This window comes from Onychostoma macrolepis, chromosome 21 (assembly GCF_012432095.1).
Source record: "Onychostoma macrolepis isolate SWU-2019 chromosome 21, ASM1243209v1, whole genome shotgun sequence".
In the NCBI taxonomy this organism is placed as follows: domain Eukaryota; kingdom Metazoa; phylum Chordata; class Actinopteri; order Cypriniformes; family Cyprinidae; genus Onychostoma; species Onychostoma macrolepis.
Genome location: NC_081175.1, coordinates 1,092,807 through 1,213,296, shown reverse-complemented (window position 1 = coordinate 1,213,296; position 120,490 = coordinate 1,092,807). Strand labels below are relative to the sequence as shown.

Below are 120,490 nucleotides of genomic sequence, written 5' to 3'. Positions count from 1 at the left end.
GATAGCATATCAATATTTTAACATGTGGAATTATGTACATTATTAAAGTAAAGCTCTCTTTCAGGTGATACTTGAAAGAGTTTGTTGACCTCACCTTAAGCTTTCTGAAATCCTGTCAGTCACACACTGCATTTACATCGTTAACTTCCAAATTCTGCCTGCTGGCCATGTGTTCTCCCTGTGCTTTGATGCTCTCTAATTCTGGATGAGAATTGCATGTGTCCATGCCAATACCATTGATGTCTTCAACCTTGACAATGCAGCTATAACTATCAACCAGCTTCAATGACATATTACCTGCCTCCCAGCCAGAAAAGAGGCCACCTGGTGCCTTTTTCAAGGCCATGTTGACTTTAGCCATGTTTGATCAAAATCAATACCCATCAAGTCAGTTATTACATGAATTTGACATACTGTAAGTAACTGTGTAATGGGGTGAAAACAACATGTGTCACAAACAGAGCCGAGAACCAAGAGTGAGAGGTGAATGTGACTTATTAAAAGACTTCAAACAGGATATACGTGAAAGTGGAGATTGGTCTTGAAATGGGGAATGATCTGAGTCCTTAGATGAGGGTGAATCTGGGGAGCAATGGAGGTAGTCGTAGGAGTTCGCTGGAGAAACGGTGGCACTTCGCTGGGGAGATCTGAGGAGCAATAAGCAGCGGCTTTAGAGAAGAGAGGAACCAAGTTACTGTTCAGTGTGTGAACCATAGACCGGGCAATGAATGCCAGAGAGCGTGGGTGCTTTATGGGAGTGCTGATGAGGGTGAGCAGGTGCATGTGATTAGAACTCAGGTGATTGCGATCTCGTGATTGCTGGTGACGACGGTGACAGTGACTCTCTGACAATATGTTTGTTTTTATTTGTTTTTTAATTCTATTTTATACATACAGTATACTAAGTCTAAATGTTCCCCACATGCACAATTGCACAAAAACATGGTTCTCCAAAAACTAAATAATTTTATTGTATGCACTTGTATGCACTTATCTTTCTAATATGATATCCAAGTACTAGGTCAAATTGAAGTTGTTGAATAAAAAGGAATATTTCCATCCTAGATCTGATTATTCATAAAATAACTGATTTAATCTTAAATCAGTCATGTCATCTGCGTGCAATGATCAAATAGCATTATATTGTGTACACAAATGGGAGATTAATAATAATAAACATGAAACAATAAAAACAATAACAGTCAAGATAAAATTAAAACTGTATTTCCAACCATTCCTGTGCAAGTAACTTAATTTAGCTGATAATTGTAGCAATACCAGCAGCGCTAACAATCACCTCGCTCAGATAATGTTGCACATTAAAATGAAAGGTGACACACATGGCAGGCTATCATGTAAGTGTAAATAAATTGTTTAAATTCTGAGAACACTTTGTCTCCAGTAAACTTTTTAATGCATGACTCCTGGTCTTTATTTTACATACTGCATACTCTTCAGGCCAGCTGTGACCCCAACAGTAGTTCTAGAAAAAAACATGTAATGCATAGTGCAGGATTCAAAGTCAAACATTTTAACATATATGATAAGCACAGAAAGCCATTATTCCACAATTCCAATATTCTAATCTCTTGCATCTCAGCTCACAACAGACTGACATGGAGAGGGGTGTGGTTAAGGTTGTCATTATAATGGAACTTCCCAACGAATGAATGACACAGCTTTGTAGTGGTTATAAAGGGAACGCTCTTTTGTGTGCTGTCTAGGCTATATAAAATAAATAATATAGCATATTGAGAATTTTAGTAAAAGTTTTGTTTTTCATGCAAGCAGCCTGTTGAGCAACTACATATGCTTCAAAGCGGGATTCACGCTTGAAACTGCGATTACTGACTAATATAGCAAAGGACGAGACAGAAATACCCTCACTAGTTTCACCTTTGCAGTTTGATTCTGGAACCGGCCCTGATCCAAATACAGCATTTTGTTACATTAGGTAAGGCGATTGTTATATATTATTTGTATTGGCAGCCATGCCAAATGATGCATAGTACATTCAAATTAACAGTGGTTTGTCACTGTAGCTGCTTTAATAACAAATAACAACTATTTAATGGAAATTCCATGTGGACTTTAAAGTGTCATCATCACTTTCCATGGAAATTAATGTCTCAAAGTAAGTAACACAGGCATGACTTGTGAGGCCCTACATGAAAACTTGTTAAAATCTTCATGTAGACTACCTGAAATATATGAGAACAAAGACAAAAAAACAACACAGTCCAATAATGACAATAACATTTACAAATAGTAAGGAAAAGCTTCTTTTTTTTTTTTCCTGCATCTGTTGGGAAAAAAATAAAAAATAGTTTGAGTGCACACGCATGTCCCCAGCTTATCCATAAGTACCAATGACTATAGCCGTCATGTTATCAGAGCAACCCATATCTTTTGAGCATGTAATTGACTTCCGTTGTTGTTACTCATTGAAAACAATTGTTTTAAACTTGAATAACAATACAAAAGTTAAGAAACATCAGGATGAGAAAAAGGCCTTCTCTGGGTCGGTTTCAAATTCTTTGCAGTCTCACAGTTGTATCCATCTCTGAAAAGTAATCCATTGCACAACCAAACTAATTATTATTATTATTATTAAAGTGTATTAATAATTATATGTCTAAAATAGTGTGTTTCTAGATTAGCTTTAGTTTAAATGATAAAGAGAGAAATTACTAAACTACAAAACTAATATTTTAATCTGTTAAAAATGGCTACAAAGCAGCACTTGTGTTATATCTTGGGTTGTAGAAAAATACAGTGTCTAGTATTGATAGCAATCAGCGTAAATATGCTTGTTTTAATATTCAAGATCATGTCTGATTTACAGGGTCAGAAATGACCTTTTCTATTAAGGAGCAATTTTTGCCCCCAGGAATTATTTTACCTTTGTAAGGGCAATTTGTATAGTTGCCTTGTTAAATGTATATGTGGATTTTTTATTTATTTATTTATTTTTTATGTTAAATACTATAGGTTATTACTAATCAATTTTCTCAACATCAACAAAAGCCATCTTTACACTGCAAAGGTGGCACAGAAGCTGCATCTGAAAAAAATAATAATTAAAAAACAGGAACTTTTTACAGGGCAGGGCAATATCATGAAATTAAGAAACTAATTAATTAAACTAAGTTGTTGATGCTTGATACTGTAATTATGATTACTGTTTTTGTGCTTGATGAAATGCCACCTCATGTTCTGGCAAAACAAAACTAAGAACTGTTTATTAATTTGTTAACAAAATGGTTATTTAAACAGAGAAAGAAATATTGGTATAAAAAGAAAGCGAGCAAGCAACACTGAAGCAGTCCATGACTTCAGACTAGTGTGTGTTATGCACTTTTGCAAAAACTCTTTACTGTGAAATTAATCTCTTACTTGCATCATATCTGTACTCTGCTGTTTATAAAGAAACAATTTGAGAGAACTCAGATTCAGAATTCAGTCAGTGACAGCACGCACACTAAACAACTGCGGCATTTTCCACATTGACGAAAAAGACACATCTGATTGGACATTGCATTCATAAGCTCAACAGAAACGCGCATGATTGATTATATTGCTCAAAGCTGCAAACTACGTGTAAAATTAAAAAAAAGAAATAAATAAAAAAAAATAAAACTGACGCAACATAAGCAAATCTAAATGCAATGCCAATCGACGTGTTTCATTTTCACATTTCACTTTAAGCCAGACATTTTAATGACATGGGACATGATATCAAACAATTGGAATGTATAGGTATAGAGGAAGTTATCGGATCACGCAGAGGAGGTAATATAAATAAAGAATTATTGAAACGAGAAGCATTTTATATAATATTACAATGTACAAAAATGAAGATTTCTGAAGATTTTTATTGTTTAATTTGTTTTCCCTATGCTTGACAAATCTTGCATGTATTTTGTTTGTGTGTGTAAGAATGTGGCACTGCCATCTATTCTTGGCAACAGCCCTACTTTTAAATTGACACCTGCCTTGTACATTTGTCACATTCCAGGGGCCTCATGTATAAACATTGTGTACGCACAAAATAGGCATAGAAATGTGCGTACGCTGTTTTCCACGCATGTATCTGGATTTATAAAAAATAAACTTGGTGTAAATATGTGCGCACCATATGGATGCTCTTGACTGTGCGTACAGACTCTTTTTCCTGTAGTGAGAAAAGCAATGAAGTAAACAAGGATTTTAAATTTCGATATACACATTTACATTAAATATTCCACTCTAATTAATGGAGATAAGCACTGAAATTAGCCTGCATAAAGTCATTTTGCAGGAGTTAAAACAAAATATGAATTTAGACATATTTGTAGTGGATGCGCTTGGTCACTTTTCTTGTGGCATGCTCACTGATAGCACACGTACATTTCGGAGACGTCTATTTGACGTCTGCATTTACATCTGCAAGACATATTTTTTAGGGTGTTTGCTCATCTGCAATATGTCTATAGGACGTCTCCTTTTAGATGTCAAATAGACGTCTATTAGATGTCTTTAAGATGTTTATGATTTAGAATGTATGTAAAACTGACATCTTACGGACATCTGTCAGACGTTTATAGACAGCAGATGCTTTCCAGATCAACAGATCTTTAACAGACATCTTGCAGACGTACGTGTGCTAATGACAGCGAGTGCTGTAATAATTCATATTTAACTGCAGATCTCACGTTTTTTTTTTTAGCAAGAACAATGATCAATGATACGCACTTACTTCGATATTATGGTGGACACTGCTGGATTCAGTGGTTGAACGGTCCATTGTCCGGTTTAAACAGGTCCAATGATGATAACTTACTGTACAACCGCAGCCACACGGAGGTGTTGATGGCGTGTCAATGAATATTCACATTATGAAATACTGGATGATTTTGGCAATAAAAATTAATGTGGCACAAATGGCATTTAGTCTGTATCTCATATTTCCTTAATGTCTTGTACCTTTGACGGTGTTAAATACGGTGTCACATGGACGAGAATATGCAAGGAAATGATATGCAGATGAGGTTTTGCATAGTAAAACTAGGTGTTGTAAGCTCCATATATGGTTATTTCGGGGAGGAGTCGGGGTGGAGATGCACGTATGCACAATCTTTCCCTGACTGGGACTTATAAAGGGATTTTTGCGCAGGTTCTGGCATACTTTTGTACATACGCAAAATCTAGCTTTTGTGCGTACGTACACTTTTAGGATGACATCTACAGAGAGTTTTATACATTAGGCCCCAGGACTGTTTGTTGTGTTTTCTCCCTCATGTGCCCATGACCTAGTTTTTCCTCGTGTCTGATTGTGTCATTCTGTTCACCTGAGTTCCATTAATTATCCTCATTTGCCTCCCTATTTTAGTTCTTCAGTTTTTCTTCGTCCGGTATTGAATGTGAACGTTGTGTTGTGCGTGTGTTACCTGCCTGCTTTGTGTGGATACCTTATATGTGGATTATTAAATACTATTTGACTTCATCTTCTTCTTTGTGTGCTTATTATACACCGCACCTGTGACAACTTTATATGTCTTATTATATTTAGTTATGCAGCATACTTGTAATGTAAGAAAGTCACAAATTGTCACTGCCTTTTATATATACTAATTTGTGTTCATGGAACCTTAATTAGCATGCACCTATTGTAATTTTAATAGTTTCAAGTGATAATATTTAAAGTTAAAGGTGCTGTATGTTTTTTATTCATACTTGTTTCTTCTGAAAAACACTGCTACAACCAGTTATTCCATTATATGATGTAAGTAATTTCAATGTAAGAGAAACAGAGATGATGATGTGTAGTAAAATCCACACACACACATTGGCTTCCATGTTTTATGGTGACATTCCATAGACATAATGTTTTTTTTTTATACTGTAAAAACTTTTTTTTTGTTTTGTTTGTTTGTTTGTTTCAACCCTACCCGTCACACAAAATTAAAAATAAATAAATAAATCATTCCGTATGATTTATAAGCTGTTTTCTTCATGGGGACTAAAAAATGTCCCCACAACTGTTTTGAAGGGGTTAATTGTGACCTGACATAATAGATCTAGCTTGCACAGGGGCCCTTTTTTGCCTCCTTATCTTGAATTTGGGGAGTTTGCCTCTGTGACCTGTCAAAAGAGAATTTACATAATTTGTTTAACTTAAAAAAAATGTTTTTGTTTTGTTTTATGTTGTGTTGAAATGTGATAAACATCCAGTTTAAAAACACTGTTTCTGCTTGGGCTTAATTTGATTTGGAAAGGATTTGTCAACCTGATACTTTAATGTTAAGCATGTAATGGAAGGCCAACAAGCTCTCCCAGACCCCTAAATGAAAATTCTGTATTCACAAATCTATGAACTCAAGTTTTCCATAGTTAAGTTGATTTTGTGGATTTCACATACAAGGTCAGTCTGCATAACATTTGAATTAATGTTTGGTGTGATGTTCGCACAACTGCCTGAGCACCGTGTTCATACTGTCCCCCTCTGTAAGGGCCAGCTGCTACACAGTTGTTTACAGAGTGCCATACTGACCAAACAGAGAACATTTGCTTGGGTGTAGTGTTATTGTGACCAGAAGCACAGTATCCATGTCTGTTGGCACACCTTTACCCCCGTTCATGCTCCAGTGACCCGCTCACTTGGTTTTTGCCTCCCAGTTCTCTGTATGCTTCAGTGCTCAGCAGGCCTGCCTCTGCTGGTATTTCACATCCCAGCAATCTCATTGTTCAGCGGTCATATCAGAAACCTCCTCTGCCATCATTATATTTTCTAAAAGCTCCACGATTATCATGTCTGGGTTTGGTATATACAGAACTGACCTTTTTTCATGGAGTGGACAACAAATGGAAGAAGTGACCCGGTGGCAACTTCTCTGAAACTGGCAGAATTTTAAATCCTGCTGATCCCACATCTGCATGTAATTGTCATTCCCTGACAATGCACACTGAAGGGCCCATCAAATTTGAGATGAATCAAATGATGTATGATGGCTTGATGCATTAAAACCTTATGACTGTGGATTAGGATAATGGCCCAGTGTTGTTCCAGTGAGAGTGGTACAGGCTATGCCAAGAAGATTCAAACGGCATCATTTGAATAAGCTCCTGTGGAAAGAGCCATCCTGGTGCAGATGTGATCCCATCAATTCTGAGTGAGTGAAAAAGGCTGTATCAGAATAGAGAGAGCCATTTTATCACCATTGCACGACATTACTATAAATACTGGCCATGAAATTTTATTGCATCAGTGATTTTGTATCAAATAATCATGGTTCATAAAAACACCCATATTTCATCCAAAACTATTGTGCATTGTTTGCCAGTGCATAAACTTTTATCTCAGCATACATAACATTTTGCCTCATACACAGTTCTTTATGAAAATCTTTTGACTGGTAAGTGACCCAAATGAATTCACTGTTTGAGAATGCAATATTGTCCTCTGTAACAATATGACAAAAGCAACAAAAACTAATAATGACAATATCTTAATATTATACACTCTCATTCTAACTGTAAACCAGACAGCCATGATATATAAACAAACACTGCTGGAATCTAACCTAGAAGCTGTTTATAATGTTTTGATAAGATAAAAACTCTAAAATGGTTTATTTTGTATTTAAATAGATGTTGGCTATATGCTTCAGTTAGCAAGCAGCATGCTTTAAAACAATGCTCAATAATTAATCGGCAAATATTATATAATGCCTAAAAATGGCATTGTCTTAATAGTATACACTCTAGTATGTAACTGTAAACAAGACAGCCATAAAATATAAACAAGTGAAAACTGTCACAAAAGCTGCTGAAATCTAACCTAGAAGCCATTTTAATGTTTTGACATTACATAAGATAAACTCTAAAATGGACTATTTTGTTTTTTAAACGTTGCCTATAAGTTTCACAACGCTCATTAATTGGGAAATATTATATAATGCCTAAAAAGATCAGTAGTTGCAAATTTAATTATGCATATAAAGATATATTGATTAAAGTTTCATGAAATTCTCCGTTTTTGAATGTAACATTAACTAATGATCAAAGTTTGAGAGTTTAAACGGGAAAATAGCACACCGACCATAACGCAAACTCAAACAACAGAACATTTGCGCTTTTTTTTTTTTTGTTCTCCAAATCTTTGGATAATTCCCTGACAACTCTATCGTTCTCCTCTAATCTCTCATAATGCTTTATTCGATCATTGTCAAAGTCCTTTGGTTCCATCTACTCCGCCTCTTTGAAAGCACTTTAGTTTCCCATCAGAGTGAGTCAGAAGAAGCGCAAACCCACTGAGGAACTCCAGCAAGACTTCACGCATAAAAGCTTCAGGATTTACGCACACGAGACTCACGACCGCACCAGCTCCTTTCTCACACATAAATTATGGGACGTGCAACTAACACTAGTTGACAAGGGGACACTTGGATAGAGAGCGCGCGCAAAGCATGGCTTGGATACGCACATGTTTTTTCCTGTCTTGGTAAGTAGCAAAGTGCTTTTATCGGACTTTGCATGCGTGTTTATTTTTCTGCTTTGCTTGTTCGTGTGTGAAAATGGAAATAAAGTTGTGAGTCTGTTTACAGTGTTGGACAGGTGTTTGCAAATCCGCCAACCGAGACGAGGATATATTTGGATAACATTACGCGCATTTTGGACAGATTATTGGATGGATATGACAACAGACTCCGACCTGGATTTGGAGGTAGGGCTGGAATCACTTTACATATTAAAGTCTTACTTTATGGAGTTGAATCCAATTTTCACATGAAATGAAATGGTATGGACTTTGCGTTTGAGACTTCATCAGAACCTGCCTTATTGCTTTGCAAGTTTATTTTGTTTAAAATATGTGTTATGACTAAATAGGATTTTTTTTTCTTTCTTTTGAACTAATTAAATTTTATTGATTTATTTAAAAAAATTAACTGTAGGTCCTGTCACAGAGGTTAAAACAGACATCTTTGTCACCAGCTTTGGTCCTGTTTCTGATGTGGAAATGGTACGTGAGTAAAGCAATTATATATATATATATATATATATATACATGCAAACATAAATCCACCATAATTGCATGTTTTCTATGCCCACTGCCTCTAGTCATGTCGGCCCTGGCTTCATTATTCTGACATTTGGGCAGGATGTCATTATAGCAGCTTAGGGATTTTAATCCGGTTGACAATCCCTGACAGTGAGGGTCCCGGCTCGGCTTTCTTTCCTCTGTTACACACTACACTATTTTTCTACAATGTCCAAAGCCACCTCGCTTGCCATGTGATCCACTGTGGCAATCCGAAAGACAGTATAGATAAGTCTCTGCCAAGATTAGTGGGGGGAAAAAATACCCTTCGTGAATGTATACCAGCCTGAATCAGATATATAACCGATGACACTTTGCTGATGTGTTCACTCGTAAAAAAGTATTGGGGGTTGCTGTTTATATATCTGTTTTTGCACATGCTCTGCGCATGAAAAATTGATTTGTGTTGATTTCAAACTGCAGTCACAGAAACTACATCTTATAAAACCCTTAAAACCATTTCTCAGGAATACACAATGGATGTGTTTTTTCGGCAAACGTGGATAGACGACCGGCTGAAATTTGAGGGCCCCATCGAGATCCTGCGTCTCAACAACCTAATGGTCAGCAAGATCTGGACACCGGACACTTTCTTCCGAAATGGCAAACGTTCTATTTCGCACAACATGACCACTCCCAACAAGCTGTTCCGCATCATGCAGAACGGAACTATTCTGTACACCATGAGGTAACCTGCGTGCCAAAACATTTGCTCTCCAAGTCAAAGATGCACTGCACACTTGCTCTCTAAAATGCCAGTAGAAAATAAACACTTAGTAACACACATTCTTTCTTAGCAGTCCACAAAAAATACAATGGATTATATTATATACCATGCACTGGTTAACTGTAAATATGCAATATATGCTTAACATTTTTAATGCTGATAATAAAAGTTGTAGAAGAAATTGTGTTAAAATCAGTGCAACGTTAAAGAGATAGTTCAGCCAAAAATAAAAATCCTGTCATCATTTATTCACTTTCATGTCGTTCCAAACATTATTATTATGTATTTTATTTTTTTCTCCTGTGGAACACAAGAGATAATATTTTGAAGGATGTTGCAGTTGCTGGTAGCCATTGACTTCCATAGTATTTTTATTCCATACTATGGAAGTTAACAGTAACTGTTTTGTTTCCAACATTCTTCATTTATCTTTATTTGTGTTCAACAGGAGAAATAACTCAGGTTTGGAATGACACAAGGGTGAGTAAATGATGACAGAATCCATGTATCTCTTTAATGCAAAAGCAAAATGAAGGATTTTTCCATTGATCCTCACTATAGAGAAAGGCATCTGTTATTTTACATATATTAAATGTGATGTTTTTATTGTTCTCAGGTTAACCATCAATGCTGAGTGTCCCATGCGGCTGATAAATTTTCCAATGGATGGACATTCATGTCCTTTGAAATTTGGCAGCTGTAAGTATGTTTGAAATGGCACATATTCCCATTGCATGGATTTACTGGTATGACTGACTTCCGTTTGGATTTGTGCCTAATTTAGATGCCTACCCAATGAGTGAGATTGTTTACACATGGAAGAAAGGGCCGTTATTTTCCGTAGAGGTTCCTCAGGAGAGTTCCAGCCTGCTACAGTATGATCTCATTGGACAGACAGTGTCTAGTGAGAGGCTGAAGTCAAACACAGGTATGAGCTTTGGGACGTATGATTCAGTAACAAATGTTTTCTGGTTTGCCGAGCACCAATTCTTAATGCAAACCTCTTAAAACAGTGCAATGATTTCAATACATTTTGAACATATGGGTTGAATATGTGTTGAAATGGATTTTTGTCAAGTCAAGTCAAGTCACCTTTATTTATATAGCGCTTTTAACAATACAGATTGTGTCAAAGCACTTAACAGTATCAAATTAGAGGATAGAGTGTCAGTAATGTATAATGATAAGATTAAACACTCAATTTTCAGTTAAAGGCATTTCATTATTTTTGTCTTGAATGTGTTTCTACAGAATCTATGGTTTGTAGTTTAGGATTGCCTATTCCACTAATGTCCCATATCCATCTCTCACAGGTGAATACATAGTCATGACGGTGTACTTCCACCTGCAGAGGAAAATGGGTTTCTTCTTGATCCAGACATACATCCCGTGCATTATGACAGTGATCCTAGCACAGGTCTCCTTCTGGATCGACAAGGAGTCAGTACCAGCCAGAACTGTGTTTGGTAAGCCACTGTATTTTATTTCCTATTTAATTGTTCATCTGTGGAGCTCGTTGCACTGGCACCAATATGCTAATACTAAAGTGCATGGCATTTTATGCATACAAAATCAGATTTGAAATGAGACCTTGTATTTTAGACCTAGTGAGCTGCGGCATTTTAAGGCACAATAGATCATAGTTTCTTGACGTTAAGGCTGTTCTAAAAGGTAGGCAGCAACAATATGTCTTCTAAGATCATTATGACCTTCTTTTGGCCAAGTTCCAATGTATTCCTCATGCAGAATGCAATCTTAGCATGCATAGCAACAAGCTAAGTGAAAACAGGTCAGGCAGTGAACAAAGTGATAGAAATCATTTATAAGTAATCAATATCATTAAACAGACTATTGGCACTACTGAATCATTTTACTAAGGCTATTTAGACTGTTCATAGTGAACACACTAATGCTGAACATTATAAGTTGCTGCTGATGTTGAATGTTCCAAATCACTCACTTATGAGGCTCCATTTGAGTAAGGATGCTGTCTATGTAGGCTGTAGAGTGCAAAGCAGTTCACTAAGTTTTGGAACTGAGCCACGGAAAGCAGAGGGTGTTTGTATTTTAAACACACCAGATTTAAAACAAATTAATCTATATTGGTACTGTACAATTTTAAGTGAAGAGTTGTGAATTGCGAGACTGATACTGAGAGTTCTCATAAAAATGGTGCCATCATAAATATACATCAAAGTCTTTCTTCAAAAACAGAATAGAAACCAGATGAATTTTCTAAGCAGCCTTTTATAACTTGATGAGATGATGCACATTTTCCGTTGCTTTTTTATGTAGATCTCCATTGCTTCATTATCTTAATGCACTCTTCTTGGCAGCTGTTGGCAATGGTCCTAAATCACTTAAAGTGCCTTGGCCCTTGTTCTTGTGGTGTAGGATAAAAGCAAACATACTGAGATCCTCTTCCTTGCCTTCCTCTGGTTGCCCTCATTTCCAAACAGAAACATGAGAAGAATAATACATTTTTCAGTGGATACAAATATATATGTTTTACTGTTATTTTAACTTTGAATGAACCAGACTGTTCAGGCTCTTTCACTTTGTCCTCATTGCTTTTTCAGCTGATTAATTTATATGCACGGATGAAGCATCTGTCTTTGTGGTCTCCCACTTGTGTTTGAATGGGACCATTAGAATGAGCTTATTGGGCAATTAGGAGTGTATCAGTCTATAACCTACAGCTAAAGTTTTTCTCTTTATGAAAAACACATCAGCATGAAGCAATTAAAGCTCTAGCAAGCTGTCATATTCCATTTATGTAAGATGGTAAAACGTTTTTGGAAACATATTTGAAATGTGTTTTGTTTGGAGCACTATATACTCTACCAGGAACCTATGCAAAGATTGAGATAATAAAGATGTTTTGAACTGCAGACTCCCAAATATGAACATTCTGTCATCATTTCCTCACCCTCAAGTCCTTTTTGAACACGAAAGAAGATATGTTGAAGATATGTTGAGTAAATGATGTCAGAATTTTCATTGTTGGGTGAACTATCTCTTTAAATGGGTTAATTGGGATACGTTCATGTTTTGCTGATAAAGTCACAACTTTAGCATAAAAATGGCTTCGCTCTAAGCGAGGTGTGAGATACACCATGTCAGAGGAGTTGTTTCTGCAAGAAAACACCGCTCATGTGGAGAGGTGAGCAACCTACAGCGTGTTTCTCAGTTCTGAGGTGAAAGTGTTATTCCTGTGAAAAGAGATGTGAAAGAAAACTTAATACAGTGTAAAAAAGAAACGGAGTGAGAGTTCTAACAAATGACTTGCTTTAGAGAGTAGAGATGAATAGGCAGAGGCACTCACTGTCCATATCCATTGTAGTTGCTCTACATCACAATCTTCTTCCACTAAAAGCTGAAATAACCCAGAGCATCGGGTTCAGAGATGTAATTGACTGAGGTTCATTTGGGCCAACTTTTTGCCCTTAAAAGCATGCTTTTACCCCTAGGAGTTGTGTTTGTGACTTTGCTTTATACATTCCCATTCATGCTCAGGATACATTAACCGTATTCTCTTGTAAATAGGATCTGTCTAGATATTATCCTTTGATTTGAAGCTGGAGTTTAATATTCAGTGAGTTTTTTTTTTTTTTATTAGATTGTGGAGATGAAAGCTCAAGTTATATGTATTTGTGAAAGACATCAGTTTGAGGTTGAAAAGAGTGAGTGAGCTATGTGGATATGAGTGTCAGTTATGAGATCAGAGTTAGTCCATTGACCTATTCAAGAGCATTGCTTTTAGACATAAAAATATTTACATGTCCCATCTGTAAGGAATTATACTTGCCTGCATTTCCCAAAAGCATTGCATGATTGTAGAGATCATTGGTGCATGTGGTTTCTGCAATCTGCTTAGGCTAATGATGCTTTTGGGAAACACAGCTCTGTGTATTGGACATCTATCAGATTCTATTGAACACCTGAGAAAAGAACTGTTCAAAAAAAGATAGTTAATATAATATAATATAACAGAATAATATAATAGGTCCCTTTAACTGTATGAAAACAGTAACAATGAGCTGGTTCAATTCATTTAACCAATGTAATTCCCAGTTTATTCCCAGTAAATAAATGAAAAAAAAAAAAAAACAGATCATGGCATTGTGGCTTTTAGATATGCATTAGGTGACGTTGCATAAAAGTACCTTTACTCAAGCCTTTATATTCCAAGTCTTCAGGACTCTTATGGTAGCTTTAAGGAAATAGCTATTCACTAATGTTGTTATTCACTGAAAATATTCCCCTCTGCTCTCAAATCTCATGTGCACTTCAGTTGTGACACATCAGTTTTGAGTCACACAAGAGCCAATGAAGTTTGGCATCATTACTGTTCAACCTGGCATCACATGCTTCCACCATATTTGAATGTACGCAAGTGTGAATGAGAAACGTGGAAGAGGAAATGACTATCAGTGATACTGTAACACATTATAGTCTTTTTTTTATTCCATGGCATCAAGAGACTTGGAATATAGAGCAGGTGCTGTATCAACTATTTTATTATTCTTGTATGGTTCCTTTTGTCATTTAGAGCTTGACAACCCTTGTTCACCCTTCAGACAATCCCACAGGTTTGGAGTTACATGAGAGGTAATAAATGATTACTCTGAAATAGTCCTTTAAGGCCTAGTGTTTATATGCGTTTATTCAGCTCTGTCTATAGTGAATTTTATTACTGGATGCTACATGCAAACCTGATCCCTGACAGCTCAGCTTCCCATAAGGTCCATTTATAATGGACTCCTGTTTTGTGTTTATAGGGTTCAGTCATCTAGAATCAAGCGTTGTACTTGCCATACAATTTCGATGTCTCTATTAAGGCCTGGGTATGTTTAATCGTTACTGTGCTCGTAGCAGGTACTCCCTCTCTTGAATGTAGTCTCTCCTTGGGTAAGAAAACGTATCTAATTTCTATCTGCTCAACCCATTGACCATGAGCTGCCCTATAGATCACCTACAGCAGGCCAACAAAAACACAGCAGGCCAGTCCTGATGTGGAGAGCTCGGCAGATTGGATCAGCAACACCTTTGCCCTTAAAGTAACAGGTTCTGAGAAGGTGAGGCATAGTGGGGTGAAAAACGTTGCTTGTACTCCTCTGAGTAAACAGCAGAAGTACGGTCATCTTGTACTTCAGTCTTCACATTTTGGACAATTTTATCTTGCCTATCTGATATTGAATTCCAGTTCACTTGAAATTGGATGGCTTTACCGGCAGCAATGATTTAAATTAATGAATTAATTAATTTATAAATGAATGAATGAATATTTTTGGGAATGTATGTTTTATCTCATGTATAATGATTATTTATTATTCAGAAGCCCTAGTGGTACTAAACAGGCTACATTCGCCAATTGTTATGCGCATGTTGTGATATCGCATAAAAATAATTAAAAAAAACACTGGATGGAAATGCCAAGATGCAGATAAATTCTAAAAATGTGCAAAAAGTAAAAACTTATACGCTCAACTAAGTTGGATGAATTTCTTATCTGGTAAGAAAACATGCGTATAAACTACGATGGAAACACTTTTACTGAATAAATTCCTTATTGTGCATGAAAAACTGGACCAACTAATGAACTGATCTCATTGCGCAGCATCTGAAATGCTAGTTTTGTCATTCTAAAATGCTTGAGCAAACTCTCGTCAAAGTGCTTCGTTATAATTAACTCTCAGAACTGCGTTCCCAAACAGCAGACTCCGAAAATAAGATAACATGACCGCGTTTCATCCCTGTGCTCTGAAGCTCGTAGTTTGTATACAACAAATATTATACTGTATACAGTGCCTTCTCCTACTGCAGCAAATTTCCTTTTTCTTCATGATATTTAGCACAAGTTAATCAGGTAGTGACTCACTTCAACTCACTGGATGGAAACGGTGCTTTGTGCGCAAATGTTTTATGCGATATTCCGATTTTGCGCATTCTGTAAGTTAAATTCATAACTTTGCTATTTTGAAGTAAGCAACTTATTCTTTATTAATTTATCTCTTATTCATGCAAATTATTGAAGAATTTTCAATGCCTTACTTATAGTTTGTACAATAGATAAATATCTTGAGCTTTGGTACAGCTACAACATTGTATTGAATAATTATGACAAATTTAATCTTAATAAAACAGTCCGTTTCCGTGAGTCAAGTTTACAAGGCACTATAAAACATATCTACAGGTAAATGCAGCATTTTTAAAGCAAATAAGTTTTTCACAACATTGTTTTACATTGTAATGAAATTAATGGCACTCTGAGCCATTTAAAGAAATCGGTAATCTAGAAATCTAGGAGGATGCTATGTGAAATCGCTTTACATTTCTCTATTGGTTTGTATGTATAATTTGTATACATACAAAAATAGTATGCAAACAAAATATTTACATGGGGGAGAAAAAAACCTGAAAATATTTGGGGAAAATATCTAACACAATATTATACATAAAGAAAATTAAATATCAAATAAAGAAAACATTAAGAAAAAATTAACTGGATGAAATATAAAAAGGACATTCTTGTCTCATAAAATAAAAACCCTTTGCCTTTGGGTTACTATTCTATAAATATGTTTAATTAAATGAAGCAACAGATGCGCTGCTTTAGATGTAAAATAAAATATTACAAAGCTTATTAAATAATGGTATCTGTTATCTTTTGTGCAAATCACTTTGAATCTCAAAGGCTTTTCAGCCCTTACTGAACTAATGCCTATTATTCCACGGTGTTCATGCAGAGCTTTGAGTAAATTACCTATTCAATAGAGCCAACACGCACCAGCGGCCCATTGGTCTCTATGATCCATTATAAAATAACTGTACTCTGCCCCCCACCCCGCATTTTCCCATCAGCCCCTTTATGTTGGTGCTCAGAAACATGGGAGAGAGGATCCAACTGCATAGTCTTTTAAAAATAACAACAACAGTACAGGAAAGATGTCTTTTATTTATATTCTATTAAAATATTGTATCTAGATTATGTTTATTTTTAATGATCTTGAAGTCTACTTGGGTGGGATGGGTTTGGGGAGTTTTCTAGGTTTGAATAGCTGCTTTGGGGAAAAGAAGAAGAAGAAGTAAGAAAAATCACTTTCATAATCACTGTCGGATGGTTGAAAACTATTTGACATTTTCCAGATATGAGTTTTTCATCATTCAAAAAGCTTTTAACCATTTTAGGTGTCAGTTGCAAAAATAATAATGACAGAATTTTCATTTTTGAATGAATTCATTTTCATTAATGTTTAGGATTGTGTTGAACTGAGGCAACGTTTAACCTAATCAACTGAGAACAGAACAGAAAACTTTACCAAGGCTTTCTAGGATCAGTCAAGCTAACTGGATTTTGTGTTCATGTGTTCCCGACAGGTATCACCACAGTACTAACCATGACCACGCTGAGCATTAGCGCTCGTCACTCGTTACCCAAGGTCTCTTATGCCACCGCCATGGACTGGTTCATCGCCGTCTGCTTCGCGTTCGTCTTCTCAGCCCTTATCGAGTTCGCTGCTGTCAACTATTTCTCCACCTTACAGGCCAATAAGGAACTTCGGCGGGCCAACATGGCCAGTGCTGCGGCCAGAAGTGATGGAGAAGTTGTTACGGTAATTATTTGTGTCTCCATTCACTCCAGCCTCTCTTCTCTCTCCCTTTCATGGCTCGCTCTCGTGATAACAGGCACATTAGACGAAAGGAGACAGCCAGTGGCCTCCCTAGCCATTTTACTGCTGCAGATTATGTAATCAGTTCAATGTAGCAAAACATCCAAGCGAAAGCATGCCAGGCTCAAAGCGAGGGGATCTATCCTCTGTCTCGCATGATTGCTGGAGGCGTTAGACGCAATGCCATCGTACTCTTGCCCGGAGTGAGTAAATTAATGTGTGAAGTCACAGTCTGAGTTCCATTGCATGTAAAGTCACAGGCGTAATGACAGAGACTGTGGCTCGGGTTTGTTCAGAATTGTTGGAGTTTGGAAATGCTTCTTCTTACTTAGGTTTGCTCAGCTCGACATCAACTTCATTAAGTCTTCTATTGGCTTCTAGGCAATGGTTGAGCCAATGTCGTCTATGTTGGCCTGGCTGGGATGCTTAAATGTTTTGAGTGGTAATCAACCTACAAATGCCATTTTGCATTCATTTGAGGTCAGCCTTTAGTTTGGGTATCAATTCTCACTATAAACCTCAATAAGCTCCTAATTTGTTGCTTATTAATAGTTAGTAAGGTGGTTGTTAAGTTTAGGTATGGGGTGGATTAAGGGATCTAAAATATGATCATGCAGAATAAGACATGAATATGTACTTTATAAGTACTAATAAACAGCCAATATACTAGTAATATGCACGCTAATAAACAACTAGTGAGAATTGGTCCCTAATCTGAAGTGTTACCTGATTTGGATATTTAAAAATCCAAGTTTCTCATTCTTGGACAAGGTTAGGGTAACTCATAGATATCACCATTTACCCAGCTGTACATTACTCACAGTACATTAATCACAGTACATTAAGATAGTTGCTTTGTAGTGGTTTTCTGAAATGGAATGTTTAAATATGGAAATACAGCTTTCCTGTAGATCAAATAGTAGAGCATGACGCTAGAAACGCCAAGATCATGGGTTCAATTCCCAAGGAAAGCAAGAGCTAATAGAAATGTATAAACTGTAAGTTGAATACAATGTAAGTCGCTTTGGATAAAAGTGTCTGCTAAATGCAGAAATGGAAATGAAGCATTATTTAATTAAATATGCACTAATTTGCACACATTTGCAGAGCAGCAATCTAGATATCGGATAAAGCCAAGAAAAAAAATCTTGTTTCATTTTGTTGACATATTGGAGTTAAAGGTTTTACAGAAAGGATTTTGGAATTATTTTTATTTTGTTTTGTTTTATTTATTTTTTATTTTATTTTTTGTCTCTACATTAATCTAAAATAATGTCTATAGCCAGGGGAAAAAAAAATAATAATTTGGTGTATAAAAATGGGTAAGCAGGGTATTAAAGTGGATATTTCTGGATTATTGGATCATTGAGAAAACTGCCTTTAAATGTATTTTATTGTATGTATTGTAATTGAAATATAGAGATACAGTATATAGAGATATAGAGAAATATAGAGATATTTCTGGATTATTGGATCATTGAGAAAACTGCCTTTAAATATATTTTATTTTATGTATTGTAATCTAAATATAGAGATATATAGAGACATAGAGAAATATAGAGATATTTCTGGATTATTGGATCACTGAGAATACTGTATATAAATATATTTTATTTTATGTATTGTAATCGAAATATAGAGATGTAAATAGATAAAGTGTAATAAAAGACGCATATATATATATATGTTCTTGCCACAAAAAAAAAAAATGTCTGTAGTTTGCAACCTGGTCTCATAAAAATACGTACCTCTGCGCACTTTTTGTGCGACACCGTTTTACGTACCTTGCTGCACGTTTCGCCGCAGTTTCAAATAGAAATGTCCACTGAGTGGTGCTAAAACACAGGTTCAATATGTGAACCCTGGCACGTTTTTATTACGTAGATATTGGTACGTATTGTTGTTTTTATTACGTTGCTTCAGATACGTATTGCGGTTCAGAATTCAAATATCCGGGACTGTCGCTAAAGGTTAATGCTCTATCGTGTTGGAAATATGCCCTACACCAAATCCAGCCCTAAACCTACCCGATAGTGTTAACAAATGCAAAACTGATATAAAAACGTATTAGCTGATGCAACTGTGCCATTTGAACTTCCTTTTATGCAGATTTTAACTGCTTTGTCGAACCGTAGTTACATGGGATTCGAACCGGTGCTTTTCATCTCCTAAGTCCGTCTCTGTACTCCGTGAGCTACCAAACAAACTTATCATCCATGAAAACCCATAGATATGAAGCTGGATGTGTGCGATGCTAACGTTCAAAACCATCAGTTTTCAAATCTCCCAACATATTAATATTGTTTTGAAGTCATGGCATGATATTCTTCAAGTAATTGTGCGAAAATTACACTTTATTAATCGCAACTCTGTAAATTTGTGTGAAAGTGTTCATTTATTTTGGAAACTGCAGTGATATGTACTTATAGGTACGTATTTCATGTCACGCTAAAAAGTGCACCCAGGTACGTAAATGCTGTGAGACCAGGTAGGTAGTTTGACTTCCTTAAGAGTGTAAACACTGTGGCATCTTTAAAACACAGCAATTCAACATGTCAGCTTCTTGCTCAACCAATGGCAGCAGTAAGCAAATCTGAAGCTAAAAAGCTGAAATAAGCATATATGATGGCTCTTTTGGAGAACAGTGCAACAGTGCACATTCATGAACGACGTGAGAGCCAGAGACGGGATACAAGTGTGTGAACGTCCCATTGCCTTGGGTATTTAGCCTGAGTTAGCTGCCGCCTGTTGCGGTGTCGAAAATAGCTGCGGTCTTATGGCAGCGTGAGCAGGTGCTCCCTGGACGATTTCACATTGCAGCAGGGCGACACAGTGATCTGCAGCTGACACTCACAGCTTGGAAACCTGCTCAATGATGGAACCGAGTCAAAGCTGTTGCTCCATGCCAAAACTTTTCCCAGCCGGAAAAGGGCGGAGGTGCTGCGAATACAAGCCATAAATAACCTTGTTCACTCAGAGCAAAGACTAATTAAAGTTCATTTTACAGATGTTATTGTTGCCCACCTACACTAAATATCATATTTAGTGGTCATGGCCTCTTAATAATGTTACATTATTGCAAAAAATTTACTATGTTGCATACAACAGTTAGATAACACTTTAGTTTAGGGATCAGTTCTCACTAATAACTAGTTGCTTATTAGCATCCATATATTTAGCATATTGGCTGTTTATTAGTACTTATAAAGCACATATTTATGCCTTATTCTGCATGAGAATATTTTGGATCCCTTAATCCACCCCATACATAGACTTAACAACTACCTTACTAAGTAATAATAAGCAGCAAATAAGGACTTTATTGAGGCAAAAGTCGTAGTTAATAGTTTGTTAATAGTTAGAATTGTACTTTAAAATAAAGTGAGACCAACATTTTTTTACAGAGACATTAACTGGTTGAAGATGGTGAGGTAGCCTCCAGGATAGGATAGGATAACATAACATGGCATAACAACATAACATAACAACATAGCATGAAAATTATAACATAACACAACGTAAAACATAACAACAACATAACATAACTTAACATAACATAGTAAAATAAAATAAGCTTTCAATCATGGTGTTAGAAGATACAACGGATCCTTGAAACAAATAAATATAGGACCAAAGAATAGCATAGAAATGCATATTTATAATGGATCCCTCTTTATGTAGCAGTATAAATCTCGCAGCTCTTCAGCACTAGTCAATACTGCTACAGCATCACTAAACAACCCTCCCTAAAGGTTTTTTTTGTTTGTTTTTGTTTGTTTTCTATTACAACAAATTTACCTTTGCAACAAAATCAAAAGAAACACTACGAGGGTGAACATTATTATTTTTGTGTTGTATTTGTTTGTTTGTGTCACTGGAGCAAAAAGGATCACTGTAATAACATTTTCTGAGGTCTGTCATTACACCAGCTGCACTGTTTCCTTTCAAGTCTGCGTTCCAGGCTTAAATGTGAAAAGTGTCCGTTGTGTCAGCAGTCAAACACTTCGATAACTGTTTGCTTGTCCTTGTGTCACAAATTAATCTGTCTGTGTGTAGAATCCTCTGGACCCTGGAGGTGTGCTGAAGAAAAGGCTGAACTCTCTCTCTCAAAGAGATGCTCCTGACAGGTTCTCCAGACCACCACAGCCTGATCTCCATCAGCAAGGCTCCACTGTCCCTGCCAACAACATGCTGATAGGAACTAGTATTATTGACAAGTACTCTCGCATCCTTTTTCCTCTGTCCTTCGGGGCCTTCAACCTGGTCTACTGGATTGTCTATCTCACCAAAGACACTATGGAGTCCAGGTAGGAATCTGCTCTGTTTGGTAGAGCTTGCTTTTTCATTCTGTTTAAGAATATAAAAAACAGTGCAGGTCAAAAATATAGCTTTTATTTTTTATTTTGACACGGATGGTCTAGGCTTCAAAACTGGTTATTAATCAAAGTAAAATTGCAGTGGATGTATATCAGAAACACACAGAAACAAGGACTCATTTGGCTGCATTTTGTTTTGTACCGTGTAAGTGTGTGTCTGTTGCTCTAAAGATAATTTCCAGTCTAGGTGAATGCCGTCTCTACCAGTGTTTGCCACCGACTAGAGAAAAGCATTAAGCATGTACTGCATTAGAATGGCTCAAATAGAAAAAGGACAGGAGAATACATTGTTATATCGAGTTCCTCCCCAGTCCAAAAAGAACATTCAGTAAAAACTAAGCTGCAAATAATCTCATTCGCGAGTCTCATTCGAACCACATTCACAAAGAGCTGTCCATATTTACACTTATTGGTTCATAATGGACCCTTTTCTCAGACTGTGATGACACTGTCTCTACAGTTCTATCATAAATCTAGCAACATTTTTATTTATTTATTTATTTATTTTATTATTACACTATGATAGATTTTTATAACACTATACCTTGTATTAACTAACTATAATGACATTAAATTACACAAAACTAGTTAACACCCAATGTATGCAATCTCTTGATTTTTTTCCCCCCATTTAGGAATTTTATTTATTTATTTTTTTATGTAGCCTATTAGTAGTAGTAGTAGTAGTAGTATGTGTGTGTGTGTGTGTGTGTGTGTGTATATATATATATATATATATATATATATATATATATATACATATATATTTGTTGTTGTTGTTGTTTGTTTATGTGTTTTTTTGGGGGGTTGCTATTGGAGCAGTTTTGATATTGCTAACTGTACACCACTATAGATGTTAATCCAACTATGGCAACTTTCTGAGAACCATGGGAAATGTGAAAAGCGTCCATGAGGGGGATAGCTATTAATCATCACCTCTCATTTCCCATGCAAAAAAAGCAATTACATAGAATCACAGCAGCAATCAATAAATGAATAAAGGGTCTATTTATTTCTAAAGGTCAGGAAGAGGTGATGGAAAAAGTCAATCTTTTGCTCTTGCTATTACATAAAGTCTCAAAAAAGTCAAACCTTGATTTAGTCTCAGAGCGGGACAGTGTGTAATCAAACTCCTAAAGCCACTAGAACTCAGCATAAGTACAGTATATCGTCCTGCCTGTGTTATGATATGGTTGTGCTATAGAGAGACAGAAAGATGCTACAGTATCATCTACTATCGCATGATTGGCTGTTTGGCACAGTTGTGGCAGTCCTTCACAAACCCTCACACAGTATGAATTAGATGTGCCAATGACTGAATAGAATTAAGACATTTATTAATGACTTCTATGCTTCTGAACAGAATACAATTTTTTAATTTTTATGATAGGGTGTGTATATTTAATAGAGATTTAATTCCTGGCCAATGCTGAGACTAATTTAGGGTTTCATGGAGCACATTTGTTCCATGTCATTTTCTTGTTCACCCCCTACTCTCTATTATCCCTCATGAAAATCATATTTTTCTCCTAAAGCCATGATCACTTATCATCTGATAATAGGAGTGCTGTTTCTAAGCAAGATCGGAAATTCAAGAAACGTATTCCATAAAGTAATGGCTTACCCAAAATAAATAAAATAAAATAATACATTTTGTAATGATTAGCTCAACCATGTAATTCTAAAACTGTATGCTGCTATTTTTCCTATGAAACATAGGTCAATTTTAAAGAATCTTCATGCAGATGCCTTCCATATGACAGTTCATAGTGAGCACATCGACTATTAAAAAAAAATGCTATAAAAATATTACACATCAAGTCCATAAGAGTCATGGAGTGTGAAAAACAGACCAAAATTCTCTCAAAATGCTCTGAATTTTCATTGTGTTCGGTGACGGGACAAACAAGAACCCATGCTGTTTGGTGCTTCTGCTGTGGTGTTTCTGTGCAGCATTTGTCAAATATTCACGCCAACATAAATATGATTTCAGAGTTTAGGCAGAGGGGAAGATTATCATACAATTACAACATCAATTCCAGTCTGTTCCTAAGGCCATGACACACCAAGCCGAGGGTCAGTCGACGTAAACAGGGCACACACAGAACGATTTTCATCTTCTCTGTGCATTCCAATATGTGAATATTTTCATATTCTAGTCTGGAATGAGAAAGATGAAGAAACACTCATCGTCATGATTCATATTCAAAATCGTAAGCAAGAGCTGCTTAGTTTACGGCTTGTATATCCACAGTCCTAGTTTCGATTTATCTTCTTGAATGACGCATATAGACGCCTGCCACCTGCTGGTGTAGACAGGTATTTCCAGGTATTTTCTCATGCAGGCGCAGAACATACAGTATGTTCTAGTTGGCCATCGGCTGTAGTCTTTCTGGTGTGTTTATATGCAACTTTTAGGCACAGATGCAGGCGCCGTTGGGCAACATCTCAATCGGCTTTCGTTGCTGCTAGTTCTTTGATGTGGGTTTGGTGTGTCACAGGCTTAAACCTTCCTCGGTTGTTTTCCTCTGTTTTGATTCCACTGGATTATCTTCTCCTTCTAATAAAGCCTGCAATTAGATCCACCACTTGTGAGGAACTCTAATGTATGTATGGGTTGAAGCAGTTGTATATATATATATATTTTTTTTAAAACTTGAATAAAACCAGTAAATCTGGATACCATTAAACACATTTATGTTTCAAAGCAGCTTCACAAAAGTGTATGTGTGATCATAATGATTAGTATAAGGATAGTATTTAACTAATATTATTGTATTAATTATTCTACATGAAAAATCGGCAACACTTTAGTATAGGGACCAATTCTCAGTATTATTAACTAGTTTCTTATTAGCATGAATATTATTACCATATTGGCTGTTTATTAATACTTATAAAGCACATATTCTGCATGACCAAATTCTGCATCTCTAATCTAATCCTACCCAATTTAACAATTACCTTATTAACTATTAATGAGCAGCAAATTAGGAGTTTATTGAGGCAAAACTTGTAGTTAATGGTTTGTTAATAGCGAGAATCAGACCTTAAAATAAAGTGTGACTGAAAAATCCATTGTAGTTTAAATATCTCACCTGAAATATCTCAAATGTTGTTGTGCTGAAATGTTTTTGACAACTGAGTCATTGTTTTCATAATATTCTAGACATAAATAGTGTAATATTAAATAGTCTAATTTGGTCATGTCTAAAATGTGAAAGATTTTTGTTCCAACAAGTTAATTTACATTCAGCTTTTCGTTCACAAACTGAACGTGGGTCAGATTTTCCCTGTCCTCATGTCACCTTTCTCTTTTCAAATCCGGAGGATAAAAGGAATGAAAGAAAAAGGCCTCAAAGCCTCCATGAAAGCGCTGCCACAGGACAAAGGGAAAATATAAGATATCTCCTCCCTCTCAGTATGTCTGACACAGAAATCATAGTGGGCACTGCCAGCCTGCCCGTGGCTGTTTAATGAATAGTTCATTCAGGAGCAGACATTAAGACTGGCTTGTGTGTATGCACACATACTGTATGCAGCAGTTTCACAGAAGCTACCTGCGGGTGATAAGCTCTTCGCTTTATTGCCCACTGGAGTGCCTGACGCGAGAGGAAGCGCTTTCCTCATAAATCAAATGCAATAAATGTCAGCGCAGCCTGAAATCCCCCATTTTCCCATCTTCACGCAGGCCTTTGCCATAACTTCGGTGTAATGATCATTCAATTACTGCCCATCTACGATATGTCAGAAAATGTTGGATGTGAGAACCAAAGACCCAGATTTATCATATCTTTATGGGTTCACACTCACAAAGCACAGTCTGAGGTACTGTAGTAGATGTGTTTCTGTATGCATTTGTTACATACGTCTTTCCAGGGCATCCAATTATTTGATTGATTGATTTTAAGTTCTTAGGGTAATTTTGTGTTTATTTTATTTATTTTGAGCGCCATACTAACGTGATTTATCTGTAACTGTGAACCTTAGAGTAAAGTATGAGCCATCTTAACATTACTTGATGCGTTATGTTTGTAGGCTCTCTGCTAATGTTATTTACAAGGAATTAACATTTATTGGTGGTATTTTTGATATTTGTGAATATTTTTGTAATCTGAAAGCATTCATTAGCATTACAAAAAAAAAATCTGAATCTTTTTGTAATCTGAAAGCATTCATTAGCATTACAAAAAAACATTAATCAAACTGTTACGGAGCGACGAGACGAGAGGCATGTGGATCCATTTGCAAGGCTTTTATTCAGGAACGCGGTCACAAAACAAGCAAGGTTCATGCAATGCAAACAGGTACAACACAGGCAAGACTAAGAGTAATCCTAGGGCAAGCGTGGGTCTTCGATCGGTGAACAATATCCAACAGGGCAAGGCAGAGAGATAATCCAGGTACATGAGCAATAGTCCAAGCAAGGTGCAAACAGAGTCCGAACAGCAAGGCAAAGCGTTAATCCAGGAAACACGGGCAAGAATAAAAACACGAGAAAACAGGCAAGGCAAGACTATGACAACTAAGTGGGCTCCGTAGAGTAGCTGTCGCTAGGAGTGATATACGCTATATAATACTCGGCGATCTGAATAAGAAAGTCCATGGCTTATGTAAGGCATGTGATGGGAATCAGCTCGCATCCTTGGGTGTGACAGACAAGGCTGAGAGTTCAGAGGTAGCCTCCTTGGTTGGGTCAGGGCAGGACAATAGTTCATAACTGGCGTCCATGGCCGGTTCAGAGCAAGGCAGGAGTTCACAGATGGCCTCCATAACCGTGATAGGGCAGAACAAGGATTCACAGATGGCCTCCATAGCTGTGACAGGGCAGGATGAGGATTCACAGACGGCCTCCATAGCCATGACAGGGCAGGAAGAGAGTTCATAGATGGACACCACTGACACCTCTGAACATTCCGCATGAAGAGACTCTGGAAGATCAGTGGAGATGTGATGAGACTCTGGAAGATCCGCTAAGATGTGACGTGACTGGACTTGACTCGTGACGATCGGCTGTGACTTGACTCATGACGATCAGCTGTAACTGGATTTGACTCGCGACGATCAACTTTGACTTGACTTGACTCATGACAATCAACTGTGACTTGGCTGGACTCACGAAAATCAACTGTGACTTGGCTGGACTCACAATGATCAATTGTAACTTGACTTGATTTGTGAAGATCAAAGGTGAATTGGCTTGACTCAGGATTGGCAGCTGTGACATAACGGGACGCTGTTTTGTCCGCCATCTTGTCCGCCATCTTGTGATCAAGCTCCACTGTTACTGCCATTTTGTGAGTGTGCTCTGGTGCGGCCACCATTACACAAGTGAGTGCGGTGTCGTGTTCCTCCGCGACACCCACAGTGAACGCTGCACCAACAGTCATCAAAGCATAATCCATAAACTGACTGAGTGACAAACGCGGACCCTCATGAATTAGCTTAGATTTCAGCGGTTGATTAACGCCCTCACAGAAAAAGTCTATCAAAACACAGTCTGGGAGATCAGAATAATAAGCAACGTTCAAATACTCTTGAATATAGTCCTCGAGCGATCGTGTGCCCTGTTCGAGGGCTAATAACAGCCTTGCAATATCCATACCTGGCCATTGTCCACTTGAAAAGCCACTGGATCCTTGTGTGGCCGAGTATTCTGTTACGGAGCCGATGAGACGAGAGGCATGCGTATCCATTTGCAAGGCTTTTATTCAGGAACGTGGTCACAAAACAAGCAAGGTTCATGCAATGGCAAACAGGTACAACACAGGCAAGACAAAGAGTAATCCTAGGGCAAGCGTGGGTCTTCGATTGGCGAACAATATCCAACAGGGCAAGGCAGAGAGATAATCCAGGTACATGAGCAATAGTTCAGAGTCCGAATGGCAAGGCAAAGGGTTAATCCAGGAAACACGGGCAAGAATAAAAACACAAGAAAACAGGCAAGGCAAGACTATGACAACTAAGTGGGCTCCGTAGAGTAGCTATAGCTAGGAGAGTGATATGCGCTATACAATACTCGGCGATCTGAATAAGGAAGTCCATGGCTTATGTAAGGCGTGTGATGGGAATGAACTGTGTAATCAGTGCATTAAGCTGTCTGTGTGTCATCAGTGTAATGGATGATGGGAACTGTAGTCCAGGGTGAAGTGCAACAGTTTGTGTAGTGCAAGAGTCAATATGATGGAAGAGCGACCTCGTGTGGTGAATGAACGGAAGCTCATAAACCGGATTCGTTACACAAACCGTCATTTAAAAAAAATTTCTGAACATACAGAAACTAAAATCTTAAAGTCATATCCAATAAGCAGAGACAAACACTGATTGCATCATCTTTATAAAATATAAAAAGGCGTTTCACGATGCCATAGAAGAATCCCAGACAGCAACATAGTGTTGGCCCAGATCCGCCCACATCTGGCCCGTGTAAAATCCATGCGGGCCAGATGTGGGCCGGATCTGGGCCGACACTGCTTGCTGTCTGGGAACCTTTTTCATATGGACATCTGTAAAAATATATTTACATATCACCTCAGTAATAAAACTCATGGATTCGGACAGCGATTTATTCACAGTGGAGGAGCGAGTTCTGTGATCCTACGAACCTGGGAACGTGCTGCTCACGTGGCCAGTCACATGATTGTCTGCTGTAAATAAAATGAATTTTATTTACAAATTTATTCTTATTATTGTGTAAAATGTATTTAAAAATACGTATTATGTAAAATGTATTCTTATTATTCCAAGCATATTTTATAATATGTAATCCCATTCATTATTTGATTATTTAAATCTCCTGTTTAAAAATAGGAAAACAGACGCGCTATAGTTTTATATAATTATACGTGATATATATCTGTTTATAATGCACATTTTAAAATTGTATTGCATACCTGCTTCAGTCATAATAAAGACCCATTTCGAATGTTTACGTGCTTTTCTTCTCTTTCTGCTCCCAGTCGCTGTGGTGGAGCAGTAATGAAGTATTGTTCTTTTAAATACTTTCGAGCATTTCAGAAATAAATATGTATGCAAATTAAACCGAAGTACAACGTTACCTTACAGTCTTCCGGAGTGCTCAAAAAGGGTTTAAACACTGAATTTTGAATCGATTTTTTTCTCGTAAACTCAGAGATGTGGATTCAGACGCCAATTAAATTACCACATGACCTTGGTGTTTGTCAAAAAACAGTAGGTAATCGGCTGAGGATTTTTACGGGGGTGGTGAGAGAAAAACACCGACATCCTGGATTCAGACAGCATTAAAATCACCAACTACCCTCTGTAAATAGTGAAAATCACTTACGTCCCCCTGAGAAACAATTACCGTCCGAATAGGGCTTTATATTTGCTAAGGAGGGGAAACCAGCAAATGGTCATGTAAATATACACTGATCAGCTGCAAGATAAAAATGAGGACAAATAAAAAACAGGACAAATGAGCAAGTGAAAAGATCTGAGTGACCCAGTGGATGACCGGGAACATGTTATTTACCTTGGGAACAGATCGCAGCAGATGCACTATGGGAAGAAGGCAGGTCAGTGGAGGCAGTGTTATACTCTGGGCAATGTTCTGCTGAGAATCCTTGAGTCCTGGGATTCATATGGATGTCATTTTGACAAATACCACATACTTAAAGATTGTTGCAGATCACACCCTTTCTTGGCAATGATATTTCCTGATGGCAGTGGTCTCTTTCAGCAGGATAATGCACCCTGCCACACTGCAAAATAAAATGTTCAGGAATAATTTAAGAGACAAGACAAAGACTTCCCTTAGATCTTAATGCACGTTGGGATTAAGGAAAGCCATCAGGAAATATCATTGCCATGAAGGGGTGTGGTCTGCAACAATCTTTAAGTATGTGGTATATCGGCCATCGGCTGATTGTTCAAAATCAGCTGATGATCAAGGCCGATTATATCCTGTCAATCAATAGGCGGCAGAAAAACGTGTCAGACTGCAACTCATACTGTGAATGAAGAACATCTCTGTTGAATTTAGGGCTGTCAAAATTAACATGACAATAAGGCATTAACAGTTAAAAAAAAAAAGCGACATTAAAGCAGGCTCTATTTGATCAGATGAATCAGCTGTGGTTCAAGGCCGCATTGCCAGATCCACAGTTTTTCTCTACACCAAACATTTGTAGCACGCCTTGCATCCGATAATCACAAAGCGCTCTGTGCTTTCTTACTTCTGATAAGAAACAAACTCTCAGCTTCCAAATCCTGTACATTCTATCACGAAATACAAACAACAAATGCCTTTTTGGTGCTTTTAAGTGTGACGTGACAGATCGCTATTGCACCTCAATTCAAGTTCAAGTCTCTTCCAGTTTAATAAGTTATAGCACAAAACACACATGAATGTACATCATAAGATGTTGAAAGATACAGTATGGCTTACCAAAATGTATCATGTCTGTCTAATGTAATCGCTCAATCAGTGTTTCAACCGCAGAAAGATGCCAATAAAACAGATTGTGAACAGTATGTCACTTAACGTGATATTTACCTCAGCAAAGTTATTCTGCTGTTCACAGTTCTTAGTTCTCAGTTATAGCTATAAAACAACACTGAAGAGGAGCTTTTTTTACTTATAATTATATATGTACACTGTAAAATATTTGACCGTAAACTCAGTAAATTACTGGCTACTAGTTGCATTACTTTCACGGTAAGTTACTATATAATTTTTACAGTAAATAATTGTGAATGACGACTGTATTCTGTGACCTCACAGTAGTTATTCCACACTGTGATTTAGCAGTATGCTCCTGTAGAATTACTGTATTTAGCTGTGAAGTTACAGTTAATGTCATCAGGTTACTGCAATTTAGCAGTATTCTGCTGTAGAGTTACAGTGTAAACTGTAATAGTAATGCAAATCAGTAGCCAGTAATGTGCTTTTAATTTATTATAAAATTAATTAAAAACTTTTAATTTAAAATGTATTAATTTATTATAAAATACTGTTATTTTGAAATTGTATCTTTTAACCCATCAATACCCTGTAACACTGGAAAGATGTGTACAGTTCAAATAAACACACAATTTTACACATTTATTTAGCAGTTTAATAAATCGTGTCTAAACTTTCCAGAAAAGAAGTTAAGACGATCATGAACCAGGACACACTATAGAACATATTCAGGGATCATCTTACTGCATGACCACATCTAGCTTAACACAAAGCGAGAGTTTGGTTTGTCCATTCTGGTGTTGGAACATTGCTTATACACTAGACTGACATTCATTCAAAGTCAATGAGTTTCCTGATCAGTGTACAGACTTGCTGGTTGATATGTCCTCTCTGCCTCTTTGAGTTTGTGCCCATCTCTGAATTGATGCCCAAGAAGTACCTATAAACAAAATGGCAGAGAGGAAAGCTGTTAGTTTCTTTCAAGTGGGATGAAAAAGGTGTCAGTTCCCAGTGACCATGAGTGGGTCACTGCTGTTGCAGTACAGACCAAAAAGGTGACAGAACGAGAATGACAGAATGGTTAACCCTAACCACTTAAATAACAGCAGCTTACAAACATTTCCATCACAAACACACAGTTAAAAACAGTCCTGCAACAAAGTAGAGGTGTGAGATTTATCCAGGCATGCGCGACTCGCAAAATCACAACACATCCAGACATTCCTTGTCTAACCCATCAAATAAAAAACAAGCCCTCAAGTACAATATTATGTAGAAATTACCTTTGATAAATTCCAGGGTGCAAGAATCATTTTCAGATTGAAATGGCAAAAATGGCAGCCAGACCAATTATAAAATCAGCTTGTCCCTCCAATGTCAGCATCCATGCCCTCGACCTTGTTGTGTCACCTGAAACAAAAACAGATATACTGTTACCTACTGTTCAGAAAAGAAATCAAGATTTATTTATTTACTTATTTAAGGAGTGAAAAGAGTAGTGTGGTGGCATACTCTAACTACTGAGTTTTACATGACTACTTTTAAAAGAAAATAATTGCAATCCACCTAATTTTTCAACGCGGACATAAGCCGTTTTCTGTGAATGTGTGAGACGTCCGGTTCATTAGGCGCTGTAGGGAAATAACAAGAAGGATAACAAGTAAATGGTAAAACTGTTTGCACTACAAACCAGTGTGTTCATAATTAAGATAATACATTCAAATAATATGGTAAGACACCACAAATTTGCAAGTTTAAGCAGCAAAACAAGCTGCTTACAGCTAAAAAATAGCTGGAAGCAAATGAGACTGGAAGTCAATATTTAAAATTCTAAAAATAAGGTGAATAAATTCTAAATGCTGATTCTATGGGTAAAAAGTAAATACAGTTACTAAAGTGTATAATTCACAATGTTACATAGCTACAGTTTTGATATTACAAATCTGTCATTTTTATAATAGATCAGGGGTGGCGAACTCCAGTCCTGGAGAGCCGCAGCCCTGCAGAGTTCAGCTCCAAGCCTAATTAAAACTCACCTGCACATAGCTTTCTAGTAACCCTTCAGACCTTGATTAGCTTGCTCAGGTGTGTTTGATTAGGGTTGATACAAAACTCTGCTGGGCTGCGGCTCTCCAGACCAATGTTCGCCACCCCTGTAATAGATAATTAATTTTCTGTTTTAAAAAAAGACAGTTGCAAATATAGGCCTTTTTTTAAACATGTTTTTCAAAACCAAATGATTCAATTCTGAAGTGATAGCAGGTCTGAATCGTTTATGTTGACTTCAGGCAGTGAGACAACCTTTTTGTTTACATTTAAATCCTTTAAATGAAATGAATACATCATTAGTATCATAGTCAGAACCATTCTCACTCTACAGCAATGTTTTTTTTTTTCCAGAAATCATGACCCGGTTACTCAAGATAATCCACAGACCTTATTATGAGCAGTTTCATGTAGAAACTATCTGTAGAAAGAAAACAGTTCCTATATGAAACTGCTCACAACAAGTTTGTGGATGACTTGACACTTGAAAATACAATACAAACAAGAAGGACAACATTACCTTGAACAATCAAGCAAGCTAGGGGTGATTGGTAGCTTCACAGTTCCTTAACCGTCAGTGGCTGTAGCTGTAGCACAAGGATGCAAAAATAATATTTCAATACAACAGGAGTACATTAAGACTCAACTGTTAAAAATCTGTACATAAGGTAGCACAGAGTCAAAATTTGCGCACAAATAATCTCTTGCCCCTATCAATTTATCTTATATACACTTAATTTTTCAGTTGATGAAGCAGACAAAGGCTGCTCCGTATCACATACACAGCAGAGGAGAAAATTATGAAGAATCCCAGTAAACGTTACTAATTTGAGATGAATTTACTCCACCTTTGCCATAATACACAACATATAATTTCCCTGGTTGATAATGACGATCATAAGGCCATCTTACCTTACAACTTTATTCCCCAGCGATAGCCGCTGTGGGGAGAGCCTGATGTACACAGGGAAAGAGATCGCCGTTAGCACTAAGAAATGCTTAAGTTGAGATATTGATTTTTTTTTTTCCTAAATGAAGCTCCAAAAAAATTGCTAATGTCTCACAGTTAGCTACTAACTTAAAGGTACCGTAGAATGCATTGATACAATATTTTAAATTGTTCTCTGATATCTACATAAAAGGTATGTGACTTAGGTAAGGGCAAAAAATCTCCAGAAATGGTTTTACATGTGCATTTATATAATAATGTTGAGCTCTGCTCTGATTGACTATTTCAATTAATTAGCTCACAGGAAGGAAACACAGGGAGGAAAATAGGACTATTTCAATACTTTCTTGCGTAATATCGTCGTGTAATTATACTGTATATAAAATGCAGGCATCAGGGAGCCGCTATTAATATGCTGGGCATTGAAACTGCTTTCAAATGCACGATCGCTTTTTACTTTCACTTTTGCTGTCGAGATTCGCGATCGCACAAACTCTGTTTATACTATGGAGCGGCAGTACTTACCACACATTTTACAAGATCAGATGCTTGTCAGTGGTGCTCAGGATCTGTAAATCATTCGCCTGGAACAGAACATTTATTTCCATGATCTGCCATTTTAGCTGTTGTCCTCGCTTGTTTTTTCACAATACCTGCAGAACTTCTGATGGTTCGGCTGTGTAGGTTCGGCTGGCCTAGAACATGGGCGGGTATAAGCAAATGTTGGAGACGTAACTATTAGTGATCCCGACTGTTACATCACATGTTATGTTCTGATTCGCCTATTTTTCAGTGATCTTTTTTATTCACGAGATTTACTACGAGGCTCACTGTATGTCATTTCCATGTGCAGAATTCTTATTGTTCAACTATGTCAAGGTAAATACAGTTTTCCATTCTATGGCACCTTTGATACGGTACAATTACTACAACCAACGTCTGTTTATGGTTTAAAAAATTGACGTGCTCAAACCTACACGAGTAAGCTAACCGCTAACAATGTGACAACAGAACCTACAACTAACTCTACTTGGTTAATACTTTTAAACTGCATGCACTATCATATAAAAAAGGCATTTAATTTGACATTTCAACACTTACCGTTGAATTTGTCAGACTCGGATGAGAACATGGAAGAAACGAGAGAGCTCAGTCAGACGACACAGCGCAGAGGCGGGACGGAATTTACACGGAAGTTACGGAGTTTCCTGTAACTGCTCCACCTACATTATTTTCACAGTAAAATTCCCGAACATGGTATTATATTGTGAAATATCACAGTAAAAGCCTGTAAAGTGATAATGTAGTTTACTGTGAAATATTACAGTTGCATGCTGTGAAATCCCATAAATTTTTTACAATGTATGTTTGAATAAATCTGGCATTAAGGTATATATGAAGAAAAAAGGAAAGTTTATGTTTAAGTTTATGGTAACAAAAGTGGTTAACATTCAACCTGTTCTTTTTCATCAGTATTATTTGTGATTTGAATTTTGTGAACAGGAGTTCCTCTTTCACTGTGCTATAAGCCGGGCTTTGGACGCTTTCACTTTCAATTTTCGAATTCATGACCTTGTCACTTTTTACAAGAAAAGATAATTGTCTGTTTTGCTTACATCTATTCACTGTTTAAAACTAAAACAAATGATTGAAAGATGGATTCATTGTTATTCTTAATTGAAAAGCACAACAACAATAAAACAGTAGGCTACAAACTAACTTATGTAATGTAATTACACCAGGCTACACCAGAATGTTTAGCAAACACTGAGGAATCAAATAAATAAAGAACATTTAAAGAAAGCTGTACTGCTGTACTGTGTGGCGGCTCTGCATCGCGCGCTTTATGCATGGAGCAGAGCAGACCATGCACTGGCACAAATACGACCACGTCAAATTTTAAGTCACACATAACTATCAGTATCGGCATCGGTATCGGCCGATATCATTCTGAATAATCGGCTATCTGTATCGGCAGAGAAAAAAGATCTGGAAAGATTTTGTCTCCGATCTCTTGCCAGGTGTTCTCCAACCTCATCAGGCATTATACGAGAAGACTTAGAGCTACTATCCTGGCAAATGGCGGTTGCCAAAAAGTATTGAATAAACATGTATTGGAGAAAAATATCAGGTCTGTCCATGCTGGTGTCCCTCAGGGTTTGATTTTGGGTCCGTTACTTTTTTTGTATTTACACTTACGGATCTATAAGTACAGCTTTTTAGTAAATGAACAAGATGAAGATATCAAATAACACAGGAGAAAATACAATCCCAGTTAAACAACAGTGTAACATAGATAGATCAAGACAGAATCAGAGAAATAAATAAAGTAAAACAAGTGTCATGTCTACAAAGGGATAACCAAGCAACAGGAGTACACAATTCGAAACCTGGAAACATAATAAGTAGCTATGGAAATGAGATCTAGGAGTATGACTTGTAAAGAATCACCACAAATCACAATATTTGTTTGAGGGCAGAATATGCAATAACATTGTCACTTACACCATTGTTCTCCTCTTAAGTCAGTGGAAATTCACAGATCCCCTGAATGATCAACAGCACCTTTCGAAGCACTATCACCTGGCTGAGCACCATCATCATTTGGATATAGGGTGTGGGCTTGTTGATGCCACGGTTTATTTAAAATACCTCTGCACTGATTTTTAGATTTAATTTAAAGACATATAATTTAAGGAATTGTTGTGTTTAATTGCTCTGTTCATGTTTCACTGGTAACACAATAGTATAAATGGGGGGAAAAATAGAAGATTGGCCTCTAGACATAAGCTGTAAGAAAGTGGTTTGTCAGGGAGCCATTTTCATTTTCACAGAAATCTAGTGTCTAAGAGCTGAGCAATTCATCAGATTTCTCAGCAGCTTTCTTATCCTCTAGGACAGTCTTGCTGGATCAATACAGGAACTAAATCATATTTTATCTTCAGGAGAGGATCTATCTATCTATCTATCTATCTAGAATCTGAGGATTCTCCCATTGTCACTTTGCTATAACTGCAAAATCCAAGCCTGCTGCAAATAGAGTCTATATCCAAAACCTGTCAACACAAATAACCAACTCTATGGCTGTATTCGGAAAATAAATAAGAAACCTTCTCAGCCATATACTGGATAGGTATTTTGCTTTGTTGAGGAACTCTAGACAGTGTGATGTAAAATCAATATTATGTGGAAAATAAAAGCTGACATTCAGTTACATTTGCTAATAGTTGTCAACACAGTCATTTTCAAGCCATATCAAATGTGAAATGTGGTTAAAAATGTTTTAAACTGTTAACCTGTTATCTGAGTTAAAATGTTATGTTTATGCAACTGTGATGTGTTAGCAAAGACAATCTTATTTGTTAACCCATAGCTTCATACATGTGAATATTTTTATGAACACTTGGTGCTTGAAGTCCCTGCCTCTTTCCCTTTTTGCTTATTTTCTTTTTCTCTCCCTCTCTCTCTTTCTTTCAGGGAAGTGTGAGCCATGTTAGAAATCACAGAGAAAGGGGGCTGAAGACATGGCCATCTAATAAACTGGCGAATGCATAAATGGATGGATGGATGGATGAGAGACACATTCAGGGTCTGCTGCTGAAGATGTAACTGTGATTGTGCTGAGAGGGGACAATGTTGACTCTTCTTCACCTTTGCCCCCTCCCTCTCTTTCAGCCCGATAGCATGTATTGACCTCTCATCGCTCTCTGGCATGAAACTCTCCGACTGCAGAATGATTTTCCTCATCCCTAAAGAGAGTCAAGGTGCAATGGCACTTGTGACACTCTTGTTTTGACACTGTCACACAATTACACACTCAACATCCTCCCTTCACACAACCATCACGAAAAAAATAAAACAACTCTGCAGACACTCACAATAACGTGCAGATAAGACTTTCCGGCAATTGCAAGCCTTACAGCAGCCATAGGGGCTTTCACACTGGAGGAACCTTTTCATAGTTCCTATTGGTGGAAGTAGTGTTGTCAAAAGTACTGACCGCGATACCATTCGGAAGCCAATCGCAGATGTATCTGTTGAGCACGTGAACACAATGACCAATCAGCGCTGTTTAAGAATCCGCTCAACAGTGCTCAAATCTTAGCAGGAAATGGACGTTTTTAAAATTTCAGTACCGAATGGTATCGCGGTCGGTACTTTTGACAACACTAGGTGGAAGTTCCCGCTTTTTGGCATGTTCGCACCGCAGGAACTAGGAAAATATATTAACTCTGTTTGGAGGAACTAAATTAGCTCCTACTTTAGAGTAGGGTCTAAAACAGCTCTATAGGAACTATCAGTGACATAAGTGTACGCTGATTGGCCAAACACATACGAGACATCGGCTACCTGGCATTTTTAAAAAGCCATGTAAAAATATTTACTCCGCGAACATGTAAAACAGCAATAACGCCATTTACCTGTTGTCTGCAGCGTTGTGTTCTTTTCTCAGTCTCAATGATATGTAACACTGCAAGTTGTCAAAGGAGATTTAGTCAGATTGTAATGCTCTTTCAATCGCATAAGTTGTGCGTTTACATTCCATCTCCGTTATAACGAAACCCATGATACACAACAAAAACAGCTCCGATCACGCCGTCCTCCATTCACCGGTTGTTGATGTTTGTAAATGCCACGTATAAAGACGTCACAATCGGCCGCTTCAAAGTTCCCACTGCCGCTGCGAATGCAACCAGAAAAACGGCCCGATGGAGAAATTGGTTCTCTAAGAAATATAATGCTGGCTAGTTCCTATAACTGAGTTCCTAGAACTACGCGGTGCAAAAGCCCCTCATGTTACTTTAACCCTGAAAAGAAGCACCAAGCAATGCAAAACTGAATTAAGGCCAGTCTTTTCTATAACAGCTTGAGTTCATTTTTGAAGGCTGTCATACAGGTGTTGTGGGACAGTGTAACATTCTACAAGAAATGTTTTGTATCTGTTGGTTAAGAACTCACTGACAATTGTTTGAATTGATGCATTATTATCAATGAAACATAATGAAGGATGCATTTTTAAAATTATTATTAGTATTTTTCATAGGTTACACCTGGTCTTGTAAATGGCTCATATTATTTGGCCCTTGTGACTCTGCAGACAATCATTAAACATAAAGTTTTGGCCAAACCATTACAGATCCGCCAATGTGCTGAGACATGCATGATGGTTAAGAGGTACACAATAGATTTCATTTTCCAATATGGTACTTTTTGGAATATAGCAAGTACTCAGGCAGGTGTCCATTTTGTCCATCTGTGCCTAGGGGAATTTTCATTTGCACTATATTTTAAAGTACATGCACTTAGTGTACAATTTACTTACACAACAAAGTACTGAATAAAATAAGGTGACTACAAGTTTAGGTTTAGTTTACAGTTAGTACCTAGCTATTACATAGTTATTACCAGGGCTTGACATTAACACCCGCCAACTTGCCAAATGCGGGTGGATTTCAGCTGTGGCAGGTAACACGGTCACTATTACTAGCCACTTTGGCGGGTTGAATTTTAAATACGGTAACAGAGCTCGACGTTAATGCTTGTCCAGGACAAGTGGATTTTTTGAAGGGGCAAGTGAAAGAGAATTTTACTATGACTGCAAATTTGACATTGACTTTATGCAAGAGTTCAAACAAGTATTTGATATTAGGTGACTTACATTTTAGACACAGTCAATGCTGACTGTTAGTGCTCGATTTAATGAAAATAGTCCCAAAGATCACTTCATTAGTCGCACATGTCTGAGCAACACGCACAGTGTTTCGTTACCAAATGATTCAGTGTATCGAACGAATCAATGATTCAGTAACCCATTCATAAAGACAGGCACTTGGTTCATTCTTGAATGAATCAGCAGTCTGAACGAATCGTTTGAATGAATGACTCAATGACTCACTCGATAAGACAGTCACTTGCTGCCACCTACTGGCGGTTTACTTCCATATTTAAAAGTATTTCATATTTGTATATTTAAAAAAAAACAAAAAACATTTAATTTAAAATAGTAATTTAATACATCACATTACTTCTGCAGTTGTAATTTTGCAGTGTAAATGCATACATGGCATTCACGGCATGCTACATTTGAGCTTCATTACATTTGTCTGTGTAAAAATGCATCTAAATGCCACTTCAGCTGCTTCACTTTATTCTTCAGTGGAAAGATCTCTTTTGTTGATTATGATTTCATTTGATTGGTAACAGTCCTATAGTGTCTCATTATATTAACTGTAATTATTATTCAAATTTAACTATTTGATATGAAAGATTATGCATACATTTAAAAAGACTGCCTTTTATATAGGCACAAATGACCTGGAAATCAATTTAAGTAAATTTTAGTATGCAGTCATGAACTTCAATCATATAAAATGTAATTTCCCAGCAACAAAATTATGGCCGGTGAAAATACTGAGAGGCTAGTAATTTTGGAAAACCACTAGCCACAGTGGCTGGTGAGCAAAAAACTTCATGTCAAGCCCTGGTTATTACAATTACTATAATAATTGGGTTATACTTTATTTAAGGTGTCCTTGTTACAGTGTAATTGTACATTTAAGTACTGAGGAATATTAATTAACTACATGTACTTACTATACGGTTAGGATTAGGGTTTGACTTAGGGTTACTTGCATGTAATTATGCATAATGTATTGTTATTATAATAGTATGTGTATGTACATGCATAACAGGACTGTAAAATAAATTGCTGGATTTTCCTCTAGGCACATTGAATATTTTTGCACCTGCAATTTGTTTAGCCTTCTTTACGGCTATCTCGATTGTTTACAAATCCTGCTAATTGACAGTCAACCTAATGTGACTTATCTTTGCACGCAGATATTTATAGTTGAAGTTTATTTTCAGAGCTAAGACATTTTATTTATTGTGGCGTTTCCATTATTTGGTCCACTTCCTCTACACAACTGCAAACAGTTCTAGTCTTTCCAGACACTCGAGTCCACCTGGGGCAAAGAATGCGTGCTATCTTCAGACAGTAGCTGTTTTCTTGAATCATTTTGTCCCGCTCTTTTCGCTTCATTGAACTGATGGGGGTCTTTCAGGAGAGAGTTATTTTAGAACTCTCTCCCGTTTTGGACAAAGGCAGTCCTCCTGGGGAAAACTATGAGTATATACAGTATGCATTGACTTATTTACACACAGACACACTCTCACTCCTACAGATATGCCCGTTTCAAGAGTGCATCAGCAGATTCAGCACTACTGTGCTTTTTGCCATTGATAAATTGTTCTTCTTATATAAGGTGCTATTGAAGATGATTTATTTGTTGGGCTCCATCAAAGCATATTATAAAATGTATATTTAAATACTTCACCATCCAAGCCTCCTCTGGCAGAAACCTTCCTGGCAAAAGTCCACGTACCTGCTGTGAAACGAGTTTATTTATTTATGTTGTTTTATCTCATTTTGATTTTTATTTATAAATGGGCTTGAAATGATGTTCAGTTCTCAGCTTATTATCAGGTGTATTGACTGCCTTCTTTGCATTTTAATACTCAAGTATATTATCACTTAATAATAAACTTCTTAATAAGAGCCAGCTTAATCCAGTTCACAAACAATTATGAAATTTCCAGTTTAGACAAATCAATGCAAATATATGGAGGCTCATTATCTGGGGGTAACTGGATCCTGCGACGATGGGGATCCACCCATGAAAATTGTCCCCGGCCAAATGCATGCAATTTAATATGCTGTACGTACATGTGTAACTATGAGTTATTTATTTTCTGCATATGCATACTGTTTGATTGTTTTCTGTTTTGTTTTTCTGGACTGCATGGCCTCTCATGCACACATACTGTACAATGATTGACAGGTTCTCTGTCTCTGTCTGCTAATCTTTGACTTTATGCAGAGTTCCATCAGAAAAGCGTGTGTGTGTGTAAGAGAGCGAGAGAGAGAGATGAATTGCTAAAGCAATCATTGCTGAGCTTTGAGCCTGTCACCATAAAGCAAATGCAGAGATGAGATAACATGTTAAAAGCAAAATGTTATATATATATACACTAATGTCTCCATAACATATAATGACACTGTCTTCATACGATGTTTGACTTTCATGTCAGTTATTATTGCTTTGTATCCTCTTTTGTGCCAAGAGTTTTATTTTAACGTCAGTGTTTCTTTTGTCATTTCATATATATTTTTTCAATTGTTTCACCTTTTCTGAGCATTATTGTGTTAGTTGTTTTTTTTTTTTTTTTTTTTTTATATGTCATAGACATACTAAAATCCATTTTAGTATGTCTATGTAATATGTTGTCAAATGTTAATTATATTAAAGCCTATTTGGTATTCATACAAAGCATGTAGACTGTTCATGTATATGTGTCTAAAGATTTCATTTCTTTTACCATGAATCTTTTTTCTCTCTCTCTCTTTAAATTCGGAAATTGTAATGTTTGTTTTTCCAATATTAATATACTTTTTTCTTTTTTTTTCCAGGAACTTACTTGCGATAATATTAAGCAATTTAAAGACAAAACTACATAAAAAGCAAAGTTGTCTTCAGAAATACTGTTGCAATTTATGATTGTGCCTTTCTGTTATGACAGAATAATTTTCTCTGGTCTAAAAACAATTCAAATACCGAAACGGAAATTATTATATCTAACATGTCCATGGACAGAAATGATCACCCTTTTGTCAATTTTAGCTTTAATATTGTTTTCCTTGGGATATACACAGTATATATAAAGTTTTTTTTTTTTTTTTTTTTTTTAAGTTTAAATGCACATTCACAACTATGCATACATTATGTGCATTTTCTGAAAGTTCTCTGATTATCATTGGGGTCGTGTCTCAGAATGAATGACTTATGTACTGACATGGCGTAAGTAGATATTGGTCTGGGCAGTCTCTGTCTCTCTTACAGCCAAATGGCATGAGATTATGCTCATAAACATCAACCATCCAATTACAGCTCCACACACAACCCACACTGGATTTTTTCAAGGCTTGTCTGTATGGATAAACAGCACAAGTGTGCCAGAATCCATCCCTCCGCCCCTCCACCCTCCTGATGCCCAAATGCTCAAGGTTGCCCTTTCTAGTGAAAAAGGGTAGAGTGCCACCTATTGGTACACAGTTTGTAACCTGCCCTGTGCACTTACTCCTCCCTTCCACCTCCACCTGTCTAGTTCCATATTCATGAAGCAGCAGGCACACAACTAACTTTTGTCGCATGCTCAGTTTGTGCTGTTTGGTTGAAGAGTTGCAGAAGGCATTGTGGTTTGATTCAGAAGCTTCTGCATGTAAAACACTATATTACCATAAAAACAGAACATTGTGTTCTGTTTTTCAAGAACCCCTATTGTGGCTTTCGTAATCAACGTAATCAACAGTCAGCTACCACATCCATTTATGACTCCTCGCATATGTTTTATGATTTAGGGATTTAGCCTTTTTTCTTCTTCTTCTTGTGATGACAACCAGAATTCTTTTTTTTTCTTTTTCTTTCTTTTTTCAAAACCATGCCAAAATTAGCTCAGCCCTGCTCCAACAGCAGACTGTCACATGCCATGTGATTCACTCTGCGTTCTGACGTCGCAAAAGCAGAGAAAGTGACTGGAGGGAGAAAGAGAGAAAGAGAGGGGTGAATAAATAGAAAATCACACATGCAGAATCACGGCAGACTCTTGTGCCTCAAATGCCAAGCTGTCATTCAATAAACATGTCAGTGGAATCCAGCTCAGTCCAGATCCACACTAGACTACAGCTAAACGTGCTCATCCATTAGCCTCCAACAATCTGCCACTGTTCAATCGCATTTTGCAAGCATGTGTGGGTATTCCTGTGGACATATGTGTGTCCATGGGAAATTATAGACAAGTGCATTGAAATATTAACCATACTAGGGCTATATGCACCTCAAGGGGGTATTTAGTCCCATTCCAGGGGTCCTTGGAAATATTTCCATTTTTTTGTTGATGAAACTGCAAGTCTTTGTTGCCTGTAAGACTGCAAAATCTCAGGTGTCTCATTAAAGAGAGATTTGTTTTTCAGTTTGTTTTTCATCCACATTATCAGCTGTAGGCTACATTATTATTGTAATGGCCCCTTCAATAATATTAATGATCATTTTAAATGAAATCCATTATAATGTGATGTAAAAGGAACATGTTTCTAGTTTGTTTTGATTAAAGGGGCACTCAGTGCCATCAGTGTACAAACAGTCGGGAATCACCAAACTAGACAAATATAGGACAGTCTTGTGAAAATATTTTACTGTTAAAGGCTTCTCATTTGATGTGCCATTATGCATATTGATTTTGAGGATGATATGCAGAATCAATTCAATATATGGTTAAGCCAAACTGTGTCCATCAAACACTGTGAAGGCTCATGGATAAAATTCTTTCCAATCTGCCTTAAGCTTCTTATGACAATCTTCCATTTCTAGGCATCAAAGGAGTAACACACAATCTGATCCCGAGCTGTGAGCAGCCTCATGTGTCCTGCTGACCTATATTGAAGACGCATGACTGAGCTGTCGTAGTCAGCACCATACAATGGCCATACATCCATCCACACATTTTCAAAAACTGCTTTATCCAGCGTCTCGGGCCACAGGCGGAAGATACCTTGAAAGGAGGGCCAGTTGTCCATGCACCGTAAATGTGATTCTTTTTATATATATATATATATATATATATATATAGTGTAGTTTGATATCAATATTTTTAATAAACCTTAAATGAGAAAACTTGTATTATCTGTAAATGGAACTGGGGGAATACAGGAAAAAAAAAAAAAAAAACTGGAAGAATCTATAAATTATGAAAGAATTTTAATTTATTTTTTATTCCATTAAAAAACAGGCCTCCCCTGTGGTTTAAAAAATGTCTAGGCTAGCAATATAATACTGCAAATAATGCATGTGGTTATGATTATTTTTTATGACTATTTTTAATGTATTTTATTATTTTTTATGTTATTTTATTTTATTATTTTCCCCCAAAATTAATACATGTAGTTGCCTTTTTATACATAAATTACTACCCACCCACATAAAATAACTACCCACCTCACCCATGTCTTTACATTTTCATTTGATTCATTCTAGATGGAAAGCCATGTTCTAGTTAAAATCCTCTTGAGTTCCAGCTAAAAATATTACTAAGATCACTTAAAAATGACCTTGTTTGATTTGAGTTCTCATTTTAGCTTCACTGCTTTAAACTGCAGATGAATCTATCTATCTATCTGTCTATCTATCTATCTATCTATCTATCTATCTATCTATCTATCTATCTATCTATCTATCTATCTATCTATCTATCTATCTATCTATCTATCTATCTATCTATCTATCTATGTCTGTCTATGCACTGTCTGTCTCTCTGTCTCTCTGATTAGAATTGTGGCACATAGACATCACTATGATAATATAAGGTATGTACAAAAGTATAACACCATTACATTTACATTAATCATTTAGCAGACGCTTTTATCCTAAGCGACTTACAAATGAGGACAATGGAAGCAATCAAAATCAACAAAAGAGCAATGATATGCAAGTGCTTTATATTTATATATATATTTACTAACAGTAGCAACAAATGAATCTCTTTCAGTTCAGGAACTTCAATGTGTCAGTACATGATGCGATGGGAACTCCCTACAAAATCAAGTCAGTTCATTGGCAGATGATGCAATGCACCGTGTGTGACACAGCCATGTCTTTTTAAGTGAAAGTATGGCATCATCCATTCAGAATTTTCTGTCTTCGGGGTCGTGCGTACTACAACCTGCTCTGCTCTGAAAGGGTATTCATTCACAAACTCACAAAAGATTGGTTTGTACTTGCACACTTTATCCAGTGAATTGAGGTTGGCTCCCTGCTTGTGCGATGGTGGCCTTGTGTTGTCATGTTCTCGGTTGATCATCATGTCCATGCTGTGAGCACTTGAATAAGTGGACATTTCACTCCAGTGTGGCGTTTTTCAATCCCAAACCCAGTCTGAGATTGTGGAAACTCACTTGTGCCTCAAATCCTGAAATGTATGGGCCATTACATTCTGAGCTCATGTCTGTCCATCTGAGAGGTCTTATCTGTAGACCTGAATAACACATACTTTCACATACAAATAAAATTTGTAACAGACTTTTCTGAGGCTTGCCTGCTTTGAGGGCTATGTCTATTGGTTAAAGGTCCTACTGTCTGATCTGTCACTGTCTCCACGTACTTCCACCAAGTCCATTGATTCTGCACTGGCTCTGCTGAAGGCAAGTGGTGTTTGCATACTCAGCTGAAAAAAAAAGAGAGAGATTAAGTTGGTTTCTACTTGTCAGATTTTCTTCTTAGGGACGGAACCATGGATGCTTCATTGATAATGGTAGTCCATCATTACCCCAAAGTTGGCATTGTTAGCCAACTATGGTCGCAAGTTCCAGCTTGTTACCAACATAGTGCAATGATTGTTCCTGAAAACATACTTTAAAGAAACATTCACAAACAGCATCACAGACTTACGCAGTTGGAACTTCAACTCTTGACCTGTGGTTAAAATCATAGTGTCTTGTTACTAAGACATGTGGACTTAAATAAACCTGGAAAGGGAAACCTGGTGTATGATGTAAGATGGAACCCATGGTGAATCAAACATCAAATAAAGCAAAATGACAAAAAATAATGAAGTAGTCATTGATTGCCATGTAAGGTAATGATTTGACATTTCCTTAAAGATGGTCAAGTCAAGTCAAGTCACCATTATTTGTATAACGCTTTTTACAATGCAGATTGTGTCAAAGAAGCTTTACAGTATTAAACAGGGAAATAGTGTGTTGAAATAGTGCTCCATTCTCCTCTTTATACATAGGTCTTTATACATAGCTCTTCTTCTCACCCCGTGCAAACTGGCGACCAGATGAAGTTGTCCATACAGGACTTGCTATGGCAGGTGATCTTGAGGCATCCTGATAACAAGCCCAAGCCTGAGCAGTTGTCGTTTATTAAATGTGGCCTCCATGCTCTTGCAATTTGTCCTAGAAAGTACTTGGGAATGGGGTACATGATCATACCATGCAATCCCAGGGATTTCACTGCAGGCATCGTATATGAAAGCATTATTTGGAGTTTGCCAAAGGCTTCATAGGCCATAGGTGTTATCTGGTTGTGGATTTTATGAATGGCATTGCAGTCTTATGACAGGATGGTTTTTAATAAAAAGAATTAATGCAAGTGATTGATTTTCTAGTGGATAGGAGACTGGACCTCCACTGGCATTCCATTCCATTCTTAGTGAAGTTGACTGACAGGCCTAGTTTGTTGCAGGCCTTCACAGCCTTAGGACCTGCACTGCTGAGACCTTGATGGTAACCTGAAGAAATTACAAAGGTTTCCATCTGGCCTAAAGTCAAGTGTGATCCCGGTGCTGCTCTCAGGGGTTTTATGGAGAAGCTCCATGACATATGTAGTAGGAGATGTTGAAAACTACTACTACTACACACTCACTTTTTTCTTACCCTAGTAATTACATTAAAGGGCAATGTACTTACTGGGGAACAATAAAAGTTAGCACTCATATTTGCCTTACTGTCAATCCCTGTCCCTCGATGGTCGCATTGGCCACCATCCCAACTGTGAATGGATATTCTTTAGAATTTCCCAGAGCAGTTTTCAGTTTACATTGTGTGCAGAATTCCAGTGACTGAGAGCAATGTAGCTGTGTTCCTTTCTGAAGGGCTCATACCTATGCCATAAATGCTTCAAAGAGTTCAACTTCAAAAGTGAGAGCTTCGAAGGAATGAGGGGTGTAGGGGACCAAAAACAGGTCCTTGGAATGCACTTCTGCATCATCTTGCCAAACTTATTAAGGAGGTGCCATCTTTGCACAATTAAACCAGTGCAAAAGAATCATGGGAGCGAAGTGTGCATCAGCTGTACCCTTCAAAATCCTTCATGCCAGCTTTGAGCACTTCGGTTTGTAGCGACCCTGTTTTTTCTCAATCTGAAGTGCCCTTTGGAGGCAGATTTATCCAGTTTGGAATGCAGCAGTCACGTTTGGAGGCCGTAGTGTGTGTGGCCTGAGTTGCCTGACAACTGTGTGAACAGTTTAGATGTTCATACTAAGAGTTTTGAGAATGTGCACCTTGTGATAGTAAATATTACCATTCACAGAAGCTGAGCAGGAATTCCAGTGCAATGTTTTTTTTTTAATGGATGAACAATGTGACGTGTCAATAATCATGTCAATAATTAATTTTGAAAACTGTGGGTGATCTTTCCTTTGCCATGTTTGTCTTTCACATCATTCAGTAATAACGTTTTGCGACAGTCTCTCTTTTAATGATGGAGTCCATCTAGTCAGTCTGGCCGTGATGAAAAGCACTGGACGTTGCACTGGCCATGGTAGATTAGTGCTTGGGGCCGGTGTTCACACAGAACAAACTGCAGTCCATTAAATGAACAATGAACACTTCAGCATCTGAACACGGCCGCTTCGGTCACTATGCTCCCTCTCTTCTGGTCGCCTGGCTTCTCAATAGACCCTAAGGACTAGATTTACTAACAGTTTGCACAAACCCTCTTTTGGCTTTACTGAAGACATGCAGTGAAAAATTGTCTATGGAAAGGCATGGACACAGTCTTTTTTGCAGCTGACCTTATTGCATATGCATTTGAAGAGTATTTAAATGAATAGCACTATGCATTTTACTAAGGTTTGCAGTTGTCAATTTACTGGTATTTGCACCATTATTTACCGCCCAAAAAAGCATGTTTAACCCATTTTGTGCTTGATATGGCCATAATTGTTGCTTCCAGGAGAAGACACCACAGAGAACAAAGCACGCATAGTAGAAGGGAGAGAATTTTTTCCACTCGTATTGATTTATTTGGAATGCCAGAGGAAGGCATTATCCGAACATATCCTTATGGTAGAGTGCAGTGATCATTATGGAAATGAGTCGTTGTATCTGTGTTCTTTAACTTGTACATTGTCAGTACATCACCTGCAGAACTTTCCACTTTCCCATTGGCACTTTTCTGGAATTGCGCTTTTGTGCTAATTTGCCCCGTTTAGTAAATCTGGACTTAACTCTATTAAAACCTGACCCAATTTTTCATCATTCTATCAAAACACTAGCAAGTTTTTTATTGAATGGGAACATATTCTAACAAAAATACTAAGGCATTACAAAAAAACGCATTAATTGCATTAATTTCAATTCTGCCTGAATAGAACAAACAAAATTAAATCTATTTTTTGTTTTTTTCTGTACTATAAACCAGCCTACTATTTTTTTTTTTTTTTTGTGAGTGGCTAATGTGTGTCGTTTCCTCTCCCTCGTACTGTTTTCTCTGTTTTTTCTATCCTCCATCCCATTGAGGAATCTTTTTCTGCCTGAAGGTGGAAAGTGTTTGATCATTGGCCACATGACCAATTGTCCCTCCTGGATGCAATGGATGGCGGCTGCAGAGAATCTCTTCTGAAGAATATGTGGCCAAATGCTGGTCATATATTATAACAGGATCTTTGTGTGTGTGTGTGTGTGTGTGTGTCCCCCCTCCTTCTGTGCATTCTGTGTTATTATTATTTTACAGCAATTGTGTTTTATTTTTATACATTTGGAACCCGAGGCCAAGCGTATTGGATTTTTCTATTTAACAACAGCAGCAATTTCAGCAATTCCCAAATGGATTCATGTAATTATTGAGAAACAAACATATTTATTTATTTATTCATTCATTCATTCATTCATTTATCATTTTGTCACAAACATTGATAGTAAAGGGACAATAACTCCCTAATAGCTGAGCAATTAAAGTAGCAAGGACATTCTAATGATCTCTCGGTGTGAAGTAAAGAGCCTTGTTTACCAGCTGGGTCAGAGTCTATAGAGACTTGAGCCTGCCTGGACGAGCATGTGATCGCTGGAGTGACAGCAGTTAGCATCGACATCTCTTGCCTGTGCGTGGGAGGTGACTGTAAATACACAGTAGGAGAAGTTTCCAATGACCATGCTAGGATGTCTGCACATTAATGATTACCTGCTTATTCTGCTGGTCTTGTTTGGGGGTGAAAAGCACTGAATGTCCTCCCTGCATAGCTATCCATGGGTATCTGGCAGAGAAAATGTTTGCAGATGTGTGGATCTCCTAACAAACACAACTCATTCAGCTGGAGTAGTTACTGCTAATTGGCTGAACTGGGCTCATGGATCCAGAGGTAGATAATGGGTTTGGCACATGGGCTGCTGGGATTGTTAGTTGGTGAAAGTCATAACTGAGAGGAAGCAGTCAAAATCCTCAATTCTCTGAGGTCTTGACCTTCAGACAAGGTTGTATTGGCAGGAGGCCTTGTATTACTCTTCAATATGTAGGACCTGAAAGAGACTCTTTAAAGTCAAAAGCTTCAAAAACAAATCATTTATTTAGAAGCATTCTTGGAATTCAAATGAAAATAAACAAAATGTGCTTTGTTGGTTGGCAGAGGATTGATGTCTGGGTCACAACAGGTTGCTGTCATAGAAATGTAACTGAATATTTGCATGTTTTGATCCACACTCACGGATTCATTCACATATCATTTCCCGAATTTTGTTATTCAAAATATTTACAAATTATGTTAATTCAAGACAATTGAAAATATTTACTTTTAATTATTTTATTTCAAAACTAAAATGAACTCCCCAGGTAAAAATGATTTTGAGGTTGACTGGCATAACTAATATAATAATATTTATATCTATATTTATGCATTAGGCAAATCCATTCTACTGAAGCCAAATACATTTTCAAAAGTGTAGTTTAAAATGTGACCTTTATCAGACACTGGTCTGAACAGCCTGCTAAACTAACCAAATTGCACCATTGCATCATACTTAAAGAACTTAAAATTATACTTATAGTTTATGACTTTTGTAGTGGTTTTGCACTTTAAAGGGACAGTTCACCCAAAAATTATAACTCTGTCAACATTTACTCACCTTCAAGTTGTTCCAAATCTGTATGAATTCCTTTCTTCTGCTGAACACAAAAGAAGATTTTTTTGGAGAATGTGGTAACCAAACAGTTACCACTGACTTCCATAGTATTTTATAGTCAATGACTACTGTACGTTTTTGGTGAATTATCCCTTTAATTCAACTAGGATTCTTTTTAGGTATTTTTATTTTTTAATTTTTATTTTTTTCTGATGAACCTTTAACTTTAGACTTGAAGTTTGCTTATGTACACTAGTGGATTTATGCTAATGATTTAAGTGCCTTTCATCTCAACACATTTGATGAATGGCTATTTTGTATCTTCTGATTATCAGCTTTTGTAATATTTAGTCAGTCAAAGTGATAGTGTTGAATATCAAAATGTGTCTGTTTGTTAATGAGGCATTTGTGGACACATGTTTTTAGATTTAATATTTTTAGATTAATGGACTTTTTTTTAAGTTAAAAAATAAATAAAATTAGACAACCAAAATACCTTGAATTCCTATGCCAAAACTGCAAGGGAAGATGGATTTTATACCACGAGCACAACAGTTCACATCTCTTGATGTAAGTGATTGGAAATCTCAATTATCTCTTATCTCTGCATATCTGTCTAAAGTGATGGATGAAATGGACACAATAAAGAATTGCACTTTTTAACTATGCCAAATGGTTTAAGATTTAACACTGATAACAAACACTTTACTGTTATAATCTGCAGGAGCATTACAATATTTATCTATCTAGGACTAGCCATAGATCAAAGGAAGCCCCTGTCTCTGATGTTCCTTATTTTCCCCCTACGCATATGCTTGCATATTTCTGAGCGATGATTGAAGGCACCTTGAGTATGCTGGACAGAAGCTATGCTAATGTAGATGAAAATACCCTTGGGTTATTTGTGTAAGTGTGACACAAGGACACATTTAGCTCAAGTGTGTGAGTGCGAGTGTGATTTGTCTGTGTTGCGAAGGAAATGAGAAGTGCTACACGAAAATAAGGTTAACTTCACATTACCATGGAAACACAGTGGTGCCGAGCTGGTTCCATCTGCTCGAGCTAACTTTCTGTAAAACTTCTAGCGCCTGTCAGCAGCTGTTATCTTTCCATGAACCTCTGCGAGTAGAGCCACAGGGAAAATGAGGTATGGTCAAATGTCTATTAGTGTATTGCTCTTGTTTAATTAATTCAAGCATTATTGCATGCATCATGGAATGTGGAATGCTTATTATGCAAATTCTGTATCTTGACACAGCCTCCAGTCGTTTGCTATAAAGCTGATGATGCTAATGACCTAGATAAATAATCCCGTGGGTGATTGTCAATTGGCAGAAGAAACTTACTACAGTACAAAAATAGTGTAAAAAAAATATATATATTAAAAATTAAACCTTCCTCATATTTGTGACACCCAAGAAGTAACATATTTCCTACACCATAATAGGACGATTAATTAAATATTCTCATTCCATCTTCTTTTTACACAAATTAAAGAGTTGACTGTATTCTTCATATCCAACCATTAAGCTGTTGAAAGAAGAACTGAACAAAACAAATGGTTTCTTTCATTTGTGGGAATACACTCCAATCCATCAATTAATGTCTTGTGAAGTAAAATGCTGCAGGTTTGTAAGAAACAAATCCATCATTAAGGCAGTTTTTGTCACTTCTGGAGTTGATAATCTATAACGCTTCCTCCAGTGAGAAAGTCCATCTCCTGTTTTCCTCTCACATCAAAATCCACCCACATATTTGTTTATAGCTGTTTTGGCTTGTATTTTAGACTTGTATTTTGGCCTGAAGCAACAATTTGAAGTTTAAAATGTCTTAATAATGAATGCTTAATGTTTCTTACAAACACAGCTTTTGTCTTCTCAAGATGTTAACTGATGGACTGGAGTGGTGCGGATTGGTTGTGGATTATTGTGATGTTTTTATCAGCTGTTTGGACTCTCATTCTGACGGCACCCATTCACTGCAGAGCATCCATTGCTGAGACACTGATGCAGCGACACATTTCTCCAAATCTGATGAAGAAACAAACTCATCTTAATCTTGGATGGCCTGAGGGTGAGCACATTTTCAGAAAATGTTCATTTTTGGGTGAACTACTCCTACAATGTTTTAATAGTTTCAGGCCCTATTATATACCTGTGAAAAGCGCTTACGACGCTATCATCGTACAGGAGAGTTTGGTCAGTTAGTGATTATAGGTTTTGGAAATTATGCTCTAATGCTCTAACAGTCTCTTTGGATGATGACTTTGGGCTCCTTACAAGTAACGCAGTCTGAATGAGCCTTTGTCTAACCCCCTAAACTCTTGACCTTCATCAGTCTCCTCACTCTGAAGATTTACCATCATGGCAGAGGAGGCTTAAACGTGATTACAGTTCTTGTGTGAGAGGGTAGTAATTACTGTCTTTAAAGCATCTTTTCCACTTGAAAGCAGGAAGATTTATTTTCCCTTTCCTCCATGGTGTTGTTCTTGCTACCTTTACCAATGGCATATCTTCGTATTTATAAATCAGTATTATGCATCTAAAAATGACTGGTGACATAAAATATCCAGTAAATTAAACAAGCTTAAGTGTAGCTTTAAATATATTGCTCTAACCCGTGACTTTTATAGAGTCAAAACAATTTAATGTTAAAACCAACCAGCTATGTAAACGGTTCTGACCATAGCTTGCACCAAACTGAGCCGTGCTCTAATCTCTGACAGGCTGGTACTTAATGCACACTAGGGGGCATTTCACCCTTTGCCATTTAAATGTGGAGGAAACACAACGAGAAAATGAGAAAAGGAACCATATCACCAGAAGAAAATGCAATTATTCTATGTTCCCATGTTGAACTGATTATTTTTGGGATGAGCAATGTCAAGTGCCTTCGCTTTAAAGAAAAGAGTGGAAGAGGTGATAAAAAAGGTGGGAGCAAGAAAGAGATAAAGGGTAGAACATGCACGGCCAGTGGCTCCAACCCAGACACAGTATGGCAAAAAAGGCATGGTGGCATTTAGCCAAGTGGTCACAGTTCAAGGAGAGGCCAGTCGAGCTTGATGTTGACTGATACGAGCATAACGACAAGCAGCCAGGTGGGAGGCCACTGTCTGTCTATCATGAGAGGTTATTTATTGCGCACTTTCATTCTATCCAATTAGCACAAAGTGAAAATCATTTGAGGACTTCTTTGAATTCAACCAATTTTATTTTAATATTAAAAATAGCCATGCAAGTGCAAGATGATAGTGAACAAAAGTGCAGGGACTTCATCTGCAGAAAGGAGACAAACAGGTAAGAGACAGCTCAATAACTCAATGATGGCTTAACTTGAGGGTGATTGCAATGTCCTTGCAGATTTGTCAGCATCTGAACTATTGAGGTGGAGCACACAAGGAATACAACGAAGGAGACACAACGATGGAGATACAGTGATGAAATCAAAGACAGGAGTGAGTCTTTATGACCTTTTTTTGCAACCTGACATGGAATCTAATAAGTGATTTGATTTTGAACACCTCACTTAGGTAGCAACACGAGTAGCAAGTCACATCCGATATTTGACCAATGGGTAAATCCATTAGATTTTGTTGCATTCCATTTACATCGGAAGTTTGGAAATGACGTGACACCTGAGTTGACCGTGTTCCAGTGAACAAATCAGAAAACCAAAATGGATGGATCAATTGTTAGCATTGCCAGTCGATAAAAACATGTTATAAAGCAGTATAGTGTCCATGTACATGTTTGATGTTTAATTCGATTTTTAAGGTTGGCTCATATCCTATTCCTTCACATGGAGAGGGCAGAGTTCATAACCTACTGCAGCCATCCACCAGGGGGCGATTGAGATGTTGTGGCTTCACTTTTCAGGACGTGTGCGACAGATTTGGTTGATGCATTGAGCATCCATTTTGGATTCTGCGGTTCTTCCAAGGTTTTTTTTTTTTTTATGCCCTTCACTTGCTGACTTCCCTCCATCTCATTGACTCGGATGTACGTCATTGATTACATTGCACGAGTGCCCACTACTGCTGGAACCCTTAAAATGCCAGAACCCTTGATCATTGGAATCCGACACTTGTCTCATTTTGTGCATTATTTAAAATTTATTTCTGAACTGATTGCAGTGCTTTGCCCAGAAGGCAATCCATTCAAAATAAGCAGAGTGTCAGTGGAAGCAGTTAACGAGTTTAATGCGTAAAGTTCAAATCCTAATTTATGACAGGACATGACAACATATGTTTCCTTTGTTATCTACTGCATGATAGCTGTCTTTAAGCCTGACCTGACAGTGGCTGGCCCTCAGACTAGACTGAAATAGCTCTCAAATTGTCTGTCTCTAGTACAAGCTTGGCTTTGCAGTGCAATGATGTGTCTAGAGGTACTCTCCGAGCCGCTGGAGGTTGATGAGACAGGCCCATGCTGAGATGAGCCACTCCAGTGTGACAGCTCGCTGTAGACCCTGTCATCCCCTGAACCAACAGAAAGCGACAGTCATACGGTCGGGGACAGCGTATCCGGTGCTCAGCGTTCAGAACCACGGAGAGCTCCACACCAGCATTATCTCTGCAGTAGGGATCGCAAAACATTTCAGCACTCAAACTTCTCACATTTTGCACCATTTTCTTTAGATAATACTCATAATAATGGTTATACGGTTTCATCACAGTTACAGAATCACTTTCATTGCCAAATATGTTTATATGTTTTATCATTTTTAACATTTGCTGAGTCCTTAGCCATCTTCAAGAAACGGCTAAAAACACATCTCTTCCATTTTTATATGACCCTCTAGCACTCTCTATTCTAATTCTATTTTATCTATTTGTTTTCTTTTTTATTTAAAAAAAAAAAAAAAAAAAAAAAACACTTGACCCTATCACTTACACTCTCTATTCATTTTCTAACTGCTTGTTTTTCTTTAAAAAAAAAAAACACTAGCTTTCTATATTCTTTATCTATTATATCTACTTTCTTTCTTTCTTTGTGTGTGTGTGTACATATATATATATATATATATATATATATACACAGGTGCATCTCAATAAATTAGAATGTTGTGGAAAAGTTTATTTATTTCAGTAATTCATCTCAAATTGTGAAACTCGTGTATTAAATAAATTCAATGCACACAGACTGAAGTAGTTTACGTCTTTGGTTATTTTAATTGTGATGATTTTGGCTCACATTTAACAAAAATCCACCAATTCACTATCTCAACAAATTAGAATATGGTGACATGCCAATCAGCTGATCAACTCAAAACACCTGCAAAGTTTTCCTGAGCCTTCAGAATGGTCTCTCAGTTTGGTTCACTAGGCTACACAATCATGGGGAAGACTGCTGATCTGACAGTTGTCCAGAAGACTATCATTGACACCCTTCACAAGGAGGGTAAGCCACAAACATTCATTGCCAAAGAAGCTGGCTGTTCACAGAGTGCTGTATCCAAGCATGTTAACAGAAAGTTGAGTGGAAGGAAAAAGTGTGGAAGAAAAAGAAGCACAACCAACCGAGAGAACCGCAGCCTTATGAGGATTGTCAAGCAAAATCGGTTGAAGAATTTGGATGAACTTCACAAGGAATGGACTGAGGCTGGGGTCAAGGCATCAAGAGCCACCACACACAGACGTGTCAAGGAATTTGGCTACAGTTGTCGTATTCCTCTTGTTAAGCCACTCCTGAACCACAGACAACGTCAGAGGCGTCTTACCTGGGCTAAGGAGAAGAAGAACTGGACTGTTGCCCAGTGGTCCAAAGTCCTCTTTTCAGATGAGAGCAAGTTTTGTACTTCATTTGGAAACCAAGGTCCTAGAGTCTGGAGGAAGGGTGGAGAAGCTCATAGCCCAAGTTGCTTGAAGTCCAGTGTTAAGTTTCCACAGTCTGTGATGATTTGGGGTGCAATGTCATCTGCTGGTGTTGGTTCATTGTGTTTTTTGAAAACCAAAGTCACTGCACCGTTTACCAAGACATTTTGGAGCACTTCATGCTTCCTTCTGCTGACCAGCTTTTTAAAGACGCTGATTTCATTTTCCAGCAGGATTTGGCACCTGCTCACACTGCAAAAAGCACCAAAAGTTGGTTAAATGACCATGGTGTTGTTGTGCTTGACTGGCCAGCAAGACCACCAGACCTGAACTCCATAGAGAATCTATGTGATATTGTCAAGAGGAAAATGAGAAACAAGAGACCACAAAATGCAGATGAGCTGAAGGCCGCTGTCAAAGAAACCTGGGCTTCCATACCACCTCAGCAGTGCCACAAACTGATCAACTCCATGCCACGCCGAATTGAGGCAGTAATTAAAGCAAAAGGAGCCCCTACCAAGTATTGAGTATATACAGTAAATGAACATACTTTCCAGAAGGCCAACAATTCACTAAAAATGTATGAAGTATTCTAATTTGTTGAGATAGTGAATTGGTGGGTTTTTGTTAAATGTGAGCCAAAATCATCACAATTAAAAGAACCAAGACTTAAACTACTTCAGTCTGTGTGCATTGAATTTATTTAATACACGAGTTTCACAATTTGAGTTGAATTACTGAAATAAATGGCTTTTCCATGACATTCTAATTTATTGAGAAGCACCTGTATATACTGTACAATATAATATACACTAACTGAGACTTGTCATAGCACTTGTATTGTATTACTCTTTTGTTGGTTTTGATTGCTTATATTGTCCTCATTTGTACGTCGTTTTGGATAAAAGTGTCTGCTAAATGACTAAATGTAAATATGTACAATCAAACCAAAATTTATTCAGACACTTTCAACATTTCTCACATTATCACAGTTTATTCGCTATAGTTTAGAAAATGGTCAGAGTTAAACTGTGTCAGAACAAATTAATTTTGATAATATCAGATAACTTTGATAGAAAGTTATGTAATGAATTCGGTTGAAAAGCTGTCAGCTGTTAAATTTAAGTACACAATTAGATAATACCAATTTAGCTCAACCAAATACAATGCTTCATTTTTTTCAGTCTGTGTGTAAAAAGGTCGCATTAGCAATTAAAGAAAGAACACTTAAACAAAACATGGTCAGGTCAAAGTGTCTGAATAATTTTTGGTCCCAAATTTTTATCAATTTTACTGGTAGTCCACTATATGAAGAATGTTTGGTTATAATATGTCACAGTTTACTTTATTTTGCTACCCTCACTTACATTTATTAACTATAGTGTCCTGCACCCACTAGTAAAAAATGATCAAAAATTACTTCTGGTGTCTGAATAATTTTTGGTTTGACTGTATCATATACAGGGCTGTCAGCCTTTCGGTTTAATTTCATTGTCCATATCTCTTGTTTAAAAGGTTTGAAATATACAGAGTGTGATGCACCAAAGACAGATTCTATATTTTCTCATCTTTCTCGGGCTCATCTCTGAATAAATTCCATGTGTTTGTGTCCTGACTGATGACATTCACACCTGGTTCAGCAGGCAAATCTTATGAGCACCTGTTGACGCTTTCCTACCCGTCATGTGATTAACGGCGCGCCTCAGTGTATCTCACGCTTCAGAAAGCGGGAAGCCTGGCTGCCGGTTCTCCCAAAATAGTGACAGATCTGGCAGTTTTGAATGGTTGAAGCACATAGGTGTTGATTTTGTCACCTCTTCCAGCGTTTCATTTAAAGCCGTGAAGAATCTGAGATTCGTCCTTCTCTGCCTATTTCAAGCGTGGGCTGACAGTTTCTGTCACAACCTCAGGCCAATGCTAGTGACACACTCATAACTCAGAATTGGGAATCTGAAATTTACTTTTCTCTTGAACCAGCTGAAACATCTTGAGACTTTGTTATACAGTGATAAAAAGTGTTCATATATCTCTGGGAAAGTTTACTTTCTGCTATAAAGTCAGTTGTTAAGTTTACCCGTTTACACAAACACTGAAAACTCTTTCATGCATGCTAAAGAATGCAAAATGTTAAGGAAAGAAAGAAAGAGGCAAAACAGATGGCCTGAAAAGTATTAATGTGTGCAGTGGTTTACTAAATCCCGAGCTTGTAATCACTGTTACATAAACTGCTCACGGTCTGCTCCCCCGTAGATGCACAGCCTGACAGCTAACAGTTAGCATCACCAATCCACACTATTAAAAGATGAAGACAGTTGGTGTATTTTCTTGGCATACTACGCACAAAGCATTTCCCAACCTTCTTTGTGTCAAAGGACAAAGGTTGCCGGTGCTGGTAGGAAGGATGTGTTACAATATGCAGAAAAGTGCACAATATGTACTGTACATACATGCATTAGAACGTGTGCATTGTTTTGCATATGTGAGACTTTAATTAGAAGTGTTTCAAAGCATTGGCCCAAGTAAATGAAGAAGACTGTAACACAGTCAGTCAAAGATCAGGTACAATGATGTTTCTAACTCAAGAATGGTGAACACACAGAATGAAAACATATACATATACATATCCAAACAAAGGTTATTGTTGAGCAATATTGAGTATGAATAGTTGCAAAAAGTCAAAAACAGTTCTGGAGCAAGGATGTGACTACATTTTTTGAACATTACAATAAATGGCACACATTTGTAAAAGTCTCACGAACACTATTTTGCAATTCATCATGCTTTGTTTTTTTTTTTAAACAATTGAGAAGTGAGATAATTACTGTCCAGCATTACTAAAATGTAGTGCAATAAACAGAGAATGTGTACTTGTCAGAAACTTGTATATGTTGTGCATTCAATGTAGGCTATACATTTATTTCACTATGTTAACAGAATAGCAGGACAGTTCTTTCCACGTATTTTGCTTGTTTTATGCTTATCACCATGTCTGTGGGACATTTTTTTAAATAAATTTTAGAGGTTTAACCTTGTACGAAAAATGAAATGCATGCAACCATGATTGGTCATTTTATTTATGTATGTATGTTTGTATTTTGTAAACAACATGTTGTGTTATGTCTAATATAATGCTTAATCATGCAAAGGTTTCATCGTATGTGGGGGTCTGTGTCGTCAAGAAGACCTCCGCTGTTCGCAACCCTCCAGTGCACGTGTTTGCTTTAAGAAACCTTTTTAAAAGCTGTCTGCAGTCTCGTGGCTGTCCGTGGTGCTGAAGCGAAACGGGGAAAGTTATAGCCTACGATCCATGCATTAGAATTAATGTCACCCTATAAATGTGAATCATTTATGAGTTGCTGATTAGATGAAGGGTACGCTGTGCAAATAAAAAACTTTCCTGATGCACATGACGCCGTCTGCACAGTCACGTGCGAAACGTGCAGTGATACGCGAGATCCGACTTTCTTTGCTCAGGTAGTTCCAGGATGGGAACACAGTGAATTTAAGAGACCAAGACATTGCATACTAGCGTGCTCTTTAAAACTTAAGAACTAAAAGTATTTGTGTTGCAGCTGTTGCTCGCATTGCATCAGGTTAAAGCGGAACTACTAGGCTACTCGTCGTCATCTCTTGTTAAGCATGCACACGGACACATAAACGTCAAGACGCCGTGGAGTTTGTATGAAAGCTGTCCTAATGTTTCAGATCGCCCCAGCATCGCTCTCTAACACCCAGCAGGCGGAGATCGGTGCTCTCGACGTGGCCTCTAATAAGCTGCGCTATTTTCCTCGTTAATGTCACGTTTAAAACACCTTCCGGCTTTTAGTTTGTGTCCTCACTACGCAAATGATCAGAAAAGCTCCTCTGCAGATGCGCTGTAAGGACTGCGGATCTTCCTTAAGCGTTTGATTACAAAAATATATATATATATCTGTGCGATATTGCAGGCGGTGGGTGAGTCGGTGAGACGAGGGTTTGTGGAGACTCCTTCAAGCTGATTTTGGGAAAGATTCGAGCCATCGGGATTTTTCGGTGAGAGATGCATGCATTCTACTTTATTTGGGTTGCGTGCGTGTGCATGCACTGCGGATTGGCATGCATATTGTTGCATGCATGCTTGGCATGCCTTTAACGTGGCATCGCTCAGCAACGTTGCTGTAATAATTAATAGCATGTTAATTGTGATGGAGACGATGCGCCGTGTATTTATTGTTCCACCGCAACGCAAGAGAGCACGAAAGAGGCGAGATCCGGGTAAAAAAAAAAAAAAATTGTAAGCGGATTTGATTTCCCAACCACTGAAAGAGATTAAGTCGACAGCAGCGCAAGTGAAATTGTGCTGCATATAAAAATGGGACGGATTGGTCTTTCGATGTGAGATTGGTACCACCTTCCATTCTGTAGCTAACACAATCGCCATGCACCCAAGCGATCTCGTTTCAGCGACATAGCACCAGTGTGCTGCTGTAATAAAGCTTTATTTTTGTGGATTTGGGCTTGGTAGATGACTAATTTGCTGTAAACTGGGAAGAGTTTCGATGAAGAGTGCGCGAGAGCTGCGCGCGCTCGGCAGCAGCATCATCATCAGCAGCAGCAGCAGCCTCGAGCTCAAATTCAGCACAGCTCACATCTCAGAGCATCATCTCAGAGCATCCAGACAGAAAAGACGTGTGCAAAAGTTTGACGATAAGGTGCAATCGATTTAACGTAAGTGCATGACTTAGACTTGATGCTTGTGTCTTGGATATTGTAAAACCGGGGGTTGAGGGATCACAACTGCATAAAGGTAGTGCCGTATTCCTGGAAATCTAAAATGGATTATGAGGTACTTTCATCTCTGCATGATGTTTGTGGTACGCATGATTGCTGTGAACTTGGCGATGTGCGCATTGTTTGCTTAATTACTCCAATTGAATTACTACACATGCATGTTTAGGAGCAACCCCGAGGCGCACGCCCAATACTAATTCAGAGATACCTTAAGACGTGCTTTTGATGATGCACTCTCGCTACAGAACTCAAAAGTGTGAACGGTAGGGATTGTGTAAGCATTATAATCCCTGGGAAGTCGGGGAATTTTGCCCAAATATATCCCGTGCGATCTGAATGTGGGCATCACGGAGAGAGCCTCGGCGAATGATCAAGGTTTTTACATAGAGCTGTAAATCATTTCGTATGATGTTAACGCAGGATTAACGCGCTGATTGTGTGTGTAATGATTTGCGTTAATGCGTAGTGCCAACCGGCGGAATGAAAGATGAGCTCCCTGTGTTTTTATATATGTATACAACTCTGATGCACATTCCTATATGTATATGAGCACATATTCATATTCTAAACTGGGTAAGTGCGATTAAACATTGAGGATTTGCATTGTGGGTCTTGTGGCATACGTCGTCGACAATAAACTGTGGTATTGTGTCATGCAACGCTGTGATATTTGTTTACTCTTAATTCTGATCGTGTATATAATTGCTGTAGTGTTAATCTACACTACATGTAAGCTAAAGGGGTCAGGACCACAACAAAGCACGGTATTCCTCCAGTAAATATGCTCAGGCTTTGAATTATATCTGGAAGGTTAAAAAGGGGAAATATGAACATTGTGTTCAGCACTTGTTAAACTGGCATAGGGTACTGTGCTTTCATAGGATTTGTGTTTAGATGATTAAATGCATTGCATGCAGTGTCTCACTATTGCGGATCAACAAATCACATTACAAATATAAAATTACAGGTATCCCATATAGACAGACGTTGATTGGTGACTGTGTGTGAGCTGACTCTAAAGACCTACTTCTTTTGAGCCTGTCTGTCTAAAACAAACATATTTTTAATTATATTACAAATGTAAATTGAGGAATATTAATGCATATGCTCCCTATGATCATCATGCTACGGTATGGGTATTGACAACCATGCCTCGCTTCTTTCTGCAATTCCTCCGCTCCAGTAAGGTTTCTTTGAATGATTGTATTTTCTCTTCTTTAGTGGGGATTCATCCTTCGGAGAATGATGTGGGGTGGAAGAGGAGCAGCTTGGCTTTGGATTTGGGCCTGTTTACTGGTGACCAGTGTTCTGGCTGGGAAAAGGTATGTTTACGCACCTGAGGTTGATGCATATTTCACTCACATCTTGGAATGATTAACACATTCTCTGCTTTTGATAAAGAACACTCTCTATGCTGTAGTTACAGTAATGTTCGGTTTAATATGTAAGGACTTTGATCTAAATGTAGGTCTTTGATCTGAAACCTACAATGTTAACTTAGACCAAGATCAGAATCTCAGACTTCAAAGAGGATGTCATGCTAATGAAGCTTTCATTAAGGTTCTCATTCTGCAGTCTTTTACTGCTATACTGCTTCGTGGAGTGCTATTCATTTATAGGTGAATTTTGCTGACATACATTGTGAAGTAAGAAAAAAAAAAACTGCGTATGTCTGTAATCCATAAGCAACATCACTGAATTAGTTTCTTTTATACAAAAACATGTAGTAAGATATTTCTGAAAATACAGCCAAGAGCTATTTCAAATATAAGGACTTTGTAACCAAAGCATAAATATTTATATGGGAAAATTTGGCTTGAAAGAGGTCTCGAGTTTTCATTCTAATTTAATGTTTGAAATGTAATATTAACTAATGATATTATGCAGCTTGGATTTATGTGTACTGTTAGCTGAGATTTACCTTTAAATTATTAGTTTTAAAGATGTTCATGAAAAAAAAACATGTTTTAAATGATGCATATTATTAAATTACGATTGTGAAATAATTTTAAAGTGATTACAAATGCAATGCAAAATGTTCCTTGCTTTAGATACATTTTATACGTTTAGACAGGTGACTGTCGCAGTGATGTTGACATTCCCATGAATATTTTATAACAATGCTTTAAAAATGCCATAGGCATACAGGGTGTCATTTGTAAGCTGTGCTGTGAGAGCAGACTCTGGACAGCATGCATTCGACACTGTTGCTGTTCAGATGACCTGTAGATGGGGTTGCTGTACAATGTTTAATGGGGATCTGTATGCTGCTCATAAGCACATGGATTTTGCAGTGTGTTATTCATGTCTGTATGCTTCCTCATTCACCCTAAATCTGCCAATATATATATATATATATGAGTTAATTATTACTAAATAAAAATGCCCTGAGCTCTGAATTTTTGTGCATTCATGAAGGTAAGAGTGGAGATGTAATTTTGGGTCAGGCTGACGTTACCGGCGTGCTGTGAGTGTTGCACTGGCATGCATGCGTAATATATGAGACTACGTTTTCCTCTCGTGACCCCTTTTCCATGTCGCTCATGGGGTCTGTGTGCGTGTGCATCTCTCTGCACAGATGGGGGAGGGTGGAAGTCTTCTCGTTTTATTTTTATTCTCATTGTATTTCGAGCCAGAATCCAGTGAGGTCCAAAGGTGTGAGAGACCACTTGTGAAAATACCTCTATTTTGCATTTTTTTATTATAGAACAAAAATAAAAACGAATCAAAATTTGATGGCAACAAAAATCGAGAGCATACTGCTCAAGTCTGCAAGTTTGTACAATTCAGTATGACGTGAAAATGTTTGTATTAATTAAAGCAAGGAAATCTGACTTTTGTAGAAAAGAGTTAAAATGGTCAACACCAAAATTTGCCTACATTTGATTGGTGACCTAGAAATAGTTACGCATTTTGTTGAAAACCACCAAAGTGGTCTCAGACTTTCGGACTCCATAAAGGAAATTCTGCTGGGAGACATTAAGACTGATTGAAATGAGTGCATGAAATGAGCAGAAAAAGCGTGCACTGTTCTTCTCAGCGACGGCGAACATATATCATCTGACAATTGCGCTTAAATTTTATTTAACTGCTTTGAATCAATAGTTATCCATGTTGGTTTAGGGGAAGATTTATAGTGGAATTACTGGCAATAATACATGGCAGATATGAAACCACAGGACACAACTTGCATGTCTCTCTCTTTTGGGGTCTGTCTCGTCTCTCCCTCTCTCTTTTTTGTCTGTTTGAAAGCGCGTCCACGCTAACTATTCGTGATGACCTCATCCTCTCCTTGAAATCTGTTTCCATGCCAAGCTTGTTTTTCAAACACCAAACAGTGTATATTGAGTCTGCGGTCGCACTCGTGGTCCAGTACCTGCCAGCGAGAAAAGAATGCCAATGATTACCAAAAAAGCAAGCAATTATGTATGAACGACCAGCCGGTGATTGTTTTTAGAGGAGCACAAATTGGCCACCGTCCTCACAGGCTCTTATTCATGAAGTACCATTTTGCACTATATGATTAAACTGCATTTTGCTCATAAGCATTGTCTGAAATATTTATGAGCGACAGAGTTCATTCTATTTGCGGCCATGGGTTTGTCTTTTAGGATTTGGCTTTGTGTTGCCAGAACTCATGCTTATTTGCATCTAAAAGCTAATTAATTTATTTTTTTATTGCACATTTAGCTAATTAATAATGCATTGTTCCTCTGTATATCCCCCTTTGCTCCTAAGACGGAAGGAGATTTGTTGTTTATCTTCAGGCTATTGCATTGCAAATTCTCTTTAAACAGGCTGGATGTTTCAGAGTTGCATTGATTTTACACATCAGCGTGTGTTATAGCCACCCTTTACTGTTGATTATGGGTTTTGAATAAAGCGTCTGCTGTTTTGCATTGTCAGCTCCAGTCAGACCGCAGATGAGCAGAAAGACAACACCACAGTTTTCACCAGGATTCTGGACAGCCTCCTCGATGGCTACGACAACCGTCTCAGGCCCGGGCTCGGAGGTACGTGCAGAAGTTTCTCGGATGATTTCGCGCCTCGTACATTTGTGTCCCAGTTTGCAGCCTTGTGGGAGATTTCTAAACTTACATCTTCAAACGGATGTAACAGCACTTTTGCACGTCAGGAAAATAAATCAGTAAGCAATAATGTTCCGATAGGTTTATAAATCACTTATTTAGCAGTTTTATGTAATTTTATTGCTAATATTCTCATTTTGGTGATAGGATGCAACATGAAATGAAAGAAAATGCTTCTCAGATGTAAATGCAATGTTCTGCAGAGGAAAGACTTTCCAGAAACATACACGTACACACACACACACACACACATATATATATATATAGTATATATTGTTTCAGGTTGTGTACTACATATTTATATACTATATTTTATACTAAGTATAGTTAAAATCTATTTACATATTTACTCACATATCACTCAAGACTTACTGATATAAAAATTATAATTAAATTTTATTTGGAGTACTAATTGTGCACAAAGCACATTTCTTATCATTAAGCCTGAAATGTGTTTTAATATCACTACTGATGATGATTGTATGATCTTTGAATGAAATCAGCCTTTAAATGCAAGATATTTAAAGTGTACCTGAAGTATACTTGCAATACTTTAGCACAATCAAATATGCTTAAGTATATATTTAATTGGACTTTAGCACTACGTCCGCACAATTAAAGTGTATTAAGCACAGAATTAGTTGTTCCAATTTAGCAGACTTGAAGTATACCAGTTTAGTATACCAAAAGTACAAAGTATTTATATTAACATACATTATACATTTTAGTATATTTATTTTTCAGTAGAGGCGACACATATAAATTAGACTAGCTCCATTTTATTTACTTGCCAAATGCATTTTCTTTCCTCATAGTTGAATCATGGTAATAAGAGACTTTTAAGGTGGCAAATATTTCCTTGTCATCATTTTCTAATAGCTTTGCTATTTTCACAAATAAATGGTGCATTTCAAAACTCTTAGTACTAATCTTACATCATCAAAAATGCCCCTTTTCAAGCATTTCAACATATTTTCACTTATGTTAGCATGATACACAAAATGAAAAAGTATCTTTTTCACTACACATAATAAATGTTTACTCTATGTAAACTTTCATTCACAGTAATTGCCTTTCATACTGCTATATTACTGTCATGTTACTATATAACTTCAGTTGGATACATTTGGGTATCATTTAATCCAACAGATATTTATGGTTAATCAATTATTTGGTATATGAATAGATTTCTATAGATATGGATTCTGTAAAACCAGTTTTGAAACACAAAACCAAAATATAAGGAGTACTTGTTACAGTATAAACTACTTTTGTCAGATGATAACCACAATGTTCAAAGTGTGTGTGTGTGTGTGTGTGTGAGAGTGAGAGAGAGAGAGAGAGAGAGAGAGATACTATATAATAAACACACCATTACAAACATACTATTACAATATGGATTTTATGTTAGTTACATAACATAAGTAATGTAGTTGTATTTTCGAATGTAACATCTTTAATTTACAAACAGGTTGATTTGACACATACAGGATCTTGCATTAATTGAAATTGAATGAGCTTATTGTAAAGGTACTAAATGGAAAAAAAAGATCATAAATGTTCTCATTACATACAATAATCTAGTGTTTTGAAACAATCATGCAACGTAGAAAAAATTTTGTATAACTGTAATGAAAGCAAGAGATCAGATGTTGAAAGAAGTTTTGAAAGTATGGTCATTGAAAGACATTAAATGCAAATGCATGCCTCGTCAAAAATGTGATGAAGGCAATGGTGGAGAGCGGTTTTGTTTTGAATAAGTCCACCAGGCAAAAGCACATCTACTGAACACTGTTTTCCACATAAATGCAGATCATTTAACACCTGACATAAATGAGCTTTGAACAGAACTGAATGATTCATTGAGTTGGCAAGGAACTCCTCACACATGCAGCATATAATTTTTAATTTTCAGCGAGTCTGTTTGACCTTACTCGCATTACCTTAGCGCCCACAAAGTGACAACATGTCATAAATAGCAAGTGATGTTGACTAACAACTTCTGTCAACATCAGTCATCGTTCCATGGCGCATAGACATGTTGTTTTTCTTTGAGGCAAGAAAGTAAGGTGCATTTCCACATAAACGACACAAAAGCATTTATAGGTTATAGTGAGGTTTGCTTAATGTGATTTGAAATTGTAATGCTTTGTGGAAAGAAAAGAAAAGAAAAGAAAAGAAAAGAAAAGAAAAGAAAAGAAAAGAAAAGAAAAGAAAAGAGCTAAAATATGAATGAATTATTGGAAGCAGGTTGCGAGAGAGAGACCCCGTGTAAGTGGAGTGTAGAGAGTTTCTGAAACTCAAATAGATCAGAGTCAGGCAGGTTGAACCTCTGGATTAAAGCGTTGTTAAAGCTAATGACCAACACTGATTGACACTCAAACTCCTAATTTCTTGCTTCAACAGAGCGTGTAACCGAAGTCAAGACTGACATTTTCGTGACGAGTATTGGGCCGGTCTCGGACCATGACATGGTAAAACTTTTTTTTACTTTCTATAAATGTCACATGTTTTCTGTGTAGCCACTGTTCAGTAGAGTCATTTTAAATGTTGTTTACCAAACTGAAAAGCTTGAAATGTGGTTATTTAATCATAAATGTGAAAGCCAGATCCAATATTCAATAATAGTGGAAGTAAACTTGAAAATGTGACTAATTGATTATAACCCCATAACACATATTTTAATTACATAATAATAATTAAAAAAACATGTTTGGACACTTCAATCACATGTAAAAAAAAAAAATGAATGTCTTGGAATACATAAAATATCACTTGATATTTATTTATGATTTAGATTTAAGCAATGGACTCATGTCAAGCAGAAAACAAAATAAAATATTTTAAACCATAAATGAGAAAAACATAAAATGACACTTGTTTGTTCAAGCATTAATGGAACATGTTCATAGCTCATGTGATGAACCTGATGCCTGTGTGAACTTGAGGTGAACATCCATAAAAAAATACCTTGACAATGTAAAAATGACGGAAAAAGATATTTCTGAGTAAAGCTCTAGCATTATTTGCTTGCCGATGCCACCTAGTGTGATATATAGTGTTGTCATCCGGTGAAATTACATTCAGATATCATTAAGTATATCTTTCGTGATCTTTTTGGAGCCACTGTATACACTTGATTAGGGAAATGTACTCTTTTATTTTTTTCATAACATAATGGCATACCCTGCAGAATATCAGATACTGACTGGATCGAATCACATTTCTCCTGCCAAACATAAGTTATGAAGCAACTCTAAATATTATTCAAGCATCTCTGTAAATCAAGTCTTCTAATTTCATAAAGCCAGTTAAAAATGCTGCAGTTATGTTAGATCTCTTTTTTGCTTTACATTTGATTCACTCGGTTATTAGACTCTACCTAGAACATCCGGCTGTATCTGTGTCATAATGGATGATCATGCGAAAATGAAAAAATGCTTGCAGCTATGACGATCAGTAGTTGTTAGAATGATTCATGCCGCTAATTATGGCCACCAATGCTTCAGAAAGCTCATGGCTCCTCTTGACAACTGCAGTTTTACTGAAATCACCGCACAAAAGCTACTTGATAACTACAAGTCTCAACTTGAATCCTCAAAGCATTTGAGGATGAATGAAAAAGGAGCTTTTTTTGTTCTATTTGGAGCTTGACAACACCTGGTAACTATGACCTATAATGGTATCACAAGAGTGTAACTTTTTTATATATATACTGTAACACATTTTTTGTAAACAAGCTATAACTACACTTAAATTTATACTGAATTTGACAATAATTTGTAGTCTTTCTCCATGCATGGGATGATGAGAAAACGATGTGTTATCGGTGGTCTTGCAGGAGTATACCATCGATGTGTTCTTCAGGCAGAGCTGGAAGGACGAGAGGCTGAAGTTCAAAGGTCCCATGGCAGTGCTCCGTCTCAACAATCTCATGGCCAGCAAAATCTGGACCCCCGACACGTTTTTCCACAACGGAAAGAAGTCAGTCGCCCATAACATGACCATGCCTAACAAACTGCTGCGGATCACAGAGGAAGGAACTCTGCTTTACACTATGAGGTGAAGCTGCTGCTTATTTTCCTCTGCTTAGCAAGAACAGATGGTGCATCTGATCACCTCTGCATGTCATTTCCTTTTAATGTTGGCGTTTGATCTGAAGTGATCTGGGTCTTCATCTCTCTCAGTATAGAAATATATTCAAATATGTTTTTAAAAAATGAGAGTATTAGTCTATAAATGTATATTTTGCATTGGTAGTGTAATTTTATATTTGGCTGTGTCATAAATAACATGGACCTCTGCCTCTCAGGGGACTAATGCACACATCAGGACAACGCATGTTATAAAGCATCCTTTAGTCTGTTTAATTAGTAGATTATGATGGAAGTTCATATTTGTGTCAACAAAATAAAAACTGGACGGAACATATTGGGGATGACATTTACTGATTTATCATGCTGTCAGTATGTGAGGAGAACTGAGCAGTAGTAATTCCTGTGTAAATAGGATAAGGCCCCCATGCCAGGGGTTCAGACAGTAATACGTGGTAATAATAGCTTTGAGAGAGTTTGCTTGTATCAGTCATGGTGCATAGAAGAGGAAAAAGATGTTGCTATTGGTTTAATTCTGAATTGACGAGTGCTTTGAAGACTCTGTGTCAATGAAACAACGGTGCACTGTGTTATTGTGGGCACTTCAAAACACGTTAATAATTCTGGATACCTTCTTATCTGAATTGTTTGGATTTTTAGTAAGCATATTAGATTAATTTTCACTGACCAGTTACATTATACAACACTGCATGTTTGCCGTTTTCGGTCTGAACAAAATCAGTAGACGGGCTGAATAAAAATGCAAGTTCACTCTCTGACAGTAGGTGGCGCTTATGGAACAGAAGGAATACTGTGGTAACCATGGTTACTGCTGTACACAAACTTTCTGTCTCTGGCATCTGCTTGTGATGGACAAGAAAGGAAGCCACAAAAGTATTTAAATGTTTTCAAAAAGATATTCAGTATTGTATTCACTTCGCCATTTATTAAACAACACCAAATACTTAAATACGTTTAAAACATTTGTTTACACTTGTAAATTTTTTAATTTTAATCTGGACTAAAACATGCCAGCCCAGAAAAGAGATTATTTTTCTATTAATAATAATAATAGTAGCAATATATTATTCTCTGTTGTAATTTTTATAACCCATTGGCAGGTGTTTTTGCTTTATTAAAGGAGTGATCTCTTTTGATCACATTTCTCTGAAATCGATGGTTGAACTTTTAATTTTTTTAATTTTGCTTAATAAGTAAATATATCTTCATATTAAAGATTAAAGATAATATTAAAAATAATTCAAGATAATTACTACTAATAATAAAACTTTTGGAAAACTTTACAGTTAGGTGTCAGCGTAGGATGTATACATTGGTTAGGTGAAATTGCAGGGATTGGGGACCCCTTTTGAAAATCTGCTTAGGGCCCCCAAAATGCTAGGGCCAGCCCTGGGTCTGACCAGAATATTTTATCACTGTATACTCTATATATCAGTGGCGAGTGGTGACTTCTTTAACCGGGTATGCAATCTAATTTATTTATAAATGTATCAGAGAGGACAGATGGCACGAGTTGATTTAAAAGTCGTGGCCTAATGGTTAGAGAGTTGGACTCGTATTCCAAAAGTTGCAAGTTTGAGTCACGGGCCGGTGGGAATTGTAGGTGGGGGAGTGAATGTACAGTGCTCTCTCCACCCTCAATACCATGACCGAGGTGCCCTTCAGCAAGGCACCGAACCCCCATCTGCTCCCTGGGCACCGCAGCATAAAATGGCTGCCCACTGCTTCGTGTGTGTGTGTGTGTGTTCACTGCTGTGTGTGTGCACTTTGGATGGGTTAAATGCAGAGCACGAATTCCGAGTATGTGTCACCATACTCGGCTGTTTGTCATGTCACTTTCACTTTCAAAAGTAAGGCTGGTGCAAGGAATAGCCATTAAGTGGCAGTGCTTTATATATATATATATATACACTGTATATTAGCAATTTGAACAATAAAAATCATCAAATAAATTTCCCTTTAATTAGTAAAGAAATAGTAATATGATGCCATACTTGTAAAAAGAGATTTCAGTGAACTTTCGAAATTCTTTTTTTGAGGAAACATGACAATATAAAGTTACAATGTTTCACATTTTTGCGCTTGGGCGAGCAATTTGCGGATTGATTTCCTGATTGCACGTGAAATCACCAACATGCCAACAAAACAATGAGAACATAGAACAATAATGACAATTCATAGCAAGAGAGCGCAGATGCCAAAGCTGATCTGAATCCCTCTGGAACTGGCTCAGATTTGCAGAAAATTGCAGTTGATTGGCAAATAAATAATTTACAGACAGTTACATATGCATTCCCAACATTGTATTTATGCAATCTCAATGTTACACCTCAAATGACAAGGGAATGTTCATATTTAGCCAGTGTCTGAACTCTCAGATGGCTTCAGTATGCAGAGCGTTCGCAACATGGACTGCACATTCGCTCACATTGTAATGCCAATATTTGGATAATATAGCAAATTTAATGCTATAATAAGCACAAATGTGACCCTGGACCACAAAAAAATATTATATTTGTAGCAATAGCCAACAATACATTTTAATGCATTGCTTTACACCACTTAATAAAAATTATACACAAATAATACATACTTACATGTAATTAATTAATTAATTAACTGTCAAGACTATAATATTGTATCCCGCTTTCTCTCTGTCCGTCTCAGGCTTACAGTCAGAGCTGAATGTCCGATGCATTTGGAGGACTTCCCAATGGATGCCCATGCTTGCCCTCTCAAATTCGGCAGCTGTAAGTACTGTGTAATTTTACATGCTTCCGTTAAAAGTTCACATACTACTCTGAGTCTCAAAGCTGAGTAGTGTGAGCAGATGGGGACTCTCTCTTAGGCCCACAGAGCGTAGAGATCATCTCTGACACAACACATCACACATCCGCGTCCACGCAGCCAGCCGAACGGATTTAGCGAGCTCTACCCCGACCCAACTAATCCTCGCAGAGAAAGAACAGATGCGTCTGCGCTGGAGGAAGAATGAGGGGGGAAGACACATGAATAAAAAACAAGCTTGTGACTCTTAGCCACGAGGCTCTAAATATTTCAGCGTCTGCTGCATCTCCGCTGTGCTTGAGCATCCGCTGCAGTATATACGACTGACAAATGACTTCTTGACTGCAGACGCTTGATTCTGTGTGTTGTTTGTTTGTGTCAGATGCCTACACGAGGGCTGAAGTGGTGTATGTGTGGACGCGAGGGGCGGCGCAGTCTGTGGTCGTGGCTGACGACGGCTCTCGGCTCAACCAGTATGACTTGATGGGACAGACGGTCGACTCGGGTGTGGTGCAGTCCAGCACTGGTGCGTGGTTCCACCCTCTGATGTTTACAAATGAAGTCTATGGTTATGTTTTAGTAAGTTTAGCCAAAGTAGCATGCTCCAGATTTGATCATTTCCCTTGTGGATGTGCAAAGTATTATTCTGCTATATTATAAATATTAAATTTACATTTAGTCATTTAGCAGACGCTTTTATCCAAAGCAACGTACAAATGAGGACAACGGAAGCAATCAAAATCAACAAAAGAGCAATGATATGCAAGTGCTATAACAAGTCTCAGTTAGCTTAACACAGTACACGTAGCAAGGTTTGTTTTATTTGTTTGTTTGTTTTTTGTTGGGGTTTTTTTTGGGGGGGGGGGGGTGTTAATTATATAATAAACAAAAAGAAAACAGATAGAATTGAAAAAAAAAATAGAGCAAGCTAGTATATATAACAATTTGAACAACAAAAATCATCAAATAAATTGCCCTTTAATTAGTAACTATTAAATAAACAGTAATATGATGCCATTATACTTGTAATAAGAGTTTTCAGTGAACTTTCAAAATTCATTTCTTGAGGAAACATGACAATATACAGTTACAATGATTCACATTTTTGTGCTTGGGTGAGCAATTTGTGGACCGATTTCCTGTGAAATCACCAACATGCCAACAAACCAATGAGAACGCAGAACAATAATGACAGTTTATAGCAAGAGAGCACAGATGCCAAAGCTGATGTGGATCTACTCATCTGAATCCCTCTGGAACTGGCTCAGATTTGCAGAAAATTGCAGTTGTTTGGCAAATAAATTATTTACAGACAGTTACATATGCATTGCCAACATTTTAATTATGTAATCTCAATGTTACACCTCAAATGACAAGGGAATGTTCATATGACTGGATGTTCATATGACTCGTCTTGATGTTTTAGTAAGTTTAGTCAAAGTAGCATGCTCCAGATTTGATAATTTCCCTTGTGGATGTGCAAATTATTCCGTTCCCTCTTTTATTGGCTAACTGACACAGGTACTGTAACAAAAGGGTCCAAAGTGGGTGACTTTGTTCATTGGACTACCTCCCGTTTCAGTAATATGATTTGGTGGATTTAGTTGTCAAACAATAAATACCTTGTCATTATCAGTCAGTAAATTCTTTCAATGATAATATTTTGACAGATTGATGTTTTAACCTTCTTTGTGTCAGAAGAAAACATTATGGTAGTGTACTATTCACTCAAATTATTAGGATGTTAATATAATTTGTGATAAAATATTTTTGTATTGAATATTTTATTCTTTATTTCTATTTTTTTTACTTAATTTCACTTGTGGTTTCAGGTTTCTGGACCCACATAGTTCAGTGTTTTTTTTATTTGTTTGTTTTTTAAATGCAGTTTACCGAAAGCTAATTTAGACTACAACACAAATTCTACTTTGCTTTTCAATAAGCACAATACTGAAATGTGAAAAAGAGCATCATAGAGCATGTTCTATTTTTAGCACCATTTTTGCATATAAACCATCGGATAAACATCAGATTCATATGCATTCTAAATCATGAGCATCTCCTGAATTGCTCTAACATCAATTAGGAATGATTTTGTAGCATTCTGCACATGCTCTAAATATCACATCTTCCAGATGAAAACACATATGAAACATATGAGCACTATATGGTGATTTGTTCCCATGTGGCAAATGCAGGTGCAGAATAGCAGCATCAGACATAAAGCGCATAAACTCCAAGATGTTGTCCATACACGTGAATATGGACAGTGAAAACATGAAACAAAAAACGTGCAGTGCAGTGATTAATGAATAATGTGTGATCTGACATAATAATATATGCATACTGTATTTAGCAGTATATAATAAGCAGTATTATATACGTTAGAGTAAAGAAATAGTAAATGAAATAACTACATGATATCTGTTCAGATTTATTATAGTTAATCTTGTATATCAGTATTTGCAGAGAAAAGTCCCTAAATGAAGATACTTCACCAATGCTGTTGTAGAAGTTGAGTAATCTTTGCATAGACAGAAAGTAGTTTTAGAAAACAGGTTTGTCTGTGTGAAGTAGACTCACTCATTCTGTACCGCTGCTGTCGGGTTGGGGAGCATGATTAATTGCATTGATTTTGTGTTAATTTCTTTATAATGAACCATAGTAAATTAACATGTTTAACTGACTGTCCTAATATACGCATTAATTAATGTATCTTAAAAAAAATTCTTTCTCTTGCACTTCCAGGAGAGTACGTTGTCATGAAAACACATTTCCACCTCAAAAGGAAGATCGGTTACTTTGTCATCCAGACATATTTGCCGTGCATCATGACCGTGATCCTGTCCCAGGTGTCCTTCTGGCTGAACAGGGAATCTGTCCCCGCCAGAACTGTGTTTGGTGAGTGTCCTAATTGATCTTTAAGTTAAGCAATCAATGAGCTGTTAGTGTCACTCTGCAGCAACCCAACATCTTCAAATCGAGCGAGCTGTTGTACTGTCTAGGTATCTGCTTTCTAAAGCAGCATCCTAACTGAAATGCAATCTTATAAATGATTGATCTGGAATAATCTACCTAGGCAGCAACTCCATGCACCACACAAGCAGGGTTCCTCATGAGACATACACTGCAACATGCTAATATCAAACTCTCTGGTCTTGTGTGTACAAAGACACAATACTCTAGTGAGCATAAATATATATATATATATATATATATATATATATATATGTATATATATATATACATTTACATAAAAATGCTCATCCATTGTCATTTAACTCATTACAGTGAATTCTGGGTTTGCCTTCTTAGCAAAGTATGCCTGTGATGCTGCATTAGAATTTGGCCAAAACATATCTTTGTAGTTATGCAAAGTACAGTATCACTTTAGTTTAGACACTAATTCTCACTATTAACTAGTTGCTTATTAGCCTGCATATTACTAGCATATTGGCTGTTTATTAGTACTTGAAAAGCACATACTAATGTCTTATTCTGCATGAGCATATTTTAGACCCTTAATGACCTTACTAATTATTAGTAAGCAGCAAATTAGGAGTTTATTGACGCAAACGTTGTAGTTAATAGTGAGAATTGGTCCCCAAACTAAGGTGTGATCCAAAGGATAAGATGGATAATTGTTAAAGGCGTGAAGCAAAGCCACTATTTGTATTCGAGTCTGAATCTGCAGCAATGGCAAAATTATTTAATAATTCATATTTTTTTTATTATTATTATAAAATATTTGCAAAAGGTAATTTGTGTGTGGGATAGACATGTCTTCACCACTTTTTGAAAGCATTTGAGAAAAATAACTTGAACCCATGTCCAACAAACAGACAAGCCCCAAACCCTCATTTACTCACAATTTAATGCATACATGTTACACAAAACACATTTGCTCCAGACTTGTTCAGTGGTCGAGTGATCTGCCAGTTTAAACAGATTCGATGACAGCTGCTGTACTGTACAACTGCGTGAATTGACACTGAGGATGTCCTAATATGTACACCTTAACAAATGAGGCTTCTATTTGCATATCTCTATGCTTCTAGCCAACATTTCAGCACAGCCCTTGTAGGAAATCAGTGTGAAATGTTTCTGGTTGCCATGACAAATTCACACACTTCAGAACAAGGCTTTTGCTCATTTTCACTCATAGGGTTTACATTCGTTCACTTTACACATTCACTATTGCATTGATATTTCAAAAATATTGTGCCTCACCTGCTATCCAGCAATCACAAGGAGTGACTGCATATACTGCATATTTGTATATGAATTTGTTATTTGTTTAGAAGTCATCATCCATGCCTTTCCGATTAAGGTATTAATTATTCAGGCACATCCTTTGTACGATATCTAGGTCGGCAGGTTTTGGAACAGAACAGGATTCGGGGATTTTGCTCAAATTTAGCAAACATCGACATTTTTCCGTTTCTTATTTGGTCTTAAAAAGTCATCCATTTTCAGTTACAGCTTAATTAAATCCTCAAGTTTTCTTCAGTACTTTATTAAAAGGCTGCATGCATTGATTGTTAGTGTTTTTAGGAGAAGCATGCAAACTGCAAAATCATAAATCCTTAATTTGACAGTGAGCACAACAGTATTCAAAGTTTTAAACTGTGCCAGGAGGATTCTGTGTGTCTATGTAATGTATTATGTAACACATATCAGAGAGGAGAGATTTTGTTTTTTCTGTCAGCTTGTCGGGTTACCCTTGAATTAAGTCTCCTGACTGGGCACTTTGGATTCCCAAGCGTTTGCATCTCAGACAAACGTTAAAAGATGCATCTGAGAGCTGTCTGTGCCTCAGTTCTTGCTGGGTAGCTTGACTGTAGCCTTGCAAAATGGTATTCATATTCTCAATTTTGTGAACTTGTATTTCACAAATGCACTCTGATTGAAACATGACTGAGGGGCCTAGGATGTGATTTTTTTTCTTCTTGAGGAAAAAAAAAAAGAGTGCCTTGTTGGGGCGAATTTTTTTTCGCTTTGTCAAAATTGGTTTAGATGATCACTGGACCAAGCCGCACAGAAATGAGTGCACATAATTTTCATATTAATGTCTGTTCTCTGTGTCGAGCCAAACTTGGATGAGAGGCTCTATCTCAACAACTCTTCAATCTATCAAAACCAAACATCTCCATTACATGTATCCCTGGTTCCCTGAGTAGAGAACGAGAAGCTGTGTCAGTAGCTGATACTATAGAAACCCTCTAGACCAAGGCCAAGAACCAAACCTTCTTAAGAGTCAAAATTCTCTCCAAACCTGACTCCAGCAGTTCAGATGGAGGCCCTGTTAAACCTTGTAGTCCTGTGACGGAACACAAGCATATTGGAAGGGTCTCAGTCGTCTCGTCTTACATGAAACAAGTAACAAGTGTTTCCCTCCCCAAAGCAACACCATCAGTTGGTGCATGTTTAATAGCAACTCTGGACTAGAGGTCTTCACGGAGGACCCGAGACCCGAGAACCCGGGTCCCAATCTATTACTTCGGGTCCCGGGTCTGTTTAACATTGTGTGTAATACCCGAGTCGATCGGAGAACACCGCACCCGCCAGTGATCAGTGTCAGTCAGCATGCGTGTGTTTTGTAACCTGCAGTTTGTAAAATTAGGATGAGAAAAGTGTGAGCAGGAAATAAGGTGAAAAAAACAAAAAAAACACATGCGTTACCTCAGCCAGTAGAAGCAGAGCGCGGGTGGAGTTAATGTACTGCAAGCAGACGGTGATCATGGATTCCTTCATGAGTGATGTGGAAAAAAAGCTGAAACAGAACTGAAGAGATGCACCTGTTATTGAACACGCACACAGTAAAGTGTAACGAACTTCTTGTTCTGTGCGTTTTTTGCTAAAAAAAAAAAAAGAATTGCTCCGAGTCTTTATTACAGCCAACAGTCGAAGTTAACTAGAGATGAAAAAAAAAAAAACTGCGAAGTTAGTCATCCGTCTCCAACCGTGACAACAAGTAGACTTTTAAAACAATAATCAGTGGATTAAGAAGGCTCTTTCAGACGGCAAGAGAGAGGAACAGCCTGGAAATTTATTGGCTAGGAGGATTGTATGCATCGCAGGGAATTTTTTTTTCTCGCTACTTGTTATTGACTTAATAACAGTTTGCTGTGCAATATGTGCCGATTGGGTGCAGTTGGGTCCGTGTCTTCCCAGCCGGGTTCGGGTCCAACTTTCGAGTAATGGTTGGGTCCGCATCGGGTCCGGGTAGTACATTTAAGGCATTCCTCGGGTCTGCACGGGTTCGGGTCCCACTTTCAAATAAAATACGGGTCCGAATTTTTGGACCTCTACTCTGGACATCTACATTAAAGGGGACATAACACACAGTTTCACCCAATCTCAAGTTAATCTTGAGTAACTATAGAGTAGTACTGCATCCTTCATATCTCCAAAGAGTATTTAGTTTTATCAGATTTATTAAAGAAAGATACAGCTTTACAATTTGTTGATGATGTGCAAATCTAGCGTCGAACTGGGCCTTGTTTATAAAACATTTGTCACAGTAAATGACGGGAACAAACAAACACACTTGTGAAACTCCGCTGCCCCAAAAAAACTAACTGCATCCACTGTTCGCATATCGCTGGCTTCTTTGGGAAGCTAAACAAGGTTATCTTTCCCTTAAAACCAAAAACACACTTCTGTGGAGACATACTTCTCGATTAAGTCCTGTGCAGCGCTGCCGATGACGTTGATGGGCTGCTCTTGCTCTCGCTCTGGTCGATGTGTTTTCTATTCCGGGAGAAATGCCCAAACAAGGAATTCCTCCCTCCATGACGCCCAAAAAAAACTTCCCGAAACTTATACGAACCCAGAAGGAGTGTATTTGGCACAGAAATACTCTGTCACACGTCCAAATCGGGGTTTTTAAACTTTGGTCATGTTAAGCATGAGAATCCAACTCATTAACAGGGTAAATAACTCAAATATAATGTATAACAAAATAATGTATGAAATAAGCATTAGACCCCCTTATGTGTAACTAGGGCCCCACCACAAGACATGGCAGTGAACTGGATCCAGATTGTGCTCTTTGCACTATGACACAAATAGCTGCGGCTTAAAGCTTAGAGCCTCCTAATAGAGGGGGCTCTTGCATTCGGAATGGTCTTTGTCATTTCTGATGAAAGACCAGAACTAATCAGAGAGCCCCACCAGCAGAAAATGCTTGAAGCAAAGCGATCTTAGTGACAGAAACTTGTTCTGCACCCAAAGAACAATGGGCCACGCTAATCTCCACATTGGGCGTGAATACATTTTCTCTTGACGGTTTATATGTGAGACTACTGACACTTTGTCCGTCCTGACGACAATATGACAGTCTCGAATGTCTGATAGGATAGCTCAAAGCTTGAAAGTCCAACATCATCTCAAAACAGTTTATGTGACACGCGAGATCATCAAACTCCGCAGGCTGGGCGACCTTAGGCATCTGTCGTAATCATCTTCTGTGACAGATTCTACTCAAAGGAACACCCAAAGTCAAAAACTGGAGTTGTTTCTGAGGTAACAGTGTCATCTATTTGAGCGTTGAGAATGCCAACAGGGACCAACACCTCAACTTTCGACCCACCACTGAAACAGTCTCATATTATGCAGGTCCATCGGTATCACCATTGTTATGAGACCCATAAGACTCCATACAGACTTACAGGAATGTCTTGCTTTGCTCTGAATCAATTCAAACAAAGGCAAAATGACTGGACTCAGTCAGTAGACAGTAGCTATATTTCCATCACCCTGTTTTTATGCGTATTTTGAAGTACCGCATCAAAAACGAGTGATGGAATCGCCAAATTTCGAATAAAAATCCCTTAATTCGCAAAAATGTTTTTACACTCGCTTGAGGTGGTTTTTGACTTGTGCAAAAAAGGGTTAATGCGAATAATGGGAGATGGAAACGCATTTGCCAAGTAGATTCATCCATGCGCATCAAAAAAGTCATGTGACTTTGCGCTATGGGATGGCAAAACCGGACTAACCAGGGGACCGATCTCGTTAAACAGCATCTAAAATGTTTTGGTCGTTCTAAAATGCTTGAGCAAAGTCTGTTATCAAAGTATTTCTGTATAATTGCCTCTCAGAACTGTTACATGACTGCGTTCTCAAACAGCAATCATCCACCTCCGAAAGCAATGACCACATTCACTGTGTTTCGTCTACTCGCTCTGAGGTGCAAGTTACTTATTATATATGAAAATTATTATATTCAGTGGTTTCTCCTACTTTCTTAGTGATATTTAGTGTCAGTTTGCCAGAAAGTGATGATTTTGTTCTTTTTGACTCATTGGATGGAAACGATGCTTATTCGCAAATGTTATATGCAATATTTAAATTTTGCATATAAGTTAAACTCGCAACTTTGGATGGAAACCCTGCTAATCATTCCTGCATCATTCGTGAGTTCAGTTCCACTCCCAAGAATACAAAACACTCTTCTGAAGACATAATCTTAGACCCGGCCTCTGTAGGTAATCGAGAACAGTATTCCAAAATTTTCCAAACTCTCCAAATACTCAAAATTCTCAAACTGTGCTAAAATCAGCTAGTCCTCGAGGTAATTAGAAACACATATGAGCAGTGCAGTGTCCATGTTCTTTGTGAAGACACAAGGTGATAAGGCCAGGCCTAATGGAAGAACTGGAACTGGTGAACTTCTTCCCCAAATGCAAATCCCAGTATCATGTACAAACCACCACAGAGCAGAATCAGCCATGGAGCAATTGACTTCACGAGCCATATTTTGATAGCCTGAAGCAACAAATCGGCCCGTGCATCCTGAATATCCTGAAGAGCATCGTTTGCACACTGCCAAACTCCTCAGATTACAAAATGAAAGTAAATAGACAGAACCATTGTGACAGGCCAAGCTTTTTCCATTCTCAAAAAGAAACAGCATTGTGTTCCACTTTAAAGGAACATAAACTCCACTTAAAGTGAGTTGCTGAAACAATAAAACTCTGAAGATAGCATGGGCAGATAAACTGTTTTGCTGAAGAAAAGAGATCTGAGAAGTGATGGCGTGGGTGCGTTCTTTTGAGGCACTGATGGCGCGTTAATGCCATCAGCTAATGAACTAGGATAAAAATCTCATTGGGCTTCAGACAGTTGTCACACCTGAAGGGTATTCCCACAATGTCAGCTTTATAGTGCATCATCTTGAGGAATGTTATCTGTCGTTTGTCTCTTTTTGCCACTTTTGGTAAAGAAACAACATCTTGATTCATGAAATTGAACTGCATGAACTACATCTCGTATGAGCAACCTTGACAAGTGTTGTATTGACAAGTATTCACTTAGGCTGCATTTACACTGCAAGTCTTGATGACCAATTCCGATTTTGTGACTATATCCGATTTTTTGGACGACGTGCTTACATTTCTTTTAAAAGTGACCCGTATCCGAGTTGAGTTTAATTTACTAACATGGAATTCATATAGAAACGTTTTTAATGCAATAGTCACATCTATAGGCTATATCAAAATAATTAGGCCTATATATATATATATACAAATTCTTCAGGGCAGCGATGATCTTCAGCTCCGCTGAAAGCTTGCGAGTGGAATAATACTCAGGAGGTATAATGTTAAGCATGTCACATCGTCTGTGTTTTTTTAGTAATTACCAAATGCGTTCATCAGTGATTGTATATCAAAGTCAGGGACATGTTTGTGTGCATTTAATTTTGTGGTTTCAATGGAACGAACGGGACTGAAGTGCTTGTCCGTGCACGAGCCGCCTTCATTGACAACAGCAGCACATTTCAGCGTCAGATCGTCTTTTATTTAACACGGACGAACGAAATTAATACTCTGCTACTCAACTAGAGATGTTTCATTTGTTACAGGCATGTCTGTAGCGCGAAATGTTTTAAAAAAACTCACTTTTCAACGACGTAGGAGTCACATTTGCAGGGGAATATCCGATCTGACCGCTTACACGGCAGGCGGAAATGCACGGATCCGATTCATATCTGATTTATTTCCACATATGAATGAGGCCTGAAACCGATCGGAGAATATCGGAATTCATGCGATTTTTTTTCCTGCTTACACGGTCTTGGGCCATATCCGATCTATGCCACATGGGAGGAAAAAATCGGAATTGGGTCACTTGAACCATGCAGTGTAAATGCGGCCTTAATACCTGAATAAATACAGGGAGCATAAATAGTAGGGATGCACGATATTATCGGAACGTTATCGGAATCGGCCGAGAAAGGCTTAAAATGTAAACATCAGCTCATACCCTCAATATACCCTCATTATAAACAGAACTTTATTATAGTTTTATTTCTAACCAGGCCTGTAGCCAGCTATGAGGTCACCGAGGTCTGGACTTCAGTAGATGTTTCAAGTTCAAAAATAAAATGTATTCTCCTAATATGAATGTCCGCATGACATGTATAATTCAGTTCAGACAGTTTGCAAGAATGTTTTTAAGAACTTAATTTGACACTTTAGAAAGTTAATAACGTAGGACGTTGCCGTTTAGGGGCAGCGATATCTTTATCTTATCTTAATTGTAAAAGATTTTAAATAATTTCGGCTTATTTTTATATATTTTTTGGTTTTTTGTTTGTAATAGCAATATCTGGCAACACTGATCGCTGGCATTTATTGCATTCGGTAAGGAAAACTCAAAAAAATATGTCATTCAGTATAATAGTTAAATTTTCACAAATCATACTAAAAACATTCATAAGAGCACTAGACAATGTTATCAGCTATATAGCAATGGTTATTAATAAAAACTATAACAGTAATATGTATTGTTGCATTGTTGCATGAATAATAAACAGCTGATAAAATTATCCACCCAAATTTCGATGCAAAAGGGTATGACTTAAAAATTATCATCCCTCCAAAACAGAGAAAACATATTTCACAAACATCTACATGTCTGTCTCTTTTAAAGTGTTTATAGTGAATATAATGAGTTGTATTTGTAGCAGTTATTATAGCACAATTGACCAATCAGTAAGCCCCTCCCCTCGAACGCAGATGAGCCAATGGCAGTCGAGTATCAGTTGCACAGGAACTCGGACATCTTTAGGTTTCAGCGCCATAGAGAAACATTAGAAGATCCGAAGCTCGCATCGGTTTTATGGGGTTTATGCTTCAAAAATGGAAAAACGATGTGCCTGGGGTACTTGTAACACTGATTGCAGGTATCCTGAGAGGATGGGCAATATAATTTATTTTATTACATTTCCTGAATCCAAACAAAACAGAGCAAAATTTCCCTAAGTATTCACCCCAATACAAATGAAGACAAAAACGTTCATTTTCTGGTTGTCATACACTCATTAAGTTACAATTTTCATCTGCTCAAGCAGAACGTTAATGTTATCTTGTGCTTTAGCAAGGTATCTCTGGTTAAAACTAGCTAACGTTAAAGTTAGCGAGTCCATGCTAACGTACAACCTAAATAGCGGACTGTTCTCGCGTCTTGTACAGTGTAGGTCAGAAACACATAAATGAAGGTCTACATTTCAGTGTCTCTCCTTATTAAACTGGTTAAATGTACATTAATTTAATCGTAGCCTGTGATTCATGAACAGTGTTGATCCACGATCGTGATGACCGACCGTAACATGAGACTTCTCCCGCTTGCATTGTGATCTGTAAACCCTCGCTTCGAGTTACCCACCGTATTTATTTTTAAATATTTTATAAATCCCTCCATGGAATATTTAATTCCCATTTGGTGGCTTTCTGTGTCCAAAATTGTGCAAAAACATCGTGGGACAAGGTTTTCACGCTGCAGCTGCCATTGTAAGACAATGAGCAACTCCGTTTGTTTGTCCGAGGGAGCAACAGTAACTAAGTGGACAGGGCTTACCGATAGGTCAATTCTTTAACACCCCCCCACACACACACACACAAACACACACCCCCCGAACCTCACTAATTTTCAAAGCCTGGAAACAGCCATGGTTCTAACAAGTAAGTTTTTGCTCAAAACTATCCAGAAGTAAAAATAATGTGTTTATCTCTATGTGTAATCTCTGCACAGGAGAGACTTGGTTTTGTTTCCAAAATGATAAGCAAAAATCCAATTTCATGCATCCCTAATAAACAGTAATCTTTCTGCAGTTTTGGAAGTCAGATTAAATGAAACCTTTTAAAAGTTAAATAAAATGCTGTCCTCACAAATTGGCGCTGAAAGATGAGCAGTTTTTTAAACTATTTTCTGTACTTTTTTTTCTGTACATGCTTGATTGATGGGGAAACTTACCCAAAGGGTACAGTTCCATCAACATTTGCTAAACCTTAGGTATCACTTTATTTTTGGATAAAACACAAAAGTTATGTAGAAGGATGTCCAAGAAGCTCCTTTTCTTTCTAATAAGAGTAAATGATGACCACATCTTGTCCACTTCCAGTAGCTTGTAACTTTCTGCCAAATAAGTCATTTTGTGTTCTATGGAAAGTCAGTTTTGGGACAGCATGAGGGTGAGTAGATAATGAGTACATTTTCATTGTTTTTGGTGAGTTATCCCTTTAAAAGATAATGGTGTAAATCTCTATGATAGCACAACACACTGATAAACGGCCCTGCAGTTCCATAACTTGATATATAACAAGTCATAATGCCGATAGTGTGGTTTATGTGGGTGTGAAGAAGTCAGTAATGTCACAAGAATATGATGCTAAAGGAAAATGATAACCAGTATTATGGGTCCATAGGAGGAACTACCTGTATATCACAGAAGCAGCAGCACAAGGCTGAGCATAACGTGCTGAAGGTATTACTCTGGAGACCTGGGGGTTTCGAAGCAAATTAAACCAGAGAGAAGGTTCATATTGCTGCTGGAAAGGTCTCAAGACCAGGATAACATTGTTGAGACATAGAACTGTAAGTTTAATATTGTCAGTGTAGAGAGAAAGAGAAATGGCTAAATAACTCAAATTACACCAAAACAAAGCTACTGAAAAGGCCCTTTTAAGAAGTAGTCTTCAGCACCACCGATAAAGTACAAGTTCACCATGCAATTCTGAGAGTAATATGGAAATTAGGCTTTGACTAGGATGTGAAAGTGTTGAATAGTACATAAGAAACTCACAGAATTAATTATTTTGTTGAAATCCCATAAATATATATATCAGTGGCGAGCGGTGACTTTTTTAACCGGGTATGCTGAGTGCTAAGACCCCCCCTTCCTCTCCTCTCCTCTCCTCTCCTCATCACTTTTAGGACACACTCAAAGAGGAAAACGGCGTGGCAGGTGTCGATTTAAAAGTATGCACATTCCTACCTCAGGCTATTTGTAAATTAAATTAATCTCCAATCCTTCTTCTGTCATTTCAGGTTTATCCATAGTTATTTGAATGCTAGAAAACAGCTGGTTTCTTCACAACATTATTTAAGCTTTGCATATACTATAAATACATGCATTTTGTGTCAAACAACGAGAAACCTAACGTTCCCTAGAACCGTTATCATGTAGCATTAATTATTAAAGCAATTCGTTCTCCCACAATAAATGCAGTATCAATCAATTATTTCAACAATTAAACAACTCCTTATGGACATTAGTATGTTTTAACACAAATATGGCACTTACGGACATATATATGCAAGGCTCAAACGAAGAAATCATCCACTCAAAGTACATTGCCTGCGCATTGTCCTAAACAATCTTCACTGAGAGAAATCGAAAGTGAAACTAAACATATCACGAGTAGTACCTTAAATGTCCAGTAGGTGGTGGGTCAAACCCACAAAGGATATATGCAACAGCACATATGATGTTTTTTTTGTTTTTGTTTTTTTCATATGATTTCGTCAGGTTAGTTTTGCATCAAACACAATGTAATTTTCGGCAGTCGAGATCTGGCAGCAACAGCGCATTTTTCCGCTTGGGCGAGCACTTCGCGGACAGCTAACCTCTTACCTTATATGTCAGAGGTCGCATTAACCGAAAATTCTCCGTCATTGATGGAATTTTTTTTAGCAGTGACGGAAAAAATCTGAAGGCTATCCATCACTTTGTCAGCTTACACTGAGGGTGATCTATTGTAATTTATAACTGTAATTCCTACCCCTGTCCAGTTGGTGGCGAGTGCACTCCAGTGAGGCAGCAGAGCGTGGGATCATCAGCTCCAGAACAAAAATAAAACTGTCACGGGTCTTTGCGCACAGGCGAGTACCCACTAGTAAAGCAAAAGAGATGATCAGTTCATTGCCACTGAGCTTGATCTGAGGTGTCTACAGCAATCTATCACGCCACATTAAAGAGTGCCAAAACTGTATTTATTGCTTGAATTTCCTAAATAAAATGGACAGAATTTGAAATCTGAGACTTTGTTTCATATCTAAAGTAACAAAGCACAAAGCTTAGCCTTGTGCGATTTATTGGATGGGAGGCACAATCACTGATGTGGGCGCACTATATGTACTGTGCATTTATCAAATGAAAACAGCATCGATTGAGAATTAAGAATAGATATTGGTCATAAAAATGATAATATAATAAATAATATTATTAATACTTTTTTTAAAAACATCTAGAATTTGTCCAGTTTTTTTTGTTTTGTTTTGTTTTTTAGCATCACCAAACAGAAAAGCAAAAATAATTATTCCAGATGTGTTTCTCGAACACTCCCCTGTCTCCCCCTTTGTGGATCAAAAAGAAAGAAAAATTAATAATTTTATCGACATTTTATTGCTATATTACATGCTTGCCAAAAAGAAAATTAGCCTGTCTCCACAGGCTTTCTTTCCCTAACAATATTACTGAACACCTTTGAGAGTTAATTTCATTTTTGTTGCAATATCATTATTCATTGTTCTTTAATTTGGCTCCTATCCTGTTGTGTGTGTCAAGGAAAATGTTGTGAAAAGATACAGATCATCTTAACAAATGTTCAGAATTTAAACGAGAGGAGTGGAAATTTTTAATAACCATGCTTACTAAACTAATTAGAGCTTTACCATTGGGTGTATCTTTACAGCATGTGGAATAACTGTGATTATCGTTTCACATGGACACTTTTGCCAAAATCTGCCCTAAATATTTAGCTATTTTCATTGTGATTAGTACTGAAGTACCAAAGATACCTTATTGACATGTTTGTCACGTGAAAGCAAACAGCAATTTGGGGTTATTTTTCTCTGGTATTACTTTTGTAGCTTAAGAACAGATAATAAACATTGTTAATGATGCGATGAGAATCAGTGTTTGCCAAAAGGATCGGTCTGACTTCAGAATGAAGGTTTAGGCACGTATTGGGCAGAAGAGATAGCAGTAATAAAATATGCACTACAATTTCAGTTTAATTACATTCAACAGGACACATAATTCATACTAACGAATGTTTGCCAACCGTCACTGCTCACATTGAAAATGTGTTCTAAAATTTATAGAAACACTGTCTAGAGAACTGAGTACATTGTCTACTGCAGATCTTGCCTCATTACAGGAGCTCTCTTTGAGGAAACATGGTCACAAAACAGAAAAAGCTCTCAGCAGTTCTTTGTACTTCAAGTAGGTCGGTATAAATTATCTCTGAATTGAATTGGTGACAGAGTATGCTAATGAATTATTAGAACATCTATGGAACAGCGGAAATGAACACTCAGAAAGATACTGAGGACAGAAATCTGGTGGCTGAGGAGGCCGTTGCTCTAATAGAAGAATATATTTAATTTCAGTTATTCTTTTGGAAGGCTCTTACTGGTGCGGTAAGATTCACTAAAATCAACATTTGCATTTTAATATAGGCTAGTGTTCGTCTAAAAGACATGCTTGGCCCAAGGAAGTCATTGTTGAATTAATGTAGCATTCTAATACAACATTTACAGTACTTTTAGCTTTGAATTAATTTTAAATGTAGATATGTGCTATCAGCTACATAAATTATTTTCAACATATGGATAGATTAAGGATTAAAACAGATATACAGTAATTACTTGAAACATTGTTCTTTCATACTCATATCCATTTTAGACAGTGCACACCTTAAATATTCTTAAATATCAGGAGATATTAACTCAGATATCTAATCAGCCAATCACATGGCAGCAACTCAATGCATTTAGGCATGTAAACATGGTCAAGATGATCTGCTGAAGTTGAATCCGAGTATCAGAATGGGGGAGAAATTTGATTTAAGTGACTGTGAATGCACAACCACTTCTAGGATTTACAGAGAATGGTCCAAAAAAGAGAAAATATCCAGTGAATTGCACTTCTGTGGGAGAAAATGACTTGTTGCCAGAGGCCACAATACGTTTTCCCATTGGAAAAAGATTGCCTGCTTTGATGAGTCTCGATTTCTTCTGCATCGTTTGGATGTTAGGGTCAGAATTTGGTGTAAAAAACATGAAAGCATGGATCCGTCCTGGCTTGTATCAACAGCTCAGGCTGATCTCAGTCCAGTAGAGCACCTTTGGGACGTGGAGGAATGCAAGATTCACATTATATATGTGCAGCCGACAAATCTGCAGCATATAAACAACATAGAATCATTGGAAATACGTGCCTCTACCTTCATTTCTGTGAAACTCAAAAAACGTACTTATACACACGAATCGCTGCAGTGTCCAGTTGAAATGAACACTAGAGGCAGTACAACTCCAACAAATTTTATTCCTTTTCACACGAAGTACTGTATGATTTGCAGGTCCACAGTTTCGATTAATAAAGCCTAATTTTTGCATAATTACTTGAGGAATATTATGTTATGAATTCAACAATTTTAACATGCTGCGAGATTTGAAAACTGATAATTTTGAACGTTATCCTCACATATACAGCTTCATATTCATGAGTTTTCCAACTCAGTAGGTTTGCTCGGTAGCTCACGCAATACGGCGTTGCACTTGAGAGGTGAAGAGCTCTGGTACAAACCCTGTGAAACTACGGTTCGACAAAACAGCTCAAATACCAGTTTTGCATTTGTTAACACTAGGGATGCACGATATTGGATTTTTTACGATATCTGATATGCCGATATTTTTCAACCCATTTTGGCCGATAGCTGATGCCGATACCGATCTTATTAACTTTTGTTTGGAAACAACATCAAGTCTCTCCTGTGCAGAAATTATGAGCAAATTATTTTTAATTGTGGTTAGTTTTTAACAATAACTTTGTTAGAATTAAATAAACAATAATGAAGTTATTTTATAATGACGTTGAAGATTTGAAAATAACTATAAATAAACTATATTCAATTGCTGCATTTTTTTTTTTTTTTTTTTTTCAGAAAGATGCAGTGGTAACCTGAACATTTTATTTTAAGATTTAACATTTGTAGCCTAAATGGTCTAAAGCAAAAGAGTTGTTTTATTCTGAAAATCTTTTAGAGCTCATAATGTGTTTAAAAAATATTACACATTAAGGAATAAATCAGTATATATAAAATTAGTTAATTTAAGTGTCATGTTGGTGATTTTTTATTTTTTTTGTTGTTGATGTTCATTTATAGCTTCTGACCTTTAAATCAAAACATTTTCATGATTTTATGGCATCAATTACTGCTTTATTTAATCATAAATACAGTCTAATAATTATTTGTGTATTTTGCTTTCATCTTATTAGAAGTAGGCCAACAGCGCCCCCTACGGAATTAAAACTCCTTTCAAAGTGGGCATTAGGACCCGGGGGAGGCTGTCACTGCTGCCGCTGCACCTGCTATTACTGTTTACTCTATCACACACCGACCGCGTCATTCTGTACTTGCATTCTCAGTTTAAAATCAGCGATCCAAAACAGTGAATCTGATCATCATTCAGGCAAAACTTTGCTTCAAGAATGAGCCACACTGTTGAAGTGATCTATTCGCTAGCATACCCTGAGCACATGTGAGTTATTGGCAAGACATATCGACATAATTTTTTAATATCAGGCTGATGCCGATATTTACATTTTAAGCCATTATCGGCCGACTCCGATATTGGTTCGATAATATTGTGCATCCCTAGTTAACACTATCGGGGAGGTTTAGGGTTGGGTTTGGTGTAGGGGATATTTCCAACACAATAGAGCATTGACTTTTAGCAACACTCCTCGGATACTTGAATTATTAACCCGCCACAATACGTACCTGAAGCAACATAATAAAAACACAGAAAAACGTGCCTATATAAGTTTTAGCGCCACTCACTGGACGTTTCACTTTACGTAATAGCAGTATTGCAGAAATGTATGTAGAGGCACGTATTTCCAACGAGCCTGGGTTGCATATAAATATGAACCCAAATCTCTGAGGTATGTTTCTGTTACCTTGTTGAATCTATGCCATAAGGAGTTAAGGCAGTTCTGAAGACAACGTTTTGTTTTCTGGCAGATTGATTAAAACCTGACATGCAGTTGTTTAATCCAAGCGCTTTTCTCATGCTTTGTCACCCTCAGGAGTGACCACTGTCCTTACCATGACCACCCTGAGTATCAGCGCGAGAAACTCTCTGCCCAAGGTGGCCTATGCCACAGCCATGGACTGGTTCATCGCCGTTTGCTACGCCTTTGTCTTCTCGGCTCTCATTGAGTTTGCCACCGTAAACTACTTCACCAAGAGGGGTTATGCCTGGGATGGGAAAAGTGTGGTGCCAGAAAAGGTAAAGCCATTTCAGTTTTCAAATAAAAGAGAAAAAAAAAATGTTTTAGTCATAGATCAATAAAGGATTTGTTCATAAAAATTAAAATTGTCAATTTTCTCACTCTCGTGATATTTTTGAAGTTACCATACACTGAAAGTGTTTATTATTATTATTAATGCCATTATCATTTATAATATTATATTAGGAAAATTGCTTATAAAACAACTTAATACAGTTTATTATAATAATAGGAAACGTTTGCATAATTATGACTTTGTATTTCATAATAATGAGAAACTTTATCTTATTTACAATTAAGTGTTGTGAAATTTAGAAACAATTATTATGAATTATATATTATTATGATCTAACATCTGATCATAATGATTATGAATTGTAATGACTTACTATATATATATATATATATATATATATATATATTTTTTTTTTTTTTTTTTAATATAACAAAGAAGTGTATCATAATTTAGTATCTTGTAAAAATTTAAAGTTGTCACATAATGATAAAATCTCTCATAATGACTTAGTGTCTCATAACGATTGAGTTGTTCATAATAATGAGACATTTTCTTCTAATAATGAATAATTACGCTAGCAACATCCACTGGTCAAAGCCATATAAATGTGATCATGCACAATAGCTGTTCCCTTTCGATACTTCACTCGCACTGCGTCGCTAGACACTAATGGGGAAAAGTCCTTTTTCTCCAAGGACTGAAGACTTTTTCAATCACGCAGTGTAACTGCACGCCATTGGTTCGTGCAGTGTATTAAAAACGAACCAATGGCTTGGCAGCGGTGCTGCACGGTGCTGCACGAGCCTATGGTGGTGAAGCCCGCCAGAGCCCGCCAAAATGAGCGGGGCCATCTGGCTATATAAGCGGGCATTTAGCCATAGAATCTCAGATCAATTCTCCTTCAGCGACCGTGTAAACGCCTCGCTGCCGATAGAAGCTGCCTTTTCTTCTGCGACCTGTCACTGCTTCCGCTTGCTCTCGAGCTCGCTTCAGCAAATTTCTCTAAAAGAGCAGCGGCATTGTTGCAAATGCTGCGCCGTCATTGCATGTCGTGCAGGATTGTCGTGCAGGATTGCCCTGCACGATAGTGGCGGCCAATCAGAGTGCGTTTCCTGCCTGGGTAAACCCCAAGCAGATGCCGCTCTGAGCGAGATGGATTGTTCACACTGCGTGAACATGCGTGAACTGCGCGCTCGGATCGCTTTCTTTTTAGAGAGCGAATCCTCCCCTCGCGCCCTCCTGTTTTCTTCCTCCCAGGGACCTGTCAGGAAAAAACAGTGGGGCAAAAGGATTAAGAGCTAGCTCACGCCGGCCCAGATCCCGCATGCCTCCCCCCCGCCAAGCAGAGTGATTTCTCCCTTTCTCTTCGAGCGCGAAGACCAGTGTCCCTCTGCTGATGCGAGTGACATGGTCTCGTTCGGCGAGGTCGAGGATGAGTTATTAGATGGCAGCATGTCTCTAATAGCATCAGACACGGAGGATATTTCGGGCTCTACTGCTGACCCTGCCCCCTCTTGCCGACTCCAAGCAAGGGATGGATGCTGAACTTTTCCGCTTCCTCTTTAAGTCAGTCGAAGAGTTGGGATTGTAGTGGTCCACGCCGGAGGAGCCCACTCGTAGCCGTCTGGATGAATGGTTCCTGCTGGGGCACTGTCAGGCCCCTTGTCAGCGAGCCTCTCCGTTTTTTCCGGAGGTCCACGATGAGCTTACGAAGTAGCTTAATGATGCTGGAGTGCCACTTATGGCTAAACCTCACAGAGATTAAGGAGGCTGACAAGGTCCCCTTCCTCGACTCTCCGATCTCCTCTGCGGGGCTGTTTGGACCTGCCGTCGAGGGCTTTGTGGAGAGATTCACTGCAGCACAGAAGTCGTCCCAAGCTATGCGACACTTCTTGACTAAATGATCCAGCTCTGCAACGGCCACCAGTCGCTCCAGACCTCCTCCAGCACAGCCAGCAAAACCTGCGCCATCGCCCGCTCAGCCTGCACAGAAGCCAAGCACCAAGGACCCCGGCCCAAGCTGACCTTGGATCCTGTGCCTCTGGCGTCTTCCTGATCTGCTGGAAGGGAAGAGGAAGGGGCAAACTCTCGCACAGTCGCTGTTATAGCGAGAGAAATAAAAAACAAACATTTTCAAAAAGAGAGCAAATTTCCTCTTCCAGTCACCATGAGTGTCGAGTCCCCACATGGCGGCTCTCCACCCGAACTAATCCAACCCCTTGTCACATGGCCCGAGGCCTGGCAGGCCATCCCCGGAGTGTCTCATTGGGTGCTGGGGATTATAATCTGCTGGCAAAAGGAGCCATAGAGACAGTTCCGCCAGCTCAGAGCGAGTCAGGCTTCTACAGCCATTACTTTCTCGTCCCCAAGAAGGATGGCGGCCTTTGGCTCATCCTCGATATAAGACTACTGAACCGCGCCCTCATGAAACGGCCGTTCAGAATGACTACTCTGAAGCAGATCCTCTCGCAAATTCGCCCAGGGGACTGGTTCTTTTCGCTGGATCTGAAGGATCATATCCAGATAGTCCCCCATCACAGACGATTCTTGAGATTCGCCTTCGAAGGAGTGGCTTATCAATACACGGTCCTGCCCTTTGGGCTATCCCTGGCTTCCCGCACTTTTACGAACTGCATGGACTCTCTCTCCCCTCTAAGACGGATGGGAGTCCATATCCTGAATTACCTTGATGACTAGCTCATTCTGGCACAGTCAGAGGCAGAGCTGTTAGCCCACAGGTCCTTCCTCCTCAGCCACTTGGAGCGCTTGGGACTCAGGATCAATTTTGCCAAGAGCTCACTGTCCCCCAGTCAACAAACTTCATTCCTGGGAGCAGTTTTCGACTCAGTCCATATGAGGGCAGCAGTCGCGCCAGACCATGCACTGGCTATACAACAGCTCACGGCATGATTCAAAGTCGGAGTCTTATACCCTCTCAAAGTGCTTCAAAAGATGCTGGGCCTCATGGCCTCTGCTACTCCAGTACGTGGCATCATGGACGCATCCACGTCAGGGTGAGCCAATCCTGCGTTGGAGCCCTGGCCCCCTGGAAGAACCCGCAATGGTTCAGACAAGGCGTGATGATGGGAATGGTCTACAGAAAGAATGTTGTCTCGACAGATGCTTCCAACACAGGTTGGGGAGCTCTGTGCGAGGGCAATCCGACCTTCGGCTCCTTGTCGATAGCAGAAGGTCGGCTACACATCAACTCCCTCAAAATGATTGCAGTATGTCGAGTGCTTCAAACCTTCCTGCTGGACCTGAAGGGACACCACGTGCTAGTCCGCTCAGACAGCATGACGGTGGTGGCCTATATAAATTGCCAAGGTGGGCTCACCTCGAAACGCCTTTTAAGGCGCCTCTTGGAGTGGGCAAATTTCAACCTACATTCATTAAGGGCAGCACACGAGCCTGGCGTGCTGAACCAGGGAGCAGACATGCTATCTCGGAGCAACGTCCCCTCAGACGAGTGGATGCTCCACCCGCAAACGGTTCAGAAAATCTAGGAGATCTTTGACAAGGCAGAGGTCGACCTCTTTGCCTCAAAAGACAACTCTCACTGCCGAACTTATTTTTCGAAGAGCAAGGATGCGTTGGCCCACAAATGGCCCAACCTCCTCTTATACGCCTTCCCCCAATCGTTCTGATCCCCCAGGTAATCAGGCGACCCAGGGAACACAGACACAGAGTGCTATTAGTGGCCCCGCTCTGGAGAAACCATCTCTGGCTCTCAGAGCTGTCTTAGCTGCTTATAGCAGCCCGGTGGCCCATTCCCCTGAGGCGGGATCTCCTCTCTCAGGCGAACAAAACGATTTGGCACCCTCAGCCTGAACTGTGGGCTCTACATGTGTGGGCTCTCGACAGGAATCGGTAGATCTCCCCGAGAATGTCCTAAATATGATCGCACAGGCTAGAGCTTCTTAAGTGGTCTGTCTTTTCTGCCTGGTGTGGCAAGGACCACGTATCATCTACTTGCAGGAGCTGTTGGATAAGGGACGTTCCCCTCTGCGCTCAAGGTGTATGTGGCAGCTATAGCAGCTTCTTACGCTCCTATAGCCAGACAGTCGGTGGGCCGAAACAACCTAGTTGTTCGTTTCCTGAGAGGATCCAGGAGGCTACATCCGCCCCGACCTCTCACGGTCCCTACATGGGATCTGCCCATGGTCCTGAGAACCCTCAAGGGCTCCCCCTTTGAGCCACTTCAGTCTGCAACCTTAAAAGCACTTTTGCTGAAGACCGCGCTGCTACTAACACTAGCATCGGTTAAGCAAGTGGGCGACTTGCAGGCTCTTTCGATAAACTTTCGATAAACCTGCATGTCTTGAGTTTGGGCCTAACGACTCCAAGGTCATCCTAAAGCCAAGACAAAGGTATGTCCCTAAGGTGCTCTACACCCCTTTTAGAGCTTAGGTTATTACTCTCTCTGCGCTCCCTCCTTCTGGAAAGGACCAGGAGTTTAACCTTCTCTGCCCAGTCAGGGCACTGAGAATTTACATCAAGTGTTCCGCCCCTTTCAGGCAGTCGGAACAGCTCTTCATATGTTTTGGTAGCCGCACCAAGGGGTCTCCGGTCACAAAGCAGAGTATCTCTCGATGGTTGGTAGACGCTATCCCACTAGCCTACTCCTCCCTGGGTTTTCAGAGCCCTGTGGGAGTGAGAGCCCATTCCACTGGAGGCGTCGCCTCTTCTTGGGCGTGGTCTAGTGATGTGTCCATAGCAGACATCTGTGCGGCGGCCAGCTGGGCCTCGCCGTCCACCTTTGCCAGGTTCTATAGCTTAGATGTTCCGGCCTTACAGGCCCGGATTTTATCTGCTTAAGGCGCACACGCCTAACTAGGTGGTCGGACTCTCAGGATTTTCCTGTTTCTTCAAGAACACTCTTGGCCCTAATAATAGTGCTGAGTCTGTACATTAGACCCTTGGAACGATTATCCAAAGCTGGGCTGACCTCTATGCATTCATCCCTCTTGCTTCCTGCAGGGCTCACCCTGCATATAATTGGTCCCTCTGAGTCCTTATCGCTCAAGGCCAGTTTATATCAGTCATTCCTCTTACATGGCACGGCGGGATTGAATTGGTTCCCCATTAGCGTCTAGCGACGCAGTACGGATGAAGTATCGAAAGGGAACATACTCAGTTACTTACGTAACCTCGGTTCCCTGAGATACTGGAACGAGTACTGCATACATTGCCGTGCCATGATGCTGCACGACTCAGTGTCGTCGCTTCAGTCGAATTTACCTGAGATCCTATGGCGAAATTCCCGCTTGTATAGCCAGATGGCCCCGCCCATTCTGGTGGGCGCTGGCGTTCTTCAACGCCATAGGCTCGTACAGCACTGCTGCTGAGCCATTGGTTCGTTTTTAATACACTGCACGAACCAATGGCCATGCAGTTACACTGCGTGATTGAAAAAGTCTTCAGTCCTCGGAGAAAAAGGAGTTTTCCCCATTAGCGTCTAGCGAAGCAGTACTCGTTTCCGTATCTCAGGGAACCGAGGTTACGTAAGTAACTGAGTACGTTTTCATTAAAATATAATCTATAATATCATTATAGCATTAAAGATATTTCATCTGTATACAGTCTTTTATTCATTTGTAGCGCATTTTATGAAGAAATTAATCTATCTATCTATCTATCTATCTATCTATCTGGGGTTTTTTCTTATTTCTGATAAACTGTATAGTATGTTAAGGTAACCTTGAAACTAAGCTTTTAAAACTGCTTTAGACTTTCTCAGAGTTTGTCTTAACAAACATTTTCATCTAGTTATGAGCAGTGTTGGGTAAGTTACGCAAAAAAAGTAATTAATTACTAGTTATTAATTACATCTTTAACAGAGTAATTAGATTACTGTACTCTTTAATAAGTATTGCATTACTTATTAGTAATTACTTTCTAAATCCCATATAAACCTCGACCAGTTGAGCACAACAAGGATAGACATGAAACTGCTCTTTTGATTCTTTCAAATTAAGATACGATAAAATAAGATAATATTAAAAAAATATATTAAAACTGCATAGATTATTCTTGAACTCACCAAAGTATTCGAAGGGAGAAGGTTACATTAAAAACATACATTTTAACATTAGATGTTAATTTATGTTAAATCCACTGTTGTTTAATACAGAATTGTTCTAAAGTCTATACAGTATTTAATGCAATTACATCAGAAGTAACTAATTAAATTGAAGAAAAATGAGTATATAAAATATACAATATATAAAGTCATTATAGAAAGACATTTTCTCTCTTTTTTATTAGAAACTAAGTAATTATGATGTGATAGTTGTTTGTTGCATGAAAGTTTCTCATTTATTGCTTTGTTCAGACATTATAGACATCTTTGGTTGCATCAGGTTTAAAAGCAGTAACTAACCCCAAACATACAGCATTTGTTTCTTACGCATCTCAAGACTAATTGCAACGTAACACACACCAATGAAGGCCTTTGAGCCAAAACGTTTGTGTTTTGTCCTACTGGTGATCGATGTAAAATAAAACGCTAAAAAGAAGACTGTTTTTGTAATTGCGGATCATGGTTTTATGTACAGCGTAACTTTTAAACATTATAAATCCTTATTAAAAATCATATAAATCCAAAGAAGGGACAGTTTCCAGCAAGTACTGACAAAAAATGTTATCCGTTCTTCACATAAAATCACTGTGTGACTTCAGAATACCTGGAATATAGTGTACAATAATAGAGTGCTGCAGCCGTGACGTCAAAACTTGGAAAATTAATTTGCCATGGGTTCCCTCAAGATTTTCCTATGGGTTTTTATAATGGGGTTTTTCAATTTATGAGCAAAATAAGGTCTCTGCTAAATATCATTTAACAACACTTGGATGTTTTGCTCTACACGATGATACACCCACACTGAAAACACTCATTTTAAAGCAGTTTGTTCATTTCTAAAAGCTTATGTTTGTAAAAAGTACCTGCATAAGATTGTGTGTGCAGTTTACATTATACAACAAAACTTCCAAGTATCAAGTTATGTTTACCACAGACCTTATTTCACTAAATATAAAATTATTTCACTATTATAAAACCCCACAGGAGGATCTTGACGGAGAATCGGGGGAATAAATATACGAAGCAGAATCTCAGTGACGCTATAGTTAGGTATCAACAATACTCGCAATACACTGTAAACAAAAAAAACAAAAAAAAAGTTGAGCCAACTTAAAATTTTAAGGCAACCAGCTTCAGCAGATTTTTTTGTTTGCTCAACTTATTTTTGTGGGAGATTCTCAAATTTTTGTTGTATAAACTTGAGAAAACTCGAAAATCTGCTGAAGCTGGTTGCCTTAAAATTTTAAGTTGGATCAACTTTTTTTATTTTATTTTTTTACAGTGTAGTACGGTTTATTATTAATACAGTTTATTATAATAATAGGTAATGTTTTCATAAATTTGACTTTGTATTTCATAATAATGAGAAACTTTCTCATAATTACAATTAAATGTTGTGAAATTTAGAGACAATTATTATTAATTATATATTATTATGATCTAGCACCTCATCATAATGACTATGAATTGTAATGACTTACTATTACAGTGATAATGACAAACTTTACCATAATTCTGACTCGACATCTCATATACAGTAAGGTTTCTCACAATTGTGAATTAATGTAATATTGTTTTTTAAATATATAACAAAGAAGTGTATCATAATTTAGTATCTTGTAAAAATTGGACGTTTTCACATAATTTCTCATAATGACTTAGTATCTCATAATGATTGAGTTTTTCATAGTAATGAGACATTTTCTTCTAATAATTAATAAATACACTAGCGACATCCACTGGTCAAAGCCGTATAAATATGAGAAGATCATGCACAGTAGTTGTTTTCATTAAAATATAAGATCATTATAGTATTAAAAGATATAGTATCTGTATGTAGTCCTTTATTCATTTGTAGCACATTTTATGAAGAAATGATGCTCAATGATGCTATAGTTAGGTATCAGCAATATCCGCAATAGTAAGAGCTGATGGCATATTTCCCGTTGACCTCCTTTACAGCAAAAGAAGAAGAAGGAGTCATTGCTGAAAAAGAACAACACCTACACGGCCGCGACAGCGACGACGTTTGCTCCGAATATTGCCAGAGACCCTGGTTTGGCAACTATTGCTAAAAGTGCCCCCCCTCCGCCAACCGAGCCCAAGGAAGAGCCAAAACCCAAAGCTCCCGAGGCCAAGAAGACCTTCAACAGCGTGAGCAAGATCGACAGGATCGCCAGAATAGCCTTCCCGCTGCTCTTCGGAACCTTTAACTTGGTGTATTGGGCAACTTACTTGAATAAAAAACCCAAATTACAGGGCGCCCTGCAACCACACTAATTCTATCTCCTCGGGTTTTCTTTTTTTTTCTTTCTTTTCTTTCTTATGTTTCTAAACACTAACAAAAAAGTGAAACGAAACAGTTTGTTTCAATGATAGTCACGCTCCCACTTTCAAGTTTGTGTCGACATATGTAACATACTGTATCTTCCTATATGATAAAGAGAGGGACTGTATTATGTACAAACCACTGCACTGGAAGGAAACTCATACTATATAAACAAACAGACACAGTATATCAGACCTGAGAAAAAGCTATTCTGCAAATGCACATAGAATTATAGTTTAAAACTCCCTTCCTTAGAGAATAGTTAACCCAAAAACAAAACAAAAAAAATATTATTTCATTAAATACTCTCCCTCGTGTTGTTCCAATCCTGTATGCTCTTGTTGAACACAAAAGGAGACACTTTGCTTTTTTTGTTATAATGGCAGTTTAGCGACCTGTCAACAACAACACGCAGCGTAAAAGTAAAAGTAGTCCATGCAAATCACACACTTTATTCTGAGTCTTCTGATGTGTTCCTCACTTGATGCTACCACATAGAAATATAGGTGTTGTATGCAGTTTTCTATGGCGCTTTCATTGTCTTTTTTGTTTTTGGACATATGTGCTGATTGTGTTATTGTATGTGTAAACATTCTGAAGAATGTTCTACTTTTGTGTTTCAGAAGAAAAAACAGACAAAAACAGCAGACAGGTTTAAAACAACATGAGGATGAAATTAAAAAAAAAAAAAAAAAAAAACGGGTGAACTGTTCTTTTAAGATTCTTTTAACATAAAATATGTTTTTGCATTACATTAGCAATGTACATGGAATAGGTTTGCATGGGTGAAGCTTTCTATACCCAGTTAACAGCTTGATTTAAACGGTCATGTGTTCCTCTGTTTTTTCTCTTTAGCCTGTGTTCTGGATCTTCTGTTATTTGACCTTATATTCTACTAGGATTCCATTAACAGCAATAAAACATGTCTCAGCGGGGGTAAAAAAACAATCATTTACTCATGGATATAAAAAGCGTAGAGAAAAGATTAATGTGTATATCACAAAGCATACTATTTATTTTGTTTTCATGTAAATATTATAAAATCTTAGAGATGTCAATATTAATTTTGAGCTTTGCTAAATGTAACTACAAGGTACAAACTCAGTGCTTGACAGAGAAAGAGTGCATTGTTTCGATTTGTGCAGATCATCAAGGAAATTCGGGTATATGAATATTTATTTTATTTTTATTTATGTTTTTTTTTTTTTCTAGACCCACTAGACAATAGTTTTGATTTACCTTTTGATGAGTATGTGTGTGCCGATATAAGTGAAAACTAGTATAAAGAGTTTTTAAGGAGGGACTAAAGTAGATACTTACAGTAGAAAGAATGTAAACGTCTGTCTTGGTGTTGGAATGCAATTTTATATTTAGCATTAAAATACTCTTTATTTATTTTGGTAGATGCTTTTTGAAAGAGAAATTGTGGCGGGCGCACACGAGATATAAAAATGATGGCACTAGGGTTATCACTTCTGTGCTGCTACTCGCTAGCATCACTTAAAAGTGAACAAGTCAGAGCGAATCAAGAGTAGTGCCTTGTATATATTTGCAAGTTAAGAGGGCACTTTCTTAGAAGGTGCTCTCCTTGTTTCTTTGAATTAGATATGGGCAACCTTTCAAAAACATCACTGAAGAAAGTATCAGCCACACTGCCTTTTGTCACACATGCCATAGTGAACATATATTCCATTACAGACATGTTTGTCACTGCTCGTTAATGAAAACTAAAAGAAGACATGTCTAGCGATTAGCCATGTATGTGAATACACTGTTCTACATATAAATATGTCTTGTAGTGCTATAACAATGCCAAATTTTTTTATGTTTGTGGCATGTCAGTTGCTCCTCAAGCACCTATTGAAAAGAAACCAAACTTATAAAGAGTATCCTCTCTATTTTTGGACTGAGAGAAAAAAAAAAAAAAAGTTCTCTTAAATGAGGAACTTTCACATTATCATACTTTACTTTGATGTAGCAATATAGGTTAGTAAGGGCTTTTTTGTGACGGAAGTGATAAAAGGCACACCATTCTGATCAATTTGAGTTGCTCTTCTTGGTATGTTTATGAATGCCTGAAATAAGAAGCTCTTATAAGTTTGCAGTACCCTTCTGTTTTGTCGATTTGTTACTTTGTGTTTAAAATGCACTTTTTTTTTTTTTTAAATAATGAATACATACACAAAATTGTGAAACGGATGTTTTTGGGGTATGCCACTGGATCAGGAACTTTCTGTCGCATTATCTGGACTGTGTGATGCAGATAAATGTCATGTTACCCCTCTTTATTTCTTCTTTATTTCTTCACAAAGACCTTTTGACGGTATCTAGAGTTTGCTGAGTTTGTGCCAGATTGAGCAGAGACTGAAATTATTCTGGGAATTTACTCTGGGATATGTGTGAAACAGTATGCAAATGCACAGTTGTGGATTCCTTTGGAGCCAGACTTTTGTGAATGCGGTAAAATTATGAGTTCATTGATGCTATATATATATATATATATATATATATATATATATATGCACACACACACATTTTCCATGATGATACTTGTTCTAAAGATGCAACATTTTATTTGTACCAACCTCTTGTTATGCATTTTGCACATTATAGGCATATTTAATATTTATGTAGTCAGCTTTGTGCTATGCAAGGATAGCTCTGAACCATATTAATTAGCTTCTCTCTCACTCCTCCTCACTATCGTTTCCAATATATATTGTAAAAAGTCATTTACGAACTGTTCACCCTATTTAGCTGTGGGACTGTTTGTCATTCTGAAAACTTGTAAGGAACGGGTGGTTCAGATCTGGAATAATCCATTTTAAAGACAGGGTAATGTGGCAATAAAAAAATTTAAAAAAAGATAGATTGAAAAGATTCTTTCAGTTAGTGTATTATATTATTTACACCACAAATAATAGATATATTTAGATTGTTTTGTTGCATCTAATAATATATATTTTTGATGACCTGTGCTATGGATTAAAAACTTGTAATTTTACTTTATTTGTTTTATGGGAGATTATAGCATTTCATATGCATACCAGATTGTGAAAGTGGTTTAATTTTTGATTTTGCAATGTACTGAAGTAATCCAACACACACTGTAATTAAAAAAAAAACTACATTTGTGCTTGGCAAAAGTTGAAGTAACTACTAACTCGAAGGATGAACATGTGCATAAACGGTCATAGACACAAACAGCAATGTGCACAAGTCCAGAGGCAAAGTATGATTTATTCTGTACTGTACACTGGGAAATCGTCTTTGTAAAGGTTTGCTTTCTTAAATGTTATGGCCCTGTAGAATTTGATTATCTTCATTAGTCATACAATAAAAGATAAAAGAAATCTATCCATTTTGTTCTTTTTTGTTGCTTTAATTGGCTTGATGCATAATTTTGCCTTGTTTTCCGAGGGTAACCCTGAGTAGGGAACGAGATGCTGCGTTCTGTCACAGCCCTTCATTAGACGCTGTTTCAGTAGCTAGCGCAATGGGAACACTACACCACAGCACCAGACTACTGGTAAATAGAGGAATATGAACTGACACCTGTTCATTTAGGAGGGAGCCAGGAGTCAGATCCATGTCCGCAGTATAAAATCTGACAAAAGTGAATCAAATCAGACAGCTGTCCTCCAAAGACGCACACTTAGACAGTAGTAAGTAGTGAGCTGAAATACTAGGAGGCGAAATGAGCGATAGAAATTACATCCCTCACCCAGTGCAACAACCTTTGTTTCACAGCAGCAACACGAGTCGATGAAAACTGACAGAAGGAAAATCGACTGGCCTTTGCTGCGGTATCATGGATGCTTTGCCCTCCAGGTCTCCGTGCCAGCCTCTGACATCTATAGCTGTATTCTCCACGAGATGCCCGCTGGTTAGAAATGTGTCCGAATGTGGCCAAACTTACTCTGATGTCGTGCTGATGCCAAAAACCTTGGCAATGACGAGGCAGCCATGCCAGACTGCAGAGTCAGGTACAGTTGGGATAGGTGATTGTTGACATATTTCTATAAACATACGAAGAGTTCAGATAACTCCATTTTTAACAATTTTCAAAAATCTAGTTTTTTCATTGTGCATTCCAATTAATCTCAATCAAACTGCAGTTGGGTTATTTTGATTAGGTTAAAAAATAACCAAAAAATACAGTGCAATAAAACACAATAAAAACATGATAACATAATTTAAAAAAAACATGAAACATTGAAACTAGAGACAAATATTCCAGTATGTGCGTTTAAAAAATTACTAGTAAGTGCTCTGACCTCGACCTGTAAATGTTTTAACTGAGATTTTATTATTTTTTCTTTTTATGTATTGTAATATATGTTTGTATGTTTCTCAGGAGATATTAATTCTCCTGAAGGGCTGTTAATGAAAATAAGAACTTGTTCTTAATTAACTTGCCTGGTTAAATAAAGGTTAAATAAATAAAATAAAATAAAAACGAGTTAGGTTAAAAAGAGTTATCTGTTTTTGCAAATAAACTCTTCGTATGTATTTATAGTGCTGTCTTTTGCTTGCATTATTCTTGCATTAGGAAGTTTGAAATTGTCTTCTAAAATTAGCTTTTTTTTAATCAGCCACCTATGGCAGTGAATAGGTTATTTTCATTGCCATTAACGTGAAGTAACTGAACATAAACATAGGAGCCTGAGAAGAAGAAAAAAAGCTCATTTTAGAAGACAATTTCAGACGGCACTTAGAGGCTTTTCCATCTGAACTCTACAAATACAGAAATTATTTATAACCTACTTTCAGGGTGAAATAATTGCTCAACTACATTTTACTACTGAACTGTAGACGGTGAAGCATAAACCATTGGTTCCGGCCAGCTGCCATACATGGGTTCATAAGTTCATGGAGGTAAAGGCTGTCAGCATGATTTGCAGCGTGATCAGTGCGTTGTGAAACTGTGCTTCTGTCACTTCGTCTTGTTCACTTTGTGTAGTTTTTCAATCGCTCAGGCACGTCGTAAAAAAAATAACTTCTATCATGTAATATAAAGTCATTTGATAGCTGGGTATGTTTATGCATAAACCCTAGTAATAAAAAATATCTAACAAAAAAACATAAATTCAATATCATTGTTACTTATTTAGTGAAGAAGAGGAGAGTGTCCTTACCCGAATAGAGCTGGTCACACTTACATGTTCTCTTAAACAAAAAAGAGAAAAGACATAGAAAAAACAATTAGCATTTGAAAGTTATAATTTATAGACATTTTAAGAAAGAAATGATTTACCTGTTGAGAGTGTGCTGACAGTCTGTGTCTAGTTGGATGGCCTCGGTTAGGGTTTTACATTAAAACAACAACAACAATAACCACAACAGCAGCATGTTGTGTGAATTAAGTATGTTTTTATTGACATGCAGAATTGTCAGTGCTCTTAACAACAGTTATAAGCTGAATACATTAATGAATGACAATTGACATTGAACACGAATAAATAAATACGGAAGTAAAACGCAAAATAAGAACAAAAACATAGATGTGATGAAGACCAAGTTTCAGTGAAACAATCACAATCCAATCAATATGATGCCTTTAAGTCCATCATTTTGGTGTGATTAAGTGGTGATTTGTCTCTGCAGATGATGAGATTGTTGGATGTCATACATCTGAAAAACACAATTGAGTTTAGATTTACAGTGTGTTTATGTAAAAACAATTATGTCTATGAAGGCCAAAAGCAAAAATGGACAGTATGTTTTCTTAAAAGAAAAAAAAGTGATATAAAGTCATGGGATAGTTTTAATATTTTTTGTGACTGGGTATATTTATACATAAACCCAAGTAATAATAAAAAAAAAAAAAAAATAAAAATCTAACAATATGAATTATAAATTCATTGTCTCTTTTACTTACTTAGTGAAGAAGACACTTATATGTGACCAAAAACAAAAAAGAAAAGATAAGAACATGTTTGTTTGGAAACCGGTTACAATTTTAAAGTTAAATTTGTATTTAAATTTAAGAATGAAATCATTCACCTGTTGAGAGTGTGTTGACAGTCTGTGTAGTTGTATCACTGAACTCCAGAAAATCAGTAACGATGTGCTTTGACAGTTACAGATTAAAAAAAAAAAAAGGCGGAACAAAGAACCCTAAACTCTAACCCAAAGAACCATTTCAGCATAAAAGGGTTCTTCAGAATGCTATGGTTCTAAATAAAACCATTACTGCATGTAAAGAACCTTTAAAGAACCTTTTTTTAGAGTGTAGTTTTCCTGTTTTCCTTGATTAGTTCATTGTTCCACCTGTGTCTGGTTAATTATCTCATTTGGTTTAGTACTTATAGCCCTGCTTTTCCCCTGTTTCTTTGTCCTGTCTCATGTCATTTTAAGAGGTTGTGTTCGCTTATTTTCCTTTGTGGATTTATTAAAGACTCTGTTTGTTTTGATATTCTGCCTCCTTCGTACTTCTCGCTCCAGCAACCCGTGACAATACCTGCTGCTGCCATAATAAAGACCCATTTAAAATGGAGCAGTTATAAAATATTGTTCTTGTAAATACATTCCAGCATTTCAGAAACAAATATGCATGCAAATTACAGCGAAGTACACTGACATTCTGGATTCGGACGGCAATGAAATCACCAACTACCCCCTGTAAATGGTGAAAATAACTTATGACCCCATGAGAAACATTTATCGTCCAAATAGAGCTTTTGTCTGCATTCAGGGACAGAACAATGTCAGTGTCACGTCCTCTGTCGTGTGTGTCATGTGTTCCCGCCTCTTGTTTCCATATTTGGTCATGTTCCTGTCCTTGTTAAGTGTGATTATTAGTTAAGTCTTGTCCAGCCGTGTTTCGTCTAATTATCAGTGATTGTCATGTGTATTTAGATCCTGCCTGTTCAGTTAGTTTTCGTCTGGTCTACTCGTTATTCCCCGGTGTTCCTGTCTGTGTCAACCTTGCCTTGTCTTGCCCTGTCCTGATGTCACCATTAAAGACTATTATTTTGAAGTTTATCCTCGTCTGCGTGTTCCTCGTTCCTCCCTGCTGTGTGCACCGTGACAGTCAGACCGTCTTACTCGACAGCTTATCATACACATAAGGGGCACGTCTACAAAAATTGTGACATCACAAATGGGGCATTTTCATATCCTGGTATTTCAAAAGGGTGAAAAACACAAGATTTCAGGTATGAAACCTGCAGTATGTTTTAATTGTAGAGGACAGTCATATAATGCAGTATAAACTAACTGTTAATTACTGCCTAAAATCAGCTAATGATTTATTATAGACTTACTATTAAATACACATGCTAGTATTCAGCCCAGTTAAGTGATGTCATGCAAGCCTATTATGTGTCTTTCAAGAAGTCACAGATGTAGGTAAAGTGTGTCTTTACCTGCATTTGGATGGAGAGTGAACTGTAAGTCGTTCCAACATTTTTTTTGGATTTGATATTTTTAGTTTCTATTTAGCTGCATATAAGCCGCAGCAGAGTGAGCTTAAAGGGAAAGAGAATCACACAAATCAGACTGAGATCAAATTACTGGTTATTTGTGTTCTACATTTGATAATGAGGATCCTGTAAATAATGGTGAACTAATCCTCTGACATCCATAGATATTTATGAAGCTGCAGATGGCAAAGCTTAATTCAAAGTCAAAATTCTCATTCTTTCTTACAGAGTGTGATTGATTTTTGTTTACCACAAATGTTAATTAATGCATTAACTATCACACGTATACTACTAACATGTATTTAAGGCTGCCGTTATTGATGCATGAATCTATATGACTCCAGAAGAATAGCTTCTCATTGATTTGTGATTAGTTCCTGCCTTCATTAATCATTAGTTATTTTTAAAGTGTGTTAATTCAGGTATTAGTGTGAGATTATTCATGTGCAGTCATTAGACATAAGTCTGACCAGTAGTTTTGAAAACAGGATCAAATTAAAGTTCAAAATAAAATTAGGTCCCACTTTATGTTAGGTGGCAGTACTACGAAGTACTACGAAGTACATCAAAAAATAAGTACAATGTATGTATTGTGTTCATATTGTATTGTAAATTCATATTCAAGTTCATATTGTATTGTACTGTATCTGCATTGTAGGTTAAGGGTGGGTCAAGGTAAGGGATGAGACAACAGTGTCATTATAATTACAGAAATTAATTACATGCAGGTATTTTTTTTTTTTTTAAATAAAAAATATAAGTGCAATGTAAAAACATGTATCGATCCCAAGTTTTTTATTCTCAGTACTTACAGTTCTCTTTCTGTCATCTTCAGCGCACAGGTAATTGTAATGCACTCTGTGAATAAGTTCATTTTATGGTGATGAAGTGTTAATTGGTTGAGACCCAGAGATGAGGCTGTTCTCACTCCGCAAACCCCCACCTCAGGTGAAGCACAGCTTGTTCTTCCTCCAGAGCAGCTGAGGCATGCTTGAAGGCGGTTATGTAAGCATGGTGCTCCTTCAGTCAAGCATTCCTGTGCTCACCTCAACTTCTCAAACCCTCACAGACTTGCTTTCTCATGATGCAAGAGGAATCAGAGGAGGGCAGGGAGTCTGAGGGACCGTTATTACACACTATTACATCATTTACAAACAGTGCACACAGTGTAATAATCTGAATGTGCTAGTTAGTTAATGACAAGGACCTAATAAGAAGAAAATGGTGGTATTTAGGATGCTGATCAGAAGAGGTAATGTTCTCTTTAAATCATGATCTGAGGTCAGATTTGTGATTTCTCATAAAATTATTGGAGCTTAATGGTGTTTACATTTTTTTATCATTTAAATTGCCAACACTTTATTTTGATAGTCCACTTTAGACATTCTACTAACAGTTAGTAACTTTGTAACTACATGTCAACTAGCAGTCATTAGAGTATTAGTAGACTATCTGTTTAATATCTTCTAACACTTTATTTTGATGGGTCCACAACATACAACATACTGACTATGAGAAACTTTGCAAATATAGAGTATCTCACAGAAGTGAGTACACACATTTTTGTAAATATTTTATTATACCTTTTCATGTGACAACACTGAATAAATGACACTTTGCTACAGTGTAAAGTAGTGAGTGTACAGCTTGTATAACAGTTTAAATGTGCTGTCCCCTCAAAATAACTCAACACACAGCCATTAATGTCTAAACCGCTGGCCACAAAAGTGAGTACACCCCTAAGTGAAAACGTCCAAATTGGGCCAAAAATTTCAATATTTTGTGTGGCCACCATTATTTTCCAGCACTGCCTTAAGCCTTGGGCATGGAGTTCACCAGAGCTTCACAGGTTGCCACTGGAGTCCTCTTCCACTCCTCCATTACAACATCATGGAGCTGGTGGATGTTAGAGACCTTGCGCTCCTCCACCTTCCGTTTGAGGATGCCCCACAGATGCTCAATAGGGTTTAGGTCTGGAGACATGCTTGGCCAGTCATCACCTTTACCCTCAGCTTCTTTAGCAAGGCAGTGGTCGTCTTGGAGGTGTGTTTGGGGTCGTTATCATGTTGGAATACTGCCCTGCGGCCCAGTCTCCGAAGGGAGGGGATCATGCTCTGCTTCAGTATGTCACAGTACATGTTGGCATTCATGGTTCCTTCAATGAACTGTAGCTCCCCAGTGCCGGCAGCACTCATGCAGCCCCAGACCATGACACTCCCACCACCATGCTTGACTGTAGGCAAGACACACTTGTCTTTGTACTCCTCACCTGGTTGCCGCCACACACGCTTGACACCATCTGAACCAAATAAGTTTATCTTGGTCTCATCATACCACATGGTTCCAGTAATCCATGTCCTTGGTCTGCTTGTCTTCAGCAAACTGTTTGCGGGCTTTCTTGTGCATCATCTTTAGAAGAGGCTTCCTTCTGGGATGACAGCCATGCAGACCAATTTGATGCAGTGTGTGGCATATGGTCTGAGCACTGACAGGCTGACCCCACACCCCTTCATCCTCTGCAGCAATGCTGGCAGCACTCATATGTCTATTTCCCAAACACAACCTCTGGATATGACGCTGAGCACGTGCACTCAACTTCTTTGGTCGACCATGGTGAGGCCTGTTCTGAGTGGAACCTGTCCTGTTAAACCGCTGTATGGTCTTGGCCACCTTGCAGCAGCTCAGCTTCAGGCTATTGGCAATCTTCTTATAGCCTACGCCATCTTTATGTAGAGCAACAATTCTTTTTTTCAGATCCTCAGAGAGTTCTTTGCCATTAGGTGCCATGTTGAACTTGAGAGAGTGAGAGCGATAGCACCAAATTTAACACACCTGCTCCCCATTCACACCTGAGACCTTGTAACACTAACGAGTCACATGACACCGGGGAGAGAAAATGGCTAATTGGGCCCAATTTGGACATTTTCACTTAGGGGTGTACTCACTTTTGTGGCCAGCGGTTTAGACATTAATGGCTGTGTGTTGAGTTATTTTGAGGGGACAGCAAATTTACACTGTTATACAAGCTGTACACTCACTACTTTACATTGTAGCAAAGTGTCATTTCTTCAGTGTTGTCACATGAAAAGATATAATAAAATATTTACAAAAATGTGAGGGGTGTACTCACTTCTGTGAGATACTGTATGTCAACTTATTCTACTAACCCAAAACTTAACCTAACAGTCTACTCTGAGAGTTAGTAAACATGTAGCTGCAAATTAGTAAGAATTAGTTGACATGTAGTTGCAAAGTTACTTATAGTCAGTAGAATGTCTAAAGTGGACTATCAAAATAAAGTGTAACCTTTTAACCCTGAAACAGGCAACGTGTACCACGCGATTCATACTCTTTAGTCTATTGTAGGAGGCACAAGGAGGAATTTTTCATCCAATACTGTTATCATTATAATAGTTGAGGTTGTTTGGACTATGGGGGTCACATCACTTGGTTTAAATTTTCTGTGCTCGTTTTGTCAGTTTGACCTAAAGCCAACACATCCAGAAAATTCAGAAAATAAAGAAAGTAGTCATATATTAATCTTACTTTTTTCAGCTTAAAAAAAGCGTTTCCCATTGGTGGTTATGGGGGGTGGGAGGGGTGTAGAAAATACACAGAAGTCACAGAAATCACAGAAAATACAAGGGGGAGCCCCTTGATAAAAAATCTCTCAGAGAAGTGGGGTGGGGGATGGATGGGGGTTATAAATCGCATCAAGGAGAGCAAATTCCCCTCAGTAGAAAACACATTCCAGGGTCCGGGGCCCTTAGAGAAGAGCCGTACAGGCCTTCCTGGCCTCTATGCCCCCTGTACACAGTCCCCTTTCTATTTATTTTGAGTTTAAAAATTGTGCAAATGTTAATATTTGCATGTAAAACATATAATATTACATTTAGTTGACTACATCTTTGCATTTTTAACAAGATTTTTCTCTTGCAGGGTTTCACACAGCTCATTTTATGGTAGAACAGAGGTGTCCAACCCTGCCAGAGGGCCACCATCCTGCAGCGTTTAGCTCCAACCCTGATCAAACACTTCTGAAAAATCTGACAAAAATGTTCAGGATTACATAAAAAAATATATTTTGTTATATAAATTACATTATATGATTGTTTAGGGATGGCGCTAAACTGTGCAGGACAGTGGACCTCAATGGTTGGAATTGCCCACCAAGTGTTGCAAATTAGCTTCGGCTACAAGCACTATGGGATGACTGTTATTTCAGTTTCATCTATGTTTATTGTATCTGTCCCTAACAAATAAAACATTAAATAAATCAATCAATTGGATATGGAATATGGAAAGGACACCCAGCCAAGAACAGCAGAGACTTTGACAAACCTTCCCACACTGTACTCTCATTAGTTCTTCTTGGGTTTCCAAATAATAGTATTTATACGGCTCAAATTACAGCGTTTCCAGTAAGGTTAATAAAATGTTTATTCAAAGTTATCTGTTCTTTAATAACCTTCCTAAAATGTATCCATTCATGGAATGTTTTTTGGGGTTTTTTCTTCCCCAAAACGTTTTAGTTGGACATTCATCTTACTTTTTTTTTTTTAAATGTTGCTGTTCTACTTGTTTAGTGAGCATTCAAAATTAACATTACCATAACGTTTGCAAAATGATAAAATGGAATGTTTATATAACCAAGAAATAATAAATAAAAGAAATATTTTAAAAACTGGACATTTTAAATGTTCAGAGAACAGTCCGAAATCACTTTTTTTTTAGAACTTAATAGCATCATTAGCAAAACAATCTTCAAACATATATTTGTTAGCTGTTTACAAGTTACTAAATGTAGGGTTTTGCTTAATTCTGTGCTATATACTGTATATATCCTGTTTGTGGACTTCAGCTCTGCTTTCAACACCATCATCCCGGATACCCGTCAGAATAAACTGACCCAGCTCTCTGTACCCACCTCCATCTGTCAGTGGATCTGCCTGACAGACAGGCAGCAGCTAGTGAGGCTGGGAGAACTCACATTCAGCACCCGCACCATCAGCACTGGAGCTCCTCAGGGGTGTGTGCTCTCCCTGCTGCTATTCTCCCTCTACACAAATGACTGCACCTCTAAAGACCCCTCTGTCAAACTCCTGAAGTTAGCAGACAACAGGACACTCATCGGCTTCATCCAGGATGGCGACGAGTCTGCTTACAGACAGGAGGTTGAACAGCTGGCTGTCTGGTGCAGTCACAACAACTTGGAGATGAACACGCTCAAAACTGTAGAGATCATATAATGGGCTTCAGGAGAAACCCCCCTGCTCTCCCTCCACTCACCATCATGAACTGCACTGTGGCTGCACTGGAGTCATTCAGGTTCCTGGGAACCACCATCTCTCAGGACCTGAAGTGGGACACTCACATTGACTCCATCGTTTAAAAGGCTCAGCAGAGGCTGTACTTCCTTCGTCAAATGAAAAAGTTCAACCTGCCAGAGGCGCATATGACACAGTTTTACTCAGCTGTTATTGAGTCGGTTCTGTGCTAATCTCTAACTGTCTGGTTTGGGTCAGCCAGCAAATCAGATATAAGAAGATTGCAGCGGACTGTTAGGACAGCAGAAAGCATCATTGGTGTGCACCTGCCCAGCCTTCAAGATTTGTACTACTCCAGAGTGAAGAAACGGGCAGGTAACATCATCACAGACCCCGCTCACCTCGGACACAACCTGTTTGCACTTCTCCCTTCAGGCAGATGCTACAGATCTCTGTGCACTAGAACATCTAGGCATAAAAACAGTTTTCCACCCATGCCATCTCCAGCCTAAACAGCTAACACAGGAATTATTACCTGTGTTCTGTAATGCATGCCTGAAATTCATTCTCCATCTCTAATTACTGCCTCTCTCAAGTACTATGTAAACACATATGCATATTTTCTATACAGATATATAGAGTAAATAATGCACAAACCTGTATATAAATCTTCTGTTCCAAATTGATACACATTATTATTTAAGTCTTATTTAAATGTTTATCATATGTATGTATGTATGCATGTACCAAGAGCTTCTTAAAAACCACAACAAATTCCTTGTGTGTCTGCGCACACTTGGCGAATAAAGCTGATTCTGATTCTGATTTTGAATGATTACTCAATGTATTTAATAGAAATGTGGAAAATACAATTATTTGAATTTTATATCTGTTATTGTGAGTTAAATAAATATCAGGCCACATGTTATGACTAATAATTGCAGAAATTCATATATTTTTAAAGCATTTACAAACATATCATTCTGTATATTATTTACAAATATAATATATACATACACTCAACAGCCACTTTTAAGGCAAATATCTAATCAGCCAATCACATGGCAGCAACTATGCATTTATGCATGTAGACATAGTCAAGATGACCTGCTATCAATAAATGCTGATATTATATTTCTAAGTATAAAAGATAGACATGTTAAAATTTCATAAGAAAGAAGGAAATGATAATGCTCTGAATTGCAGAGATGTGACAATATCACTCTTGATATATAGAGCAATATGTCATATATCACATTTTCATGTTACATCTTGACCGAAGATGATTCATCTATTACATTTTGACCGAACCAATTCTATCTACAGTACCCTTCATAACAGGAATAATATATTTGTCATATCTTAAGGTTGAAATTGGTTAACTAAAATCTCAGTGCTTTATTGCAATGCTTTAAGCATAATCTTTTATTTGATATGCTAGTGATTTCGGTTTGTTTTTGTCATGTTCAAAAGAGATATCGGTTACAGCAAAGGTAAACAACCTTTCCTTCACAGCAGAAGCTGTTGTCGCATGCGTCTCCCCTCGGGACGATATGACAGGAGGAGGTGTGTAAAGACAGCAGAAACCATCTCACCATCCTTGTGTCTGTTTTCTTTCCCCTCTCGATGTGTCATCCCTTTATTAACACTACCCAATATCATTTCCTCATTTTAGTTCGTGAATACCTATGTTTGTGAGGCAGGCTTACATAACTCAACTTATGTAATGCAATTAAATACGGCGCTCTGTTTTTATTTACACTGTTGTGTGCAAGCTCTTTTTCCCAAAGGAAGTGCCAAAAAATTCAAGGTAGGATACTGATTCTGCTGGTTTGCCCAGCAACTGCATTCTTGTTACAGAATTTCACAGTGTATAAATAGTCATACAGTCCTGACATTTATTCTTTGTTATGAGCTTTGTGGTATGATGGTATATATAAATCATGTGGTTGTAGAAATGCGTCAACCAAAATCCTGCTTTACAATTTATAAAGTCGGTGATGTGATTTGAAAGGTATTCGTCACCAAGCAGAAAGCTATAGCAAATTCTGTACACTGTGACACAGTCAGGAACTTCCAGTTCAGACACTATTTATAATAAAAGTGATTTGGCAGTGTAATGGGACAGGTGTTCAGCTAAATCAGCATCACAAAGACTTCAAACATGGATTATCTGAACATATTGACTGTTTTTTAACTATTCGTTTTACTCAAAAAATGTGAAGCAGCTGTTATTGACTCACTGAATTAATTGATTTGCTATAAATTATATTATATATTTGTTTGCATCCATCAAATCCCCACAAAAAAAAAAAAAAAAAAAAAAATGTATTGAAAAAAATTGAATGTCAATTCCATTTAAGCAGCTAGATTACTGAAACTAGATTACTTTTTGTTTCTGTATGTTTCGGGTCATCAGGGTTATGTCATATTTTGCCTGTTCTGTGCTCTTGTTTGGTAATGTGGACTATTTGTAGTTTTGTTCCTGATTCCTGTTTCCCTTTATCTTGTTATTCAATCAGCTACCCTGTGTCTAGTGTTTTCTGTGTGTTCATTGTCTATTATTGTTCTATCACGGATGTTGTGTTGGTGTGCTCAGTTTGGTCTGTTTGTGTTTTGTATTCCAGTCGCTGAATTAATTGTATTTTTGATATTACATTAATAAAACTCTGCATTTGCTTTGCCCTGTCTCTGAGTTCTCCAAATGTTACAGTGGAGATGTGCTCAGACTCTAATGACATATTTCTGTGCTCTGTGGTTCTTCGCACCAGACTTTACAATAATAATTCACAACAGGGGTTGTTGGACTGAGGCATAGTTGGAGGCCAAACAACATTCAAAAAAACAAAGAGAGTCATAAGAGCTGCCATCCTGCATAAATATCTGCCTCGTGCTGGCGAGATGACGCGTGAGGAGAGCCAAAGCAAACAAGCCATTTAAAGAGAAGCAAACACAATGCTGGGAGCTGACGCACTCCAGACTGATGGGATGCATTCCTCTCATCATTATTTTTGAGAAAATAAAGTTTCATACTGTTCAACATCTTTCACTGTGTGAAAATCACTATCAACAAAATCCATTTACACTGCAATTGCAATCACATAAATAATGATTAATGAGATTAATGTTTTAAATATAACTAAAACTGAAACCAGCAGGTTGTGGCAAATGTGTGCTGATATTTGGGAAAACAGCCCTCTCATTTGTGTGCTCCTGCTTAAAACTTTTATATTTTAAACACAAAAACTCATACAGGTGCAATTCATATCTTGAATTTTGGGAGCATTTTTATTCATTTTGGTGGTATTTCCGACCTTGCACAATGCCATATAACGCCCGTGCCAGACTAGCTTGCTTGTTGTTAAGCTTAATGGAGGGCTTAGTTACTGGGATATTTTATTAATAGTGGTTTGATTTCACAGCTGTGGTATAGCTGAATTAGAATTTAAATGCAAAAAACGTCTTGCAAAAAGATGAAAAAAAAAAAAGTCATGCAAAAAGGCCAAACTAGCAGGTGCTTGGGCATCAACTGTGCATGTTGCTATGTTTGTGCAAACACTTTAACTACAGTAGAATAAAACAACACTTTTAATTAATCAAGGTTATTTATTATGATTGTTTTTACAGTCCTTGTTTTATAAGATATTTGAAGGTGTAAATGTAATGTGGTGACAGTGTTAATAGGGTAAACTGATTAGTGAATATATGTGCACAATTGAGAAAATAATATTAATGGAGTCTTACAGGACACACTGTATGTATAAGTATATATACCCCCGTATAAGTATAATCATTTAAAAGATATGTCATATTACTTCACTTAATATGTTACACAAACAAGTCATGAAATATGAATATTTTGGATAATAAAAGATTTATTGATGAGTGAATGCACATTAAGTGATGGGTTTGTGTACTGTCATACCTTGTTTTTATGCATACAATGTTTTTCATGATATTTTATTTACATTTTATATATATATATATATATATATTTACAATACATAATTAGTAGGGGAACAGAACAGCGTGTGTACTGTAAGTAAGTCTCTTTGTGGATGAACAGCATGGCTGCACTGATCCAACAACTAGACCAACAAAGTTTATGTTGGTTGCCATGTTGGTCTAAGCAGGTCTTCTTAATTGTGCTGTTGGGCACGTCCCCCTCCTAACCTTCAGGTCAAACCCGTAGTGAGTCAGTGTGTCTCTTCACAGCTTTTTAATTCAGTCACTTCACATCTTCTGCAACTAGACACTCAGCCAACAGCGAATGAGTATAGGCAGCGAATGAGAGGCAACCAATTGGAATCTTTATCACGTTAGCAAAATTGAATTTCATTCCATTTGTACTTTTGACTTTGCTTTGAAAGTGCGTGCTACAGTCGCCAGGTTTGCAGGAAGAATGCAGATGACTGACTGAGAGGAGAAGTGAGACAAACAGAGAGGGGAGAGAGAGAGAAAGACAGGTTTTTGGTTCCCTCGCAGTCTGTAATCATAAATATGCTAATTCTGCATGTGCCCACCCTTTCTGAGTGCCCTTTGTGGAAAGGGAAAAAAAAGCAATGGGATATGAGCAACGGGCAGTGCTGACAAACAACAGCCCAGCATTCTGATTGCATTTGATACTGCGCTGTCCAAAAAGCAATATCTCTGTTTGCACATGGAGAGCATATCAAACCGGTGTGTGAGAACAACCTGTATGAGAAGTCAAAGAGAGAGACAGAGAAATAGAGAGACTTGGTTGACTTCTTTTGTTTGTCAAAGCAGAGACTCCAGCAGGGGGAGGTGTTGCAACGGCTGATCGCTGTCCAGTAACACCACAGAGCGAGAAGGACAATCCTCTCAATCTGTCCATGTTCTCCTGGGACAGACCATTTTAACCAAGTCCTTAATGCCAGCTCTCAGGAAACACAGCCACTGCGAGAATGAAACACTGAGAACAGCGTAGGCTGAGCCTGAATATCAGCATTTCTCATGTTGTGTCATTTAACTGGAACGTCACAAGTAACAGAATAAACCTGCTCAAGAAGGGAACAGTGTGTTCTGAATTTAGACAATTATTCTTTAATTGCGATTCCGCTCTTAGCACTTGAGTTCCTGTCAGCAGTCCTTTGGAAAAGTCTGCACTCTAAAAAAAATAAATCTGGAAAATAACAGAAAAAGTACTGGCAGCTCATTGCACACAGCATTATTCATTCATTGTATGGGCATTTCTGTTCACTCTAACACACAACGCAATGAAGTGTAAAATTCAAAATATTGATAAAACACCTGTAAAAATGAAATAAGGAAAAATTCCTTCAAATTATACAGTATATTGCGCCCTATTTTTATTGAAAAATTAGATTTTTTTAGAGTGCGGTTCACACTTCTTTTCAAATCCACTTAGGCTGCATCCACACTGTCAGTGTTCGGAATCGCATTTATTTACAGGTGTGAGTCCTGATTCCTGTTCACACCGCAGCGGACAATAGCTGCTCGAGTGCTGTCTGTATAAACGTGCAATGAAAGTGACTATAACCTCTAGCCAAAGCAACAGTGACTATCAAACACAATGTCATACAGTGTCATATCTAAGATAGCAATGCCTGTAAACTATATTTGAAAGGACAAAAGTTTAGAAGTGGGGCTTCATCTGTCAGACCTAAATGGTTACACTTATTTTGATGGTCCCCTTTAGAAATTAAGCTGATTATAAGTAACTCTGCAACTGTAGGTCAACTAACCAGTAAGGTTAGAGCTAGTTGAATAATGTACAGTAGTAAACTCAAAATTACTACTTATAGTAGGATGAAAGATGTGTTGGGGGACTATTTAAATAAAGTGTGAGCAGGTACTAAGCAGACAGTCTACTAATACTCTATTGACTGGTGGTTAACATGTAGTTGCAAAGCAGGGTCATATTCTGAAATGTTTTAATTATAGGTGTGAGTTTTATTTCACAATGCAGTTGTTGCTCCAATAAATAACTGAACTGTGTGTGAACATAACTGCTACTTTCTCATTCATGCATGTTGCTTTTTTGCTTTAATGTGTCAATTTTTTAGCATTCCTGTGCTGTGCGGTTATATTTACATATAGTGTACATACACAAACTTGCAAAATCTCTATCTGATGCATTATCTCACATTATATGGTCACCACAATATATATAGTCTTATTGCCCACCTCTGTGTGGAATCAGTTTACAGTATATAGATAATTACAGGGTGTTGAGTTTGATATCAGCTTGTCTTTTGATAGTCACTTCGCCAGTGTTTCAACCCAGAAACATTGCTACATTATGACACAAGCTTTCTGTTTCTGATGCCAACTAATTCATGCATTCATGACATCCAGACTACATTACTGTCAGCAAGTGCACAGATTGACTCCAAGTGGCAACTGACTAAATAAATACCAATTTTTAGTTTTTATTTAATTTTGACCCATGTTGCTATGGCCATTTTATTTAATTTAACTTTTTCTTAATTAATCACCTTCCCGACTGCTGCATTTAAGTTGTAATTATTTAGAACTGTACTTTAAGAACTGATTGTTGATTTGAGCAAACACATTAATTTAGAACCTCTCTGTATAATCTCTTCTTTTTTTCTATACAATGCACCTGTTCTTTCTCTCAGTTTTCAAACTATGGATGTCCTTTCCCTTCAAGTCTTTCCAGAAAGCACTGAGGCCATGGCTGCATCTTCGCCCGTAATCCCATTCCCATTCTCACGGAAAGGTCAGGTCACGTTCTGTATAGATTATCTTGTCTCTTTGAATTTTAAATATAGAGACTTATATATAGAGAGAGAGAGAGACATTGCTCCATGAAAACCTTGGGTGGGTTTTGGGAGGCAATTCATGTTTTATTAAAAGTGTATTCTGAGCCAGCGGTTTAAATGTTTACTTACTTTAAATGAGAAAGTTTGCAGTCTTGTTCCTCTCTGTTGAGTATAGTCTGCAAATGTGTGATAGCCAGCTTACAAGGACATTGAAAATTAAAAATGATCTCTCTGTAAGCTTCTGTTAACTAAAACGTAAGCAAAAGAATCGCCTTTAGGATCAACAACACTATTGAGTGAATGAAACAAATAAACAGTAAATATATTAATACATAGTAGTACATTATAAATGTGTAGGTTAATTTTAACAAGTGCTAATTTTTAACTTGTTCTGTGACACTTAAACCATGCATGTTCTCTATATATGAAAAAAATGTACAAACATGAAGAGCAGTAATTTGCATTCACAAATCTAGTGAACAATTAAAGCCAAGTTGGTCCAACGATCTTTAAACCAACTTATTTTTAATAGTTAAGTTAGCTTTTTTTATGTGTTATTGTCTAGTTAACAAACAGATAGTCATTATTGCATTTTTTTACAAGGTGACTAGACTCATGTTTTTAGCGAAGCAGTCTGCATCAGTGTGGACTTTGCAAAATCCAACATCAAGGGTGGATAGTAAAATTGCAAGCTACGCAAGTGCATATTAAAACAAGGCTCTCTGTTGATCTAGCAGCAATGATTCTGCAGCAACTGACTGGAATGAATTTACATTACATAAATAACACTCCAGAATTTGGAAGATCATTACTTTGAAAAATATGCATCAAAATATGCAAAACAAAATGCAACTGGGAGGTAAAAAATTACACAGCTTGTTCCAAATTGAAATATTAATTGTGATTTGTATCTTAGTTAATAAATTTATAGAAACATAATAATGTATTATTACTATTATTATTATATACATATTACTCATTTAGTAGATGCTTTTATGCAAAGTAAGGGATACATAAAGGGATTTTTTTTTTCTTAAGCAGGCAAAAACATTCAAAACGATACAAAGTTTCAAACATTGTCTGAAATTGTACAGGCTAAAGCAGGGAAGGATTTAAAGATTAGAAAAATAAGTATGTATTTTTAAAGAGTCACAGTATTCATTACATTCAAGCTGAAGGCTAGAGCTGCAAGAATTCTCAGGCGCTGTTCTGCTGGTTTGAGTGTCGGTGCTAAAGTTTCATAAACCGAGTTGTTGTTTACCATATTAAAAAAGATGGAAAAACATGTTGATATGTGCATGCTGGCCTTGATAACACTAGACAAGCCTCTGTCTTTCCACATTAAATGCTTTCAGTCCAATTGATCCAGAACTCAAATAGCTGGAGCCCTCTCTACAACATCCAGGAAAGAGAAGGTCCGTTTTCGTAAAGCCAGAGGGCAATTACTCGGTCCTGTGATCCAATTTAGACAGAGGTAACTGCCTCACTGAAGCATAATGGATTTAGTTAAGAACTTTTTAATGTTTTCTCTGGAACGCGTTCAAACCTTAGATGGATTATTTAACTGTTCAGGTTCATAGATCCTCTCACCTCTTTCTCAGGAGCTGGAAAGCTGAGCTTCCCCGCAGCATTTTCGAGCGGAAGCTCACTGGGCTTTGCATAGATATCGACGCCCTTGGCTTCCCTGTTAGTGCAATATCTGATTTTTCACTAACCACGCATAAACGTTGCTTTCTCAAAAAAGCAATCATGTACATACATGCTGCTCACATATTGCTCATTGTAGCCCAGTTTGTGCTGAATACAGTTTTTCAGACTTTAGCCATTTATATGTTTATAAGCAACTGAAAAAAAGCACAAATGTCAGGGCATGTCAAAACTTCAAAATGCACAAATTCACATAGTTTTGGATTTACAATGTAAGCCAAACACACACATGCCAAAACAACTAGACTGCAGTTTTGTGAATCGGTTTTGTACTCTGCATCAAAAATGTACAGAACTATGCTTTTGGTACTGTTTATGTGATTTTTATTTAGAAACATAACTGGTCTGATCTGTTATCACACCTGATTTCTGTTTGTAATTCTGAATTTGCCTGTTAACAAGGTTTCACTTTATTTTGATGGTCGCTTTAACACATTCAATTGACTATAAGTAATGTTGCACCTACATTTCTCCTGACTCTCATTAGAGTGTTAGTAGTGTATTA

At 37.6% G+C, this 120,490-nt stretch overlaps 2 protein-coding genes and 1 long non-coding RNA gene across 7 annotated transcripts; 2 read left to right on the top strand and 1 right to left on the bottom strand.

Moving 5' to 3' along the window:
- The first annotated feature begins 8,272 nt into the window (after positions 1 to 8,272).
- Positions 8,273 to 41,481, top strand: gabra6b (gamma-aminobutyric acid type A receptor subunit alpha6b). The gene is made up of 10 exons (XM_058757838.1): positions 8,273 to 8,482; positions 8,586 to 8,704; positions 8,934 to 9,001; positions 9,547 to 9,767; positions 10,423 to 10,505; positions 10,591 to 10,734; positions 11,120 to 11,272; positions 17,187 to 17,422; positions 21,536 to 21,786; positions 36,753 to 41,481. The coding sequence occupies exons 1-10, from the start codon at positions 8,448 to 8,450 to the stop codon at positions 36,760 to 36,762; spliced, it is 1,320 nt and encodes a 439-aa protein (XP_058613821.1). The 5' UTR covers positions 8,273 to 8,447; the 3' UTR covers positions 36,763 to 41,481.
- Positions 30,825 to 32,861, bottom strand: LOC131528581 (uncharacterized). Its single transcript, XR_009267881.1, has 5 exons — positions 32,847 to 32,861; positions 32,060 to 32,433; positions 31,847 to 31,911; positions 31,564 to 31,690; positions 30,825 to 31,220 (listed from the first exon to the last, which is right to left on the bottom strand). It is a non-coding gene; the product is annotated as an uncharacterized LOC131528581 (long non-coding RNA).
- An 18,015-nt stretch (positions 41,482 to 59,496) lies between the features above and the next one.
- gabra1 (gamma-aminobutyric acid type A receptor subunit alpha1) lies at positions 59,497 to 102,174 on the top strand. Of its 5 annotated transcripts, none has more exons than XM_058757837.1 (10): positions 59,497 to 59,515; positions 62,033 to 62,133; positions 64,718 to 64,824; positions 67,306 to 67,373; positions 68,741 to 68,961; positions 71,682 to 71,764; positions 72,184 to 72,327; positions 74,550 to 74,702; positions 90,187 to 90,389; positions 98,451 to 102,174. In XM_058757837.1, the coding sequence occupies exons 2-10, from the start codon at positions 62,054 to 62,056 to the stop codon at positions 98,766 to 98,768; spliced, it is 1,377 nt and encodes a 458-aa protein (XP_058613820.1). In that variant the 5' UTR covers positions 59,497 to 59,515; positions 62,033 to 62,053; the 3' UTR covers positions 98,769 to 102,174. The 5 variants fall into 5 exon arrangements, with proteins under 5 accessions (XP_058613820.1, XP_058613817.1, XP_058613816.1 ...); XM_058757834.1 differs by lacking the exon at positions 59,497 to 59,515 and adding an exon at positions 59,527 to 60,073; XM_058757833.1 differs by lacking the exon at positions 59,497 to 59,515 and adding an exon at positions 60,106 to 60,866.
- Positions 102,175 to 120,490: the final 18,316 nt, after the last annotated feature.

Excerpts from the sequence above, each read along its gene's own strand:
- gabra6b (XM_058757838.1), top strand. The coding sequence starts at position 8,448 with ATGGCTTGGATACGCACATGTTTTTTCCTGTCTTG. Across the intron at positions 8,483-8,585 it reads ACATGTTTTTTCCTGTCTTG|TGTTGGACAGGTGTTTGCAA; the intron begins GTAAGTAGCAAA and ends GTCTGTTTACAG. Across the intron at positions 9,002-9,546 it reads CTGTTTCTGATGTGGAAATG|GAATACACAATGGATGTGTT; the intron begins GTACGTGAGTAA and ends ACCATTTCTCAG.
- gabra1 (XM_058757833.1), top strand. Across the intron at positions 67,374-68,740 it reads CGGTCTCGGACCATGACATG|GAGTATACCATCGATGTGTT; the intron begins GTAAAACTTTTT and ends GTGGTCTTGCAG. Across the intron at positions 68,962-71,681 it reads ACTCTGCTTTACACTATGAG|GCTTACAGTCAGAGCTGAAT; the intron begins GTGAAGCTGCTG and ends TGTCCGTCTCAG.